Source organism: Triticum urartu, chromosome 4A, assembly GCF_056163025.1.
Source record: "Triticum urartu cultivar PI428250 chromosome 4A, HENAU_Tu73, whole genome shotgun sequence".
Lineage (NCBI taxonomy): Eukaryota > Viridiplantae > Streptophyta > Magnoliopsida > Poales > Poaceae > Triticum > Triticum urartu.
The window spans coordinates 342,160,015-342,304,193 of NC_141876.1; the positions used below are offsets into that span (position 1 = coordinate 342,160,015).

Genomic DNA, 144,179 nt, shown 5'->3' on the forward strand with positions numbered 1-144,179 from the left:
TGCTCTTGCAAGCTATCGCATAGCGATAAAGTAAAGCAATTATTTGGCGCTTGCAACTTATGCAATAGAGAGATAACCATAAGGCCTTTGCCAGTTGCCGATAACTTCAACAAAACATGATCATCTCATACAACAACTTATATCTCATCACGTCTTGACCATATCACATCACGACATGCCCTGCAAAAACAAGTTAGACGTCCTCTACTTTGTTGTTGCAAGTTTTACGTGGCTGCTACGGGCTGAGCAAGAACCGTTCTTACCTACGCATCAAAACCACAATGATAGTTTGTCAAGTTGGTGCTGTTTTAACCTTCGCAAGGACCGGGCGTAGCCACACTCGGTTCAACTAAAGTTGGAGAAACTGACACCCGCCAGCCACCTGTGTGCAAAGCACGTCGGTAGAACCAGTCTCGCGTAAGCGTACGTGTAATGTCGGTCCGGGCCGCTTCATCCAACAATATCGCCGAACCAAAGTGTGACATGCTGGTAAGCAGTATGACTTATATCGCCCACAATTCACTTGTGTTCTACTCATGCATATAACATCAACGCATAAAACCTAGGCTCGAATGCCACTGTTGGGGAACATAGTAATTTCAAAAAAATTCCTACGCACATGCAAGATCATGGTGATGTATAGCAACGAGAGGGGAGAGTGTGTCCATGTACCCTCGTAGACCGAAAGCAGAAGCATTAGCACAATGTGGTTGATGTAGTCGTACGTCTTCATGATCCGACTGATCAAGTACCGAACGCACGACACCTCCGAGTTCAGCACACGTTCCTCTCGATGACGTCCTCGAACTCCGATCCAGCCGAGTGTTGAGGGAGAGTTTCGTCAGCACGACGCCGTGGTGACAATGATGATGTCCTACCGACGCAGGGCTTCGCCTAAGCACCTCTATGATATGATCAAGGTGGATTATGGTGGAGGGGGGCACCGCACACGGCTAAGAGATCAAGAGATCAATTGTTGTGTCTATGGGGTGCCCCCTGGCCACGTATATAAAGGAGTGGAGGAGAGGAGGGGCCGGCCCTCTCTATGGCGCGCCCTAGGGGAGTCCTACTCCCACCGGGAGTAGGATTCCCCCTTTCCTAGTAGAACTAGGATCCCTTCCAAGTAGTAGGAGTAGGAGAGAAGCAAAGGGAAGGGAAAAGGAGAAGGAAGGAAGGGGGCGCCCCCCTCCCTAGTCCAATTCGGACCAGCCCATGGGGAGGGGTGCGGCCACCCTTTGAGGCCTTTCTCTCCTTTCCCGTATGGCCCATTAAGGCCCAATACGAATTCCCGTAACTCCCCGGTACTCCCAAAAATACCCGAATCACTCGGAACCTTTCCGATGTCCGAATATAGTCGTCCAATATATCGATATTTACGTCTCGGCCATTTCGAGACTCCTCGTCATGTCCCCGATCTCATTCGGGACTCTGAACTCCTTCGGTACATCAAAACAAATAAACTCATAATATAACTGTCATTGAACTTTAAGCGTGCGGACCCTACGGGTTCGAGAACTATGTAGACATGACCGAGACACGTCTCCGGTCAATAACCAATAGCGGAACCTGGATGCTCATATTGGTTCCCAAATATTCTACGAAGATCTTTATCGGTCAGACCGCATAACAACATACGCTGTTCCCTTTGTCATCGGTATGTTACTTGCCCGAGATTCGATCGTTGGTATCTCAATACCTAGTTCAATCTCGTTACCGGCAAGTCTCTTTACTCGTTCCGTAATACATCATCTCGCAACTAACTCATTAGTCACAATGCTTGCAAGGCTTATAGTGATGTGCATTACCGAGAGGGCCCAGAGATACCTCTCCGACAATCGGAGTGACAAATCCTAATCTCGAAATACGCCAACCCAACAAGCACCTTCGGAGACACCTGTAGAGCACCTTTATAATCACCCAATTACGTTGTGATGTTTGGTGGCACACAAAGTGTTCCTCCGGTAAACGGGAGTTGCATAATCTCATAGTCATAGGAACATGTATAAGTCATGAAGAAAGCAATAGCAACAAACTAAACGATCAAGTGCTATGCTAACGGAATGGGTCAAGTCAATCACATCATTCTCCTAATGATGTGATCCCGTTAATCAAATGACAACTCATGTCTATGGTTAGGAAACATAACCATCTTTGATCAACGAGCTAGTCAAGTAGAGGCATACTAGTGACACTCTGTTTGTCTATGTATTCACACATGTATTATGTTTCCGGTTAATACAATTCTAGCATGAATAATAAACATTTATCATGATATAAGGAAATAAATAATAACTTTATTATTGCCTCTAGGGCATATTTCCTTCAAAGCTTTCGTTCCCTCTAAGGAGAATTCAGGCAAGATGATCATTACCCCCGATAACACTTCTATCTTTGCTTGCTAGTTGTTCGTTCTATCGCTATGTCACGCTACCTACCACTTGTTCATTTAACCTCCGATGTTGCTATGAAAAACCTCTAACCCACCTTCCTAGCAAACTGTTGTTTGGCTATGTTACCGCTTTTGCTCAGCCCCTCTTATAGCATTGCTAGTTGCAGGTGTTGTGCAGGTTGTTCCATGTTGGAACATGCATATGTTGGGATATCACAATATCTCTTATTTAATTAATGCATCTATATACTTGGCAAAGGGTGGAAGGCTTGGCCTTTTGCTTGGTGTTTTCTTCCACTCTTGTCGCCTTAGTTTCTGTCATACTAGTGTTATGTTCCTTGAATTTGCGTTCCTTACACGGTCGGGGTTTATGGCCCCCCCTTGACAGTTCGCTTTGAATAAAACTCTTCCAGCAAGGCCCAACTTTGGTTTTACCATTTTCCTAATAACAACTAAAATTTGCATAGGTAGTAATTAACCCAAGGATTCTTAATCAACAACCCAAGCCAATGCTCCTCATGAGTGGTGGTCCAAACTATAGTTGTGTGCGGCTTCCCACGGGGCAACTCGGGTCTGAGTTGCTGTACGCTGCACTCATCCGATCGTGGCCTCAGACGAGATACGCGTAGCTACTATCAGTGTGTCGGCACATTGGGAGGTCTTGCTGGTTTTTTTACCATTGTTGAAATGTCTTGTGAACCGGGATTCCGAGCTTGATCGGGTTGTCCCGGAAGGAGGATTTTCCGCCGTTGATTGTGAGAGCTTGTCATGGGCTTAGTTGAGACACCCCTACAGGGTTTGAACTTTTGATAGTCGTGCTCGCGGTTATGTGGCAGATGGGAGTTTTTAATATCCGGTTGTAGTGAACTTGAAGCTAATCTCATTAAAACACACCAACCGCATGCATAACCATGATGGTCTCTTTTCGACGAGGTTCGAGAAGAGAACATGGTGGGGTTATGTTGAACGTAAGTGCTCAGGATCACTTCTTGATCATTACTAGATTGTGACCATTTGCGTAGGTTCTCACCTTGTTCTTGTATTCGTAAGTTAGCCACCATACAAATGCTTAGACCTTGCTGCAACTTCACCACTTAACCATGCCATACCTTTAAGCTCTGATAGTCTTGACACCGTGGGTGATATTATTGCTGAGTCCCCGTGACTCACAGTTTACTACAAACACAGTTGCAGGTACCGATGAGACTGACGCAGATGATACACTGAGCTCCTGTGGGAGTTTGATGTAGATCATGGTCATTACTATGTGACTTATCCGGCCGATCAGTAGAGGACCTCGTCGGGTATCCATGGGCCTAGTAGCAGGGTGGTTTTCCTCTTTCTACCTAGTCCGTAGTCGGACACTACTATATGTATGGATGATTGTATGATGATCCATATTTATGCTATTTGGGGCAAGTGATGCCTAGATTCTCTTACTCTGTCTTTCACCCAGGTTGTATGTATTTGTGTATCACCTTGCTACGCGTCCGAAATGCAATTGTGCCACAGTCATGAATTCGTCATGTGATTGGGATAGAACTGCATCTTGGGCGTTACATTAGCATAGTTTGAGGAGTTCATGTATTCCCTAAGTGCTAATGCTTTGTTCTGGTTCTCTATTAAAAGGTGGCCTTAATATCCCTTAGTTTCCATTAGGACCCGGCTGCCACAGGAGGGTAGGACAAAAGATGTCATGCAAGTTCTTTTTCGTAAGCATGTATGACTATATACAGAATACATGCCTACATTATATTGATGAATTGGAGCTAGTTCTGTGTCACCCTAGGTTATAACTGTTGCATGATGAATGCCATCCGACATAATTATCCATCACTGATCCATTGCCTACGAGCTTGATGTCTACTACGCAACTTTATTCTGGTAGACTCGTGTTGGGCCTCCAAGTGCAGAGTTTTGTAGGACAGTAGCAATTTTCCCTCAAGTGGATGACCTAAGGTTTATCAATCCGCAGGATTTGTAGGATGAAGATGGTCTCTCTCAAACAACCCTGTAAACAAATAATAAAAGTCTCTTGTGTGCCCAACACACCAAATACAATGGTAATTTGTACAGGTGCACTAGTTCGGCGAAGAGATGGTGATACAAGTGTAGTAATTATAGTTGATATTTATTCTTGTAATAGGAACAATAAAAAACAACAAGTTAGCAATTGATAAAACGGAGCACAAATGGTATTGCAGTGCTTGAAAATGAGGCCTAGGGTCCGTACTTTCACTAGTGCAATCTCTCAACAATGCTAATATATATATATATATATATAATTGGATCATATAACCATCCCTTAATGTGTGATGAAGAATCACTCCAAAGTTCCTATCTAGTGGAGAACATAAGAAGAAATGTTTTGTAACTATTCTTTGTGATCGATCTATCCAATAGTTCGTACAAAAATAACACCAAGTTATTCTTTCCGATCGATCTATCAAGAGTTCGTACTAAAATAACACGTAGCTATTCTTTTTGATCGATCTATCAAGAGTTCATACTAAAATATCACCAAAGCAAATTCAGATTCATAATACTCAAACCTCAAAGAGTGCCCCAAGATTTCTATCGGAGAAACAGAAGACGAGAACATGCATCAACCCCTATGCATAGATTACCCCAATGTCACCTTGGGAATCCGCGAATTGAGTGCCAAAACATATATTAAGTGAATCAAAATAATACCCCATTGTCACCACGAGTATTCATATGAAAGACATATATCAAGTGCTCTCAAATCCATAAAAGTATTCAATCCGATAAAACAAAATTTCAAATGGAAAACTCAATTCATCACAACAAGATAGAGAGGGGAAAACACCATATGATCCAACTATATTAACAAAGCCCCCGATACATCAAGATCGTGCCATCGAGAACACGAGAGTGATAGAGATTAAAGACATAGCTACTGGTACAAACCCTCAGCCCCGAGGGTGGACTACTCCCTCCTCATCATGGTGGCCACCAGGATGATGAAGATGGCCACCGATGATGATTTCCCCCTCCGGCAGGGTGCCGGAATGGGGTCTAGATTGGTTTTTCATGGCTACAGAGGCTTGCGGCGGCGAAACATCTGATCTCGGGTTATCCCGAGGGTTTTTGGAATATTTGACAATTTATAGGGTGAAGAGGCGGTACGGGAGGCTACCGAGTGGGCACAACCCACTAGGGCACGCCTGGCCCCCCAGGCGCGCCCAGGTGGGTGTGCCCCCTCAGGGCACCCCTCTGGTGCTTCTCCGACTCATCCTGAGTGTTTTGGTCCATAAAAATTCTCCAAAAATTTTCATGGTGTTTGGACTCTGTTTGATATTGATTTGCTGCCAAGTAAAAAACAAGCAAAACACAACAAGTGGCACTAGGCACTATGTCAATAGGTTAGTCCCAAAAATGATATAAAGTTGCTATAAAATGATTGTAAAACATCCAAGAATGATAATATAACAGCATGGAACAATAAAAAATTATAGATACGTTGGAGACGTATCAACATCCCCAAGCTTAATTCCTACTCGCCCTCGAGTAGGTAAATGATAAAAATAGAATTTTTGAAGTCCAATGCTGCCTAGCATGTTCATCACATATTCTTTTCTTTTGTAGCATGGAAATTTTGACTTTTATATGATTCAAAGCAATAGTCTAGTTTTGACATGAAGATTTCAATACTCAATCATATCAACAAGCAACCATGTCTTTCAAAATATCAACACTAAAGCAAGTTATCCCTAGCCCATCATGCTCAATCATTGATCCATTCATGAAATACACTCGCATATTAGCTACACCCAATGCAAGCTGAATCAATGGATCGATATTGCAACATATAGTCTCACAATAAACATTCAAACAAGGATGAATGAATGAATTCCAAAGTAAAACATCATACGTCCATTAAGTTGAGAAGCCACTTAAATAAAGGTAGATGAATAAAGCAACAAGGTACAGATATGAACAAATAAGAGGTAAGGATTACCCAATCACAAACCAAATATCTGCGGGAAGAATATACTAGAGCTACTTGAATTCCCACCTATGAAAACTCTCGAAACTTCCTGGTTATGCAATCAGGTGTTGGGGATACAGGGGAAGCATAATATCTCACCCAAACTAAACAATTCCTACATCCAGCTGTATCCATCCTTTAACACATAACCAAGAAACCTTCGGAAATCATGTACCTCGACCTTTGAAAAGCACCCATTATACGAGTTATGGCAATACTCCTGAACTCCCGCCCCAATACTGGGTGGCGTCGAGGTTATCTCGCCAACAACTGCATAAAAGAGATTTTCAATGTCGGCGAACTCAGCTATTCCAGAACTGCAACGATAAAATTGTGACGACAACACCTCAGAGCTCAACTCCCCGGGACACTGCCACAACCCCTAAATGTCAGGAGGCACCAAGAACAATGTTCTCGTCGCAAACTATCGGAACGATTCCAAGATACCCGCATGATCCTAAATTTTTTTCGTTAAATTTGAGGAGAGAAGAGTCAAAACTTCTACGTTAGGAGGCCTCACCAGAGCAACGAAGGGACTGAGGAGTAAAAAGAATCCTACTCTCCGATATATATAAACCTAAAACTCAAAACACTTTGTTCTAGACTCAATAACATCAGTGATTCGATCAAGCAGGGGGCTCTTAAGTCGGGGATGGCTTTGATTACCAACTTGTAACACCCACAATGCGGCTATATCTCCCACCTGTTGGGGCACGAGTTAGAGGCATAGCCGCATTGTGGGTGTTACATCGAGGGGTTGAGGATCCAGGGGAAAATGAGTAGAGGGTCTAGGGGTCGAGGATCGAGGTGTCAAGGGGTCGAGGGAAAAAGGGGTCAAGGGGTCGAGGGTCGCAAAGGGGTCGATGGGTCGAGGCACCTCTGACCCCGACACCCTGCCCCAACACGACACCCCGACCCCGCCTCGACACGCTGACACCGCGACCCCGACACGGCACCCCCGACCCAGACACAGGACCCCGACACGACACCATCGGCACCCCGACACGACACCCCAAGACCCCGACACAGAACCTCCGACCCGACGCAACACCCTGATGTCTACTACACAACTTTATTCTTGTAGACACGTGTTGGGCCTCCAAGCGTAGAGTTCTGTAGGACAGTAGCAATTTTCCCTCAAGTGGATGACCTAAGGTTTATCTAACCGTGGGAGGTGTAGGATGAAGATGGTCTCTCGCAACCAACCTTGCAACCAAATAATAAAAAGTCTCTTTGTCCCCAACACACCAAATACAATGGTAATTTGTATAGGTGCACAAGTTCGGCGATGAGATGGTCATAAAAGTGTAATATTGATGGTAGAAATATATATTTAAAATCTGAATAAATAAAAACAACAAGGTAGGAAATAGTAAACATGCACAAAAACGGTATTGCAATGCTTGAAAATGAGGCCTAGGGTCCGTACTTTCACCAGTGCATTCTCTCAAGAGTGCTAATATAATTGGATCATATAACCATCCCTCAATGTGGAACGAAGAATCACTCCAAAGTTCCTATCTAGCGGAGAACATACGAAGAAATTGTTTGTAGGGTACTAAACCACCTCAAAGCTATTCTTTCCGATCGATCTATCCTAGAGTTCGTACTAAAATAACAACAAGCTATTCTTTCCGATCAATCTACCAAGAGTTCATACTAGAATAACGCCAAAGCAAATTCATATTTGTAATACTCAATCCGACACAAAGAACTTCCAAGAGTGCCCCCAAGATTTCTACTGGAGAAACAAAGACAAGAACGTGCATCAACCCCTATGCATAGATTACCCCAATGTCACCTCGGGAATCCGCAAGTTGAGTGCCAAAACATATATCAAGTGAATCAATACGATACCCCATTGTCACCACGAGTATTCAATTGCAAGACATTTATCTAGTTTTCTCAAATCCATAAAAGTATTCAATCCGATAACAGCGAAATCTCAAAGGGAAAAACTCAATTCATCACAACAAGATAGAGAGAGGAAAACACCATATGATCCGACTATATTAACAAAGCCTGTGATACATCAAGATCGTGACATCTCAAGAACACGAGAGAGAGAGATTAAAAACATAGCTACTGGTACAAACCCTCAGCCCCGAGGGTGGACTATTCCCTCCTCATCATGGTAGCCACCGAGATGATGAAGATGGCCACCGGAGATGATTGCCCCATCCGGCAGGGTGCCTGAAAGGGTCTAGATTGGTTTTCGGTGGCTACAGAGCCTTGCGGCGGCAGAACTTCTGATCTAGGTTAACCCCCAGTTTTTTTTTGGATTTTTTTGGAATTTATAGGGTAAAGAGGGGGTGCGGGAGGCCACCGAGGTGGGCACAGCCCATCTGGGCGCGCCTGGCCCCCCAGGCATGCCCTGGTGGGTTGTGCCCCCTCGGGGCACCCCCAGGTGCTGCTCTGGCCCATCCTGGGTGTTTTGATCCATAAAAATTCTCCAAAAAGTTTCACGATGTTTGGACTCCGTTTGATATTGATTTTCTGTGATATAAAAAACAAGCAAAAAATAGCAACTCGCACTGGCACAGGGTCAATAGGTTAGTCCCAAAAAAATGATATGAAGTTGCTATAAAATGATTGTAAAACATCCAGGAATGATAATAAAACATCATGAATACTTCATAAATTATTGATACGTTGGAGACGTATCAGCATCACCAACCTTAATTCCTACTCGTCCTCAAGTAGGTAAATGATAAAAGAAATAATTTATGAAGTGTGAATGCTATCAAAGGGCATGAGTTTGATCAATGATAATTTCAATGACTTTTCCTAGCATCATAACAATAATTCCTTCTTATGAAACTTCTCATGTTAAAGTAGCAACCAATTCACATGTTAAGGTTCAAACAATGAACTCTCTTGAAACTCCACGACCTATGTGCTTGGTCAGCAAGCAATTGCAATTCAAATTATTCAACAGAGTTTAAGAAAGAGCTCCACATACTCAACCATCATATAGTCTTCTATGCTTGCTAACACTCACCTCATACACATGAGAAAAACATTTCAACCGGACACATAGAAAGATAGGGGCTTATAATTTCGCCTCCCAACGTATTCACCTCAAGGGCGATGTCTACAATAATAACTCATGCTACCCATATCCAACTGGATATATGTGCCTAGATCTTTCGTCACCACATGATGCTTGCCAAAAGAGAAAAATAAAAAGGAATAGAGAGAAGAACTTTGACTCTTTGCATAAAAGTAAATACATAAAAGTAAAAGATAGGCCCTTCATAGAGGGAAGCAGAGGTTTCCATGCGCTTATTTGTTTGTATGCTCAATGTGACGCCCCGATTTAATCGTACACTAATCATACACGCAAACGTGTACGATCAAAATCAGGGACTCACGGGAAGATATCACAACACAACTCTACAAATAAAATAAGTCATACAAGCATCATATTACAAGCCAGGGGCCTCGAGGGCTCGAATACAAGAGCTCGATCATAGACGAGTCAGCGGTAGCAACAATATCTGAGTACAGACATAAGTTAAGCAAGTTTGCCTTAAGAAGGCTAGCACAAACTGTGATACAGATCGAAAGAGGCGCAGGCCTCCTGCCTGGGATCCTCCTAGCTACTCCTGGTCGTCATCAGCGGGCATCACGTAGTAGTAGGCACCTCCGGTGTAGTAGGAGTCGTCGTCGACGGTGGCGTCTGGCTCCTGGGCTCCAACATCTGGTTGCGACAACCAGGTAAAAGGGATAGGGGAAAAGAGGGAGAAAGCAACCGTGAGTACTCATCCAAAGTACTCGCAAGCAAGGAGCTATACTACATATGTATGCAATGGTATCAAATGGAATAAGGGTATCATATGTGGACTGAACTGCAGAAAGCCGGAATAAGAGGGGGATAACTAATCCTTTCGAAGACTACGCTTCTGGCAGCCTCCGTCTTGCAACATGTAGAAGAGGGAAGACTGAAGTCCTCCAAATAGCATCGCATAACATAATTCCTAACCGATGATCCTCCCCTCGTCGCCCTGTGAGAGAGCGACCACCGGTTGTATCTGGCACTTGGAAGGGTGTGTTTTATTAAGTATCCAGTTCTAGTTGTCATAAGGTCTAAGTACAACTCCAAATCGTCCTGTTACCGAAGATCACGGCTATTCGAATAGATTAACTTCCCTGCAGGGGTGCACCACATACCCCAACACGCTCGATCCCATTTGGCCGGACACACTTTCCTGGGTCATGCCCGGCCTTGGAAGATCAACACGTCGCAGCCCCACCTAGGCACAACAGAGAGGTCAGCACGCCGGTCTAAACCTAAGCGCACAGGGGTCTGGGCCCATCGCCCATAGCACACCTGCACGTTGCGAACGCGGCCGAAAGCAGACCTAGCCTAGTGGCCTTCCAGTCCAATCCGGCGCGCGCCACTCAGTCGCTGACGTCACGAAGGCTTCGGCTGATACCACGACGCCGGGATACCCATAACTACTCCCGCGTAGATGGTTAGTGCGTATAGACCAAATGGCCAGACTCAGATCAAATACCCAGATCTCGTTAAGCGTGTTAAGTATCCGCGAACGCCGACCAGGGCCAGGCCCACCTCTCTCCTAGGTGGTCGGAACCTGCCCTGTCGCTCCGCCTCAAAGATCCACACAGAGGGCCGTTGGGACAAAGGTCCTTTCAGCCCCCAATCCGTGAATCACTCGCGGGTGCTCCACAAGCCGACCCGTCTGTAGTCACCACATGTATCATGTATAAAGCATATAGTATATTCCCGTGATCAACTCCCGAGTGATCACGGCCCGATAGTATAGCATGGCAGACGGACAAGGATGTAGGGCCACTGATGAAAATACTAGCATCCTATACTAAGCATTAGGATTGCAGGTAAAGGTAACAACAGTAGTAGCAAGGACAGGCTATGCATCAGTATAGGATTAACGGGAAGCAGTAACATGCTACACTACTCTAATGCAAGCAGTATAGAGAAGAGTAGGCGATATCTGGTGATCAAAGGGGGGGCTTGCCTGGTTGCTCTGGCAAGAGAGAGGGGTCGTCAACACCGTAGTCGTACGGGGTAGCAGCGACGTCGGTCTCGGTGTCTAGAGAGAGAAGAGGGGGAAGAAACAATAAATATAATGCAAGCATATGCATAGTGATGCATGACATGACAAGTTACGGCGTTAGAGGTGCCCTAACGCGGTAGTAGGTGATACCGGTGAAGGGGGATAACATCCGGGAAAGTATCCCCGGTGTTTCGCGTTTTCGGACCGGTGAACCGGAGGGGGAAAGTTGCGAGTTTGATAGGTTAGGGATGCGTGGCGGACGAACGGGCTGCGTATCCGAATTCGTCTCGTCGTTCTGAGCAACTTTCATGTACAAAGTTTTTCCATCCGAGCTACGGTTTATTTTATATTAATTTTAAAAGATTTAAATCATTTTTAGGATTTATTTATTTAATTTAATCAACATTATCCAGAATAGTGTCTGCTGACGTCATCATGACGTCAGCATGACGTCAGCAGTCAACAGGGAGTTGACTGGGTCAATCTGACGTGTGGGTCCCGCATGTCATACACTGTTTACTCTTAATTAGGATCTAACTAATCTAATCACAGTTTAATTAACTCACAATACTTAATTAGGTTAACTAAACAAGATTAATTAAGTTAATTAATTCACTAATTAATTAATTAATTATTAGTTAATTTTTTTTAATTCCTTTTTTTTTGCACTCTCTTTTTTTTAACGTTCTGGGGCTGGGGCCCCCCATGTCAGTGGCCCCAGGGGCCATAGCGGGTTTGGTTGCTAGCGGGCGTTGGGGACGGGCAAGCGAGCGTAGCCACAGCCCGCCCGTTAGCGATGCGAGGCCGGGGCCATCGACGGCGGGGGCAGGAGGGGGCTCGGCGAACGGCGGCGAGCAAGGAGAGGTCGGCGAGGCGCGTCGTGGCCAGTAGCCGCACGAGGCGTGGCGGGGCTACGGGAGCAGTGGGGCGCCGGGGCGGTGCGCGGATGGGCGCCGGCGCCGAAGGTGGCCGGAGAAGCACGGGGCCAGTGGGATGGATGGGAGGAGCGGGCTGGCGGCCTCCGACGAGCCGTGAGGCACGGCCAGGCGTCGGTGATGCGACGAGCGTGCGAGCGCGTCGTGCACACGGCGCGGCCACGAGGGGGAAGGTCAGCGGTGGAGCGGCTCGTGCTAGCGCGCGGGGACGAGCGGGAGGTGGCGCCGGTCGGAGAGGGAAGAGAAGGGGAGGCAGGCCTCACGTTCGAGTAGAGACCAGGGGGCGGCGAGGCTCGACGGAGCCGTTGTGGAGGAGGACGGGGACGACCACAGAGACGGGGAGGAGATCTGGCGAGGGAGCGTTCCGGCGAGGCGGCTCCAGTGAGGTTCAGGCGAGGCGACGGTGGTGGTGGCGACGGGGTCGAGCGGCGGCGGCGATGGCGGGGTGGCGCCGGCCGGTAACGGGGCGCAGGGATGAGGCGGCGGGGTCGGGCCTCTCCCCGATCCAGATCGGGGGAGGGAGTGAGGGGGGCGAGTGGGGGAGAGTGGGGATCGGGTGAGGGTTAGGGTTCGTGGGGGGGGGGGGGTGGACCGGGGTTAAGTGGTGGGGGGTGTGGGCTGGCCTGGTTGGCCCGATGGCTAGCTGGGCCAAGGCCCAGCGAGGGAGGGGCTTTCCCCTTTTTTTTGGTTTTGTTTCCTGTTTTCCTTTTTTTTATTTTCTCTTCTGTTTTAATTCATTTTAAGTATTTAGGTCTTTTATAAAGGCATGGATCCCACACCATAAATTCCTAGGCATTTATTTGCACACCCCGAACATTTTTGTTTTAAATTTTGAAAAGTTTTTATCCTTTGGTTGATTTTGAATTTGAATTTGAATCAGTTTCGAACTAGCACGAGATTAGGAATAGTAATCGAGGTGACGTGGCACTATTAGCAGAGGTTCACTGTAGCTTAATTACCCGGGCGTTACAAAACTCCTCCACTACAAGAAATCTCGTCCCGAGATTTAGGAGGTAGAAGGAAACAGTGCGGGGTATTCATCACGCAGGCGATCCTCGCGTTCCCAAGTGGCTTCGTCTTCAGAGTGATTCGACCACTGGACCTTGAGGAATTTGATCGCCTTCTGACGTGTGCGGCGTTCAGCTTGGTCAAGAATGCGGACCGGATGCTCTTTATAAGAGAGGTCCTGTTGCAATTCGAGCACTTCATGATCCACCGCTCGGATTGGATCCTTGAAGCAACGGCGGAGTTGTGACACATGGAACACATCGTGAACCTGAGAAAGGTTCGGCGGAAGCTCCAATTGATATGCTACCTTTCCATGCCTTTCGAGAATAGTGAAGGGACCAATATAGCGGGGAGCTAACTTTCCTTTGATCCCGAAGCGGTGTGCACCCTTCATTGGTGTAACTCGAAGATAAGCCTTTTCGCCAGGTTGATAGACCATGTCTTGGTGATGACGGTCATACTGACTTTTCTGACGTGACTGAGCAGTCTTGAGATTCTCGCGAATAATGTGGACTTGTTCTTCGGCCTGTTGGATAATATCCGGACCAAAGAGTGGACGCTCCCCAGTTTCTGACCAGTTCAGAGGGGTTCGACACTTTCGTCCATATAGCACTTCGAAGGGGGACATCTTCAGACTAGCTTGATAGCTATTATTATAAGAGAACTCGGCATATGGAAGAGATTCCTCCCATTTCTTGCTGAATGATATTACACAAGCTCGAAGCATGTCTTCGAGAACTTGGTTGACACGTTCAACCTGTCCTTGCGACTGAGGATGAAACGCAGTACTGAACGACAGATGAGTTCCCATAGCTTCTTGGAAACTCGCCCAAAACCTTGAAGTGAATAAGCTGCCACGGTCTGAACTGACAACCAGTGGGATACCGTGAAGTGAAACAATTCTGGCCATGTAGAGAGTAGCAAGCTGACTAGCCGTGATTGTCTCTTTGATCACCAGAAAATGGGCAACTTTGGAAAGCCGGTCAATGACGACAAGAATAGCATCATTACCTTTCTGCGATTTGGGAAAACCAGTGACGAAGTCCATTTCAACATGGTCCCATTTCCATTCAGGAATAGAGATAGGTTGCAGAGTTCCAGCAGGCCTTTGATGCTCTGCTTTGATTCGGCGACAAATGTCACACTCAGCAACATAACGAGCAATGTCCTGCTTCATATTAGACCACCAGAATCTTTGACGAATATCCTGGTACATCTTTGTACTACCAGGATGGATGGACAGAGGCGTATCATGGGCTTCTTGCATAACCCTTTTAGTCTTATCCAGGTTTTTCTTCGAACATGGTACCACTAGGCGGCCTTTGAAATACAAGGCGCCATCGTCGGCGATAGCGAAGAATGAGGGCTTTCCTCTTTTGAGGTCGCGCTTCATCTTGAGGACTTCATCGTCACACTTCTGTATCCATTTGATGGTGTCCACAAGATCTGATTTCGCAACTAGGGTATTGAGAGAACCCTTGGAAACAACATGGAGGTTCTGTTTGGGGAAACCTTCGGGAGGGGGAGTGAGTGATCCCGGGGGAACAATATGGAGGTTCAGCCTTCTAAATTCTTCGGTAAGCGAGGGCTGAATTTTATGAACCTGGAGGTGGTTGCAGTAAGACTTGCGGCTCAAGGCATCAGCCATCACATTAGCCTTGCCGGGGGTATATGATATATCCACGTCAAAGTCTGCAACAGTCTCCATCCATCTCTGCTGGCGTAGGTTCAAATCTGGCTAAGTAAACAGATACTTCAGACTTTGATGGTCGGTGAAGATCTCGCAACGATTACCGAGAAGGTAATGTCGCCACTGCTTCAGTGCATGAATGACAGCAGCAAGCTCGAGGTCATGAACTGGGTAGTTTTCTTCGTGAGGGCGCAATTGACGAGAGGCATAAGCAATCACTCTGCGCTCTTGCATTAGGACACAGCCTAATCCTTGACGGGAAGCGTCGCAGTAAATGACGAAGTCCTTCTTAGTATCAGGTGGAGCAAGTACGGGGGCAGAAGTCAACTTGTCTTTGAGCGCCTCGAAACTTTCCTGACACTTGTCTGTCCAGTCGAACTTGACACCCTTATGCAACAAATTAGTCAGAGGCCTGGCAATCTTGGAGAAGTTCTCGACGAATCGACGGCAATAGCTGGCGAGACCGAGAAAACTTCGGACTTGCTTGACGTTCTTCGGAGGAGTCCAATCAAGAATAGCCTGAACTCGTTCAGGGTTGACGGCAATACCATCCTTGGAGATGACATGCCCAAGATAGGTTACTTCGGGGAGCTAGAATTCACACTTGGAATACTTAGCATACAGTTGATGTTCTCGAAGCTTCTCTAGCACAAGACGCAGATGTCCAGCATGTTCTTCCTCGTTCTTGGAAAATACAAGGATATCGTCCAGATAAACCACGACGAACTTGTCGAGGTAATCCATGAATATATAATTCATCAGATGAGAGAAGGTGGCTGGAGCATTCGTTAAGACGAATGACATGACGGTGTACTCGTATGATCCATACCAAGTCAGGAAGGCGGTTTTTGGGATGTCCTCCTCACGAACACGGATCTGGTGGTAACCCAATCTCAAGTCAAGTTTGGAGAACACTGATGAGCCAGCCAGTTGATCATAAAGATCATTGATACGAGGAAGAAGATATTTATTCTGAATGGTAGCTTGGTTTATAGGACGGTAGTCTTGGACTAATCGGTTTGTCCCATCCTTCTTCTTAACAAAGAGAGAAGGTGCTCCCCAAGGAGAGCAACTTGGGCGAATGAAACCTTTGACAAGAGATTTGTCGATTTCCTCCTTAAGCTCAATGAGTTCATGCGGCGGCATCTTGTAGGGTCGTTTAGCTATAGGGGTAGTGCCGGGTTTCAAGTCGATGATGAATTCGACAGCTCTAGCAGGAGGAATCCCTGGAAGTTCTTCTGGGAAGACGTCTTGGAATTCACGAACGACGGGAATGTTTTCAATGCCCTCGAGTGGTGCAGCGTTCAACGCATTCAAGGCATAAAGTCGTGCCTCGGCGTTCTGAACTAGATGAGCTTGGTAAGCTATTATTTCGTCAGAAGGGTGTAGCAGATGGACGACCTTAGTGGCGCAAACTATAGAAGCAGTATGCGCTTTCAACCAATCCATTCCCAGAATGAGGTCGATGCTACAGGACTTTAGTACGATGGGGGAGGCAAGGAATTCCAGTCCTTCAATTTCAACGGGGACGTTGTGACTAACCATAGAGGTTTGACACTGGCCCGCAGGGGTGTGTACCACAATCGCAGTGTTCATCTCTTCGTATTTGATGCCATGCATGAATGCAAACTCAGCTGATATGAAAGAATGTGATGCTCCTGTATCAAATAAAACAGATGCTGGTACTGAATTTATGAGGAGTGTACCCATCACGGTAGCAGGCTGGTCTAGAACTTCATTGAGATCAACATGGTTGGCATGAACACGACCATAAGACTTGGCACTGTTGTTGCGAGGCTGGCTGCTTCCACGGCCAGTTGCTGGAAGGGCCAGTTGATTCTGTTTCTGGTTGCATTCCCTAGCATGGTGCCCTGGTTGTCCACACCTGAAGCACAAACCATTCTCGGGAGTAGGAACAGGAGCTTGGGGTGGTGGAGCTGGAAGCCTTGACTGCCTAGTTGGAGCCGTAGGCAGACGAGGTGCAGCATAGGACTGCCTTGGGGCAGGTGCACTTGGCTGGTACATGCTGCTGGGAATCCATATCTTGCGCTTCAGCGAGGACGGGCCCGAAGATGAGCCCGTGTCACGGCTGCGCTTGTGAGAGCTCTGGTATTCCTGCAGACCAGTTTCGACATTGATGGCTTTGTTCACCAGAGTGGCGAAATCAGCAAAATCATGCACTAAAAGTGCGAGTTTGATGTCAGCTTGAAGGCCATCCCGGAACTTCTCCTGTCTGCGTGCATCGGTTGCAATGTCCTCTTCAGCATAGCGGGACAAGTCCAGAAACTCCCGCTGATAAGCTTCCACAGTTTTGTTGCCTTGGGTGAGGTTGCGGAACTCACGCTTCTTCCGGTCCATAACTCCCTGAGGAATGAAGCGAGCACGGAAGGCAGCTTGGAAGTCTGGCCAGGTGATGATTGTTCCAGCTGGCAGAGTACGCCTGTGGCTGTCCCACCATTGAGCTGCGGGTCCCTTCAGGAAGAAGGAAGCAAAGGTGACATAGCTGGCAGGGGCTACATCAGCAGACTCCATCTCATAGGTGATGTCACGGAGCCAGTCATCAGCATCCAGAGGCTGAGTTGAGCTGCGGTACACTGTTGGGTTCAGGCGCATGAAATCCTGCAGAGTTACTGGGGTTGGCTGCTGGTTCATATTGGGGCGAGGAAACTGAGCCATCATATTCTCCATGAACTGGCGATTCATCTCAAGCTGTTGGATCATACCAGCCATGTACTCAGGCGGTGGTGGGGCATTGCCACCACGACCACGACCACCTGGTCTAACCATTCTGCTAATATTTAACAGGGGTAGTTCAGCATTGAGGAATTGTAAAAACAAGAATCATTCATGATGAAACATGCACAACGAAAGCAGCACGATAGATACCACATAGTAGTCGGCATATCTTACAAAAGAGATCATGCATAGAGTTCGTTACACAGTGTTCAGTACATAGACTAAGACATCATAGGCGGCACACAGGCTCGCGGCGAATGCAGCTAACACTAATAAGCAAGTCTACGTCAGTCCCATGCGGTACTGCGGAGGTAGGTGTAGCCCGACAGCTGGCAGTGACGCGAAGGGAAGACCTCCACGCGAGTAGCCTGGGGTCCGCGGATACTCTGGTGCGGAACCCGACGCGCAGGTGGCAGGAGAGGGCCCAATGCAGGAGAGTAGCCTCCCACATCTGGCCAGCCGACGCCCTGGGGCATCACGGTCCGGGCAGGGTAGATCGCAGAATGCGACAGATCACCAGAGCGGACAGAGGGGTGCAACAGTGTCAGAGCACGATAGAGGTGCTGACGAGTGGTGTACAACTCGTGGCGAAGATCTCGGTTAGCTCGATCCAGCCCATCAGCATGCAGAACCAGGTTCTGATGGTAGAAGGGCTCTCGGGTGATAGTGGAGTAGGCAGCAGTGTAGTGACCCTCCGCACCAACATCGGATGCGATAGCAATGTGCCTGAAGGGGGAGGTGTCCAACTCCTGATACTCTCCACGAAGACGTGTCAGAGCAGCATAAGCAGCATCGTGGACCGCCATATCGATAGTCACTCCAACACCATGAGCAGTGTGCAGCACGGTAGTGGAGTCATACTCCCGAGAGTAGAGGTGGACGATGGCACGGTACTGCTCCTGGTTGAAGTCCTGATACTCCTCATAGACGGTGTACTCAGGGTGCCAGCGATAACCCAGATAGGTCATCATCTCAACCAACACAGCAGGTGACCCTGAGGCACCAATGGCCGTCGTGTGGCGCACGACCTGCCTCGTGGGTTCCATCTGAAAACACAGATGTTTTCACAGGAGTCAAATGACAATGTGGATAATGTTCAAATACAATTCTAAAGAATATCTAGGGCTTATCCAACTTTGGGGTGAATGTCGTAACGGGATCCTAGTGTCAGAGTTAGTAAATTCGTTTAACCCGAGTAGAAGAGAGTTCAGAGTCCCAGAGTAAAGGTCGAGGAGTAAAAGATACTAGTACCACCCGATGGCGACGTGGGCCCGTAAGGCACACAGCCAAGTTAGTAAAAGTTTTTGCAATGTCTAGACTCGACTTCGGCCAAGGAGTGTGGAAGGGGGGTTCCTACAGGCAGTCGGCTCTGATACCAACTTGTGACGCCCCGATTTAATCGTACACTAATCATACACGCAAACGTGTACGATCAAAATCAGGGACTCACGGGAAGATATCACAACACAACTCTACAAATAAAATAAGTCATACAAGCATCATATTACAAGCCAGGGGCCTCGAGGGCTCAAATACAAGAGCTCGATCATAGACGAGTCAGCGGTAGCAACAATATCTGAGTACAGACATAAGTTAAGCAAGTTTGCCTTAAGAAGGCTAGCACAAACTGTGATACAGATCGAAAGAGGCGCAGGCCTCCTGCCTGGGATCCTCCTAGCTACTCCTGGTCGTCATCAGCGGGCATCACGTAGTAGTAGGCACCTCCGGTGTAGTAGGAGTCGTCGTCGACGGTGGCGTCTGGCTCCTGGGCTCCAACATCTGGTTGCGACAACCAGGTAAAAGGGATAGGGGAAAAGAGGGAGAAAGCAACCGTGAGTACTCATCCAAAGTACTCGCAAGCAAGGAGCTATACTACATATGTATGCAATGGTATCAAATGGAATAAGGGTATCATATGTGGACTGAACTGCAGAAAGCCGGAATAAGAGGGGGATAACTAATCCTTTCGAAGACTACGCTTCTGGCAGCCTCCGTCTTGCAACATGTAGAAGAGGGAAGACTGAAGTCCTCCAAATAGCATCGCATAGCATAATTCCTAACCGATGATCCTCCCCTCGTCGCCCTGTGAGAGAGCGACCACCGGTTGTATCTGGCACTTGGAAGGGTGTGTTTTATTAAGTATCCGGTTCTAGTTGTCATAAGGTCTAAGTACAACTCCAAATCGTCCTGTTACCGAAGATCACGGCTATTCGAATAGATTAACTTCCCTGCAGGGGTGCACCACATACCCCAACACGCTCGATCCCATTTGGCCGGACACACTTTCCTGGGTCATGCCCGGCCTTGGAAGATCAACACGTCGCAGCCCCACCTAGGCACAACAGAGAGGTCAGCACGCCGGTCTAAACCTAAGCGCACAGGGGTCTGGGCCCATCGCCCATAGCACACCTGCACGTTGCGAACGCGGCCGAAAGCAGACCTAGCCTAGTGGCCTTCCAGTCCAATCCGGCTTTAGTCACCACATGTATCATGTATAAAGCATATAGTATATTCCCGTGATCAACTCCCGAGTGATCACGGCCCGATAGTATAGCATGGCAGACGGACAAGGATGTAGGGCCACTGATGAAAATACTAGCATCCTATACTAAGCATTAGGATTGCAGGTAAAGGTAACAACAGTAGTAGCAAGGACAGGCTATGCATCAGTATAGGATTAACGGGAAGCAGTAACATGCTACACTACTCTAATGCAAGCAGTATAGAGAAGAGTAGGCGATATCTGGTGATCAAAGGGGGGGCTTGCCTGGTTGCTCTGGCAAGAGAGAGGGGTCGTCAACACCATAGTCGTACGGGGTAGCAGCGGCGTCGGTCTCGGTGTCTAGAGAGAGAAGAGGGGGAAGAAACAATAAATATAATGCAAGCATATGCATAGTGATGCATGACATGACAAGTTACGGCGTTAGAGGTGCCCTAACGCGGTAGTAGGTGATACCGGTGAAGGGGGATAACATCCGGGAAAGTATCCCCGGTGTTTCGCGTTTTCGGACCGGTGAACCGGAGGGGGAAAGTTGCGAGTTTGATAGGTTAGGGATGCGTGGCGGACGAACGGGCTGCGTATCCGAATTCGTCTCGTCGTTCTGAGCAACTTTCATGTACAAAGTTTTTCCATCCGAGCTACGGTTTATTTTATATTAATTTTAAAAGATTTAAATCATTTTTAGGATTTATTTATTTAATTTAATCAACATTATCCAGAATAGTGTCTGCTCACGTCATCATGACGTCAGCATGACGTCAGCAGTCAACAGGGAGTTGACTGGGTCAATCTGACGTGTGGGTCCCGCATGTCATACACTGTTTACTCTTAATTAGGATCTAACTAATCTAATCACAGTTTAATTAACTCACAATGCTTAATTAGGTTAACTAAACAAGATTAATTAAGTTAATTAATTCACTAATTAATTAATTAATTATTAATTATTTTTTTAATTCCTTTTTTTGCACTCTCTTTTTTTAACGTTCTGGGGCTGGGGCCCCCCATGTCAGTGGCCCCAGGGGCCATAGCGGGTTTGGTTGCTAGCGGGCATTGGGGACGGCCAAGCGAGCGTAGCCACAGCCCGCCCGTTAGCGATGCGAGGCCGGGGCCATCGACGGCGGGGGCAGGAGGGGGCTCGGCGAACGGCGGCGAGCAAGGAGAGGTCGGCGAGGCGCGTCGTGGCCAGTAGCCGCGCGAGGCGTGGCGGGGCTACGGGAGCAGTGGGGCGCCGGGGCGGTGCGCGGATGGGCGCCGGCGCCGAAGGTGGCCGGAGAAGCACGGGGCCAGTGGGATGGACGGGAGGAGCGGGCTGGCGGCCTCCGACGAGCCGTGAGGCACGGCCAGGCGTCGGTGATGCGACGAGCGTGCGGGCGCGTCGTGCACACGGCGCGGCCACGAGGGGGAAGGTCAGCGGTGGAGCGGCTCGTGCTAGCGCGCGGGGACGAGCGGGAGGTGGCGCCGGTCGGAGAGGGAAGAGAAGGGGAGGCAGGCCTCACGTTCGAGTAGAGACCAGGGGGCGGCGAGGCTCGACGGAGCCGTTGTGGAGGAGGACGGGGACGACCACGGAGACGGGGAGGAGATCTGGTGAGGGAGCGTTCCGGCGAGGCGGCTCCAGTGAGGTCCAGGCGAGGCGACGGTGGTGGTGGCGACGGGGTCGAGCGGCGGCGGCGATGGCGGGGCGGCGCCGGCCGGTAACGGGGCGCAGGGATGAGGCGGCGGGGTCGGGCCTCTCCCCGATCCAGATCGGGGGAGGGAGCGAGGGGGCGAGTGGGGGAGAGTGGGGATCGGGTGAGGGTTAGGGTTCGTGGGGGGGGGGGGGGGGGGTGGACCGGGGTTAAGTGGTGGGGGGTGTGGGCCGGCCTGGTTGGCCCGATGGCTAGCTGGGCCAAGGCCCAGCGAGGGAGGGGGTTTCCCCTTTTTTTTGGTTTTGTTTCCTGTTTTCCTTTTTTTTATTTTCTCTTCTGTTTTAATTCATTTTAAGTATTTAGGTCTTTTATAAAGGCATGGATCCCACACCATAAATTCCTAGGCATTTATTTGCACACCCCGAACATTTTTGTTTTAAATTTTGAAAAGTTTTTATCCTTTGGTTGATTTTGAATTTGAATTTGAATCAGTTTCGAACTAGCACGAGATTAGGAATAGTAATCGAGGTGACGTGGCACTATTAGCAGAGGTTCACTGTAGCTTAATTACCCGGGCGTTACACTCAACCCCTTAGTGCAAAAGAACGTCACGTTGTATTTCCCCTTATGATAGAAACCTTTATTATGCAGTCTGTCACTTTTATTCTTTGCCATCACAAGTTCGTAGAATGCTCAATTTTCTCTTACACTAAATGATCTAACACTTTTAGAAGCAATTTTTATTGCCTTATTGCACCGATGACAACTTGCTTGAAGGATCTTGCCCAATCCTTAGGTAGGTATGGTGGACTCTTGAAAATAATATTTGGGTTTAAGGGTTTTTTGGATGCACAAGTAGTATCTCTACTTGGTGCTGAATTTTTGGCTAGCAAAGATGGGGGGCACACATGTTGATGGATCTATGACAATATAACTCCTATGTGAATATGAACAAACATAAACCATTACATTGTCTTCCTTGTCCAACTTCAACAATTTTTGGCATATAATATTTTGATGGGGGCTCACAATCACAAAAGATTTCCAAGATAGTGTATTTGCATGTTAAAGTTCTCTTCCCTATACTAATTATTCGTGAATTGCTTGTATGACCAATATTGTGATTGTCGAGCCTCAAAAGATTTCAATTTCTAAACCCAATGTGAAGCTACCACTTGGCATGATATGATTTCAACTTCATGACATTCAATTTATTGAACAATTTACTCATAGGATATAAGTGAAGCACAAGAGTAAATGATAAGTTACTCCAAAAAGATATAAATGAAGATCATGAGCATAATTCTTCTTTCTCTCAAATTAAATTAAGTGAAGCAAGAGATAATTTATTAAAAAAAATACTAAAGCACACCATGCTAAAAAAGATATAAGTGAAGCACTAGAGCAATTCCATAGAAAAGAGCTTCGTTGACGGGATGTGAATGCCGCTTACTTAGCCTCCCTGGCTACTATTTGAGGACTCTATTTTATTTAAAAACTTTCAGATCTAAGTATTTTATTAAAACAGCAAGAAAAAAACAAAATAAATTGACATTCTAAGAATATCACACATCATCTGAAGAAGCAAAACTTAGGCTCAACCGATACTAACCGATAATTGTTGAAGAAGAAAGGTGGGATGCCTACCGGGGCATCCACAATCTTAGATGCTTGAGACATCTTAAAATATTATCTTGGGATGCCTTGGGAATCCCCAAGCTTGAGCTTTTGTGTCTCCTTAATTCTTCTCACACCACGGTTTTCCTAAATCTCAAAAGCTTCATCCACACAAAACTCAACAAGAACTCGTGAGATAAGTTAGTATAAACCAATGCAAAAACCGTATCATTCTCTACTGTAGCAAATCACTAAAATTATTATTCAACATTGCATACTAAATGCCTCTGCATATTTAATAACCCTACCGTCGTGGAATTGTCATGGAAGATGTCCTAGTGAAAGGACTTAGTCGTGGAGCCATCGCAACTAGGAAGCTTAAAGGGGTTAATCGGGACAAAGGACACGAGAGGTTTATACTGGTTCGGCCCCTTGCGGTGAAGGTAAAGCCTAGTCCGGTTGATGTGGTATTGCTAGGTTTCGATGACCAAGGAGAAAAATACGCTAGCTTGGCTCTCGATCTGTTGTTTCTTGCCCTAAGCCGCCGCCGGGTCATCCCCTTATATACACGGGTTGACGCCCTACGACCTATAGAGTCCCAGCCGGCTCATACAACGTGTCCGGCTTGGTGACAACTCTTACATGCCTTACTTTACAAGTCTTATTCATACATGGCGGTTTATACTTACGGGCCTTAAACCGCCTCTGGGCTTGGGCCTACTACATGCCTTATCATAAACCGTCACCTTGTATACTCTTCGGGCTTCCTTTTAAGTAACCCGCCATTGTGATTGACCCGGCCCCTCCTGGGCGGGTCATACATGGTAGTCATATCCCCAACATTAGGCCCCAGGTTGATTTGAACTTTGTTCATGTCAATCTTCAACACTTAGATGAAATCCATCTTCCACTGCTTGTAAAAGCTCTGGAACTCGCCATGACGTCACCTTCAGAAAATTTGGAAACCCACCACGATGTCATCTTTAACGGATCCTTATCTTAAATACCTTCCAAAAATAGAGGCGTCCATTTAGCTGGATACCCATTATTTTGGCCTTCCTTGTTTTTTCGTGCCTGCCTGTTCACCTACACTTATAAATAGGCACGACTGGTCTTCCTCATTCTTCTTCTTCCTTCTCTCGCAACCCCTCTGTCGCTCGAGCTCGGCCGCCGCCGCATCGATCATCATCGTCCTCAACCTTGGCCGCTGCATCAACCTGAGCTTGTCCCGAGAATGGTGGCGATCCTCCGTAACAGAACTGCATCCGTAAGTCTTTGCTTTTCCACACCGTAGATCCGCATTAGGGTTTGCAAGTTCTTCTGTGTTCTTTGTCGTTCATCACAGATCCTTCATAGTTTCTCCACCACATCCTCTTTGGATCTAAAATAAGTGTAGAACTCATGCGGTAGTTGTTTCGCATCCATTTTAAATGCTAGTAGATCCCCTTTTCTTGCACAAAGGCCTCCTTAGGACTGATGAACTCCTCTACACTGGTTTTTTAGGTCTACATTTATTTTTCTTTTTTAAACAGTCTTGATCCAAAATAATAGCAACATCCTGTGAAACTTGTTCATCTCAATACTTAGCCAATTTTTTGTCGCTGGCAACTTTTGAATACCTTTAGTCATGGCGGCTTATCATGCCGGCTCATTTTTCCTTCATATATCATTAGCCCTTATTTAAGCCGCCATTACGCATCTGTATTGTAAACATTAAACTGTGATTCCACCATTTAATTTAAGCTGGCAAATTACTTCCTTTTTAGCTCGTCTTCTAACCATGCTGCCAAAGACGATGACAGTTTGCAATTGGGTCCCTTCCACAGTCACTAACGCCACTCTGAAAGATTTCGTTACCATTGGATTTTTTACCGGAGAAGAACATTATGTCTTACCGCGCTCCTGACCCGGTCGAAGAAGGACCTCATCCCAAGGACTGTGAAGTCATCGTTTTTACTAATCATATGAATCGGGGTTTTTCACCACCCGGCTCAAAATTCTACAGAGATGTTCTGCATTTCTTCAAGCTTCATCCAAAAGACCTTGGACCCAATTCCATATCAAACATCTGCAATTTTCAAGTTCTTTGCGAGGTTTATCTTCAAGAAGAACCTACTGTTGAACTCTTCAGAGAGTATTTCTATTTGAACTGCCAGAATGAATACACCAACGGCCCCAGCCTGGAACTTGGTGGAATTTCGATTCAGCACCGACAGGGTGCTGTTGCTGTCTTTCCCTTAGTAGTCTTACCAAGCTATCCCAAGGATTGGAACCAAACTAGGTTTTATTGCAAAGACATGTCGCCAGCTGATGAAAAACTAATGCCGGGTTATCGCGCGGAGCGTCTTGACTCTATGTTTTTACTCCTTGACATGCTTACTGCCGCTGAACGTAAGAAGCTCATCCCAAGCATCAAAAGGATTCAAGCCTTGTTGGGAAACGTCTTAAATGGCGTTGACTTGATCCGTTGTTGGATCGCATGGCGGGTCATCCCTCTGAGCCGCCACTCTGACTTGATGTATAACTATGCTCGAGGACCAGATGACCCTCTACGTCATAGTTCTGTACAACTGACTGAAGAGGCCATTGTTGAAATGTCAACCACCCTCGTAAACAGTAAATACGAGGACTGCAGTAAAGTTGGATTGAATCCTTTCCGCAAACTTAATCTGGCACCAGAGGTAAATCCCCTTGACCCCCCTTTTCCTTCAGTAGTGAAGTACTTGCATGACTTTAAACCTGTTATTTGCCTACAGGCCAAATCTGACTTTTGGAAGGCCAAATATGATCATGAAGCTGCCAACAAGGCTAGAGCCACCGCCATAGTCACCAAGAAGACAACCCGAAAATCCAAGAAGAAAAGGACTGCTTCTGATATGTTAAAGCTGGATGATGTTTCTAAGTCGGAGGTAGCCCTTGGCTCTCTTGGCCTGATTTTTAACAACCTTATTGACACTGACTATTGCCAGGATGACACGGGGCCAGCCATGCAGTAGAAGAAGAGGTAACTATTTCCTCCAACTCAGAACCTTTGCCAAGATAGAAACCTCGACTGGTTACCCGGAAAGTAAGGTTTTCACACCCTTTGGCTTATTTGGATCCTCATTTTCTTTTGAAAAAACAACAGCAAGAGAGCCGCCGTCTGGCCCGGACTAGTGATGACAATGAACCGCCCTCCGACTTACCGAAAACTCCTCGGAAACGCCAGAACGAGGTTTCTTTCACCTTTGGCTTTTGCTTTTGCCAATGAATCTACTTCCTTGCTCTTTTAAATTGTGATTTCACTTTTGCAGGAGGTCTCTCGTTCTTCTGGTGATTCCTCACAAACTCAATTTCTGGCTTTCAAGACTACCCCCGGGTAAAGAAAATAAACTTTCTTCTGCATCTTTAAGTCTGTATCATTATACTGACTCATGAAATTCTTCTTAGCGGTCAAGCAAAGTCAAAGAAAGCTAGGGTGGCTAAGCCGGTGGAAGACCCGAAAGACCTTGCTCCTGAACCGACAATACCAACGCCTGCTCCTGAACAATCTAAAGCACCAGAAGACCCTGCTGTCAATGTTCGAATAGATCCTCCTGAACCGTCTGTTGATGAAACTATTCTCAACCCGTCTACTGTTGAACCATCAAGCTCAGCTAACCCGCCGGCGACTTACGAAAGTGACGTTTTAATCACCGGTAGTAGATTTGTTGAACCAGGCAATCCAACGGTATTAGCCAGACACTCCGCCAAGCAAGAGGCTTTGGAAAAGCAGAAAGTTCGCTTTGACATCTCTCACTATGCTCACCTGAGCATTAGTGGTGTGCTATCTGGCTATTTTAGTCACATGCATTCTAGCCGTGACTCTGAAATTGAGATGGTCAAACAACTGCAATTGAAATATGAGGTATGATCTCCAGCTTTCATTAACTTATATGCTCTGCCAGACCCCAAGTCTCCTAATTATGATAAACTTGAATGATCTGTAGACTTGTGATATATGTTGACATTCTAACCTAGATTTTTCCATGACCGGTTTAGAATGTTTAACTAGAGTTATCTGATTAACATAATTTCACCTGTAGTCCCCAAGGGCCGGCTTAATTCATCATGAATGAGCTGGTACTTAACTTTATAACTATCTTGAATCAGTCCAAACTAATATTGTTATCCGGTTCAAGATGAAAAACTTTCTACATATCCTGCATTAGCCCCCAAGTGCCAAGCGTTGTTACTTGTAAAACACTTGGTACTTAATCATAGAAGAGTCTTTTTTGCATTTAAAAATTGCTTTGGCAGACATTAGCCCCCAAGTGCCGAGTGGTGTTGCATTGCAAAGCACTTGGGACTTTAATCATTATGACCTTTATTGGAATAAATTTTTGACACACCTGTGCATGTCTGTAGACGGCCATAACTGAATTGGGTTCTCAACTGAGTGATGCAAAGACCCGGTTGGCAGCTCAAGAGACTGAGATAAAGAATGCTGACTCCAAACTCCAGTTGAGCCTATCTGAAGCAGAGAAACTGAAGACCAGTCTTGATGTGGAGAAAAAATCCTGGGCCGATGAAAAAACCTTGCTGATGCAGCATGCTGAGACAGCCAAGGCGGCTCTCCAGGAGGTTACCATGGAACTCGCCGGTTTAAAGAACCGTGTGTCTTAGATGGTCTCTACAATCTTTAGTGAGTCATCGCATTATTTACTTAAACTCTATTTTTACCAGAAATATAGGCCGCCTGCTTAATCTTTTAAAATACTCGTAGGTCCGCGGAGCAGCAATCTGAGCCAAAATAGCTTGATAAAACTCAAGGCAGTTTACACCCTGGTAGAGCAATTGTATACTGGAGCTCAACGGGCGCTTGCCATTATTTCCCCAGCCAACAAAAGACCAAACCTCTTGAGTGATGTCTTGATGAAATTATCTATCTTACCTGCCATATTCCAAGAAGTCATGCGGTCTTGTGCAAGAGCTGGATCCCTAACTGCTCTAAGCCGCTCCAAAGCCTGGGTGCCGGAGCTAGACCCGGTGGATGTAGCCAAGGGGTATCCCAGCCTTAAGGAAGACATGACTCCATTTGATCAAGATGATTTTGCTGCTTGTGTGAGGGGAGTTCGTCCTCATGCTACCATCCTTGGCGACGAGACCAATATTGATAAGTATCAGCCGGGTTTTGACATTGAGAATAAAAAGATGGCGACTCCTTCGTATAAAGTGACAGATTCATCCCGCCGGTTTGCCAACACACCTTTGCCCCATACATTGACCCGTCTGGTCTAATTGATGATGAAGCTGAGTTCATTGCTCTTCATGGCTTTGATTGGTCCAAGCCCAGTTTCCAACCAGTGGAGGAAGATGAACCGGTGAGGGAGGGGTCGTAACCATCCAAATAATCCGGCTAAGACTTAATGAACCAGCCTTAGCTTAACATCTGCTTAGGAGAAAAAACAGTTTCAACCTTTTGGGCTCCCAACACCTTGTAATAGGCTAGCTTGAAACTGCATGTTCTGCCTATGCCGTCATGCATATCATACTGCGTACGACTGTTTTTATCCATCATGTCAATATATGCTTTATATCCTTTATCATATCTATAGCATTTAAACCTGTTCCTGTATGTAAAAGATGAGAAAATGTCCTGGCGGTTTGTCGCTGGACGGGTCAAAACACCCAATACATAGCTATGAAATTACCATAGCGGAATAATCAGGCTAGATGTAAAGATAAATAAGGCTAGAAAGCCTTTGATTAAGAAAAATACATATAAGTCTATTTATGAATGACAATGTCATACCTGTGTTCTTTGATTCTGGACTGCCGGCTTATGTGACCCGGACATTAAGGGTAACAACACAATCTTTTTAGAAGTCAATACTTCCATATGCCTGATAACTGTTATACATTGGCAACTTATTGTCAAATAACCAAGCCGGTTTAAATTGAAACCATACTTACAGTTAGATTCTAGACAACAAAAACCAGTAAAACAAAAGAGTATCTTTCAAATCAAGCATCAAGAAAAATTTGGAGGCTTCTGATTCAAATACGATCAGTAAAGCGGACCAAAGGGGTTAAGCTAGGATTCAAATACGATCATGTAGCCTCCAGTGGCTGTGGCGTTGCGCCGATCAAGAGGGTACCGACAGCTATGTTCTCTTTGGTTCGAATACGACCTATGTTTGAACAGGAAGCCCCCAAATGACCTTGAGAGGTTTTTAACGACCTTATTCGAATACGACCCAAGTCAGACCCAAAAGGGGTTAAGCTATGATTCAGATACGATCAAGAAGCCCCCTAGTGAGTTTGGCTTTGAGCCGATCAAGAGGGTTACGACAACTATGTTCTCTTTGGTTCGAATACGACCTATGTTTGAATAGAAAGCCCCCTAGTGACCATGAGGTTTTAACGGCTGGATTCGAATACGATCATGAGCCGGACCAAGCGGGTTAAGCTAGATTCGAATACGATCAGCCTCCAATTGGTCGTCTTATACTTAAGATAACAAAGATATGTAACCATTAAGGAAAAAAGGACAGAGGTCCTGCTTTATTACTTATCATAATATATACAACGTCAAAGTATGTACATTATGAGAGCCGGTGGATCAAGTGTAGTAAGGCCAAAGATGAGCAATATTCCACGGCCGGCGGGTCTCCTCCTCCGACTTACGTGAGTCTTTGTGCTCTCGAACATCGATAAGGTAGTATGACCCGTTATTCAAGGTCTTGCTAACCACAAAGGGTCCTTCCCAAGGTGGGGATAGCTTGTGCGCATCAGACTGATCCTGAATGAGCCAGAGCACCAAGTCACCTTCTTGAAAGGTTCTGGACTTAACCCGGCGGCTGTGATAACGACGCAGGTCCTCTTGGTAAATTGCTGATCGGGCCGCTGCCAAGTCTCGCTCTTCATCTAATAAGTCAATCGCATCCTGACGGGCTTGTTCGTTATCAGCTTCAACATAAGCCGCCACGTGGGGGGAGTCATGACGGATGTCACTGGGCAGGACTGCTTCTGCTCCATAAACCATGAAGAAAGGCGTATAACCCGTAGACCTGTTAGGGGTGGTATTGATGCTCCATAGTACCGAGGGTAACTCTTCTACCCAACAACCCGGCGTCCGTTGTAAAGGAACCATAATCCTGGGCTTGAGACCTTTTAAGATTTACTGATTTGCTCTCTCAGCTTGACCATTGGATTGGGGGTGACCTACTGACGAAACATCAAGTCGGATATGCTCACATTGACAAAATTCCTCCATAGTACCTTTGGACAGATTAGTACCATTGTCAGTTATAATGCTGTGCAGAAAGCCAAAACGAAAGATCACCTTTTTCATGAACTGAACCGCTGTGGCTGCATCACACTTACTAACCGGCTCTGCCTCAACCCATTTTATGAATTTGTCAACAACCACCAAAAGATGTGTCTTTTTATCTTTGGATCTTTTGAACGGTCCAACCATATCGAGCCTCCAAACTGCAAACGGCCAAGTAATTGGAATCATCCGCAATTCTTGAGGCGACACATGCGCCCGTCATGCAAAGTTTTGACAACCGTCACACCTACTGACCAAATCCTCCGCATCAGCGTGAGTCGTCAGCCAGTAAAAACCATGACGAAAGGCCTTGGCTACAAGAGATTTTGACCCGGCATGATGGCCACAATCTCCTTCATGGATCTCATGAAGAATTTCTTAACCTTCTTCAGGAGAAACACAATGTTGAAATGCTCCGGTGACACTGCGATGATACAAATCACCATTGGAAATTGTCATTGACTTAGACCGCCGGGTTATCTGTCTAGCCAAGGACTCATCCTCTGGCAACTCACCCCGGTTCATATAAGCCAAATACGGCACTGTCCAATCTGGAATGACATGAAGAGCTGCCACCAATTGTGCTTTTGGGTCTGGAATGCCCAAGTCCTCCTCTGTAGGCAACTTGACAGAAGGGTTATGCAGAACATCTAAAAAAGTGTTAGGCGGCACCGGCTTACGCTGAGATCCCAACCGGCTTAAAGCATCGGCCGCTTCGTTCTTTCTGCGGTCAATGTGCTCCACTTGATAACCCTTGAAGTGTCTAGTAACAACATCAACCTCACGGCGATAAGCCGCCATGAGAGGGTCCTTGGAATCCCACTTTCCCAATACTTGCTGAGCCACCAAATCTGAGTCGCCAAGGCACCGTACCCGCCTTAAACTCATTTCTTTAGCCGTTCGAAGACCATGGAGTAAGGCCTCATACTCAGTTGCATTGTTAGTACAAGGAAACATCAACCGCAACACATAACAAAATTTATCACCTTGAGGAGAAGTTAAAACAACTCCAGCCCCCGAGACTTCCAATTGTCTAGACCCATCAAAATGAATCGTCCAATATGTGTTGTCTGGCTTCTTTTCAGGTATCTGCAACTCCGTCCAATCATTAATGAAGTCCACCAGTGCTTGAGAGTTGATGGCAGTACGTGGCACATACTTTAAACCATGAAACCCAAGTTCAATGGCCCACTTGGCGACTCGTCCCGTGGCTTCTCTATTTTGAATAATATCTCCTAAAGGAGCAGAGCTAACCATAGTGATAGGATGACCTTGAAAGTAATGCTTAAGCTCCCGGCTCGCCATGAACACCCCATAAACAAGTTTCTGCCAATGTGGATATCTCTGTTTGGACTCAATGAGCACCTCACTGACGTAGTAAACCAGTCGTTGAACCGGATATTCCTTGCCAGCCTCTTCGGGCTCTACAACAATGGCCACACTGACAACACATGTGTTAGCAGCCATGTATAACAACAATGGATCTTTATCAACGGGAGCAGCAAGAACCGGTGGCTCAGCGAGCTATCTTTTCAGATCTTCCAAGGCAGAGTTAGCAGCATCACAACAGACAAAATCATCCGTCTTCTTCATCATTTGATATAACGGCATAGCCTTCTCACCTAATCGGCTTATGAAATGGCTTAAAGCTGTAACATGACCCGCCAGCCGCTGAACGTCATTGATGCTTGCCGGCTTAGCCAAAGACGTAATCGCCTTTATTTTCTCCGGGTTAGCTTCAATGCCTCTGTTATACACCAAAAAACCCAAAAGCTTACCCACTGGTACTCCAAAAACACACTTGGACGGGTTAAGAATCATCTTGTAGACCCGGAGGTTATCAAAGGTTTCCTCCAGATCATCTACCAAGGTTTCCTTCTCTCTGGATTTCACCACTATATCATCCACATAAGCATGAACATTACGCCCAATCTGATTATGAAGAAAGTTCTGCACACACCGCTGATAAGTCGCCTAGGCACTCTTAAGCCCAAAGGGCATGGACACATAGCAAAAAGCTCCAAATGGAGTAGTGAAAGCTGTCTTCTCCTGGTCTTTATCCGCCATCTTGATTTGATGGTAACCAGAATAAGCATCCAAAAAGCTCAAATGGTCACAACCTGCCATAGCATCAATGATTTGATCAATACGAGGGAGAGCAAAAGGATTAGCCGGAAAGCTTTGTTTAAGTCCGTGTAATCCACACACATACGCCAGGTGTCATTCTTTTTAAGCACGAGCACCGGGTTAGCCAACCACTCTGGATGAAAGACTTCAATAATGAACCCGGCTGCCAAAAGCTAGGCCACCTCTTCTCCAATAGCCTTGCGCCTTTCCTCGTTGAACCGCCAAAGAAACTGCCTGACCGGCTTAAACTTTGGATCAATATTGAGAGTGTGCTCAGCGAGTTCTATCGGTACACCCGACATGTCAAAAGGCTTCCATGCAAATATGTCCCGGTTCTCATGGATGAACTCGATGAGCGCGCCTTCCTATTTGGGATCCAAATTAGCATTGATAATAAATTGTTTGGATGTGTCGCCAGGCACAAAATCAATCATCTTGGTATCGTCAGCTGACTTAAACTTCAGCGCCGACTCATGCTCCATAGTTGGCTTCTTCAAAGATGTCATGTGTGCCTGGTCAACGTTGTCTTTGTAGAATTTTAATTCCTCTGTTGCGCAAACAGATTCTGCGTAAGCATCATCGCCTTCCTCAGACTCTAAGGCGATCTTCCGACTTCCATGTACTGTGATAGTACCTTTATAACCCGGCATCTTGAGCTACAGATAAACATAACATGGACGCACCATGAATTTTGCATAAGCCGGTCGTCCAAACAGGGCGTGATACGGGCTCTTGATTTTGACCACCTCAAAGGTTAATTTCTCAGCCCTGGAATCATGCTCATCTCCAAAAGCTACCTCCAGCTCAATCTTACCCACTGGATATGCCGACTTACCAGGCACCTCTCCTTGAAAAACAGTGTTGGACGTCTTAAGACTTTTGTCAGTCAACCCCATGCAACGGAATGTCTCATAATAGAGGATGTTGATGCTACTGCCTCCGTCCATGAGTACTTCAGTGAATTTATATCCACCAACCTGAGGCGCCACCACCAAAGCCAAATAACCTGGATTATCAACCTGGGGAGGGTGATCCTCCCTACTCCACAGTATAGGCTTCTCAGACCATCTCAAATAACGAGGAACCGCCGGCTCAACAGCATTGACCGCTCTCTTATGAAGTTTCTGGTCCCTTTTGCATAAACTGGTGGTGAACACATGATACCGCCCACTACTTAGCTGGTTTGGGTTACTATGAAACCTGGATTGCTGCTGCTACTGACCTCCTTGGCCAGATTGCCGATTATAACCACTTTGATTACCCTGAGGGCCGTGGCCATGAAAACCGCCACCGCCTGGATTGGCGCCCGGGCCATGAAAGCCGCCACCGCCCGAGCCGCTGCCAGGTCCATGACTACCGTCGAACATGTTAGAATTCTTGAAAGCCTTCATGATCGTACATTGTTTCCATAGATGGTTGGCCGGCTTCTCCCGGGTGCCGTGTCTTGGACAGGGTTCATTTAGCAACTGCTCGAGGGTGGGACCTAACCCGCCTGACCGAGGAGGTGGCCTCCCCTTACGCCATTGATTGTTGCCTTGGGTATTCGCTACAAACTCCGAGCTGCTGTCAGCCTTACGTTTGTTATTACCTCCTTGATTCGCCGGGTTATGCTGAAGGCCCTTAGTGTTGCCGCTCTTCTTTCCCTTCCCTGTCTTCTCTTCATCAGACACAGGATCTTTGGTACTATCTAAATCGACATATTTGACTAGAGCCGCCATCAGCTGGCCCATGTCATTACAATCACGTTTGAGCCACCCTAGCTTCTGTTTCAGAGGTTCAAAACGGCAATTTTTCTCCAACATTAAGACCGCAGAGCCGGCATCCATCTTATCAGATGAATGTCTTATTTCCTTTACCCGGTGCACCCAATGGGTCGTGGACCCACCTTCCTCTTGCTTGCAATTAGTCAAGTCCACAATTGACATGGGCTGCTTGCATGTATCTTTAAAGTTTTGAATAAAATGGGCCTTTAACTCGGCCCAGGAACCAATGGAATTAGGTGGCAGTCCCTTTAACCAAGTGCGGTCCGTTCCATCCAACATCATAGTGAAGTATTTAGCCATGGCTGCGTCACTGACCTCCAGCAATTCCATGGCCATTACATAACTTTCAATCCATGCCCCGGGTTGTAAGTCAGCTGTGTAATTAGGCACCTTCCGAGGCCCCTTGAATCCTTTGGCAAATGCTCATTACATAGAGCCGGCACCAAGCAAGGGACACCTCCTGTCCTTGTGGCTATACCTACTTCAACAGAGGTCGTCGGATATACTGGAAAAGCTTGGTGAGCCGCCTGCTTAGCTGCATGTTGAAACGCCCACTCAGCCTCTTGGCAGATCCTATCTTGGTCAACCAAGTTAAGAGCTCCATCACGTGCCGGGTTATGCCTGCGCGGCTGGTTACGGCGCTGGGCGTTGCTTGACACGGCCGCAGAATCCATATGCCTGCTATAACTTGGGCTCCGGCTTGCGCGAGGGGTTGAATGAATCCTGTCTCGACTATAAGAGTATGACTCCTGCTGTGCCAGAGCCGTCTGAAGAAGTTCTCTGACCCTTCGCGTTTCGATCGCCGTCGAGGAGTCTCCTTCCATTGGGAGAGCTGCCAAACGTGCCGATGCAGCGATCAGATTCTCCAAAGGGCTAGAAAAATGACCCGGTGGTGTTGGTGTATAACGAGGCGGAGCAATATTCACACGAGGGGGTTCCGTAGCCCGCGGCTGAACCGGCGCCCTAGCCCCGGGTGTTGTAATATGGTTTGCCTCCGGCGGGTTACTGGGTCGGGCCCTGGGTGTGTGGAAGAGGTTCCTAGGATCGTAAGTCAGAGGCAGACGTGATTAAGTCTTCTAGTGCCTTCTCCTCATGACCTCGTTTGATGCGTTCAGATCCATCGTGAGCTGAAAAGCCTTTGATTAAAGCTGCTAAGCCCGAGCGCTCAAAGCCGCCCGCTCTGCAGCCATCCAGACGTCCTCCGCCGCCAGGTTTTCCTTGGCTTGTGCTACCTCCCCACGTAATCGTGCCACTTCCGCATCATGCTGAGCCTTATCCGCCGGTTCGACCACGGCAGTCAATAGGGCCATCATCATATCCATGAGATCCATCAGCAACTGAGCCGGTGGTTGCGCGGGGTCTCCTGACCCGGCCGCTGCCGACCCGGTGGTTATCGCTGCCGTAGCCGTAGAGTTTTGAGCGGGCTGCGTACCAGTCATGAAGATCCCTGCTCTATTCGGCAGCTCAAAGGGGTCCGGAATACTGCTGCCATCGGAACAGCCCCCCAAGCCCGCCATCTTATAGTTGATACAATGAATTCATCTCACCTGTGGATGACTCACCGTCAGAGTAGACGGTCGTCTCACCGCCATCCACAGATCCTTCAGAAAACTCCCCTCCATGGATGCAACCCACAAAGGCACGCCTCACTGCGGGCTGAGTCCGGGCGGGTCTCGCACGCTAAGCCGTCTCAATGAGGTCGGTGCAGATGTCCGGCTTAGGGCCCGACTCGCCGATCGGGCCGATGAAGATGCGAAATCCGCCGAAGGGGACCCGGTACCCGTACTCAATTGAGACGGCGTCGGGGTCCCAGCCTGCGTCGTCGATGTAGAGCTTGCCGCGACAACTCTTGGTCATCCCGCCCATAGTGTATCCCTTGAGCCCTTCGAAGCTGCCCTTCAAGAACTCAAATCCACCGTGCGTTGGCCCAACGGTGGTCACCAACTGTCGTGGAATTGTCACGGCAGATGTCCTAGTGAAAGGACTTAGTCGTGGAGCCATCACAACTAGGAAGCTTAAAGGGGTTAATCGGGACAAAGGACACGAGAGGTTTATACTGGTTCGGCCCCTTGCGGTGAAGGTAAAGCCTAGTCCAGTTGATGTGGTATTGCTAGGTTTCGATGACCAAGGAGCGAAATACGCTAGCTTGGATCTCGATCTGTTGTTTCTTGCCCTAAGCCGCCGCTGGGTCATCCCCTTGTATACACGGGTTGACGCCCTGCAGCCTATAGAGTCCCGGCCGGCTCGTACAACGTGTCTGGCTCGGTGAAAACTCTTACATGCCTTACTTTATAAGTCTTATTCATACATGGCGGTTTATACTTACGGGCGTGAAGCCGCCTCTAGGCTTGGGCCTACTACAAGCCTTATCATAAACCATCACCTTGTATACTCTTCGGGCCTCCTTTTAAGTAACCCGCCATTGTGATTGACCCAGCCCCTCCTGGGAGGGTCATACCTGGTAGTCATATCCCCAACACCTATCCTCAAATAGAATCATTAAACAAGCAAACATATGCAAACATAACATCAATCTGCCAAAACAGTACAGTCTGTAAAGAATGCAAGAGTATCAATACTTCTTAAACTCCAAAGATTATGAAAATTTACCACACTGTAGAAAATTTATCAGAGCTTATTTTGCAAACAGTTTCAACATTTCATCACATTCTGACTTTTCTAAGGAATTTTTGCAACATTGATAAACTTTATGTTTTCAAACAGCAACATGTAGACTTGCAAAATAAGCATAATAAAGGCTTCAATGCTACTTTTATTCAAATAAAATATGCCAAACATTATTATAATAACAGCATGCAAATCCTAGGAAAATAAAATGACGCTCCAAGCAAAACACATATCATGTGACGAATGAAAACATATAGCTCCAAGTGAGTGTAACATCCCAAATTTTCAATTTGGAATGTTATACATAGGTCATTCTTGCATATCATATTTTATTGCATTTTCGTTCCGCAATCCTCGAAATCCTAAAAAACTCAAGGACCCTCGAAGAGAGTTGGGGATTTTCCCGGTTTTCATATTTGATTTTTTTATCAAATAATGAAACGAGGATTTTTGATTTTAATTATTTTCTCTCTGAAAAGTATTTCATATTAAAATATATGAGAGGAGATAATATGACTTCTCCAAAATAATTGAAATCTTGGAGGAAAACTATTAAAATCATTTATTAGATTTTATTTGGAATTTATTTGCATTAGAAAAATTGCATGTTTTCAAAACTGCATTTTAGGGCCAAGAAAATGTTCATCTCGTCCTAAATATTTTATTTAGACGGTGATTTTTTTGGCATTTTTAGATTTTTATTTTATTTTCTAGGATTTATTTTCTGTTCGGAGGAATTATATATAAAAAGAACTTCCAGCACCCGACCGGGCCGAAGCCCAGCCGAGCCAGGCCAGCCCAACCCCACGCCGCCACCTCCCTAGCGCGCGCCGCTGTGCGCGGCACGGACGCCAAGGAGAGTCCGAGACGGACTCCTCCCCGGGCGCCCCCTCGCCCAAGCAAGCCGCCGCCCCGCCCCCTTTAGATAGCCTCCGCCCAGCCCCCTAGCCGCCACCACCGCAAGCCGCCAGCCCCGCCGCCGAGCCCGCCCCGAGCCGCGCCGCCGCCTCTCGCCGCCCGCGCCTCGCAGCCGCGCCGCCGCCACCGCCGCCCTGCCCCGCGCCGCCGAGCCACCCCGCCACTCCGCAAGCCCACCGCCCGAGCCCGCTTCGTCGGAGGTACCGCGCCAATTCGCCGCCGCCAAATTTTTTAGAAACCATTTCAGTTTTTTTAGAAAACCCAAGTTCGTTTTTAGATCGGTTCGCCAGTTTTTCCCGGTTTTTTAATTTAGCGGACGTTCGTCCGTACGTTCGTTTCCACGAATGGTTTTCGCTCGTTAGTTACAGATAACGAACGCTTGTTCGTTAGCCTGTTCGTCAGTTTTCTTTTATCGGATTTTACCGCGATTATTTTTGATCGTGATTTCTGATCCGATTTTCGTTTCGGTTTACCTTTTCGCTCGGTAGTCAGAATCAGGCGATTCAAGCGCCTAGATCTTCGTCTCGAGACCCTCTTTCCGCTTAACCAACTTGAACAAGATTTTGGTACTGTAAAATTTGACCTTAGTTCAGATTAGTAAACGGATCTTGTTTCCTTCGCCGTTTGAGTTTCGTTGCTCCGTTTGATTTGATTCTTTTTGCAAACCGGAGTTCTTAAGTTGAACTTTCCGGTTAGATCTTCTTATTTGAGTTTTACCGTGCTTCTTTGATTGTTGCTTATGTATGCTATTGTTTGTTTGAGATAGAATTCCCGGAGTGCGAAACATGTTATTTGGAGTCTCTAGGTTACGCGGATCGTCAGCAAGGCAATTAACACTTTGTTCATATCCCTTTATCACCCAGTTTTTATGCATTAGTTCCAATCCCCAAACATTGCATGATTAGGATGTCATTAACTTGTGGGTTGGGAAGTAGTTGATGAGGTAGAACCTATTGCCTTGTTACATTCAAACCCTTGGGAGTTACTTCTACGCGTTGTTTATATTGTTATGCTATGCTCGTAGACGTGGTTTGGGTGAGTGAAATCCATGACATATGTGAGATTGATAATTAATGGTTTAACTTAAGGTGGCAACTTGAATACACATCTGGGTGGATTGAGGCAACTGGAGTACACAATGTTGCCTGTACTTTTGGAAATCCTGGAGTACCCATGTGATCTTTCTATGGACCGCCACCCAGGCTCAAAGGGAACTGAGATTATTCATGCTAGAAACTTCCATGTGCAGCCACAATCTATCATGGGCTCTAGCATAGTTGAGTAAGTTACGTGAAGCTCTTGAAGAGGTAGATCAGCTGGTAGTGGGTTTGTAGGTTTGGTATGGTCTACCCAGAGTACAGAGTTAATGTTTCTGAAAGACTGTGTCTCGGTCATCCATTTCTCAAACACCATGTAGTGCGAGAAAATCCAACGGCGGCGATCGAGTCTTGTGGGGAAAAGTGCGCAAACCTCTGCAGAGTGTACAAACTAATCCTGGTTATCCGTGTCCCCGGTTATGGACAATCTTGAGTATTTAGTACTTGGAGTATCTTAAGTATCTCATCACTCTTAATTAATATTGTTGGGTTGCTAATCACTTTAATTGGGATTGAGTTGGAGGAACCTTCTCAATGATGTTTCAACTACCATGATAGTAAATTTAAAATCTATTCCTTTGTTGTAGGGAAAATTTTGCTTTTCGCAAAACTGTAACCATATAGCTTTCCACCAGCCAAATATGCATGTAGTGATAGCATTATTCTGTTCTTGCTCTACTGTGTTACTTTGCCAGCATATTCCATGTGCTGACCCGTTTTTGGGCTGCAATGTATTATGTTGCATACTTTTTAGACGAGGAGTAAGGTTCGTTAGGTCGTTGCCGTGCAGCTCAGCTATGCCATTGGAGTTGATGGACTCACTTTATCTTTCAAGCCTTCCGCTGTTATCTTATTAGATGGCCTTAAGCCATATTTATTGTAATAAGGTCTCTTTTGATACATTCGATGTAATAAGTGTGTGATTGCTACTCTGTTATAAATCCTTCGAGTACTGTGTGTGTCAGCATTACCGATCCAGGGATGACACTGAAGCATAGAGACTTGACCATTTGAGGTCGGGTCGCTACAAAGATGGTATCAGAGCACACGCTGAGTGTAGGACACGACCACTAAGATAAAACCATAGGTCACTCTTCTCTACTCATTTCTGACTCCACTCCATTTTCTACTCTTTAGGATGGCGGAGATGAAGAACAAGTTTGCACAACCGGAGGAATAATCACCTTTTGGACGACACTTGAAGGAAGTCACTAGGTACTTGAACATTGGAATACCAAGTTTCACCGGGACATACAATGCCACCTTACCAGAAGAGGAGTGATGGATGATTCAAGTTCAAGTTCCAGGAAGGACCTTCCCGCTAGTCACTAAACCTATAGAATTTTCCTTCGACGCACCAACCTGGAGTTTAGGAAAGAGTATGGCAGCTCACATCACCATGGGACGCATTGGAGAAGTATATCAAAAGGATCTTAAGGACACTATCTACCAGATATGTGGGCGCCGAGACGAACAATGGGAGATGATCAGCACCAGGAAGGATAGATCAATTGCAACTTTCATCTAGGAACTAAACCAACACATTCAATGCTAGAGGAATCAGATGTGCGCAGACATGATAGATTTGAAGAAGGCAAAGACAAGGATCATCGAGCTGGAAGAAGAACTTAAGTCTACACGCGATGGATATGAGGAGGAAATTGCGATACTACTGGAGAAGAATGACGAACTGATTAAGAAGATTGGAATATTCATGGGAGACCCCACTCCAGTAGAAGAAGATGAAGAACCCAAGGAGATTCGTCCGAAGGACTACATCATCATCGACGACACCGACTCTGACCCTAGTGATGATGACTTTGAAGACGAAGCTGGAGCAGATATCATGGAGTCTTCCACCGATCAAAATTTCTAGATGACCACCCAATGATTAGTAGTATTCCCCCATGTATTCAGTAGTAGTTGAGCACTTTTGCGATAGTTCTAGACCGCTTGTATGCCCTTGCTTGATTGATTGAGTGAAATGATTGTGTTTGTATCATGTGCATATGGGTAGTGCCTTCTCATTAGACCTCATTCTATTCTAATCTCTTCCATCTAAACCCATCAGATGCCTCCAAGACGTGACCCCGGATTTGCCTTCCCGCCGGAGCTCACTCAGTTGATCCAGCAGCAGAACACCTTGATGCAATTGCTAGTTCAGTACTAGGGTAACAACAACAACAACAACCCGCCGCCACTGGACAACCTAGCCCATTTTCTAAGGTTACAGCCGCCGGGGTTTTCCAGTAGCACCGAGCCTATAGTTGCTGATGATTGGCTATGCCGTATTGGAAGGGAGTTGACCACCGCAGGTTGCACAGATGCTGAGAAGGTGCGCTTTGCCACACATCAATTGGATGGACCAGCAGCCTCATGGTGGGAGAATTACACGACCACTTTCCCCATAGCCAACGTCACTTGGGACCAGTTTCAACAAGCTTTCCGCACAGCCCATGTCTCAACTAGAGCCATGAATATGAAGAAACGGGAGTTTCGCAACTTACGCCAAGGGAACCGTACTGTGGCTCAGTACGTGGATGAGTTTAGCAAGTTATCTCGCTATGCCCCTGATGATGTGGCCACAAATGCCGCGAAGCAGGAGAAGTTTATGGAAGGGCTGAATGATGAGATGAGTATGCAGTTGATGGTAGCAACCTTCAACAACTACCAGGAGTTGGTAGATAAGGCTCTTATGATTGAAGGGAAGCAACAGACGATTGGGAGCCGAAAGAGGAAGGATGGACAAGGGAGGTATAATTCAGGAGCTCAGCAGAAGCCTCGCCTAACCCCGAACTCGGGAGGACTTGTTCATAACCATGGAGGTCATAACCGCACCGGAGGAGGACCGCATAACCACAATAGTACTAAGAATGGGAATGGGAACGGAGCCAATAACAATCAAAACTGCCCCAATCCAGCCACGCCCGCCAAAAGAGATCTAAGTCACGTTACTTTCTTCAAGTGCGGGAAGACCGGACACTATGCCACGGAGTGCCCTGAAGGAAAGAATGGAAACAGAAATGGGAGCGCTGGGAATAAGCCCAATCCATTCAACAAAGGACAAGTGAACCACGTTAATGTGGAGGAGCTTGAAGAGCAGCCGGACACGGTAATAGGTAAGTTTTTGGTTAAGTCATTTACCGCTCTTGTCCTATTTGATACTGGTGCATCACATTCATACATATCAAGGGGATTCATGGATAAGTTTAAACTACCAACCCAAACCCTTGGGACCCCTCTCTTAGTGAGTTCACCTAGAGCAAAGTATATGGCTAGTCGATGGTGCGACCAGATACCCCTAACCATTGGCACCCATGTTTTTCCGTCTGACCTAATTATGTTGGAGTCACAAGGATTGGATGTGATATTAGGCATGGACTGGATGTCAAAGTATGGAGGAAGTATTGACTGTTCTAGTAAGTCGATTTATCTCACCACCCCGGAGGGAAAAAAGATTAAGTATGTATCTAGGCATGTGCCTAGGAGGAGCCAAGTGAATACCCTCACGGGAGTTGTTCAGGAGGAAGTGCCGGTAGTGAGGGATTACCCGGATGTTTTTCCAGAGGAGTTACCAGGCATGCCACCGGATCGAGACATCGAGTTTTTGATAGAGCTACTGCCGGGGACAGGGCCAATATCCAAGAGCCCTATCGGATGCTCGCAAATGATCTAGAGGAGATTAAGAAACAGATCAAGGAGTTATTGGAGAAAGGTTACATTCGAAGGAGTTCATCACCTTGGGGAGCCCCAGTGCTTTTGGTTGAGAAGAAGGATAAATCCCTAAGAATGGTTGTTGATTATCGGGCCTTGAATGAAGTGACGATCAAGAACAAGTACCCACTGCCAATGATCAATGATCTATTTGATCAGCTGCAAGGAGCTAAGGTGTTTTCGAAGATCGATTTGCGATCGGGATACCATCAGTTGAAGATTCGAGAGAAAGATATACCAAAGACAACATTCACCACACGTTACGGATTATATGAGTATACGGTCATGTCATTTGGACTGACTAATGCCCCTGCCTATTTCATGAGCATGATGAATAAGGTATTCATGGAATATTTGGACAAGTTTTTTGTGGTGTTTATTGATGATATTATGGTATATGTCGGATTTCGGGTTCCGACAGACCCTTGAGATTCGAACACTGGGGTGCGCGTGGAGATTTCGCCTCCTACCTACCTGCACCCCTCTGCCTTGCTAGGATCTGAACTAAGGAAAGGACAACGCAAGAGACACATGGTTTATACTGGTTCGGGCCACCGTTGTGGTGTAATACCCTACTCCAGTGTGTGGTGTGGTGGATTGCCCCTTGGGCTGATGATGATGAACAATACAAGGAAGAACAGCCTTGCGAGGGTCTGTTCTTGGCTGGGGTGATGAATTGCTAGGAGGAGCTCAGTCACCTCTCTCTCTCTCTCTCTCTCTCTCTCTCTCTCTTTCTGATCTCCGTCTCTCTGTCCCTCCGTGTCCCCCTTGCTCTGTGGGTGGCTGGTCCTATTTATAGAGGCCCTGGTCCTCTTTCCAAATATCGAGCGGGAAGGGAGCCAACAATGGCGGGCTAATTTGAAGGGGGACAGCTAGTATCAACTATCCTGACAAAAGTAGTCTTCGCCTGCGCAAAGCTCTGGTGATGACGCCGTCTTGGGCTCCACGATGACCTCCATCTCGTAGTCCTCCTGGTCTTGGTCTCGTTGCACCGAAATGGCAACGTTTGCCTGATGCCTCGGTACTCCGCGGCTGCGCTTGCCCCCTTTGCACCAAAGAGGAAGGGAGGACGCTGCGTGGGCTGGCACCCGTCTGGCGCCCCCGGTCGTCATGGCTTGCATCACGGGCACCTCGTGAGGTACCCCGCCTTGATCTCTCCGCCTCCTCGTGAGCCAGCCTGACGAGGCCGTGCCTGAGTAAGCTCCGCGTCGTCCGCCCCGTGAGGCTTGGCCCCTCGCGAGGGTCTTGGGTTTGTGTTGGTGAAGATGGGACGCGCTGGGCCCCCCTTTGAGCCACGCCGCAGGCCGCAGGCAGGCAAGTCTGGGGACCCCCGTTCCCAGAACGCCGACAGTAGCCCCCGGGCCCAAGGCGCGCCCGGACTTGGCCGTGCAGGGAGGCAGAAGGGCAAGAGCGAAGCGCCGCGGGCCCTAACAGCCCGCGGCCTTGGGCACCGCGTGGCGGTTGATTGGACATGGGCGTCTCCACTTCCCCATGGCGCCTTGGCAACTGCACGGATTGGACAAGTCCCTGCATGCAAAGCGGGTCATAATTACCTGCGATCATGGGGGCCGTTGGTTGGCCATCGCCAGTTATAAGTACGGACCGACGCGCGCCCTTCCAGTTCATCCCTCCTTGCTCCTCCCTTTCTTCATGGCCCCGTCAAGGAGGTTCTCGGCTGCAGAGAAGGGGAAGGCTCACCAGGTTGAGCCCGCCTCCACCCCACCCAAGCGCGGCCGAGGGCGCCCTCGTAAACATCCTGTGCCACCATGGTGGCTCCCCGCGGCCGTGGAGGCGATCTTCAGCACAGCGACGGGCGGATTGCTGTGGCCGGGGGGCGCGCTCCGGCTGCGCGTCCCCCTAGCCCGCGCTTTCGCGCTTTTGAAGTGCTGCCGGAGTTCGCCGTGTGGTCGGCGGGGCCGACCAGCACTCGGCTTCCGCTTCCTCGCTTCCTCCTTGGCGAGCTCCCGGCCGGCGCCCCGGGCGGCCTCTGGCTTCAGGCCGACGGCTGCTGCAGCCGGGCCTCATGGGTCTCACTGGAGGTCTCCGCGGCCGGGAGCCTGTTCCTGGCCCGCGGTTGGCAGACGTTTGCGCGCGCGCGTGGCCTGAGCCGTCGGTGCACCGTACACTTCAAGTTCGACGGCGATGCCACCCTCTATGTGAGGGTGTTTGGGGAAGATGGTCGCCGCGCAGGGTGTTGCCCCGAGGGTGACGACCGCGGCAGGGAACCCAGCTCGAGCGATGATGGAGAGGGCAGCGCTCGCGCGGCCGGCGGCACTCAGGGTTCCTCAAGCTTCTCCGGTTCTTCTTCAGGCGGCGACTCTTCTAGCGGTGGCCGTGGTCAGCCCCCGCGCCGCCGTATCTTCTTGGGAGGTGGCAACGTGTCCGCCCGCCGTCGCGCCCCAGTGAAGCGCGAGAGGGAGTCCACCTGAGCTCCGGAGGCAGCTCGGGCCTTCCCTGCGGGCCGGTGTGAGGCGAGCTGCACCAGATTTGTTCTTTCTTTTTCCTTTTCCCTGCGTAACAAAGACAATAGTGTGGAGCCCCGCGGGGGCGTGTTTGGGTTATTGCTGTTAATCATCGTTTTGCTTTCGTTACCGTACCTTCCGGCTACGCGCCCGAGCGTGGATAGTTTCCGGCCCCGGCCGTGGGGGGGCGGCCGACCCAGGCCCTTTGTTTGTGTCGCGGTGCCCGTGGGGCACGGACTGGAGGGGTGCTCCTGTAAGGGGCCCAGGTCGCGAACTCTTTGAATGACTAGGATAGGAACACTCACGAGGGCGCTCAGCTGCCCCCCTCGCGAGGCCTTGCACAAGAGAAATCGAGGCAGGAGAGTGAAAAGTCGAAGAACCACAAGCCAAAGACGGCAACAACTTCAATAAAACTTCGAATGAGAAGGAACAAGCCAACTGCGGAAAGCAAATGAAAAGCCACGTCCGGCACCTAATCTAGTCTTCGACGTCTTCTCACCAGCGCGGAGCTAAGTGCTGCCACTGGGCGTGGGAGGGAGACCCAGGGCCTGAGGCCGGCGCTCCTGAGACTCCGGGGCGTGTACAGCCCCAACTCATTATTACGTGAGAGTGTCACGGGCGGCGAGCTTCATAGGCGTTGGCCTTCTTCACAGGCTCCGGGCCTTCTCCCAAACGCGATGGCTTCACAGGCATTCGCCTTCTTCACAGGCTCCGGGCCTTTTCCCAAACGCGATAGCTTCACAGGCATTCGCCTTCTTCACAGGCTCTGGGCCTTTTCCAAAACGCGATAGCTTCACAGGCATTCGCCTTCTTTATAGGCTCTGGGCCTTTTCCAAAACGCGATAGCTTCACAGGCATTTGCCTTCTTCACAGGCTCTGTGCCTTTTCCAAAACGCGATAGCTTCACAGGCATTCGCCTTCTTCACATGCTCTGGGCCTTTTCCAAAACACGATAGCTTCACAGGCATTCGCCTTCTTCACAGGCTCCGGGCCTTTTTAGGGGTAGAACCTCCGGAGGTGCTGGATGTTCCACGCATTCTGGACTGGCACCCCCTCCTGAGTCTCCAAGCGCGTGGAGCCGGGCCTGGAAACATGAAAAACTTTGAACGGGCCCTCCCACATGGGAGAGAGCTTGTGCAGCCCCTCCCTGGAGAGGACCCGCCTGAGCACGAGGTCTCCTACCTTGAGAGTTCTGGGGCGGATGTTGCGGCAGTGATATCGCCGCAGTTCTTGTTGGTATCTCGCCGCTCGTAGCGCGGCTTCTCGGCGACGTTCCTCCCCCAGCACGAGGTCCATCCCCCGCATGACGTCCTGCTGCGCCTCGTCAAACGCCAGGACCCGCGCGGAGCGATGTCTGACCTCGTGAGGGAGGACCGCTTCGGCTCCGTAGACCAGGAAGAACGGGGTCTCTCCAGTCGGCTTGGTCGCGGTTGTGCGGATGGACCACAACACGGACTGAAGCTCGTCATACCAACCTTTGCCGCAGGCCTCCAGCTTCTTCTTGAACGTCCTGGTCTTGAGGCCCCTCAGGACCTCCGCGTTGGCCCGCTCGGCCTGGCCATTGCTTCGGGGGTGCGCCACCGAAGCGTAGCATATCTGCGTTCCAAGGTTAGCACATTATGTTTTGAAGAGGTTACTGGTGAACTGCGAACCGTTGTCCGTGATGATGCGATTCGGCACCCCGAACTGGCTCATGATGCCCTTGATGAACTTGACCGCGGAACCCGCGGGAATGGTGCGGACAACCTCTACTTCAGCCCACTTGGTGAACTTGTCCACGACGATGTAGAGGTAGCGGTATCCCCTAGGCGCCCGAGGAAACGGGCCCAAGATATCCAGCCCCTAGACTGCGAATGGCCACGAAAGGGGTATAGTCTGCAAGCCTCCTGCTGGCTGATGGATCTGGTTGGCGTGGAACTGGCAGGCCTCACAAGCTTTTACTAGTTCGACGGCATCATTGAGCGCGGTGGGCCAATAAAACCCACTGCGGAACGCCTTGCCGACAAGGGTCCGCGATGATGAGTGATGTCCACAATCTCCGCCGTGTATATCTTCCAGCAGTTCCTTCCCTTGCTCCCTGGAGATGCAGCGCAGGGATACATCGTTTGGCCACTTCCGGTAGAGCTCTCCATCCTTGATGCAGTATGCCGTGGCCTGGCGTGCCACTCGCTCCGCTTCCTCCTCCTTCTCCGGCAGGGTCCCTTGCGTTAGGTAACTCCGGAGCTCCGCGATCCAACATCCCTCCTGAGGTTCCATCGTCAGGAGCAGACGTGCTCCTGAGGCCGGACCACAGGCCAAAGCCCCTGAGGCAGGTAGCTGAGGGAGCTCCTCCCAGGGCTGAGCCGTGTTCGATAATGACGGCAGGGCTGATGGCTTGAAGAGCCGCTCCTTGAAAACACCAGGCTCCTGAGGTAACCGCCTGGATGCCCGTTTGGCGATGTCGTCAGCCTCCTGATTGGTGCCATGGGGCACATGTTGCAACTCCAACCCCCAGAACTGCTTCTCCATCTTGCGGACCTCCGCTAGGTAGGCTTCCATGTGCTCATCCTTCGGCTCGTATACTTTGTTGGAGAAATTGACAAGGAGCTGTGAATCGCCCTTGATGGTGAGGCGTTTCACCCCCAGGGCAGCCACGGTCTTCAAGCCCGCTATTAAACCTTCATACTCTGCTATGTTGTTGGAGACCTTTTCACCTTGCTGGAAACAGAGCTGCACGGCATAATAGAGCTAGTCCTGAGCGGGCGATATAAGCACCGCCCCAGCCCCAGCGCCATGCCTGGAGAACGCCCCATCGAAGTACATGACCCAGCCTTCTGGCGCCTCGCTTCCCGGGGACAGGGACCGATCCTCGCTGGCCTTGAGGCCTGGCGCCTCCGTCCATTCTGCCACAAAATCGGCCAACGCTGCTCCCTTGATGACTCTGGTCGTGCTGAATTCGAGCTGAAACGCTTGCAGTTCTATGTTCCACTCAGCGACCCTTCCAGCTGAATTAGGGCTCCTGAGTACTCTCTCCAGGGGGTACGACGAGACGACCTTGATGGGGTGACCCTGAAAATAGTGCCGCAGCTTGCGCGAGGCCATCAGTAGCGCGAGGAGGAGTTTCTGAGGCATGGGGTACCGTGCCCTGGCATCCCGCAGCACTGTGCTGACGAAGTACACTAGGTGCTCAACGAGGTGGAGTGCGTCAGTGCTGGTGGCTCCCTTCGGAGACCGTGGCGCCTCTTGAGGCAATGAGGCCTCCTGAGGCTGGCCATCTGGAAGAGGGGCCTCTTCCGCCTCCGGTGCGCCCCTCTGCGGCGGCTGATCCTCCTCAGCCGCGGTGGCGATTTTTGTACGCCTTCCTTGTCCCTGTTCTGCCTTGTCCCGGGCTGCTGCCACGGTTTTGATTCGGCGCTCCTCTCTGACTGCCACTAAGGCTGCGCTGGCAGAGTAAGGAGTGGCGGCGAGGTAAAGCACCAGGGGCTCTTGAGGGCGCGGAGCCACCATGACCGGTGGGCTCGTCAGGTATTTCTTGAGATCCTGGAACGCCTTGTCGGCCTCTTCAGTCCACTCGAAGGGCCCCTTTTTCTTCATTAGCTGGAAGAAGGGCAGTGCTCGTTCCCCCAACTTGGAGATGAAGCGCCCTAGTGCGGTCACGCGCCCCGTGAGCTTCTGCATTTCTCTGAGGGTCTTTGGCGGGCTCATGTCTTCCACCGCCTTGACCTTCTCCGGGTTAGCCTCGATGCCTCGGTGGGACATGAGGAAACCCAAGAGCTTGCCCGAGGGGACTCCGAACACACACTTCTCTGGGTTGAGCCGTAGGTTCACTGCGTTGAGGCTCACGAAGGTTTCCTCCAAGTCTTGTATCAAGGTCTTGGCCTCCCGAGACTTTACCACAATGTCATCGACGTAAGCTTCAACATTCTTCCTGAGCTGCGGGCCCAAGGTGATGTGCATCAGCCGCTGGAAGGTTGCCCCTGCGTTACGCAGCCCGAATGGCATGCATGTGTAGCAGTACACCCCACACGGGGTTAGGAAGGCTGTCTTCTCGATGTCTTCTACCACCATCTTGATCTGGTGATACCCAGAGAAGGCATCCAAGAAGCACAACAAGTTGCATTCCGAAGTGGAATCGACGATCTGGTCAATGCGGGGGAGCGGGAACGGATCTTGCAGGCATGCTTTGTTGAGGTTGGTGAAGTCGACACACATGCGCTCCTTCCCTCCCTTCTTTGGCACAACGACAGGGTTGGCCAACCAGTCCAGGTATCGGACCTCGCGAATGACCCCAGCGGCTTCTAATTTGCGGGTCTCTTGGATGATGAAGGCCTGCTTTTCTGTGGACTGCCGCCTGGCCTTCTGCTTCACAGGGCGCACGTTGGGGCACACGTTGAGGCGATGCTCGATTACACTCCTAGGGATCCCTGCCAACTGGTCAGGCTCCCAAGTGAATACCTTCTTGTTTGCATGCAGGAACCCGACCAGGGCCTTCTCCTGCTCGGGTTTGAGGTGGGCGCCTATGGTGAAAGAGCCGTTGGTGGATCCGTCCTCATCCACGGGTATCTGCTTGGTTTCTGCCTTGTCTTGGGTGAACAACTGTTTCTTCTTGGCGGGTGCAGCCCTCTTGGGCCCGGGGGTCTCCAAGTTGGCGGGCTATGCCGACGCCGCCGTCTTGAAGGCGAGCTTGAGCACCCGCAGTGCGTCCCCAGTGTCCCCGTGCACAGTGAGGACACCGCTACTCTCGGGCATCTTCATGAGGTTGTACGCCGGGTGCGTCGCGGCCATGAACTGGGCCAGCGCTGGGTAGCCGAGGATGGCGTTGTAGGGGAGGCCAATGGGGGCGATGTCGAAGTCGACCAGCTCCGTGCGGAAGTTGTCGTAGGTGTCGAAGGTTACTGGGAGCAGGATCTGTCCCAAGGAGCTGGACGACTTGCCCCATACGCCTGAGAAGGGCCGGCTGGGTTGCAGCCGTTCCAGGGGGATGCAGAGGAGGTTGAAGGCCTCGACCGAGAGCATGCTGAGGCCCGCGCCGCCATCAATGAGGGTTCTGGTGACGGCCACCTGGTAGATGGTGGGGGTGCACAGCATGGGGAGTGCACCCGAGCAGGCCGAGTTGGAGGGGTGGTCCTCCGAGCTGAAGGTCAGGCCGGTCCCGGGCGCCGCCCGGTCCAGGGGAGCCCCCTGCCGCATGGAAGCGGCGCTGACCCGGCGGATGAACGGCTTGACATGGTGACTTGTAGGCGGCGCCTGCGAGCCGCCCAAGAGGGCCACGACGACCGGGGGTGTTGGTGCAGCGCGATGGGCGGGGGAGAGGTTGCGGGGCTCCATGGGTGCGCGGAGCGCGCGGGACGAAGAACCAGCTGGGGTGAGCGAGGGAGTTGCGGTGCGGCCGTCTTGCCGCATGGACGGATGCTGGGAAGATGCTCGCTGCTCATCCGCCGCTAGGCCGGTGGCGGCATTGATGGCAGGCGACGGGGAACGACGAGGACGCCCGCCGACAGGGGCCGTCTGGGCGACGCGGGAAGCGAGCGCGGCCCGGCGCTCGGTGCGGGCCCGACGAGCGTCAGACATGGGCGTGATGGTCGGAGGAGAACGGGGTGGTGGAAGACGAATCCCGGCGCACCCCTACCTGGCGCGCCAAATGTCGGATTTCGGGTTCCGGCAGACCCTTGAGGTTCGAACACTGGGGTGCGCGTGGAGATTTCGCCTCCTACCTACCTGCACCCCTCCGTCTTGCTAGGATCTTAACTAAGGAAAGAACAACGCAAGAGACACAGGGTTTATACTGGTTCGGGCCACCGTTGTGGTGTAATACCCTACTCCAGTGTGTGGTGTGGTGGATTGCCTCTTGGGCTGATGATGATGAACAATACAAGGAAGAACAGCCTTGCGAGGGTCTGTTCTTGGCTGGGGTGATGAATTGCTAGGAGGAGCTCAGTCACCTCTCTCTCTCTCTCTCTCTCTCTCTCTCTCTCTCTCTCTTTCTGATCTCCGTCTCTCTGTCCCTCCGTGTCCCCCTTGCTCTGTGGGTGGCTGGTCCTATTTATAGAGGCCCTGGTCCTCTTTCCAAATATCGAGCGGGAAGGGAGCCAACAATGGCGGGCTAATTTGAAGGGGGACAGCTAGTATCAACTATCCTGACAAAAGTAGTCTTCGCCTGCGCAAAGCTCTGGTGATGACGCCGTCTTGGGCTCCACGATGACCTCCATCTCGTAGTCCTCCTGGTCTTGGTCTCGTTGCACCGAAATGGCAACGTTTGCCTGATGCCTCGGTACTCCGCGGCTGCGCTTGCCCCCTTTGCACCAAAGAGGAAGGGAGGACGCTGCGCGGGCTGCCACCCGCCTGGCGCCCCCGGTCATCATGGCTTGCGTCACGGGCACCTCGTGAGGTACCCCGCCTTGATCTCTCCGCCTCCTCGTGAGCCAGCCTGGTGAGGCCGCGCCCGAGTAAGCTCTGCGTGGTCCACCCCGCGAGGCTTGGCCCCTCGCGAGGGTCTTGGGTTTGTGTTGGTGAAGATGGGCCGCACTGGGCCCCCCTTTGAGCCACGCCGCAGGCCGCAGGCAGGCAAGTCTGGGGACCCCCGTTCCCAGAACACCGACAGTATACTCGAAGAATGAAGAGGAGCACAAGGAGCATTTGCGTTTAGTTCTCAAGAAACTCAGGGAACACCAGTTGTATGCCAAGTTCAGCATATGCGAGTTTTGGTTGAAGGAAGTCGGATTCCTTGGACATGTTATATCAGGAGAAGGTATAGCAGTAGACCCCAGCAAGGTTCAGTCAGTCACTGAATGGTTAGCACCCACTTCAGTTAGCGAGATCCATAGTTTTCTTGGACTCGCAGGATACTATCGGAGATCCATTCAGAATTTTTCCAAGATTGCGAAACCAATGACAGAGTTATTGAAGAAGGATACTAAGTATAAATGGACGGAAGATTGCGAGGCAAGTTTCCAGGAGTTGAAGAAACGTTTGACTACAGCCCCAGTGCTGACACTGCCAGATATACATAAGGATTTCCAAGTGTATTGTGATGCCTCTCGCTTGGGACTTGGATGTGTGCTTATGCAGGACAAAAGAGTTGTTTCGTATGCCTCGCGACAACAAAAACCTCACGAGTTGAATTATGCCACGCATGACTTGGAGATTTGGAGACTTGGAGACTGTAGTGCATGCATTGAAGACTTGGAGACATTACCTTATTGGAAACCTTTGTGATGTGTACACGGATCATAAGAGTTTGAAGTACATCTTCACACAGAAGGAGCTGAACCTTAGGCAGAGGAGATGGTTGGAGCTTATAAAGGATTATGACATGAAGCTGCACTATCATCCAGGAAAGGCCAATGTCGTAGCAGACGCTTTGAGCCAGAAGAGTTATGCTAATATCCTTGCGAGTAAGGGAGTGCCAAAGGAGTTAGAAGAGGATATTATGGAACTGCGATTAGAGATTGTTCCTAGAGGTTTTGTTGCAACAGTGGAAGTTCAGTCGACATTATTGGGTAAGATTCGGAAAGCTCAGAAGGATGACAAAGAGATTGCCGAGATAAAGGAGAAGATGAGCAAAGGAAAGGCCAAAGGTTTTCATGAAGATGAGCATGATACCTTATGGTTTGAGAACCGCATATACGTGCCCAATAACACAGAGATCAGGAAGTTAATACTACAGGAGGCCCATGACTCACCATACTCGGTACACCCCAGAAACACCAAGATGTATTTGGATTTGAAGGAATGTTTCTGGTGGACGGGTATGAAGAAGGATATTGCCGAGTATGTAGCCGTATGTGATGTATGTCAGAGAGTGAAGGCATAGCATCAAAAGCCAGCATGATTGTTACAGCCTATGCCGATACCCGAATGGAAGTGGGATGAACTTGGCATGGACTTTATCACCGGATTGCCCAGGACCAAATCAGGATATGATTCCATATGGGTAGTAGTTGATCGCTTGACCAAAGTGGCTCACTTTATCCAAGTGAAAACCACTTATACAAGTGCGAAGTTGGCCAAGATATATGTCCAGGATCGTATGTCTGCATGGAGTTCCGAGGACCATCATATCAGATAGAGGAACACCATTTACCTCAAAGTTTTGGCATCAGTTACACCAGACCTTGGGAAAAAGACTGGAGTTCAGTACAACGTTTCACCCGTAGACGGATGGACAGACAGAGAGAGTGAATCAGATTCTGGAGGACATGTTGAGAGCCTGTGCGCTAGATTATGGATCTAGTTGGGATGACAATTTGCCTTACGCAGAGTTCTCATACAACAATAGCTACCAAGCCAGTTTGAAGATGGCACCGTTCGAAGCCCTGTATGGACGAAGGTGCAGAACACTGTTAATGTGGGATGAAGTAGGAGACCGACAGTTGTTTGGACCAGACTTGATCAAGGAGTCTGAAGAGAAGGTTAAGCTGATTCGTGATAGACTAAAGATTGCTCAGTCCAGGCAGAAGAGTTATGCAGACTCGAAACGCAAGGAGGTAACCTATGAAATTGGAGATAGAGCATATCTGCGAGTATCCCTCTTGCGAGGAGTGAAACGTTTTTGAGTTAAAGGAAAGTTGGCCCCGAGATTTGTAGGACCGTATCGTGTTTTGGAACGGATGGGAGTTGCCTACAAGTTGGAGTTACCTGAAGGACTATCAGGAGTTCATGACGTGTTCCACGTTTCACAGTTGAAGAAGTGTCATGCTGAGATGGCCGATATACCGTTGAGAGATACAGTACCCTTGGAGGCGATTCAGTTGGACAGTGATTTGACTTATGAGGAAAAGCCAGTTAAGATTCTTGAGTTTGCCAGCCGAGTCACCCGCAGCAAGGTTATCAAGTTTTGTAAAGTTTAGTGGAGCCACCACACCGAGGATGAAGCCACCTGGGAATGAGAGGATGATCTACTCAAAGACCACCCACACCTATTTCCTAGCCAACCCGAATCTCGAGGGCGAGATTCATCTTAAGGGGGGTAGGTTTGTAACATCCCAAATTTTCAGTTTGGAATGTTATACATAGGTCATTCTTGCATATCATATTTTATTGCATTTTTGTTCCGCAATCGTCGAAATCCTAAGCAACTCAAGGACCCTCGGAGAGATTTGGGGATTTTCCCGGTTTTCATATTTGATTTTTTATCAAATAATGAAGCGAGGATTTTTGATTTTAATTATTTTCTCTCCGAAAAGTATTTCATATTAAAATATATGAGAGGAGATAATATGACTTCTCCAAAATAATTGAAATCTTGGAGGAAAATATTAAAATCATTTATTAGATTTTATTTGGACTTTATTTGCATTAGAAAAATTGCACGTTTTCAAAATTGCATTTTAGGGCCAAGAAAATGTTCATCTCGTCCTAAATATTTTATTTAGACAGTGAAAATTTGTTTTGGCATTTTTAGATTTTTATTTTATTTTCCAGAATTTATTTTCTGTTCGGCGGAATTATATAAAAAAAAACTTCCAATGCCTGACCGGGCCGAAGCCCAGCCGAGCCAGGCCGGCCCAACCCCGCGCCGCCGCCTCCCTCGCGCGCGCCGCCGTGTGCAGCACGGACGCCGAGGAGTCTGAGCCGGACTCCTCCCCGGGCGCCCCCTCGCCCAAGCAAGCCGCCGCCCGCCCCCTTTATATAGCCGCCGCCGCACCCCCTAGCCGCCACCACCACAAACTGCTAGCCCCGCCGCCGAGCCCGTCCCGAACCGTGCCGCCGCTTCTCACCGCCCGCGCCTCGCTGCCGCGCTGCTGCCGCCGGTTCGCGCCCCGCGCCGCGGAGCCACCCCGCCGCTCCGCAAGCCCGCCGCCTGAGCCCGCCTCGCCGGAGGTACCGCGTCGGTCCGCCGCCACCCGTTTTTTTAGAAACCGTTTCGTTTTTTAGAAAACCCTAGTTCATTTTTTAGATCGGTTCGCCGGTTTTTCCCGGTTTTTAAATTTAGCAGACGTTCGTCCGTATGTTCGTTTCAACGAACGGTTTTTGCTCGTTAGTTACAGATAACGAACGCTCGTTCGTTAGCATGTTCGTCAGTTTTCTTTTATCGGATTTTCCGCGATTATTTTCGATCGCGATTTCTGATCCGGTTTTCATTTCGGTTTACCTTTTCGCTCGTTAGCCGGAATCAGGCGATTCAAGCGCCTAGATCTTCGTCTCGAGACCCTCTTTCCGCTTATCCAACTTGAACAAGATTTTGGTACTGTAAAATTTGACCTTAGTTCAGATTAGTAAACGGATCTTGTTTCCTTCGCCGTTTGAGTTTTGTTGCTCCGTTTGATTTGATTCTTTTTGCAAACCGGAGTTCTTAAGTTGAACTTCCAGTTAGATCTTATTATTTGAGTTTTACCGTGCTTCTTTGATTGTTGCTTATGTATGCTATTGTTCATTTGCGATAGAATTCCCGGAGTGCGAAGCGTGTTATTTGGAGTCTCTAGGTTACGCAGATCGTCAGCAAGGCAAGTAACACTTTGATCATATCCCTTTATCACCCAGTTTTTATGCATTAGTTCCAATCCTCAAACATTGCATGATTAAGATGTCATTAACTTGTGGGTTGGGAAGTAGTTGATGAGGTTGAACCTATTGCCATGTTACATTCAAACCCTTGGGAGTTACTTCTACGCGTTGTTTATATTGTTATGCCATGCTCGTAGACGTGGTTTGGGTGAGTGAAATCCATGACAGATGTGAGATTGATAATTAATGGTTTAACTTAAGGTGGCAACTTAAATACACATCTGGGTGGATTGAGGCACCTGGAGTACCTAGTGTTGCCTGTATTTCTGGAAATCCCGGAGTACCGGTGTGATCTTCCTATGGACCGCCACCCAGGCTCAAAGGGAACCGAGATTATTCATGCTAGAAACTTCCGTGTGCAGCCACAAGCTATTATGGGCTCTAGCATAGTTGAGTAAGTTACGTGAAGCTCTTGAAGAGGTAGATCAGTAGGTAGTGGGTTTGTAGGTTTGGTATGGTCTACCCGGAGTAGAGAGTTAATGTTTCTGAAAGACTGTGTCTCGGTCATCCGTTTCTCAAACACCATGTAGTGCGAGAAAATCCAATGGCGGCGATCGAGTCTTGTGGGGAAAAGTGCGCAAACCTCTGCAGAGTATACAAACTAATCATGGTTAGCCGTGTCCCCGGTTATGGAAAATCTTGAGTATCTAGTACTTGGAGTATCTTAAGTATCTCATTACTCTTAATTAATATTGTTGGGTTGTTAATCACTTTAATTGGGATTGAGTTGGAGGAACCTTCTCAATGATGTTTCAACTACCATGATAGTAAATTTAAAATCTATTCCTTTGTTGTAGGGAAAAATTTGCTTTTTGCAAAACTGCAACCATAGAGCTTTCCACCAGCCAAATATGCATGTAGTGATAGCATTATTTTGTTCTTGCTCTACTGTGTTACTTTGCCAGCATATTCCATGTGCTGACCCGATTTCGGGCTGCAACATATTATGTTGCAGACTTTTCAGACGAGGATTAAGGTTCGTTAGGTCGTTGCCATGCAGCTGAGCTATGCCGTTGGAGTTGATGGACTCACTTTATCTTCCAAGCCTTCCGCTGTTATCTTATTAGATGGCCTTAAGCCATATTTATTGTAATAAGATCTCTTTTGAGACATTCGATGTAATAAGTGTGTGATTGCTACTCTGTTATAAATCCTTCGAGTACTGTGTGTGTCAGCATTACCGATCTAGGGATGACACTGAAGCACAGAGACTTGACCATTTGAGGTCGGGTCGCTACAGTGAGGTTACCGATAATGTTGGAGAAGAAAGAGGGGATGCCTCCTGGGGCATCCCCAAGCTTAGTTGCTTGGATCTTCCTTGAATATTACCTTGGAGTGCCATGGGCATCCCGAAGCTTAGCGTCTTGTCACTCCTTATTCTCCTCATATCAACATCTCACACAAAACTTAACAAAACTTTGTGAGATAGGTTAGAATGATAAAAGAGCAAACCATTTCACATTGATACTGTCAAATACAAGATTCATAATTGTTTCCACACAATTCCTACTGTAGCATATAATTTCCAAAGTTTATATCGAGCAATATAAGCCATAGAAACTAGAAAACAAGCAAATTATGCATTGAAAACAGAATCTGTCAAAAACAAAACAGTCTGTAGTAATTTGTACTACAACCATATTTCTGCTACTCCAAAAATTCTGAAAAATTATTAAAAACTGTGTAATTTGTCTACTAATCTTCTGAAAAAGAATTAGAATTTTATCATGCTTCCATTAAAAATGAGAATTGTTGTCCTGAGCACAAGAGTTTCTGTTTTTCAGCAAGATCAAATCAACTATCACCGTAAGCCTTCCCAAAGGTCTTACTTGGCACTTTATTGAAACAAAAGCAATAAAACATGATTACGACAGTAGCCTAATCATGTGAAGACACAAAAACAGTAGGTAAAAGTGTTGGTTTCTCTCCGAACAAGCGCTTTTCTTTAATGCCTGTTAGCTAGGCATGATGATTTCAATGATGCTCACATAAAAGATAAGAATTGAAACATAAAGAGAGCATCATGAATCACATGGCAAACACATTTAAGTCTAACCCACTTCCTATGCATAGGTATTTTGTGAGCAAACAATTTATGGGAGCAAGAATCAACTAGCATAGGAAGGAAAAACAAGTGCAACCTCAAAACTTTCAACATAAAGAGAGGAAACTTGATATTATTGAGATGTGTAGAAGCATAAGTTCCTCCCTCATAGTAATTTTCTGTAGCATCATGAATGAATTTAAGAATATAACTATCACATAAAGCATTCTTTTCATGATCTACAATCATATAAAATTTATTACTGTCCATATAAGCAAAATTATTCTCATGAATAGTAGTGGGAGCAAACTCAACAAAATAACTATGATGGGATTGAAAATAAGAATCATGATGACAAGCTTCATGCTTATAATTATTCTCTATAACATATATGTCATCACCATAATCATCATAGATAGCAACTTTGTTGTCACATTCAATTGAAACCTCTTCTAAAATAATGGATTTATCACTAAATAAAGTCATGACCTCTCCAAATCCACTTTCATCAATATAATCATCATAAATAGGAGGCATGCTATCATTATAACAAATTTGCACATCAAATCTTGGGGGACTAAAAATATCATCTTCATCAAACATAGCATCCCCAAGATTATGGTTTTGCATATCATTAGCATCATGGATATTCAAAGAATTCATACTAACAACATTGCAATCATGATCATCATTTATACCAAACATTCTATTGAATTCTTATTCTATCAATTGAGCACAATTTTCCTCTCCATCATTTTCACGAAAGATATTATAGAGATGAATAATATGAGACAACCTTACTTCCATTTTTTTGTAGTTTTGTTTTTATAAACCAAACTAATAATAAAACAAGAAACTAAAAGATTCAATTGCAAGATCTAAAGATATACCTTTAAGCACTAACCTCCCCGGCAACAGCGCCAAAAAAGAGCTTGATGTCTACTACGCAACTTTATTCTTGTAGACACGTGTTGGGCCTCCAAGCATAGGGTTTTGTAGGACATTAGCAATTTTCCCTCAAGTGGATGACCTAAGGTTTATCAATCTATGGGAGGTGTAGGATGAATATGGTCTCTCTCAAACAACCCTACAACCAAATAACAAAAAGTCTCTTGTGTCCCGAACACACCAAATACAATGGTAATTTGTATAGGTGCACTAGTTCGACGAAGAGATGGTGATAAAAGTGTAATATTGATTGTAGATATATATATATATATATATATATTTAAAATCTGAATAAATAAAAACAACAAGGTAGCAAATAGTAAACGGGCACAAAAACGGTATTGCAATGCTTGAAAATGAGGCCTAGGGTCCGTACTTTCACCAGTGCAATCTCTCAACAATGCTAATATAATTGGATAATATAACCATCCCTCAACGTGCAACAAAGAATCACTCCAAAGTTCCTATCTAGAGGAGAACATACGAAGAAATTGTTTGAAGGGTACGAAACCACCACAAAGCTATTCTTTTCAATCGATCTATCCTAGAGTTCGTACTAAAATAACAACAAGCTATTCTTTCTGATCAATCTACCAAGAGTCGTACTAAAATAACACCAAAGCAAATTCAGATTCGTAATACTCAATCTGACACAAAGAACTTCAAAAGTGCCCCCAAGATTTCTACCGGAGAAACAAAGACAAGAACGTGCATCAACTCCTATGCATAGATTACCCCAATGTCACCTCGGGAATCCGCGAGTTGAGTGCCAAAACATATATCAAGTGAATCAATACGATACCCCATTGTCACCACGAGTATTCAATTGCAAGAAATAGATCAAGTGGTCTCAAATCCATAAAAGTATTCAATCCGATAACAACGAAATCTCGAAGGGAAAAGCTCAATTCATCACAACAAGATAGAGAGGGGAAAACACCATATGATCCGACTATATTAACAAAGCCTGTGATACATCAAGATCATGACATCTCAAGAACACGAGAGAGAGAGAGATAGATTAAACACATAGCTATTGGTACAAACCCTCAGCCCCGAGGGTGGAATACACCCTCCTCATCGTGGTGGCCGCCGGGATGATGAATATGGCCACCAGAGGTGATTCCCCCCTCGGGCAGGGTGCCAGAAAGGGTCCAGATTGGTTTTCGGTGGCTACAGAGCCTTGCGGCGGCGGAACTTCTGATCTTGGTTAACCCCCAGGGTTTTTGGAATTTTTGGGAATTTATAGGGTAAAGAGGGGGTGCGGGAGGCCACCGAGGTGGGCACAACCCACCAGGGCGCGCCCAGGTGGGTTGTGCCCACCTCGGGGCACCCCCAGGTGCTGCTCTGGCCCATCCTGGGTGTTTTGGTCCATAAAAATTCTCCAAAAAGTTTCGCGGTGTTTGGACTCCGTTTGATATTGATTTTCTGCGATGTAAAAAACAAGCAAAAAACAGCAACTGGCACTTGGCACCGGGTCAATAGGTTAGTCCCAAAAAAATGATATAAAGTTGATATAAAATGATTGTAAAACATCCAAGAATGATAATAGAACGACATGAATACTTCATACATTATAGATACATTGGAGACGTATCACACCCCGACACCCCGACATGGCACCACCGCCCCAACACAACACCCCGACCCCGACACGACACCCCCTACACCCCAACCCTCGACACCTCCTGAAAAAGGTGCTCTTCATCCTTGTAGAGGCCGACGGGGTCATATATTTGTGAATTATGAGTTAGGTCAGGTATTCAATTATTATTATGTACATATATATATATTATTAATTAGTTCATGTTATTAGGTATTCAATTTTTTATTATGTTCATGATGATGATACACACTTAAATATTTTATTATGTTTATGTTGTACTAATTTCATTTACTCTTTGTCATTGCAGGTGTTGACAAATGGTGGGCGCGGGTCGAGAGCGCTCCAGCCTCCTTCCTTGACGCGTGTTGGGAGGGGTGCTATTATTCCACCCCAGCACCTTCGGAGAGCGCTGGTAGATAGTATGACGACACCGGCGGGCGCTTCTTCTTCGGCCGAGAGAGGTCGGAGGAAGACGAAGAGGGCTGCTAGAGGTGGACGTGGCGGCGGGAGAAGTAGGAAGGCTGCTGCGCCTTCCTCACCGCCACCCCCAGCTGATTCTCCCGACCACCGGAGTGCTCCGTCTCAGGTGGACCCGTCTGCTTTGGACCTGTCTCAGACTCTGATCCACGATCCTCGGGTCGCCGAGCCTTCGTCCGACGAGCCTCGGGTCCCAGAGTCTTCATCCCAGGAGACTCGAGTTCCAGAGTCTTCATCCCACGTGACTCCGGAGGCTAGTGGCCATGCTGATGGTGGCAAGGACACCTTTTCTGACAATAGCTATAGCGAGGGCGAGCTGGTTGAGGGGGGCAAGAAGGACTACCAGCGTGGTGGTACAAAGCTCCCGCCCGTGCCGCCGACCCACGATCAAAGGTGGTTGATTGAGCCTAACAGGGAGAAGTAAGTGCATTTACTCTTTTTTAACCTTTTGCCTTCATGTTTCTTCAAATTAATATCTAATGTGTTGGCCTTGTCATACTGAAGGGGTTGGAAATATGCCCCTGGTGTCCGCAGGCCCAACTAGGTCCTTGGTGTGCTTTGCCGGCGCCACTTCCCGGGGTGGGTCACGTTGCCCGGTGAGGGTCAGGTTCCAGAGCTAGCACTGAGCTGGGAGCTGTACGTGGCTTTCCCGCCCCACCGGAGGAGAGGGTCGACGGTGTCTTGTGCGAGACGGTCGCCGACATTGTGAGGTGGCGGTTTTGGGTAATTTCTCCTTTATAGAATTAATATCAATAGTACCTAGTGATTGTACTAATCAGTGTTGTCTTTGTTTGGTCGCAGACCTTCTACAATTGTCTTGAGGAACACGAGGCGGACACGGCTATGGTTCTCGAAGCCGAGTGCAAGCGCCTACTACAGAACTTATGGCACGAGGCTAGGGTGTAGGCTGTTCGAGACTACTATGGCTCGACTAACATTAAGAGGGCTAAGAATAAGTGCTGCGGCAAGTATCTGAGTAAGGAGAAGTACATGGAGGTAATTACCTATTCTTAAGGCCTTGTACTTAGTTTCCTTGTTTAGATTCGTAGGCATAGTGCTGAAATTTCTCTTTGTCTAACTTAGGTGCCCCCGAGATGGTTTGCGGATAGGATGGACTGTTGGGAGGCGTTGGTGGATGAGTGGTGCTCTCCCCAATGGCTAGCCGTCCACAACAAGGCCAGGGATAAGCGTGCCCAAATGCAAGGTGTGCCACACCATCAAGGGAGCTCCAACTTGTTTGAGTATGGAGATCACTGGGTATGTGGTTTGCTTCATGATTCATGCAATTTCATTCTTCATGCTAGCTTGAGCCCTTAACTAATATTTTGTTCCTCTCTTTTGGGCGAAACACAACAAGAAGGACGTGCCACCGCTGTACGACCTCTATGCCATGGCCCATACTTCCCCGTACAAGAAGGCCAAGGCATTCTCTAAGGATGACCTCGATCATCCAGAGAGCTTCACCAACATCTCCTCCCACAACAAGCTCGTGAGGTACAGAGACATTGGGAAGACGAGGAAAGGGGAGGACTTCAACCCGAGCCAGAGTCCTTTTGATCCAGAGATCATGATGCTATCTGGTGACGGGTGGTACCATGGCTCGATTGCCATTGGGGATTTACTCATACATTGTCCTCGAACTCTCCGGGAGATCAAGAAGCGCCAGACGAGCTCTGATCCTGAGATACCGCCTCGTCCACGACCAATGGAGCTCGGCACCGAGGCTCGGGCCCAGGAGATTCTGGCGGAGGCAAACAGGTAGGCTAAGCAGAGGGAGAGGGAGTTGGAGGAGAGGACGGCTAATCTGTTGGAGGCAGAGAGGAACTGGAACGATGCGTCTCACCGTGCCCTATACGAGCTCCTCGTGGTAAGTTTCTCCTACATATTAGCCAAATCATGCACGTAATGTTCGTTTCATTACTAACTAATATGACTGATTCATGAAAACAAAATGTGCAGTCTGTGTGCGAGACAAACGGTCAGACCCCTCCGTCGATGCCCCATATTGGTATAGCGGACACGGTGAGTTTCATTTTCATGGTCATTAGTTACTAGTATTCATATTTCAGTTGCATCATGCTAACGAGACATTGCAAATGATCTTTGGTGCAACATGCCTCCTGACAAGCATCGACCGATCCTTCTTCATCTCGCACTGGCACAACCCCGACTGGTCCTTCTCCGTCTGGACTGGCGCAAACCCGACCAGTCTTTCACCTCCATGATGATGGTATGTTTTCCCAAGTGTTTTCTTAAAAAATGCATACTTAGCTTAAGAAATGTCCTACTTAGCTCCAAAATGACCTATACTATGCTTATTTTCCTCAAAAATGACATAATAACCTTACTTAGCTCCAAAATGACATATTTTACCTAGGATAGCTATAAAATGACCTATACTTAGCATTTTTTCCTCCAAAATGACTTGATATGCTTAGTTAGATAAAAATGGCATAACTACCTAGGATAGCTCAATAATGATCTATACTTAGCTTAGCTAGTTCATTTATGACATAATTAGCTCAGTTGGGTAAAAAATGGCATAATAACCTAGGTTTAGCTCCAAAATGACCTATACTTAGCTTATTTTCCTCGAAAATGACATAATAATCTTACTTAGCTCCAAAATGACATATTTTACATAGGATAGCTATAAAATGACCTATATATACAGCAATTTTTCCTCCAAAATGACTTCACATGCTTAGTTAGCTAAAAAATCGGATAACTACCTAGGATAGCTCAATAATGATCTATACTTAGCTTAGCTAGTTCATTTATGACATAATTAGCTCACTTGGGTAAAAATGGCATAATAACCTAGGTTTAGCTCCATAATGACCTATACTTAGCTTATTTTCCTCGAAAAATGACATAATAACCTTACTTAGCTCCAAACTGTCATACTTTACCTAGGATAGCTATAAAATGACCAATACTTAGCATTTTCCTCCAAATTTACAAAATATGCTTAGTTAGCTCAAAAATGGCATAACTACCTAGGTTAGCTCAAAAATGACCTATACACAGCTTCTTCAGTTCATTTATGACATACTTAGCATACTCAGGTAAAAAATGGCATGATAACCTTGGTTTAGCTCCAAAATGACATAGACTTACCTTATTTTCCTCCAAAATGACAAAATAACCTTACTAAGCTGCAAAATGACCTATTTACCCAGCTTAGCTCTAAAATGACCTACACTTAGCATTTTTACCTAGCTTAGCCAAAAAATGGCATTTTTACCTACCTTAGTTAGAGGAAGAAGAAGATAAAGAAGAGGAGAGGAGAAAAAGAAAGAGAAGAAAAATTCTTCTTCTTCTTCTTCTTTTTTTCCTCTTCTTCTAGCTAGTCTTCTTCTTCTTCTTCTAACTTTCTTCTTTCCCAATTTGCAGATTTTCTTTAGATGAGGAGCTTGCATTCATGGAGTCTACTCTTCTCCTTGTGCTTCTTTTTGTTTTGATTTTGTAAGATGAACTTTGTTGGAGGAAAAGTGTTGTTGGATATGTGTTGGAAACTTGTTGTTTGATATGTGTTGTTGCAAACTTGTTGTTGGATATGTGTTGGACATGTTGTTGGATATGTGTTGGTATGATTGTGTATATATATCTTCAAATGTGTCTATATATATATCTATGAAATTCTGTGAAATTGAATGAATTTAAGAAAAAACAGGGGCTATACAGGCTCTTTGCCGTCAGCCAGCAGACGGCAAAGCTGCCACGTGGCAGCTACCTGTGCAACCTGGGGGCAATGGGCTGGCCTATATGGTTGCTTTGCCGTCTGCCAGCAGACGGCATAGCAGGACATGTGTCAGCTACCTGGGGCTGGCCTATTTGGGCACTTTGTCGTCTTCTGGTAGACTACAAAGATGCAAAGGTCTTTGCCATCTGCCAGCAGACGGCAAAGCACGCTGTTAACCCCTTAACGGACCTAAGCTGGCACGTGTGCCGTCCAGGCCCTTTGCCGTCCGCTGGCAAACGACAAAGGCCTTTGCATCTTTGCCATCCGCCAGCAGAGAACAAAGAGCCCTTTGCCGTAGTCTTTTTAGCTGGATATGTTGCCATCTGCTAGCTGACGGCAAAGGCTTTGCCGTCCGCCAGGCATGCCTTTGCCGTCAACCATGGCAGACGGCAAAGTTCCTGATTCCTGTAGTGAAAAAGATATAAGTGAAGATCATGTGAGTAGTTAAGTAAATAGGTAGCTAATTGAGGACACTCTCTTATTTAAAAGTTTTAGATATAAGTATTTCATTAAAATAGCAAGCAAAATAAAATAAAATGAAATTCTAAGAATGGCACACATCATGTGAAGAAGCAAAAACTTAGGCTCAACCGAGGCTAACCAATAATTGTTGATGAAGAAAAGTGGGATGCCTACCGGGGCATCCCCAAGCTTATATGTTTGATACTTCTTGCAATATTAACTTGGGATGCCTTGGGCATCCCCAAGCTTGAGCTCTTGTGTCTTCTTCATTCTTCTAATAACATGGTTTCCCTAATTCTTAAAAACTTCATCCACAAAAAACTCAACAAGAACTCGTAAGATACGTTAGTATAAATCAATGCAACATCTTATCAATCTCTATTGTAGAAAATCACTAATATTATAATTTAAAATTTCATACTAAATGCCTCTGCATATTTAATAGTACTATCCTCAAATAGAATCATTAAACAAGCAAACATATGCAAACAATGCAACCATAACAACAATCTGCCAAAACAGTATAGTTTGTAAAGAATGCAAGAACATTCATACTTCTGTAATTCCAAAAATTCTAAAAATTTACCACACTGTAGAAAATTTATCATAGCTTATTGTGCAAAAAGTTTAAACATTTTTTCACATTCTGACTTTTCTAGAGAATTTTCGCAACAACGATAAACTTTCTGTTTTCAAACAGCAACATGTAGACTTGCAAAGTAAGCATAGTAAAGGCTATCATTGCCACTTTTATTGAAATAAAAGATGAAAAAACATTATTATAAATAGTAGCAATAAAATCCTAGTAAAATAAAATGATGCACCAAGCAGAACTTATAGCATGTGACGAATGAAAATATAGCTCCGAGTGAGGTTACCGATAATGTTGGAGACGAAAGAGGGGATGCCTTCCGGGGCATCCCCAAGCTTAGTTGCTTGGATATTCCTTGCATATTACCTTGGGGGTGCCTTGGGCATCGCCAAGCTTAGGGTCTTGTCACTCCTTATTCACCTCATATCAATGTCTCACGCAAAACTTCAAAACTTCAATCACACAAAACTTAACGGAACTTCGTGAGATAAGTTAGTATGATAAAGAGCAAACCATTCACTTTGGTACTATCAAAGACAATATTCATAATTGTTCTCACACAATACCTATTGTACCTTATCATTTCCAGAATGTATATTGAGAGGAAACAAGCAAACTATGCATTGAAAACAGAATCGGTCAAAAACAGAACAGTATGTAATGATCTAGACAACAACCATACTTCTGCTACTCCAAAAATTCTGAAAAAAATAGGACAACATGGGAAATTTTTGTGTCAATATTATGCAAAAGTAATCAGGATTTTATCATGCTTCTGTAAAAAATTAAAATTATTTTACTGGGTGCAAAAGTTTCTGTTTTTCAGCAAGATCAAATCAACTATCACCATAGACCATCCCAAAGGTCTTATTTGGCAGTTTATTGAAACGAAAGCTATAAAACATGATTACTACAGTAGCTTAATCATGTGACCACACAAAAAAGTAGGGGTAAATGTTGGTTGTCTCCCAACAAGCACTTTTCTTTAATGCCTTTTAGATAGGCATGATGATTTCAATGATGCTCGCATAAAAGATAAGAATTGAAACACAAAGAGAGCATCATGAAGCATATGAATAGCACATTTAAGCCTAACCCACTTCCTATGATAGGGATTTTGTGAGCAAAAAATTTATGGGAGCAAGAATCAACTAGCATAGGAAGGCCAAACAAGCATAACTTCAAAACTTTCAACACATAGAGAGGGAACTTGGTATTATTGCAATACCTACAAGCATATGTTCCTCCCTTATAATAATTTTCAATAGCATCATGAATAAACTAAACAATATAGCTATCACATAGAGCATTCTTTTCATGATCCACAATCATAGAAAATTTATTACTCTCCACACAAGCAAATTTCTTCTCATCCATAATAGTGGTGGGAGCAAACTCAACAAAATAACTATAATGAGATTGAAAATTAAAATCATGATGACAAGTTTCATGGTTATCATTATTCAATATAGCATAAATTTCATCACCATAATCATCACATATAGGAGGCATGCTTTCATCACAATAAATTTTCTCATCAAAACTTGGGGGACTAAAAATATCATCTTCATCAAACATAGCATCCCCAAGCTTATGGCTTTGCATATCATTAGCATCATGGATATTCAAAGGATTCATACTAACAACATTGCAATCATGCTCATAATTTATACCAAACATTCTATTGAATTCTTCTTCTATCAATTGAGCACAATTTCCTCTCCATCATTTTCACGAAAGATATTATAGAGATGAATAATATGAGACAACCCCAATTCCATTTTTTGTAGTTTTGTTTTTATAGACCAAACTAGTGATAAAACAATACATTGAAAGATTCAATTGCAATATCTAAAGATATACCTTCAAGCACTCACCTCCCCGGCAACGGCGCCAGAAAAGATCTTGATGTCTACTACGCAACTTTATTCTTGTAGACACGTGTTGGGCCTCCAAGCGCAGAGTTTTGTAGGACAATATCAATTTTCCCACAAGTGGATGATCTAAGGTTTATAAATCCGTGGGAGGTGTAGGATGAAGATGGTCTCTCTCAAACAACCCTGCAACCAAATAATAAAAAGTCTCTTGTGTCCCCAACACACCAAATACAATGGTAATTTGTATGGGTGCACTAGTTCGGCAAAGAGATGGTGATACAATTGTAGTAATGATAGTAGATATTGATTTTTGTAATAGGAACAATAACAAATAGCAAGGTAGAAATTGATAATATAGAGCACGAACGGTATTGCAATGCTTGAAAATGAGCCCCAGGGTCCGTACTTTCGCTAGTGCAATCTCTCAACAATGCTAATATAATTGGATCATATAACCATCCCTCAACGTGCGATGAAGAATCACTCCAAAGTTCCTATCTAGTGGAGAACATAAGAAGAAATTGTTTGTAGCTATTCTTTCTGATCGATCTATCCAAGAGTTCGTACTAAAATAACACCAAGTTATTCGCTCCGGTCGATCTTTCAAGAGTTCATACTAAAATAACACGTAACTATTCTTTCCGATCGATCTATCAAGAGTTCGTACTAAAATAACACCAAAGCAAATTCAGATTCATAATATTCAATCCAACAAAAAGAACCTCAAAGAGTGCCCCAATATTTCTAACGGAGAAACAAAAGACGAGAACGTGCATCAACCCCTATGCATAGATTACCCCAATGTCACGTCGAGAATCCGCAAGTTGAATGCAAAAACATATATCAAGTGAATCAAAATAATACCCCATTGTCACCATGGGTATTCATATGCAAGACATATATCAAGTGCTCTCAAATCCATAAAAGTATTCAATCCGATAAAACGAAATCTCAAAGGGAAGACTCAATTCATCACAATAAGATAAAGAGGGGAAAACACCATATGATCCAACTATATTAACAAAGCCCCCGATACATCAAGATCGTGCCATCAAGAACATGAGAGAGAGATTAAACACATAGCTACTGGTACAAACCCTCAGTCCCGAGGGTGGACTACTCCCTCCTCATCATGGTGGTTGCCGGGATGATGAAGATGGCCACCGATGATGATTTTCCCCTCCGGCAGGGTGCAGAAATAGGATCTAGATTGGTTTTTCATGGCTACAAAGGCTTGCGGCAGCGGAACTTCTGATCTCGGGTTATCCCAAGGGTTTTTGGAATATTTGACAATTTATAGGGTGAAGAGGTCGTGCGGGAGGCCACCAAGGTGGGCACAACCCACCAGGGCGCGCCTGGGCCCCTAGGCGCGCCCAGGTGGGTTGTACCCCCCTCGGGGCACCCCTCTGGTACTTCTCTGGCTCATCCTAGGTGTTCTCATCCGTAAAAATTCTCCAAAAAGTTTCGTGGTGTTTGGACTCTGTTTGATATTGATTTCCTGCCAAGTAAAAACAAGCAAAAACGACAAATGGCACTGGGCACTATGTCAATAGGTTAGTCCCAAAAAATGATATAAAGTTGCTATAAAATGATTGTAAAACATCCAAGAATGATAATATAATAGCATGGAACGATAAAAAATTGTAGCTACGTTGGAGATGTATCAGAGCTCTTCACATATTGATCTTTGCTAAGTTATTTTGCTGTTGCTACTGTTACATTGTTACAAAACTGCTAGTGTTACTTTTGCCACCGTTACCGTTACTTCCATACTACTTTGCTACTAAATACTTTGCTGCAGATATTATTTCTTTCAGGTGTGGTTGAATTGACAACTCAAGTGCTAATACTCAAAAACTATTGCGATCCCCTATACTTGTGGGTTATCAGCCCCGGGCCTGGGCCACACGTGCATGCTAGGCGTCATTGGACTAGGCCCAAGAACATGCATGGGGACACATGGCAGAGAACTACTGCCGTTTCTGCTTTCGCCCGAGGCATGCCCACTCCACATATTAACTATTGGTCATGAGAACATGGGCTGGCCGCGGTGGTACGCCTGTGAAAAGGCGCCTCTAGGGTAAACATCGAAGAGCCAACTCCCCCGTGCCTTCCCCATAAAAAGGCAATCGTGAGGAGGCGCTGCTCATTCGCTCCTACTCTCCCTTGCTTCATCTTCTTCTTCTTGCCAAAACTGCTCTCGCCACCGCCGGTCATCACATCAACCCAATCCCCTTCTTCCTTGTTGAGCCTCAATCGCACCCAAGAAGGCTGACACAAAGGGGAATAAGGAGGCCAAACCGCTCGACCCCAAGGCGGAAAAGAAGAGGAAAGAGCTGGAGGAAATGGATTGGCAGCGGAGAGAGAACATAGTCCTCTCGCCGTCGGCCTTGTCGGGCAATGATCTGATTGAGAGATACACATACATGTGGGGTAAGAAGACAGATGATCACGGGTCCCTAGTAGTCCACCCCAAGGTCACAAGGTTCCTGCAAATTAATATCCGTTCTTCTGCGCATATTTTTAATGTGGACTGTCTCCCCCATATTCGGATTTTCCTGTGCGGTGATGTCCACCTTCGGGTTCAGACTGGTGGATTTCGCTCCCAACGTGATAACATGTATGGCAGTTTTCGCGCATTTGTGCGAAAACTTTATCGGAGTTGCTCCCAATGTGGATCAGTTTCGCCACTTCACTACAAAAGAATGACACATCCTTGACATTTTGGGCTGAATGATTTTTTTTCCTGTCATGCTTATGACACTTCTATTATGATAATTGTGACAAAAGCACATATCATCATAGATGTGGTGGGCTCCTACTTCTATGACAAAAAATCATGACAAAACGGGCTTTTCATCCTAGGCGGGTCGGGGAGTTGCACAACATTCTTTGGGATGTCCATCATGGAAAAAATTGTGGTAGAAGCGAGGGTGAGGAAAATATCGGGGAATTCCCAGTGGCCGGGGCCGAGCGATGCATGGAGGTTTGCGTGTTTCTATCGTGTACGTGCGTGTGTGCGAGGCGTTGGCTAACTGAACCCGAGCAATCGCACGTTACTGAACACGAGCGATTTTTTTTGAATATTTACTGTGAGGCAAAGCCCACAACCCTTTATTAAAGATCAACAACTGTACAAACAGGAGTAATAAAACTATGTACATGAGCTAAGGTAAGGAAACGCTACATCTACCTACCTGGATTTAAACTAGGGAGTTAATCCAAGGAATCAACCTGAGCCTAGAGTCTTCTTTAAGCCTATGAGCTAAAAGGGAAAGATCATGTACAAATTTACATTTTCGAGCAATTCATTCACGGCTGACTGAACTCGAGCGATTCCTTCGCTGCTGCTACTAACTAAACTCGAGCGATTGATCACTGCTACTGCTTACTAAAGCCGATCGAGCCCCCGTGCGAGATGTTGCTAGCCGGTGTTGGGTTGCCTCTTGATGAACAGTGACCGTTGCTACTGTGGGCGCGGTACGTAGAACGAGTCAAGACATGGTGAGTCGAGTCGGTTGGTTGGCTGTGGACGGTCAGTTCTTGGTGGGGGTTGGATGAATTGGACCTGTGGTAGTAGGCCGTTGCCGCTGGATGAACAAGACCCCGAGGAGGCCGCCGCACCCCAGCCGGTTGGGATGGATGAATAGGACCCCGTGGAGGCTCTATGAATAGCAGCAAGTGGAGGCTGGATGAACAGAAGCCGTGCATGAACAGTAGCCCGTGGAGGCTGGAGGAGGTCGATGGTGGCTGAACAGTAGCCCATGGAAGCTAGAGGAGGTCGACGGTGGATGAACAGTAGCCCATGGAGACTGGAGCAAGGCAGTAGATGGTGGATGAACAGGACCTCGTTTCGACCGTAGGCGCTCCAACGCAAGTCTGATTCCTCTGTTTTGCGGTACGCCACACCCCTCCCGATGAACATGACCCTGTTTCGACCATAGGCACTCCAACACAAGTCTGTTTCCTCCATTTTGCGGTACGCTAGACCCTTCCCGATGAACATGACCTTGTTTCGACCGTATGCGGTCGAACAGAAGGCCTGTTTCCTCCGTTCCGCGTTACGCCATACCTCATTTCGGCTGTTCCGTCCAAGCCAGTTGGATCCCGATGAACACGATGCCGTTGCTGCCGTCTGCTACCTCTCCATGTACACGAGCCCTATTTGTACGTATGCATGAGTAGGTGTTTGAGACCCCGTCCGTATGTACATATGTGGCCGTATTTTTTGGCATCTAGTTGTACGTACGTGTACACAGTTTAGAAGGGACTGCTTGAACTGCTACGCCGGGGGCATGCCGAGTCTTCCCCTGCCGCCAACTGGATGTTGTCTACTACTACACGTGCCACTGCTTGCTCGGCCATGGTTCATCGTTGCAGAGAGACCGATCGACTAGTATGTACGTACACGTTCGCGACAACGCTACGTAGGCTTCTACCGGGTGGGTCCCAGCTGTCAGGGAGGATAAGGATGCACTTCCTTGCTTGTGAAGATATAGCTGGTGGGTATCAGCTGTCAGGGGGGAATCATTTTTATTTTGTGAATAATAAGGAGGAACTTCCTTGGTTTCAAAGATGTAGCTGGTGGGTCCAGCTGTCGGCCTCATAGCCTAAAGTCCACTTCCCATGGCCGTCTTTCGTTGACCTCGTTGACCACGAGGCACCGAGAGCATCAAGGTGGTGGACGATGGTGAGGCCTAGAAAGGGAATGACGAGGAGCCAGAGAAGACGAGGCGGGTGGATGCTGTCGTGGTTCTAAGACTGACAGTAGAATAGGGGGTAGGAATGTAGAGGCAAGATCCTAGCTATGGAGGAGTCATACACACGAGTTTACGAGTTCAGGCCCTTCTTGGAGGAAGTAACAGCCCTATGTCTCGGAGCCCAGAGGCGGTCGACTGAATATATGTGTGTGAATTACAGAAAGTGTGAACCCCTGTCCCAGAGGAGGGAGTGGCTTATATAGAGTATGCCAGGACCCCAGCTCCCCTCTGTTACACAAGGTTCAATGCTCATAAAGGAGGGGCGTTACTAGTAACGTTTGCAGTAAAGTGTTATAAATGCCCATAAAGCTATGGTTTAAGTCCTGACCGTTGCAGAGTGGAGAGTTTCTCATCTTCTGGTGGTCGAGTGTCTTCAAGGTGGTCGAGTGAGCACGTCTTCATGGTCGAGTGGATGATGATTTCTCTTCGACTGCTTCTGATTCTTTGTAGAGATGTCCTTGGGGAGGGTATGTTGGACAGATCCATGACCCTACCCTAAGTACATAGCTTCATCATTAGCCCCCGAATGGATCAGGGTTTGAGTGAGGAAGGAGCTGGGAACAGTTCCGACCCATTCTTTGTCCTATGAGTATATCTTTTTCTGGAACAATGAGTTGAGGTGACGACGTCGACTCCTTTCTCAGTCGCCTTGGTCCATTCTTGGTTTTTGTCGAGTGAATTTTCACGGTAGAATTCCGAATGATGACATAGAGGATGTTTGTCTTCAGTCTGATAGGTTGCTCTGCTCTCCACGGATCTCGCGGGATTCGAATTTTGGGATGTGCGCCAGACGGGCGGAACCGAGGTTATCGGGACGGATTAGGCAAGTCTCATCGATCCCCGCGCCACCTTTTTCGCCACGTACTGCGCGTGTGACTGTTGCGGGATTTGTTTAGATCGTCTGGGTCCACCAGTCAGTCACTCGGTGAACGACCTTATAAAAGGCCCCGGACCAGGCCTCTGCCCCGCGCGCTCCTATTCTCTCTTCTTCTTCTCACGATCTCTCCATCGCGCTCGCTTCCGCCCTCGTCGCCGGACCTTTGCTCGAGCTCGACCCATCGCCATGGGGAAGGAGAGGACGGTGGCGCTAGAATGCGCGAATAAGGCGACCGCGAAGGCGAAGGGCAAGCGGACCAGCCGGGGCGGATCCTTGTCGAGATCTGGCCTGCCGGCGGGCTGGATCCAGGGTGACTGGATCCGCTCAACAATCACCTAGGATGACCCCGACGACCTGGTGGAGGGGGGACTGATCCCCCACAAGTCAGCACGGCTCCCGGGGAACGAAACCGAGCCGCAGCCAAGGGAGGGTGAGTGTGTTCTCCTCGCCATCCATGTGGATCGCGGATTCTCACTGCCTCCCCATCCTTTCTTTCGGGTTTTTTGAACTTCTTTGGGGCCCAACTTCACCATTTCACTCCAAACACCATAGTCTATCTGGCTGCTTTCATGTCGATGTGTAAAAATTTCTTGGGCTGTCGACCGCACTGGGGTCTTTTCAAACACATCTTCACCTGCTGCTCCCAGTCGGTCAAAAAGGCAAAATCGAGTGATTAGAAGACCCAAGTGATCCAGATGTGCGGGGGTCATGGGATCCAGATGAGGAGCAAGAGTACCTTCCCAGCCATGATCCTCCCCGACTTGGTCCGGGGCTGGCAGTCGACTTGGTTCTACTGCAAGGATCAGCCGACCCCGGGTCAGTCGACTGGACTTCCCCCCTTTTCCTTGGCCCGAGTGGAGAAGCCCGCCCCCTGAAGGTAGTTCCAGAAGAGAAGGTGCGGGTCAAGGTGCTGGTCGAGCGGGGCGTCCAACTTGTCTGCGACGGGGTGACCGGGATGGACCTGCTAGAGGTCTTTCTCAGTCGACGCATCCAACCGCTTCAGGCGTGTGATCATCCGATGTGGATGTACTCTGGGCTCGAGGATTCCACTCGGATCCACCCGGAGGATGTCAGTGAGGATACCTTGGAGAAGTGGTTGATGGGGATCACCAGCAACAAAGAAAACCCTCGGGGGTCTAGGAGGGTGATTCCATTCGACAACTCGCACCAGCCGGAGCAGGTATAATTCTGTTTTATCAAGTATCTTTCCGATTCACCGTGTGATATCTTGTTTATGGTCGACTGAATTTCCTTTGATCGTTGTCCTTTCAGGCCCTCATCGACATGTACTCAATGCCCAACGGGGTGCAGGACCAAGATGCCGAGGAAGAAGCGAGCGGGGGCGAGAGCGGCGAGGAGCATTTGGATGCCGAGGAGGACGAGGAGAGCGATGAATCGACTAATGACGAAGAAGTCAACTCACCTCCTCGCAGGGAGAGGAGATCCAAACACGCTCACGACCCGGTGAGTGCTCCGGACTTGGTGGCCGCGCCGATTGGTCAGTCTTCGAAGTGTCCCATGACGTCTTCCCCAACGCCGACTGAGAAGGCTTCAAAGCAGTCCAAAGTTGCACCGCCTCCAGCGCAGAAAGCACCGAAAGCCACCTCCTCCAAACTGCCAAAAGCTTTGCCCAGGATCAAAGTGACCGTTCCTACTATCTCCGGGTAACCATATGACTTGTCCTTTTCGTCAATTCGATTAACCGGACATAACCGATTGGATGCGTGTCTTTGCAGTGCTGCTACGTCAGGAACCTCTTCTCTCCAGTACCGGGACGAGGAGATGGAAGATGCAGTTACCTCCAACCCAGGTATAAACTCTTGTGGTTTTGTTCTTGATTCCTTGGTCGATTGCGTTCTAGTGGTTCACTTGGGGTCGAATGATCTGCCTTGCAGCTCCACCCAACATCATTGATCTTCCAGATGACGATGAAGATGTGGCTCTTAAGCCCAGGAAGAGCAAGAAGGTAGCAGCTGGCAGGATGGCTCAGCAAGAACCAACTACAACACCTCCCGTCCGTCAACCTAAAGACGCAGGCAGGGCCTCTATGACCTTCGCTGCACCCTTGTCGAGTGGGCACCCCGCACCGTCGACTGCACCTGTTATTCCTTCAACTGTCCAACTCCATGCCACGGAGCTCCAAGCCGCGGCACCTGGGTTGTCTGCTCACTTCTTCACCAGCTACCCCGTCCCGGACAACCAGTCGGAAGCGGCTGCGGAATCCATCCGACAAGCTGACATGATGATGGAGCGGGTGAAGACAGTGCATGAGAACAGCCAGGCTGCCTACGATGCCAGCGCTGCTCTTTGGGCCAATGTCCAGGTGAGTAGACTTTCTGACTGTTTTTGCTCTATGAGGAAATGTTACTCGAAAAATCTTCTTCTACACAATCTCCTGTTGTTTGTGTCGAATTAGAGCACCCACTGGGTGTTTTGTTGATTTTGGTAGTTTCTCTCTTCCACTCGGTCTGGGCGAGTGGGATCAGAACCGGTGGGGCACACTAACTGCACCCACTTGGTGTAGTCCCTGAGACCACGGTCGACTGCTGGCAGTCGACGGTGGTTTGAGTTCTACTTTTTTTTACTCCTTACGCTCGACTCAGGCGGATCGGTCGAGTAGGATCCGAACCGGTGGGGGCACGCCAAGTGCACCCACTGGGTGTAGTCCCCGAGACTGCAGTCGACTGCTGGCAGTCGGCTGTGATCTGAACATCTTTTTTTTGACTTGGTCCGGGCGGACCGTACGAGTTGAGTCTTATTCAGCGGGGGCACGCCAAGTGCACCCGCTGGGTGTAGCCCCTGAGACCGCAGTCGACTGTGTGCAGTCAGCTGGGGTCTAAGTGAATTTCTTTAGGTTTTATTCACTTGGAAGTAAACAACCTTTGATCTTATCAATCGATCCGTCTTTTGCCTTCTGCAGAAGTCTTGTACTCTTATTTCCAAGTTTGCTGAACTTGAGGAGAAGCAGAGGCAACTCAACCTAGACTTGTAATTGGCCCAGCAAAATCTGAAAAAAGCTCAAGACGAGGCCGCTGGTATGGAAGGTAACTGACTGTCGACTGACTTTCAATATATTTCTTTGATCTCTTCTTTGATTCGATTGCTTCTTTTGCAGAGAAAATGAAGTTGGCTCTGGAGAAGGACTCGGACCTCGCCACCGCGCAAAAAGCAGCTCAAGATAAAACTGCTCTCACAGACCAGAAGCTTGCTTCAATCGGAACACTGGAAGGAGAGGTGAACAAACTGAAACCTTGTCTTAATGAAGCTAACCGCGAAGTGACCAGTCTGAAGAAGGACAAGGTTGTCCTGAATGAAAAGTTGGAGTCTGCAATCCGCAAGAGGAATGACACGGAAGCTTATTTGAGGACTCTTGCCAAGAAGCTCTATCTCATGCTAGAAGGTATTTCTTTTAACCGACTGTGTTGATGCTTGCGATCATATTTTGCTCGGTCGATTCACTAATTTTAGCTGTAGAATTCTGCCAAGACTTCAATGAGGAAACTGGAAAAGTTAAGACGGGTCTGGACCCTATCGCTTCCCCAGTCTGCGACGAGACTGCAATGCATGTGCTCCGACTGGAGTCTCGCATCGCCAGCGCCACAAGCTACCTCGTGCGCCTGAAGGAGGTAGTCTCCCGAATCGACTCATCGCTTTGGCTGAGGGCGACACTCCAAAATGACTTGGAATATCTGATGACTCAACAGAACGAGATCCCTGACCGAGTGCAAGAATGGAAAAAAATCCTCCGCCCGGTGTGGTGCTGACGTGGTGCTGTCCTTGGTGCGAGTCCATTGCAAGGAAGCTCGTGAAGACAAGCTGGCTGTGATCAAAGTTGCCAACACCAAAAAGCATGACTTCCAGTCCTTCATGGAGACTTTCATTGCTGCCGCTACTCGGATTGTTGATGGAATCGACCTGGACTCATTCGTGGAGCCTGCCAGCCCTCCTCCAGCCGAGTGAACAAACTTATGAAACTTGAATCTGCTTTAAATTTGCCTCAGAATGCCGAGTGATTGTTGTAACCGTTGAACTCCTTCGGGCTCGGTGCCCGAGTACTTTTGATTTGCTGCTTGGAACTTTTAGGATTTATCTGAATTTGGTTTATCTCCGAATGTGCTTGCGTTTGCCTTCAAATGGACTTTGCTCACTGCTCGGAACGCTTCGTCGTCCTTGCATATAGGGATGGAGCGGATGTTGTACTTGTGTCGTGGCTCCGAAGGAGAAGGTTGCAGTCGACCTACACCTCATTGTCCTTGCGGATAGTGATGGAGCGGACGTTGTATTTGTGCCGTAGCTCCGAAGGAGAAGGTTGCAGTCGACCTGCACCTCGTCATCCTTGCGGATAGGGATGGAGTGGACGTTGTACTTGTGCCATAGCTCCAAAGGAGAAGGTTGCAGTCGACCTGCACCTCGTCGTCCTTGCGGATAGGGATGGAGTGGACGTTGTACTTGTGTCGTAGCTCTGAAGGAGAAGGTTGCAGTCGACCTGCACCTCGTCATCCTTGCGGATAGGGGGATGTTTCAGACTTAGGAGAGCACTGGACTGCAGCTAAGACTCCCGAGTGGGAGGACTGCTCTCCACTCGGTAGGGTTTTTTCAAACTTAGGCGAGTACTGGACTGCAGCTAAGTCTCCTAGTGAGAGAACTTAGGCGAGTACTGGACTGCAGCTAAGCCCCCGAGTGGGAGGATTGCTCTCCACTCGGTAGGATTTTTTTCAAACTTAGGCGAGTACTGGAATGCAGCTAAGTCTCCTAATGAGAGAACTTAGGCGAGTACTGGACTGCAGCTAAGCCCCCGAGTGGGAGGATTGCTCTCCACTCGGTAGGATTTTTTCAAACTTAGGCGAGTATTGGACTGCAGCTAAGTCTTCTAGTGAGAGAACTTAGGCGAGTACTGGACTGCAGCTAAGACTCCCGAGTGGGAGGACTGCTCTCCACTCGGTAGGGTTTTTTCAAACTTAGGCGAGTACTGGACTGCAGCTAAGTCTCCTAGTGAGAGAACTTAGGCGAGTACTGGACTGCAGCTAAGCCCCCGAGTGGGAGGATTGCTCTCCACTCGGTAGGATTTTTTCAAACTTAGACGAGTACTAGACTGCAGCTAAATCTTCTAGTGAGAGAACTTAGGCGAGTACTGGACTGCAGCTAAGCCCCTGAGTGGGAGTATTGCTCTCCACTCGGTAGGATGTTTTCAAACTTAGGCGAGTACTGGACTGCAGCTAAGTCTCCTAATGAGAGAACTTAGGCAGTCACTGGACTGCAGCTAAGCCCCCGAGTGGGAGGATTGCTCTCCACTCGGTAGGATTTTTTCAAACTTAGGCGAGTACTGGACTACAGCTAAGTCTCCTAATGAGAGAACTTAGGCGAGTATTGGACTGTAGCTAAGCCCCCGAGTGGGAGGATTGCTCTCCACTCGGTAGGATTTTCTTTCGAACTTAGGCGAAACGGATTCGCAACTAAGCCCACCCACTGGGGGATTTCAGAAGTAAATAAGAACACAACAATGGAATGATAGGACTATAAGCTCTTGTCTTTGATAAAAAAATTACAAAGGTGTTTCTTATTACATTTTATTCGAATGAGTGCTTAAGTATAAAAGGGGCGGAGCAGCTCCATGTTCCAAGCCCGTGGCTCGTCTGTCCGATGCTCAATACTGTAAAGATTGTATGCTCCATTGTGGAGAACTTTGGTGATGATGAAGGGGCCCTCCCAAGTCGGGGCAAGCTTGTGTGGTTTCTGCTGATCCACTCGAAGAACCAGGTCTCCTTCTTGAAAGGCACGACCCTCACATTTCTGGCGTGGAATCGACGCAAGTCTTGCTGATAAATGGTCAATCGGATTATAAGGCCATCTCTCTTTCCTCCTCCAAGAGATCGACTGAATCTTTCCGGTCCTGCTCTACTTCCTCTTCGGAGAAGAGCTCGACTCGGGGTGCGTTGTGGAGCAGGTCACTTGGTAGAACAGCTTCGGCTCCGTAAACCAAGAAGAAAGGAGTTCGTCCGGTCGACCGATTAGGAGTTGTCCTCAAGCCCCACAGAACTGACGGAAGTTCATCAACCCAAGCGCCTGCTGCGTGTTTGAGATTGCGCATCAGTCGGGGTTTCATCCCTTTGAGAATTAGGCCATTGGCTCTTTCTGCTTGTCCGTTCGACTGCGGGTGAGCGACCGAAGCATAGTCGACTCGAGTGCCCTGAGAGGCGCAGAAAGCTCTGAACTCATCGGAATCGAAGTTCGACCCGTTGTCCATGATGATGTTGTGTGGGACTCCATATCTGAATGTCAATTCTCTGACAAAACTGACAGCGGTGCTTGCATCAAGGTTCTTGATAGGTTTAGCTTTGATCCATTTGGTAAACTTGTCGACTGCAATGAGCACATGAGTGAAGCCGCTCCTGCCAGTTCTCAGCGGTCTAACCATATCTAGTCCCCAAACAGCAAAGGGCCAGATGAGGGGGATGGTCTTCAGGGCTGACGCTGGCTTGTGAGACATGTCTGAGTAAAACTGGCAGCCTTCACATCTGTCGACTATATTTTTCGCCATTTCGTTTGCTCGTGGCCAATAGAATCCAGCTCGGTATGCTTTAGCCATGATGGACCGAGAGGATGCATGATGACCACAGGTCCACGAGTGGATGTCATTGAGGATCATTCGACCTTCTTCTGGTGTTATGCATTTCTGACCGACTCCAGTAATGCTTTCCCTGAACAGTTGTCCTCTTATCTCAATAAAGGCCTTGGATTGATGGACGATCTGTCGAGCCTCTTCTTCATCCTTTGGGAGTTCTTTCTTGAGGATATACGCAATGTAGGGCACTGTCCAGTCGGGAGTAATGGCCAGAACCTCCATGACCAGGTCGACCACGGCTGGGACCTCGACTTCAGTCGGATCTGTGGCGCTCTTAGGTTGCGGGGGCTCTTCAGTAAAAGGATCTTCCTGAACTGTTGGCGTGTGAATATGATCCAAAAACACATTGCTGGGAATGGCTTCTCTCTTGGAACCTATCTTTGCCAAGTCATCGGCTGCTTGATTTTTCAATCGGGGTATGTGATGGAGCTCTAACCCCTCAAACTTCTTCTCGAGCTTCCTCACCGCGTTGCAGTAACCAGTCATGGCCGGGCTTCTGACGTCCCACTCTTTCTTCACTTGATTAACTACCAAATCTGAGTCGCCATAGACCATGAGGCGACGGACGCTGAGTGAGATGTCCATGCGCAACCCATACATGAGTGCTTCATATTCTGCTTCATTGTTGGAGGAATCAAAGTGAATCTGGAGGACATATCTGAGCCTGTCTCCTTGGGGGGATACCAGAACTACTCCAGCACCAGAACCGTTCAGCATCTTGGATCCGTCAAAGAACATGGTCCAGTGCTCAGAGTGAACTTGAGTCGGCAGTTGCTGTTCGATCCACTCGGCGAGGAAATCTGCTATTGCTTGGGACTTGATAGCTTTCTTTCCATCAAACATGATATCCAAGGGAGGGAGTTCAATCGCCCATTTGGCCACTTGACCAGTTGCATCTCTGTTGTGCAGAATCTCTAACAACGGAGCATCACTAACGACTGTAACAGAGTGATCCGAGAAATAGTGTGCAACCTTCTTCGTGGTCATGTAAATCCCGTAGACAAGCTTCTGATAATGAGGATATCTCTGCTTTGACGGGGTCAGGACTTCAGAAATATAATAAACTGGCATTGAACCTTATAAGATTTTCCTTCTTCTTCCCGCCTGACCGTAAGTACTGTACTGACGACTTGTCCAGTGGCTGCTATATAAAGCTGTAGAGGCTCTTTGTTGATTAGAGCAGCAAGCACCGGCTGGTTGGAAAGCAGGGCTTTTAGCTCTGCAAACGCTACATCAGCTTTTGGGGTCCACTCAAACTTGTCTGATTTCTTCATCAGTCGGTAAAGAGGCAGCGCCTTTTCACCGAGGCGAGAAATGAATCGACTTAGGGCGGCCAAGAAACCAGTAAGCTTCTGGACATCATGCACACGCACAGGGCATTTCATTCGGAGTATAGCGCCTACTTTCTCTGGGTTAGCATCGATTCCTCGTTCGAAAACAAGAAAACCGAGTAACTTTCCTACTGGAACTCCAAACGTGCACTTTGATGGATTGAGCTTGATATCGTACCTTGTGAGGTTGGCAAAGGTTTCAGCAAGGTCAGTCAGTGGGTCGGAACCTTTACTTGACTTGACCACAATGTCATCCATGTATGCTTCCACATTCCGACTGATCTGAGTGAGCATGCACTTCTGAATCATCCGCATGAATGTGGCTCCGGCATTCTTCAAACCGAATGGTATTGTGACATAACAGAAGCACCCAAACGGGGTGATAAAAGCTGTCTTTATTTCGTTGGGTCCGTACAGACGGATCTGGTGGTACCCGGAGTAGGCATCCAAAAAGGCCAAATGCTCACACCCTACAGTCGAGTCGACTATCTGATCGATGCGAGGGAGAGGGAAGTGATCTTTCGGGCAGGCCTGATTGATATGCTTGAAATCAATGCACATGCGAAGTGAGTCGTCTTTCTTTGGGACCATGACAACATTGGCTAACCACTCGGAGTGATAAATCTCTCGGATAAACTCAGCTGCCAAAAGCTGAGCCACCTCTTCACCGATTGCCTTTCTTTTCTGGACGGCGGATCGTCGAAGATGCTCTTTGACTGGTTTCACCTTTGGGTCGACTCGCAAACGATGCTCAGCCAGTCCCCTGGGAACACCCGGCATGTCAGAAGGCTTCCATGAGAAGATGTCCCAGTTCTCACGGAGGAACTGGATGAGCGCTTCTTCCTATTTGGAGTCGAGTGTGGTTGAAATGTGAGTCGGATCTGCATTGGGATCCATCGGGTGAATGTGAATCGACTTCGTTTCACCAGACGACTGGAATGCTGAATCTGTGCTGGCTTCTTGGCTCGCGGCAAGTCACTCGGATCTGCATTTTTCTGGTATTCTTGCAATTCTACCACGGCCATCTGGGCATCGGCGATCTTTGAGCCCTTCTGGAAGCATTCTTCTGCCTTCTTCCGGTTACCAGAGATAGTGATCACTCCTCTAGGACCAGGCATCTTTAGTTTGAGGTACACGTAACATGGTCGGGCCATAAATCATGCATAAGCTGGCCTGCCTAGAATTGCATGATAAGCACTCTGGAAATCCACAACTTCAAATGTCAACTTTTCTTTGCGATAATTTTTGGAATCACCGAAAACCACGTCGAGTGCAATCTGACCGAGGGATGCGGCCTTCTTGCCTGGAATGACCCCATGGAAACTCATATGGCTTTCGCTGAGTCTAGACATCGGAATGCCCATTCCTTTCAACGTTTCTGCATACAGTATGTTCAGGCCACTGCCACCGTCCATCAGGACCTTTGTCAGTCGAGTGCCTTCAACCACTGGGTCGACCACCAGTGCTTGTCTCCCAGGGGTGGCGATGTGCGCTGGATGATCAGACTGGTCGAATGTAATGGCAGTCTGCGACCACTTCAAGTAACTGGGTGTCGCCGGAGCGACCATGTTCACTTCCTTGTTGATGACTTTCAATCGACTTTTGCTCTCAATGTCAGCAAAAATCATTAGAGTGGAATTCACGTGGGGATAACCATCATCATCCTCTTCCTCATCCTCCGCCTTATCTGCCTCCTTCTCCTTTTCCTTGGGCTATTTCTCTCAGAACTGCTGGATTAGGAGCCGACACTGCCGAGGTGTTCTTCGGGTAAATGAAATTACCTTCTTCATCTTTTTTGGTGTGGATATGGCACGGCAGATCCAACACGTCATTTCCATCTTGATCTTTTACTTTCTTGGGGTTCCACGACCCTTTGGGCTTCCCCTTGAACTTTCCTTGAACCACAGCCAAGGCTTCACCCGGAGCACCTGGCTCAGCCTTGCGCTTCTGTTTCCGACCGGAGTTTCCTCCTCCGGCTTCGTGGGCGACTGCTTTGTGCTTGCCACTCCGGAGTCGCTCTTCTTCTTCACCATTGGCATACTTGGTGGCAATTTCCATCATCCGAGCCAAAGTCATATTTCCTATCCGGCCGAATTTCATATTCAACTCCCGATACCTGACGCCTTCCTTAAAGGCACAAATTGCCTGATGATCTGACACATCTTCTACCATGTGGTGCAGGGTGATCCATCTCTGGATATAATCCCTCAAAGTTTCATTCGGTTTCTGAACACAACACTGTAATTCTATCAAACCCGCCGGCCGTTAGCAAGTTCCCTCGAATGTTCTGAAAAACACTCGGGAGAGATCTTCCCAAGTATAGATGCTGCCAGGAGCTAACTGATTCAGCCATGCTCTAGCCGAGCCCTTTAACATCAGAGGAAGGTGTTTCATGGCCACTTCATCATTGCCGCCACCAATCTGGACAGCCACTCGGTAGTCTTCAAGCCAAGTGTCAGGCTTGGACTCTCCGGTGAACTTACTAACTCCAGACGCCAACCTGAAGTTGGGGGGAATCACCGCAGCTCTGATAGCTCTGCTGAAGCACTCTGGACCAGAGACATGCACCCTGTTGTTGGTTTGCAGATCTCTGTCATGGCCCTCTCAGTGAGCTCTCTTTCTGTCGACCAAGCCCTGCACGAGAATAGATCTCGCATCAAAGCCTGGCTCCATGGGGTCGACTGGAATACCTCTTCCGACACTGTGAGGGCATCTGTCTTCATGTGGCCGAGGCACGTATGACCCACTCCTTGGAGGAGGCGTGGGCACTCGACGGCGATCATCGCGATCGGCTCGGCGATCATACTGCTCTCGGTTTCTGTACTGATCACGCCAATCTCCACGTCCCTCATGCCTCGGGGGCGATCTCGGGCTATGGGCCGACTGAACTGTGTCTGCGACCATGAATGTGCTATGGATCCTATTCCACGACTGAGACACGACCGTATTCTGCTCTCCCGCTGCCCGGAGCAAGGCTCTGATCTGCACCAGACCTCGGCCAGCTTCTGATTGGGAAGGTTGGATCGACTCTGCTACCCGGACAGCAGCTGCTAGATTCTGGATCAGAGTTCAGTATACCTGAGTCGGAGGTGGAAAAAGCTGGTGTCGACTGGACTCAGCAGCACGTTGTCGAGCGCGATCGTCGAGTGCGCGCTGGAGGTTCTCCAGTCGAGTGCGCTCAGCCAGATTGGCCAAGCGCGCCTGCCCCAAGGCCTGGGCCTCAGGGGTTTCTCCAACTATAGGAGTATGCATGGCATCCATGTTCCGGTGACAAAGTTCTTCCCTCTGCTGCGAGGAGAGGGGTTCGGGGCGGTACTCCTCGTGAACGCGCGATGGATCGCCGTTCCCGTCGCCTCCGTCTTCACGATTGAAGCCAGGAGGACTGCGTGGTCCATTGACCATCAGGACTTCTGCCGCTGGGTCGCTGCTGTCGCACTCGGATGCGGTCTCTACGGAGCCAGTCGACAGATCAAACAGGCCGTAGAGAGATTCGTCGGGCTCGATCGCCGCGACTTGAGGGGTGGCCGATTGGCGGGCCACCGCATGCTTTACCCACCGCTGAATCCTCGACCGACCGGAGCGTTTGCTACGACGGGCCGCAGAGAGGGGGAAAGCTGCTGGAGTCGACTGATACTAGGTCGACGGCTACCGCAGGAGGATGCCGCGGACGCACGCGTGAAAGTGTGTCGCCCCGCGGGCGGGGAGCGCGTCAGTGTCGAGTGGTGCCTCCTGAAGCCAAGCGGAGTCGTCGGCGACAAACACGAGCGCGCCCCGACGGATCTCGCGGCCCTCAGCCAAACCTCCGCCTGGAACCATGATGAAGGGGATCGGAAAAATTGCAACTTCTCCAGCAAGTCGCTAAGACACCTGCCCCACGGTGGGCGCCAACTGTCGTGGTTCTAAGACTGACAGTAGAATAGGGGGTAGGAATGTAGAGGCAAGATCCTAGCTATGGAGGAGTCATACACACGAGTTTACGAGTTCAGGTCCTTCTTGGAGGAAGTAACAGCCCTACGTAACGTTTGCAGTAAAGTGTTATAAATGCCCATAAAGCTATGGTTTAAGTCCTGACCGTTGCAGAGTGGAGAGTTTCTCATCTTCTGGTGGTCGAGTGTCTTCAAGGTGGTCGAGTGAGCACGTCTTCATGGTCGAGTGGATGATGATTTCTCTTCGACTGCTTCTGATTCTTTGTAGAGATGTCCTTGGGGAGGGTCTGTTGGACAGATCCATGACCCTACCCTAAGTACATAGCTTCATCAGATGCCCACTCGGAGGGGAGTACAAGGTGATACATCTCCAACGTATCTACTTTTCCAAACAATTTGCCCTTGTTTTGGACTCTAACTTGCATGATTTGAATGGAACTAACCCGGAGTGACGCTGTTTTCAGCAGAATTGCCATGGTGTTATTTTTGTGCAGAAATAAAAGTTCTTGGAATGACCCAAAAATCAATGGAGATTATTTTTGGAATATATAGAAAATACTGGCGAAAGAATCAAGGCCAGGGGCCCACACCCTGTCCACGAGGGTGGGGGCGCGCCTACCCCCGGGCGTGCCCCTACCTCGTGGGCCTCCTGGTGCTCCTCCGACCTCAACTCCAACTCTATATATTCGTGTTCGGGGAGAAAAAAAATCAGAGAGAAGGATTCATCGCGTTTTATGATACGGAGCCGCCGCCAAGCCCTATTCTCTCTCGGGAGGGCTGGTCTGGAGTCCGTTCGGGGCTCCTGAGAGGGGAATCCGTCACCATCATCATCATCAACCTTCCTCCATAACCAATTTCATGATGCTCACCGTCATGCATGAGTAATTCCATCGTAGGCTTGCTGGACGGTGATGGGTTGGATGAGATTTATCATGTAATCGAGTTAGTTTTGTTAGGGTTTGATCCCTAGTACCCACTATGTTCTAAGATTGATGTTGCTATGACTTTGCTATGCTTAATGCTTGTCACTAGGGCCCAAGTGCCTTGATTTCAGATCTAAACCTATTATGTTTTCATGAATATATGTGAGTTCTTGATCCTATCTTGCAAGTCTATAGTCACCTATTATGTGTTATGATCCGTTAACCCCGAAGTGACAATAATCGGGATACTTACTGGTGATAACCGTAGTTTGAGGAGTTCATGTATTCACTATGTGTTAATGCTTTGGTCCGGTACTCTATTGAAAGGAGGCCTTAATATCCCTTAGTTTCCAATAGGACCCCCCTGCCACAGGAGGGTAGGAGAAAAGATGTCATGCAAGTTCTTTTCCATAAGTACGTATGACCATATTCAGAATACATGCCTACATTACATTGGTGAAATGGAGCTAGTTCTGTGCCACCCTAGGTTATAACTATTGCATGAGGAATCGCATCCAACATAATTATCCATCACTGATCCATTGCCTACGAGCTTTTCATATTGTTCTTCGCTCATTTACTTTTCTGTTGCTACTGTTACAATCACTATAAAACCAAAACTATTACTTTTGCTACCGTGACCACTACTATCATATTACTTTGCTACTAAATACTTACCTATAGATATTAAGTTTCCAGGTGTGGTTGAATTGACAACTCAGCTGCTAATACTTGAGAATATTCTTTGGCTCCCCTTGTGTCGAATCAATAAATTGGGGTTGAATACTCTATACCCTCGAAAACTGTTGCGATCCCCTATACTTGTGTGTAATCAAGACTATTTTCTGGCACTGTTGCCAGGGAGCATAGCTCTATTCTTTGAGTCACTTGGGATTTATATCTATTGGTCACCATGAAGAACTTGAAAGATGAAAGAACCAAGATTTTTCCCTCAACTACGAGGGGAGGTAAGGAACTGCCATCTAGCTCTGCACTTGATTCACCTTATGTTTTGAGTAAACTTGTGACACCTACACCTGCTATTCAGTCTGATATGTCGCATGTTATTGATGATGCCACTTCTGCTTTGCATGATACTTATGATGAAACTACTTCTATGCCTGATAATACCGTGCCACTAGGTGAATTTCTTAATGAACAACTGGCTAGGGTTAGAGAGAATGAAATTATTGAAACTGATAATATTAATGGAAGTGATGATGAAGATTCTCCCCCTAGATATGAATTTCCTGTTGTGCCTGAGGGTTATGTTATGGATGAAGAAACTGCTAGAGACTTTCTTCCTTGCAATGATAGATCTGATCTTAAGAAATTATTAGCTAAGCTTAAAGAAAAGTCTTTGAATGCTAGAATGAAATATGATCCTGCTTTTGCTACTTCACCTATCTTTATTACTGATAAGGATTATGATTTCTCTGACGATCCTGAGTTGATTACTTTGGTTGAATCTGATCCTTTTTATGGCTATGAATCTGAAACTGTCGTGGCACATCTTACTAAATTAAATGATATAGTCACCCTGTTTACTCATGATGAGAAAACTCGCTATTACTTTATCCTTAAGTTGTTTCCGTTCTCATTAAAGGGTGATGCTAAAACATGGTTTATTACTCTTGATCCTGGTTGTGTCGTAGTCCCCAGGATATGATTTATTACTTCTCTGCTAAATATTTCCCCGCTCATAAGAAACAAGCTGCGTTAAGGGAATATATAATTTTATGCAAATTGAAGAAGAGAGCCTCCCACAAGCTTGGGGAGGCTTCTCCAATTACTTAATGCTTTGCCTGATCATCCTGTCAATAAAAATGAAATACTTGATATCTTTTATAATGGACTAACCGGTGCTTCGAGAGACTACCTGGATAGTTGTGCTGGTTGTTGTCGGTAGGAACGACACCTATGGGATCACAAGAATCCCTACTATGGTTAGCGGGGTGCGGGGTCGTGAGAAGAGCAGATCTAACAGGTAGCACACGGTTCGTTTATCCAGGTTCGGGCCGCGAGGATGCGTAAAACCCTACTCCTGCTTTGGTGGATTGTATATCTGTGTTCTTGAGCTAGCTATGGGGCGTGAGGAGCTCCAAAAAGCCGAATCCTTCTCCTGGTCGCCTCGGGCCTCCTTTTATAGAAAAAGGGGTTGCCACAGTGGCACACAGGAGGTGGAAAGGGTACAGTGATGCGAGGTTATCCCTCACATTACATGACAAGGTGCATTTAATGCATCTTGCTTAGGTGTCCTTGCTTTATCGGGGACGGGGGAGAGATCTGTCTCGTCCGTCGCCGCTCCTTCTTGTGTCGACACGTGCCCTGGCCAGCGATGCCTGAGATGCCACGTAGGTAGGCAGGCAGCTGAGGTGGCGCAGTGGTGGGTCTTCACGAAGATCTGCATGCCGCCACGCAGGTGCCTACCCAGCTGGTTGGGTCGGTAGCTGCATGCATGCGGTGGTGGAGGTTTAGTCAGCGTGGGCCTGATGGTGGCCCCGCGGGTGTCCTCAGGAAGGGCCTTGCCGGGGTCCCGGCAAGGATCTTGCCGAGGTGCCTGCTGTCATCCCCGGCAAGGCGCTTGCCGGGGGCCTTGTGGTCTTCCTCGGCTGGGATCCCGCCAAGGCTTGTCATCTCCTTAGTGCGTATCTGATCTTGAATGTCTTTACAAAGATCCGCATGCCGCCACGGGGATGTCTCCTGAATCCTTGCCCTTTGGGCGCAGTGGACTCAAGGGTGATTTGCTCCGTAGGCGCGGGACGAGTCGCCGCGGCAAGGGTCTTGCCGGGGCTGCTAGAACTGTCTCCCGGCAAGGATCTTGCCGGGGGAGTCCGCTTCGTCCCCTTTGCTCTTCGTGGTCTTGGCCTTGGCGTCGTAGTTCTCTTGAGCTTCGGTCTTACCCTGGCTCACCTCCCTCGCCTTGCTTGGTGTGGTGGTGCCCGTGGCTCAGACTGCCCGTGCACAGTTATAGGGGTACAAAAAGTGTACCCCTCTTTTTGTACACCGACAGGAGCCCCGGGCCTGGGCCACACATAAGCGCAACGCGTTGTTGGGCTAGGCCCAAAAACGGTGCGCGGGCAGGTGGGGCGGTTTTTACCGCGGTAAGATTCTTCGCGCACTGCGCTTCCCACGACTCCCGTGCGTGGCGCGATGTGGGGAGGTGCGTGTGACGTGGGCAGCATGCGTGGGGTTGGTTCCCGCAGGCATGCGTCACATCGTAGTAAAGGGGCGGTTCGCGCCTTCCCCATAAATGGAGGGAGGCGTGGAGGCGCGGCCCATTTACTAAATGGGGCTGAGGCGCGGTCTTCAAGGCGTCCACTCCCCACGATCACGGGGTGGGGAGTGGTCGTCTCACCCGTCCCCTTGGTTCTGCATGTCCGCCACGTGTCTCCCATGCGCCTGGGGTGGCAAACGGTGGAGGCGGGAAACCGGGCCGTCGCTGGTTGGGGCGGCGGGTCGGCCCTGGCTCCCTGCACCTTCCGTATCTTGATTGGCCGAGCGGGGCGGCCAAGCCCCAACCCCGATCCTTTATAAAGAGCGGGAGGGGGGGATGGAGTCCCGCGTTCTTTCATATTATTCTTCCTTCAGCTTCTGCTCCTCCCTTCCATCCGTCATGGAGAGAGGGAATCCCGGTCCTTCAACAGTGGCGGCGAGGGTCGCCGCTCGACAACGCGTCCCTCCTTCCCCTGCGCCTGCAGTGGCAGAGCCAGCCGCGAGGGGAAGGGGGAGGGGGAGAGGCCGTGGGCGAGGCCGGGGCGCTCGGGGAAGAGGAGGACGGGGCGGCGCGCCGGCCTCGCCTCCGCCAACAGCTCCTCCTCCAATGGAGGGCCATGTGAGTTCTTCGTCAGGCTGCGCCGGCCACCGCGCCGTTGCCTTCGTCTCCCGACTCCATCTGTGCGGGAGATGGAGCTGGATCTGCCAGAATCGTTGCGGCTGCACATGAGGGGCTGCGGGATCAGCGGCACGTGGGTCCGCGTCGACTTCCCCGCCCCTCACGTGATGTATCTTCGTCGGGGATGGAAGAAGTTTGCTCATATCCACCGCTTGACGGAGGGGCTCACTCTCCATTTTAAGATGATGGAGGGTGGCCTTCTCTCCGTCAAGGTCTTTGGGTGCTTTGGGACCCATGCAAGGTGCTGCGTGGAGAGCTCTTCTGATAGTGAAGACTCCTCCTCGGGCGGGAGTGACGAGGAGGACAGCGGCAGCGACGACGAGGGTAGTAGGCGGCAGGATGACGGGTCCGATTAGGTGTCGGGTGCCGCTCCGTGCGGCACCGGCGACCCCATCATCCGCGTCGCCGGCTCCCTGAACTTCCTGGGGTCGTCTCCTTGGGCGGCTGGCGTTGGGAGGCTGCGGAAGAGGAAGAGGGCGGGCGGCAAGGCCGTCAAGTCAGAGTACGCGGGCACCGACACCTTTGACGCGTGCTGACGTCCTGCCGCCTCGTCTTCGAGCTCTGCTTGGATGGCCACCAAGATGTTCTCTTGGTGTCTTCTGCCACCTGTAGCTCGCCTAGGCGCTCCTTTTGTCCCTTTCGCCTCCTTGACCTGCCTCCTGAGGAGAGGGACAAGAAAGGGATTACGGGCACCTTATCTCTTTTTAGTTTGTAAGCTTTCGGGCCTTTGTTGAATTTAAAACTTGTAATCCCATCATTCATGTTTTTCATTCCCTATGGACTGTACCTGAGTGGAATGTTTTTTTAATGAAAAAGGGATGCTTGCCGGGTCATTTGTTTGCGGGTGGAACCCACGACAAGGAGTGAATCCTTTATATCTTCAAGATAAACATTTCCTTGCCCGGCAACAGGCCTTGCCGCCTCCCCACTTCGCTCGACCTTCCTCACGCCTTCGGCGGAGGCAGGGATGAGGCGGGTTCAGGCTCCTTGTTTCATCCTTTCGCTGCCGCGACTACGACCAAACTTGGCCCCAGGAACGAGCCCTAGGGCCTAGAGTTATGGGAGCACGGTAGCTTAGGGGAAAATGAGGTTTCACATACCTAGTCCATAATGGAATGCATGATAAGGGATGAAGAACTTATCTAAAGCTGCAGTCCCCGGCAACCCTGGTTCGCCGTGGGTGAATCTTTGCTCTTGCAGCCCCCGGCAATACTGGCTTGCCGGGGGCTAGATGCTGGTTTGTTCCTCTCTTTTTTTCTCCAAGTGGTTCGGCACGGATATCTGTGTGTCCTGTGAACCAAAGAAGACAAAAGAAAGACAAAGAGACGCACACTCGACCTCTAAGCTAGGGGTTAGTCGCCGCTAAGCACTATTAACCCTAACCAAGGACGAGACTTGACCTAGCATGCATGCTATAACTTAGGGCGCCGACGCTTCTTTTACTTATGCTCAGGGTCTGCGCCTGGCTTTGTACAAAGGGTTACATGCGTCATCGGCAAGGCTCGTACAAAAGGTGGCTTGCCGGGGGGCCCGGCAAGCCGCGCCTCACAGGTAAAACTTGCGAAGATGCTCAATGTTCCAGGAGTTACTCACTGGAACGGCATCTTCGGTCTCCAGGCAGACTGCGTCGGGCCTGGTGACTCGTATTACCCGATAAGGGCCTTCCCACTTTGGTGTCAACTTGTTGGAATTCTTGGCCGATTGAACGTGCCGAAGAACAAGGTCGCCTTCCTCAAAGCTTCGGGCATGAACCTTGCGGCTATGGTAGCGGCGCAAGGCTTGCTGGTAGCGCGCTGCTCTCACAGCCGCCTGAAGACGATCTTCCTTAAGGAGCATTGCGTCATCTTGCCGCAATTGCTCTTGCTCAAGCTCGTCATAAGCGAGTACTCGAGGTGACCCATATATGAGTTCCGTGGGGAGAACTGCTTCTGCCCCGTATACCAGGGCAAAGGGTGTCTGGCCGGTGGCTCGATTTGGTGTCGTTCTGATTGACCAAAGAACCGCCGGCAATTCATCAATCTAGCACCTTCCACTCTTGCGCAGTCTGTCAAAGGTCTTTGTCCTCAGGCCTCGCAGTACTTCAGCATTTGCCCTCTCAGCTTGACCATTGCTTCGTGGGTGAGCAACGGAAGCGAAACAGACCTTGCTGCCGAGGTCTTGAATATATTGCATGAAGGTGTGGCTTGTGAACTGCGTGCCATTGTCGGTGATAACCCTATTGGGTACACCAAAACGGCACACCAGTCCTTTGAAGAACTTGACGGCTGACTGTGCTGTGACCTTCCTCACTGCTTCCACTTCTGGCCACTTTGTGAACTTGTCGATTGCAACGTACAAGTACTCAAAGCCCCCGACAGCGCGGGGGAAAGGGCCCAGTATGTCGATCCCCCAGACCGAGAAAGGCCAGGAGAGAGGAATGGTTTGAAGGGCTTGAGATGGCTGATGAAGCTTCTTTGAATGGAACTGACACGCTTCACACCTGGTGACTAGTGTCGTCGCATCCTGGAGGGCGGTGGGCCAGAAGAAACCTTGCCGAAACGCTTTGCCGGCAAGGGCCCTTGACCCGATGTGGGATCCACATATGCCTCCATGTATCTCCGCTAACAGCCCCAGTCCTTCCTCTCGAGGGATACACTTCAATTTCACATCGTTCGGCCTCTTTCTGTACAGGACGTCATCGACGAACCGGTACATAGTAGAGCGACGGGCTACTTTTTCCGCTTCTTCCTGCTCCTCAGGAAGTTCCCCTGTTTGGAGGAATCGGACGGTATGCTGTGCCCACGCTGGAGCCTGGGGCTCGACGGCGAGGACTAGAGGCATTTCCTCCACTACAGGAGCGGCTGTCTCGACGGCAATAGCTTGATGCTCTGTCGGAGCTAGCCGTCCTGTGGCGGGCTCAGTGTCTCCGGAAACATCCTTGCCGGCGGCTTAGGGGAGCTCGGTGGGAAAGTACTTGTCGGGCCCTGATTTTCTCCTCTTGTTCTGCTCTGTTGATGGATCAACGGATGGCTGAGTTAGCCGAAGCACAAAGGTACCTGGTTCCACAGGTAGCTTGAGGGCAGCGCATTTTGACAGGTAATCGGCGATATCATTCTCCACTCGGGGAACGTATTCCGCCTGTATACCATCAAAACGCTCTTCCAGCTTTCTCACTTCATCAACGTAGGCCTTCATCAACGGGCTCTGGTAATCCTTGTTGACTTGCTTGACGACAAGTTGCGAGTCACCTCTGATGACGAGTTTCTTGATCCCGAGGTCCGCCGCGATCCTAAGACCGGCAAGCAGCCCTTCGTACTCAGCCGTATTGTTTGTTGACACCTCCCTGGGGAAGTGCATCTGGATCACGTACTTGAGGTGCTCTCCGGTGGGCGCAACAAGCAGTACGCCAGCCCCGGTGCCCTGTAAGGAGAAAGCTCCATCAAATTACATGATCCAGTCGCAACTTGCCTCCTTGCCGGGGAGAGCAGTCTCTTGGGTTTCTTCGTTAGGCGTCGCGGTCCATTCTGCAACGAACTCCGCCAGGACTCGGCTTTGAATCGTCGAGGTACTCTCAAACTTGAGGCCAAAGCTGGACAGTTCCAGTGCCCACTCTACGATCCTTCCCGTTGCGTCTGGATTGTGCAATATCCGTTGCAGAGGGAGGCGAGTGACGATAGTGATTTCGTGCGCGTGGATGTAGTGACGCAGCTTCCTCGAGGCCATAAGAAGGCCGAAGAGCAGTTTCTGCACACCGGAGTACCTCGATCTAGCCCCCTGCAGGAGGGAACTAACAAAGTAGACCGGGTGCTGCATCATTTTCTTCTTCGGGAGCACTTCAATTGGTTGCGTCGTCTCGGCATCGATGGCATCAGGATCCATCGCTGCTATTACCTCATCATCAATTTCTCTCTGCGCCACTAGTGCAGCGCTGACCACCTGGTTCGTTGCCGCCAGGTACAGCAGCAACGGTTCCTGTGGCCTAGCGCAACTAGTATTGGCGCGGAGGAGAGGTACCTCTTCAAATCTTGCAATGCTGCTTCGGCTTCTAGCGTCCACTCCATCGGGCCCGCCTTTTTCAAAATCTTGAAAAAGGGAAGGACGTGCTCGGCGGACTTGGAAATGAACCTGCTCATGGCGGCAACGCAACTAGCAAGCCGACGCACATCCTTGACTCGCTTGGGCGCTTCAATCTGCTCTATAGCTTTGATCTTGTCCGGATTGGCCTCTATCCCACGCTGTGACACAAAGAACCCGAGAAGCATGCCAGACGGGACGCCGAAGACGCACTTCTTAGGGTTCAGCTTGAGATTGATCTTGCGTAGGTTTGGAAATGTTTCTTGTAAATCTTATATGAGGGTTGCCCTGTTCTTGGTTTTGACCACTATATCATCCATATAAGCTTCCATATTTCTATGGAGCTGGGGTTCAAAACCAATCTGGACCGCCCTTGCAAACGTTGAACCAACACTCTTCAACCCGAAAGACATCCGTATAAAGCAATACGTACCACATGGGGTGATGAATGCCGTTTTCTCTTCATCTTCCCTTGTCATGAAGATCTGGTGGTAGCCGGAGTAGGCATCAAGGAATGACAACAGATCACACCTAGCTGTGGAGTCAACAATCTGATCGATGCGCGGCAACGGGAAGGGGTCTTTGGGACAAGCCTTATTAATATCTGTGTAATCAATACACAACCTCTACTTCCCATTTGCCTTGCGCACTACCACCGGATTGGCCAACCACGTTGGATGGAGCACTCCTCTTACCAAACCCGCTGCTTCCAGTTTCCGGATCTCCTCTGTGATGAACTCTTGTCGTTCCAAAGCTTGCTTTCTGACCTTCTCCGTGACAGGCCGCGCATGAGGACAGACAGCAAGGTGGTGCTCAATCACCTCCCTGGGAACGTCGGGGATGTCGGATGCTTGCCATGCAAACACATCGACATTTGCCCACAGGAAGGTGACGAGCGCGTCTTCCTATTTGTCGTCAAGGGCGGAGCTTATGGTAAAAGCTCCTCCCGTGCCGTCCTCCTTGACAGAAACCTTCTTGGTTCCCGGTGGTGTGGCCCTGGACTTCTTGTTTCTGTCGGCGGAGCTCTCTGGCATGTCCTCGACGGGAGCTCTACACTCCGAAGAGGTGCGCTTGCCGGAGTGGGTGCCTGAGGTCTCACCGGTCTTCTTCTTTTGCCTTTCCGGGGCTCCAGCGGTAGGAGCAAGCGCCTTAGCAGCGGCGACAGCTGCAACTGCTCTTTGGTAGAGTTGGTCAGCGCAAATTAGTGCATCCTTCTTGTCTGATGGGACGGTGATGATCGTCACAGGCACCGGCATCTTCAGGGTGTTGTAGGCGTAATGTGACGCCGCCATGAACTTGGCCAGCGCTGGGCGGCCAAGGATCCCGTTGTAAGGCGAGGGGATCTTGGCAATGTCGAACACAATCCTTTCGGTCCTGTAGTTCAGATCAGTCCCAAAAGTCACGGGCAACGTGACCTTTCCCTTTGGTTGACTTCTTCCCGGTTTGACCCCCTGAAACGTGCCCGTCTCTTCGAAGTCTTCATCAGGAATCTGCAATTTCTCGATCACGGCAGGCGAGATTAAGTTCAGACCGGCCCCGCCATCAACTAGCATCTTTGTCACCTTGAGGTTGCGTATTGTTGGTGAAACCAACAATGCCAAGCACCTGACTGCAGTAGTGCGATCAGGGTGATCCTCAGTGTCAAAAATGATAGGTGTGCTGGACCACTTCAGCGGCCTTTGGGCATCAAACGACAGTTCCGCCGCTGTAATCTCACGCGCCCACTGTTTAAGCTGGCGGTGAGAGGTATGCAGCGAGGAGCCGCCATCGACGCACATGGCCTCTGTAGCTTTCTGAAATTCTTGGTCACCAGACTCATCGTCCTCTTCGTGATCATTGTCTTTTGGCTTTTTGTCATGGCCCCGGGCGGGCCTCTCCTGCTGTTTATCTTTGCCGCGACAGCCCGCCTGGCCGCCACGCTTCTTGTCGCACCCCTCAGCACCGTCCTGGCCTTTCTCCTTGTCCCACCTCTCATATTCATCCCTCTGCTTCTCAGCAAGGAGCTCAACCTGTCGGCAGCTCTGGCGATCATGGCCTTTGGTGCGATGGATCTTGCAGTATTGCTTGTCGGAGTTTCCTTGCTTCTCGGCAGCCGCCAAGGCCCGGCAGGCGACACATCCGGCAATTTCCTTGCCGGGGTCATCTGCCTTGGTTTTCTTGGCGGAGCCGGCGTCGTCAGATCCCTCGACGGCAAGCACAGCTTTACCTTTGCGCTTCCTGTTGCGGCGCCGACCTTTCTTCGCCGGGGCAGCAGTATCCTCATCTAAGGAGTCGGTTTCCACGCCGGCATCTTCGCCGGGGTACTTCCTTCCCTCTTCAGCTCGGGCACATCTGTCAGCAAGAACATAGAGTTCTGCCACATCTTTCACCTTGTTCATTGCCAGTTCTTCGCGCATCTTGCGGTTACGCACGTTCTGATGGAATGCGCTGATGATGGCGGCAGGGTGAACATCAGGGATATTGTACCGTACCCGGCTGAACCTCTATATATACTTGCGCAGACTCTCGCCTCCCTTCTGGGGAATGACATGCAGGTCGCTTGCTTGGCCATGGGCTTGGTGACCTCCAGTAAAGGCGCCTACAAACTCATGGCACAAATCTGACCAGGAGGAAATAGAGTCTACCGGCAAGTGCATCAACCACGACATGGCGTTGGGTTTAAGAGCCAATGGAAAGTAATTCGCAAGCACCTTATCGTCGCGGGCTCCGGCAGCTTACATCGCGATGGTGTATATGCTGAGGAACTCAGACGGGTGAGTCTTGCCATTGTACTTTTCGCCAACGTCAGGTTTGTAGGTGCGGTGAGTGGGCCACTGGAACTGCCGTAGCTCATGGGTAAAAGCCGGACAGCCTACCTCGTAAGGTAGGCCTCCAGGGCTCTCCGGGGCCAGGTGGTTCACAGCAGGCCCTGCTCGCCTGTCTGACTGGTGGTGCGCTCTGCGCTGGCGCTCAATAGTGGTTCGAGCGTCTTCATGGGCTCATTCTCGAAGAACTTGGCGCTCGTCACAGTGGATCCGCGGGTCATACGATGCTATGGAGATGGCGTCGCCCGTGACATCGCGACGAGCCGGCGTCCGCGGTACCTGATGGGGGAGAGGTGAATGCACCATGGTTGCGGCGCCGCCGGCTTTTCCGCCACTGGTCCGCAGGACTCCATCGGAGCGTCGACTAGGGGCCCCCACCGGACTTGGTTCGTCTTTGTTGGCCACCGCAACAAGGCTTCGGATAGTGGCTCTCCATTCGTCGAGTTTCCCCGTAGTGGGAGGAAAGTCGAGGAGCAACTGCGTGCGCCAGGGCCTCTGCTAGCGTCGGTGGCGGCGAAACCTACACGGATCGCGACGCGCTTCGACTTCTGACCATGTCAGAAGGAGCTCTATCACGACCCCACGGTCGCATGCCGTTTTCACCAGCGCCTCGGCGAGTGGGCAGGTCTTCTACATCCCGGGAGTGGCACTCGGGGCTCTTCCCGCGGCGATGCCCGGGATCTTCGGCGTGATTACGCCGTTCGTCACGCGCTGCCTGGGAGGAGCGCGCTGTTGGCGCCGGCGTGGGAGTCTTGGAGGTCCTTGCATCGCCTTCGGGCGGGGCGGCGATGACCTTGGAAGGCCCCGCTCCACCTGCGAAGGGCCTGGCTCCGCCTTTGGATTTGGCGACGTGTGGCCCGTTACCAGGCGCTCAAACATCGCCGCCTCCCAAACTCCGGCTGCTGGGATGGTGTTGGTGTTCGCGAGCAGCGCCCCGGGTCCTTTCTGCGACCGGTCCGCTGCTCGCCCGCGTCGGGACGGGCTGTCCGGCTTCCGACTGGCCAACCGCCATCGTCGTCTTCTTCTTGGGCGCCATGATTATGAAAAAGCGCCGAACTAACTGCTAAAGCCGATTCTCACAACTGCGCCCCCCTACCTGGCGCGCGAAAGATGTCGGTGGGAACGACACCTATGGGATCACAAGAATCCCTACTGTGGTTAGAGGGGCGCGGGGTCGTGAGAAGAGCGGATCTAATAGGTAGCACACGGTTCGTTTATCCAGGTTCGGGCCGCAAGGATGCGTAAAACCCTACTCCTGCTTTGGTGGATTGTATATCTGTGTTCTTGAGCTAGCTATGGGGCGTGAGGAGCTCCAAAAAGCTGAATCCTTTTCCTGGTCGCCTCGGGCCTCCTTTTATAGAAAAAAGGGGTTGCCACAGTGGCACACAGGAGGTGGAAAGGGTACAGTGATGCGAGGTTATCCCTCGCATTACATGACAAGGCGCATTTAATGCGTCTTGCTTAGGTGTCCTTGTTTTATCGGGGATGGGGGAGAGATCTGTCTTGTCCATCGCGCTCCTTCTTGTGTCGACACGTGCCCTGGCCAGCGATGCCTGAGATGCCACGTAGGTAGGCAGGCAGCTGAGGTGGCGCAGTGGTGGGTCTTCACGAAGATCTGCATGCCGCCATGCAGGTGCCTGCCCAGCTGGTTGGGTCAGCAGCTGCATGCATGCGGTGGTGGAGGTTTAGTCGGCGTGCGCCTGATGGTGGCCCCGCGGGTGTCCTCGGGAAGGGCCTTGCCGGGGCCCTGGCAAGGGTCTTGCCGAGGCGCCTGCTGTCATCCCCGGAAAGGTGCTTGCCGGGGGCCTTGTGGTCTTCCTCGGCTGGGATCCCGCCAAGGGTTGTCGTCTCCTTAGTGCGTATCTGATCTTGAATGTCTTTACAATGATCTGCATGCCGCCACGGGGATGTCTCCCGAATCCTTTCCCTTTGGGGGCAGTGGACTCAAGGGTGATTTTCTCTATAGGCGCGGGACGAGTCGCCGCGGCAAGGGTCTTGCCGGGGCTGCTAGAACTGTCTCCCGGCAAGGATCTTGCCGGGGGAGTCCGCTTCGTCCCCTTTGCTCTTCGTGGTCTTTGCCTTGGCGTCGTAGTTCTCTTGAGCTTCGGTCTTACCCTGGCTCACCTCCCTTGCCTTGCTTGGTGTGGTGGTGCCCATGGCTCAGACTGCCCGTGCACAGTTATAGGGGTACAAAAAGTGTACCCCCCTCTTTTTGTGCACCGACAGTTGTGTTTTCAGGGAAATAACTGTTGATCAAGCTGAATTGCTATTGAATAATATGTTGAGTAATGAAAATGATTGGACACTTCCTGAACCAACTCCTAAGCCAACTCCGAAGAAAAGAGGTATTCTATTTCTCAGTCCTGAAGATATGCAAGAGGCAACGAAATCTATGAAAGAAAAAGGTATTAAAGCTATAGATGTTAAGAATTTACCACCTATTGAAGAAATACATGGTCTTGATAACCTGACACATGTAGTAAAGGTAAATTCTCTCTATAGATTTGATAAATGTGAAATCCAATCTACTAAATTTGCTAGCCAATGTTTAGATGAGTTTGATTACTTTATGGTTAGGAAAGAAGACTTCAATGCTTATGTTGGTAGACAATTGAAACGCAATGCTTATATGATTGAACACTTGAGTGATTATATGTATAGAGTTAAAGGTGAACTTAAACTCACTAGTAAACATGCTTCTATGGTTACCACTCAAGTAGAACAAGTACTTAAGGCTCAAAATGATTTGCCCAATGAATTAAATAATAAGAAAAATGATAATGCTGTTAGAGTTATGACTAGAGGGGGTAAAATGACTTAGGAACCTTTGTATCCTGAGGGCCACCCTAAGGGAATTGAGCAAGATTCTCAAAGAACTAATGTTGATGTACCCAGTTCTTCTAAGAAGAAGAAGAAGAAAAATGATAGGACTTTGCATGCTTCTAGTGGACCTGTTGATGACACACCTGAAAATCCCAATGATATTTCTATTTCTGATGCTGAAACACAATCTGGTAATGAACATGAACCTAGTGATAATGTTAATTATGATGTTCATGTTGATGCTTAACCTAGCAATGACAATGATGTAGATATTGAACCTGCTATTGATCTTGATAACCCACAATCAAAGAATCAACTTTATGATAAGAGAGACTTTGTTGCTAGGAAGCATGGTAAAGAAAGAGAACCATGGGTTTAGAAACCCATGCCTTTTCCTCCTAAACCATCCAAGAACAAGGATGATGAGGATTTTGAGTGCTTTGCTGAAATGATTAGACCTATCTTTTTGCGCATGCATTTGACTGATATGCTTAAAATGAACCCTTATGCTAAATACATGAAAGATATTGTTACTAATAAAAGAAGCATACCGGAAGCTGAAATTCCCACCATGCTAGCTAATTACACTTTTAAGGGTGGAATACCAAAGAAACTTGGAGATCCAGGAGTACCAACTATACCATGCTCCATTAAAAGAAACTACGTTAAAACTGCTTTATGTGATCTCGGAGCCGGTGTTAGTGTTATGTCTCTCTCTTTATATCGTAGACTTGATTTGAGTAAGTTGACACCTACTGAAATATCTTTGCAAATGGATGATAAATCAACTGCTATAGCTGTTGGTATTTGCGAGGATGTGCCTGTTGTGGTTGCAAATGTTACTATTTTAACGGACTTTGTTCTTGATATTCCCGAGGACGATAGTATGTCGATTATCCTTGGTAGACCCTTTTTGAATACTGCAGGGGCTGTTATTGATTGCAACAAAGGCAATGTCACTTTTCATGTTAATGGTAATGAGCATACGGTACACTTTCTGAGGAAACAACCTCAAGTCCACAGTATCAATTCTATTGGAAAATTTTCAACAATCACTATTGGAGGTTTTGAATCTCCTCTTCCTACTGTCAAGAAGAAATATGATATTCTTATTGTTCGGGATGTGCATATCCCCGTTGAGGTAACCTAGTGTTATTGGAAATTTCTCTAGTTTCATGCGATTCGGAATGAGTTTGTTAATAAGACTTGATCAACCTTGTTAGTGGATTCCTTTTGATGAGCATGAGATGGATGAAGTTAGAAAGCACAACTTTCTGTACCGTCTTTTTACTTTCGGTTATTTATATTAAATAAAGTAAAAATAGTATTTTCTATCTATTTTATGAATTATCCTTGCAATAAAAAATACCCCGAAAATAAAAGTTCTCCAAATGTCCTGAAAATGAAATATGATTTTTTCCAGAATATTTAAGAATTATTGGCACTAAGAACACACCAGGGGCCCACCATGTGCCCACGAGGGTGGAGGGCGCGCCCACCCTCCCTGGGCGCGCCCCCTGCCTCGTGGACCCCACGTGGGTCCCCTCCACTTATCCTTGCACCCACACACTTCGTCTTGCTCCAGAAAAAAGTCACCCACCAGCTCAAACTCGAGTTCTAGCTCATCTTGCTGCCATTTTCAATCTCCCTGCTCAAAGCTCCATTCGCAAAACTGCTTTGGGGGATTGTTCTTTGGTATGTGACTCCTCCAATGGTCCAATTAGTTTTTGTTCTAGTGCTTTATTTATTGCAAATTTTTGCTGCTTAGGTGACCATGTTCTTGAGCTTGCTTGTCAGATTTATGTGGTCAGGAGTAGTTTTAATTCATGATATAGCCTCTAGACACTTGTAGGAGTAGTTTCTATCAATTTTGTTGAGTTTGGCTCACTTTTATTTTGAGTCACTAAAAATTTCAGAAATTTTTGAGAGGAAGAAATATGTTTAGGAAAATGTACCAAGGTGGTTCCTCAAGGAAGCAATGCCCAAGGCCCGCAATACGCGAGCCAGACAATGAACTACCAAGGGAGGCTCAAGTGCGGCCGTCTGAATGGCCTTGTGATGAGTTCTTAAGAGAAGCCGGGATTCATGAACATTTTTATTATTTGGCTGAGAATGCAGGCCTCACCGACTTCCTCCACGACCTGAGCGAATAGTATCTCTTACTCACCAATATTTTTGTGCAAAGTTTTAATTTCCATGCTAGGAGATCACCACCTTCCGTGGAATTTTATTTATATGATGAGCATAAGGAGATGTCACTTTATGATTTTTGCCGGGTTTGTAGGATACCCTTTGAGGGCAGCATAGAGGAACCACATCATAATGATGTGGAGGGATTTATTGATACAATTGCTGTAGGGGAAACGAGGAAAGTTTCCGATGCAAGAATCACTAGCATACATTTTCCTGTTCTACGTTACTTTGCAATATTTGCTAGTAGATGCTTAATTGGCCGTGGGAACTACGGAAATCTTAGTGCCCTTGATATTGTTATTTTGCGCCATGCTTTGTTTCGTGATACCAGTTTCAGTTTAGGCACTATTGTTGCTAAACAGTTAAATCTGAACCATACAAAGGGTCCCGTCTTGGGAGGCATCTTTGCCTCGCGTCTTGCTACACACTTTAACATACCTATTAGGCACTATGAGAAAGAGGAAAAGCTGCTGCCTCATATTTCGCTAGATTATAAGAGCATGGTAGCACATGATTTTGTTGTTAAGAATAAGAAGAAGATGCTTACCTATAGACTGATGTTTGATAAGAAACACGTTGAGACTATTACCTTGCCTGCTCCCTCTTTGTTTGACATATTTTCAAGCACGTACCTTATTCTACCGGAGGCCGTTCAGGCATACCAGAGCCTGACATCAGCTCCAGATCCGGAGCCACTATCTGATCCTCACCGTCAGTCTGTTTATCAGTGGGATCCAGAGGAGATCGCCAATCAGTGGCACCCCGAAGACCCTCCTTAGTGTGACCCCAGCTACAACTTTGATCCATGGGCATAGACCAACTTAGGCCAAAAACCTAATCCTGGGGGAGTACATATTTCTCACCGACATTACATTCATGTTCACACACTCATGCCAGTTGTCGGTGCTCATACTTTTTCATTGTACCATCCATGCTAGTTTATTTTCTTTTTAAGCTTTCTTCTTGTGTGTTTGAAAAACCTTAATAAAAAACCAAAAAAATTAGTTGTAGCTTTTAGCTAGTTTACTTTCCATGCCTGTAGTAGTAGTAATTAAAAAGAAAACCCAAAAAGATTTCTCGTTCTTCTTTTGCTTGTTGGGAGCTTTCCCGTGTAAATAGTTTTGTTTTTTTCTTTTTCTTTGGCGGTCGAGAGGAGAAGACCTTAATGAAAATATTGAGTGGCTCTCATATGCATTATTGTTGATCTAACAAAGAGCCTATATTACCTTGTCTTCTCTCTTGAGTTGAATGCTTGCAGATTCTAGCTTAGTCCAATGCACGTGCACTATTATTATTATCCACACTATTCGATCGTGCAAGTGAAAGGCAATAATGATGATATATGATGAACTGATTGAGATGAGGAAAGCTGGTATGAACTCGACCTCTCTTGTTTTTCTAAATATGATTAGTTCATTGTTCCTGATTCAGCCTATTATGAATGAAACATGTTTGCAATGACAATTAGAGATTATAGTTGCCCAAGCCATGCTTAATTTGCTAGGAGTTTATAATGGTTTACCTTGCGTGCCAACATGCTATTAAAATGGTTGTGATGTGGTATGATAGGGTGGTATCCTCCTTTGAATGGTTCGAGTGGCTTGACTTGGCACATGTTCACACATGTAGTTGAAACAAAATCAACATAGCCTCCACGATATTTATGTTCATGGTGAATTATTTCCTACTCATGCTTGCATTCAGTGTTGATTAATTTTAATGCATGTTCATGACTGTTGTCATTCTCTAGTTGGTCGCTTCCCAGTCTCTTTCTAGCATTCACTTGTACTAAGCGGGAATACTGCTTGTGCATCCAACTCCATAAACCCCAAAGTTATTCCATATGAGTCCACCATACCTTCCTATATACGGTATCTACCTGCCGTTCCAAGTAAATTTGTATGTGCCAAACTCCAAACCTTCAAATAAACATTCTGTTTTATATGCTCTAATAGCTCATGTATCAACTAGGTCTGTCTGTATCTTCCATGCTAGGTGGGTTATTTTCAAGAGGAGTGGACTCCACTCCTCACTCATGAGAAAATGGCTGGTCACTGGGATGCCCAGTCCCACGCTAAAATCAAATCAAAATAATTGCAAACAAAACTCCCCCGGGATTGTTTTTAGTTGGAGGCACCCGTTGTTTCGAGCAAGCCTTGGATGGATGCTTGTTGGTGGTGGGGGAGTATAAACTTTACCATTCTGCTTGGAAACCGCCTATAATGTGTGTAGCATGGAAGATATCGAGATCTCTCGGTTTTTATGTTGACAATGAAAGTATACCGCTCAAAATATTATTCATCTCTATTTCAAAATCGAGCTATGGCACCTCTACAAATCCTTGCTTCCCTCTGCGAAGGGCCTATCTATTTACTTTTATGTTGAGTCATCATCCTCTTATTAAAAAACACCAGTTGGAGAGCACCACTGTCATTTGCATGTATTATTATTAGTTTACATTGAGTATGACTTGACTGGATCTCTTTTACCATGAATTACAATTTCCAATCAGTCCTTGATCTTCAGGGGTGCTCTGCATTTATGTTTTGCAGTCTCAGGAAGGGCTAGCGAGATACCATCTTGTTATATCATATTATGATTGTTTTGAGAAAGTGTTGTCATCCGAGATTTATAATTATTGATCGCTAGTTGATTATGCCATTGATATGAGTAAACATGCGACCTAAATGTTATTGTGAATATGGTTAGTTCATAATCTTTGCTGAAAAATTGAATGCTGGCTTTACATATTTACAACAACAAGAGCAAACAGAGTTTGTAAAAGTTTTTCTTTATCACTTTCAGTTTGTCAACTGAATTGCTTGAGGACAAGCAAAGGTTTAAGCTTGGGGGAGTTGATACGTCTCCAACGTATCTACTTTTCCAAACACTTTGGCCCTTGTTTTGGACTCTAACTTGCATGATTTGAATGGAACTAACCCGGACTGACGCTGTTTTCAGCAGAATTGCCATGGTGTTATTTTTGTGCAGAAATAAAAGTTCTTGGAATGACCTGAAAATCAACGGAGATTGTTTTTGGAATATATAAAAAATACTGGCGAAAGAATCAAGGCCAGAGGGTCCACACCCTGTCCACGAGGGTGGGGGCGCACCTACCCCCCTGGGCGCGCCCCTGCCTCGTTGGCCCCCTGGTGCTCCTCCGACCTCAACTCCAACTCTAGATATTCGTGTCCGGGGAGAAAAAAAATCAGAGAGAAGGATTCATCACGTTTTACGATATGGAGCCACCGCCAAGCCCTAATCTCTCTCGGGAGGGCTGATCCGGAGTCCGTTCGGGGCTCCGGAGAGGGGAATCCATCGCCATCATCATCATCAACCTTCCTCCATCACCAATTTCATGATGCTCACCGCCGTGCGTGAGTAATTCCATCATAGGCTCACTGGACGGTGATGGGTTGGATGAGATTTATCATGTAATCGAGTTAGTTTTGTTAGGGTTTGATCCCTAGTATCCACTATGTTCTGGGATTCTTGTTGCTATGACTTTGCTATGCTTAATGCTTTCCACTAGGGCCCGAGTGCCATGATTTCAGATCTGAACCTATTATGTTTTCATGAATATATGTGAGTTCTTGATCCTATCTTGCAAGTCTATAGTCACATATTATGTGTTATGATCCGTTAACCCCAAAGTGACAATAATCGGGATACTTGTCGATGATGACCGTAGTTTGAGGAGTTCATGTATTCACTATGTGTTAATGCTTTGGTCCGGTACTCTATTAAAAGGAGGCCTTAATATCCCTTAGTTTCCGATAGGACCCCGCTGCCACGGGAGGGTAGGACAAAAGATGTCATGCAAGTTCTTTTCCATTAGCACGTATGACTATATTCGGAATACATGCCCACATTACATTGATGAACTGGAGCTAGTTTTGTGTCACCCTAGCTTATAACTATTGCATGAGGAATCACGTCCGACATAATTATCCATCACTGATCCATTGCCTACGAGCTTTTCATATATTGTTCTTCGCTTATTTACTTTTCCATTGCTACTGTTACAATCACTATAAAACCAAAACTATTACTTTTGCTACCATTACCACTACTATCATATTACTTTGCTACTAAATACTTTGCTGCAGATATTAAGTTTTAAGGTGTGGTTTAATTGACAACTCAGCTGCTAATACTTGAGAATATTCTTTGGCTCCCCTTGTGTCGAATCAATAAATTTGGGTTGAATACTCTGCCCTCAAAAACTGTTGCGATCCCCTGTACTTGTGGGTTATCACAAGGGTTCATTGGCTCGACCGTGGCGTAAGGCTGCCATCGCGGGAGAATAACAGGGGGTGTGCGTGAGTAGAGGGAAGGTCTGGCCAGTTGTAGTATGGTTGGTCCATGAGGCCTGCGCGGCAGCACAACCGACCACGAGAGGCTGGAGCAGGCGGTACAACAGACCAGGTTTGGGCGGCTGGAGCAAGAAGACCAAAGGTTGAAGACGCAGCACAGTCGTTGATCTAACATCCAACGGTCGATGCACCTAGGATCATTTTGACTAAGTTGACAAAGCCCATACGCATCAACTTAGTTGGCCCACAAGTCAGCCTCCAAATCTGGTGGGTCCCAGCTAGCAGGGGGAATCAGTTTTTTGCTCGTAATAAGGTGACACTTCCTTGCGTGTGAAGATGTTTTCTGGGATTTTTATTTTCTTCTTTTTCGTGTTATAATAAAAAGAAAACATTTTAGCAACTTTGGTACAATCTATATTTTCACGAAATGGATCATAATAATGCTGTCGGGTCCCAGATGTCAGGGAGAGGTAACTTTTTTCCACTTAATAAAGGAAACACTTCCATGTGTGCGAAGATGTAGTTGGTGGCTCAAACCCGTTAGGGGGAGAAATCGTTTGTTTTCGCATAATAAGGAGGGACTTGCTCGCATGCGGCCATGGGCCATGCGGGTCCCTACTGTCAGCCACTCCATGTTCATGCCTCTTCTTATGGCTGTCGTTTGTTGACAAAGTTGACCACGCCGCACCGAGAGAACCGACGCGGTGGACAATGGTGAGGCCTAGAATGGGAATGACCCGGAGCCGCCGAAGACGCAGCAGTGGATGCCCACGCGGAGGGGAGTATGAGGGTTCACTAGTTCGGCTGTGGTGTGAGGCTGTCGCCGCTGGAGAATAACAGGAGGTGTTGGTGAGTAGAGGAATGGCCTGGACGGCGATGTGAGTAGGGTGGGCCGGTGAGGCCTGCACGGCAGCACAGCCGGCCACAAGAAGCAGTAGCAGGCGATACTATCAGCAGTGGTTTGGGCGGCTGAAGCATGAATATCCGTGGTTGAATAAGCACCACAACCATTAGATGGACACCCAATGGCCACTGCTAATAGAATCGTGTGTTGACTATAAGTTGACAAAGCCTTGCGTACGCGTCCACTTAGTAGGCTCACAAGTGACCATCACATCTGTGGCAGAGAACATATAGCCCATTTGTGATTTGTTATAATGTACAACCCATTTTTTTAATTCTAATGAATTTACTCAGTCCATTTACCGTTTGTCAGCCCATTTTCTAGCCAGGACAACTGTTAATAATTTCAACCAACCGCTAAAAAATTCAACAAAATTTCCAACATTTTGATAGGATTCGAGATATTTTTTAACTCGAAATTTGGAGTCAAATTAAATATAATTTAAAAAAATTTACATTACATAAAAATCCAACAAAATTTTGTGCGCGCAACAATTAATGAAACTAAAAAATGTACGTGCTCGGTGCATTTTTTATATTTACAGCCAATTTTTTAATTACAACCCACTTATTATTTCTTAAAGCCCATTTTCTTGGCAAGTCTAGTGCGGCTCGGAGAATAACAAGTTGACCTAGGTTGGGTATTCCGCAAAAATAGAATAGCTGGGCTAGCCATTTTCACATTGAAAAATTAATATCTGGCTGGATATTTGGTTGACATAAAATAATAGCCTGGGCCAGACGGGCCACAACCCACCCAGTTGATACCCTGCTCCTCTGAATAAGAACAAAAACATCGCTCAAGAAAAACTATGCTCAGACCTCAAAAACACATATACCGCTCGAGCTGCGGGGTCTCAGCTGTCAGCCGCTCCTTGTGCAATTCTCTCGTTGACCATGTTGACAACGCGAGACGGCGGCGCTATGGCAAGCGCAGCAACTCGAAGGAAGACGGAGAGGGCCTCGCGGGCCCTACAGATGGTCTGATACAGCACTCGCTGCTCATTCAGGAAGCCAGCATCATAGGGCCACATGTTCGCGATGACATTGGCGTTAGCTTGTTCGCCGGCGATTCGTCCTTCCGCGAGCCGGTGCTCGTTGAGGAGACGAAGATTGCAGCACAGGTCCTCCTGCGCTGGTAGCTCTTCCGCAATTAGGGCATCGAAGTGCAGCCGCACCTGCTCTATGATGAACATGGAATGAACTGCCTTGGGCTGTGGCGCCGACTCCTGGTCGGAAGCCACGTCCATCGTCTCATTGTCGTCGCTGAGCTCTGCAAGCTCGCTGGTGAGCCAGCATGTCCAGTTGCTGGACCGGACTGCTGCCAAGCATGAGTCTGACTGCCCTGGCCCTCTCAGACCTCCTCCCTCACCCGCACACACTTTCCGCCCGAAACAGTCAGCGCTGCCCATGCCGCTTCCTGGTGCAGGTGATTGCTCCACGTTCAAACGTCACAAGTGTCGTCCATCTGTCTGTCTTCCGCCCACATTAATGATACATGGTTGCCGAGGCAACTACTCCGGCGCCACCCATCCGTCCCTCTACCGTGCACCATTGCTATATAAACTGCTGCGTCGGCCATAGCCGCAGTCATCCTCCTATGCTCCCTTTCTCCTGTCCAGACCACTCCCACCATGGCTTCCTCGCGCTCCAGCACTCTTCGGGACAGGCATATGACGGACCAGAAGGAGATGTCAGCCATTGCTACCTGCTGGCTAGCTGGCAGCCAGCCAGAGGATGACGACGTCCCAATGGAGAACATGGTAGTCGATGATCCCGCGCCAACCCCCTCCTCCGTGCCATCCTCGCTGGTGCATTGCACCATGACCATTGGCAAGGCCCATGCCTAATACATGGACATGGTGAGGCAGAAGCGTGAGGAGAAGTTCCGGGAGGCGTAGGCCGACGCTACCTACAACCACCATGTCCTCCAGCAGCACCTGCAGGCGGAGGAGCAGATCTCCACGGAGCGGGCGGAGCAGGAGGCACTGCTCGAGTCGTACCACTCCGCCCACGAGAGCCGCCTCGCGTGCTGGCAATACCGCATGCGGGTGGCAGAGGTTGTTGCCGCGTACAAAGAGGGAGATGGAGCGGGCGAGGCGTTGTTTGGCGAGACCGACGATGACGCAGAGGACAATGCCGGCTCCGTCGAGGCCCCGCCCCACCGGCTTTGGCGAGGCCCTGCTCCACCGAGGCCCCTCTCCGCCAACATCAAGGCAGAGGACATTGCCGGTGTCACAGCCCTAGAAATCTTCTTGTAATTAGTGGCATTGCATCCATGCATCATTTTCAACTTATATTAGTTTTGAAATGGGGATGCTTAAACCCTAGCACCAAATGAATTCAACTATGGTCAAAATAAAATCTTTTTCATTAAACTCAAAATGCCCTTTGAAAATGTTCAACATTTCTGGTTTGAGGTGGAAGCATCTACCAAAAATGGTTTACATTTTTGCAGGACATATTTGGGCTCTGATTTAAATCATATAGTATTTGCATTTGGGCATATAAATGCTATTAAATATTTTAAATGCCCAAATAATTCTGGATTTAAGTGAGGGCTGTTAGGAATAATCCCAACAGAGCCCACAATTATTTTCAGGATTTCTGGAAACGTTTTAGTATTTTTAATAAAGCCCAACAGTTGCAGAAAATTAGAAAACAGAAAACAATTTAGAAAGAGAGAGAGAGAGAGAGAGAGAGAGAGAGAAAGGCCAGAGGCCACTTACCTGGCCGGCCCAGCCCACCTGGCACTGCCAGTCATCTCCCTCCTCACGCCAGGAGGACAGGAGCGTGTGGCCGCGGCGCGCTGGCACGCGCGTCACCAGCTACTGCTTGTCGCCGAGGGCCTGGACGCCTCCACGAGTGCCACGCCACCTCCCCGACCCCCTATAACTTCTCCCTCGCTCTGGACCTCCCTCCCCCTCGCTCATCTGCTTTCCCCCCATGGCCGAGCATGCCCGTCGCAGCCGCTCGCTGTTGCCACGGCCACTGGCCCTCCCTAGTCCACCCAGCGTGTCCAAGAGAACTGCCTCGGCTCTGTCTTCCTCCTCGACGCCCCATGCAACCGGGGATGCACCACAGCGCCTGCATCGCCTTCGTCTTCTTCCTTCAGCCGCCGAGATCGCCGACGACCTTGCACCCTCTCCGACACCTCCCCGAGCCCACTGAGCCTCTCCTCGCATCCGCTGTGAGCTCCTCCCCCTAACCCCCCCTCCTTTGCTTTGTTTGCATGCCGTAGCTGCCATCTCGCATGTGACCGAACACGCCGCCGCCTACGCTCGTCGCCGATGACGCTCCGGTGACCATTTGGTGCCGGGCGTGCGTCCAACATGCTCACCGCCGCGCGTAGAGACCCCCTAGCGCCTTGCTGCGTTCGTTTGCGCACCGCAACACCAATACCGCACTCACCCGAACGCCGGCGCCGGCCCGAGCTCGTTTCCGGCGAGCTCCGGCCGTCCCCGCTGCACCACATGCCGCGCGGGATGCGGGTGAGCTCCAGCTCCCCGTAGATGGCCTCGGCCGCCCGTTTGGTCGCCGGAGATGCAAATCCGAGGCTCGTCGCCGCGATTGGCCTCGCCGGCGTCAAGTCACCGGCGGGTTTGACCCCGCTGACCAAGTTGACCCCGGGTGGGCCCAGTTTGACCCCTCTAGGTCAATGACAAATGGGGCCGGCCTGTTAATTAGGTTAGGATTGGTGTTAACTAATTATTAGTTAGAATAATGACCTGACACGCGGGACCCACTGGTCAGGTTTGACCTGGACGTCCCCTTTGACCGCTGACGTCACCCTGACGCACTGCTGACGCAATAACTAATTTCTGGATTTATTGCTATAAAGAAAATTCTAGAAATTGTTGCAAACTTCAAAAAATCATAGAAATTCAACCATAGCTCGGAATGAAATATGTTATATATGAAAAATGATCAGAAAAATCCAATCTATCCATCTGTACCATTTTCATGCATGTTAAAGCAACTTAACCCTGCTGTTTAAATAAAACATGATAATGCACTCTTTTGAATTCATAACTTGAGTTAGTATTTGAATCTTTGATTTAAATAAGCTCAAACCACCCTGGTTGTAGTTGCATTAGCCCAACACACTCATATTACCATGCCACATTCATGCATCATATTGTTGCATTGCATTGATTGTGTTTTCCTTCTCTATTGCCGATATTTGTCCCCTCTCGGTAGACGTTCTTCCGACGATGAGTTCGATGACACCGATGAAGAGATATAATATCTTCAGGAGTGCCAGGCAAGCAAAAACCCCTTGTTCATTCCGATACAATCCCACTCTCTCGCTCCTGCTCTCTTTTACTGCATTAGGACAACACCGATTCAACTGTTACATGCTACGGTAGTTGAACCCTTTCCTCTGCATGACATGTCATTGCCACAGTAAATAGATGAAACCCACTAGCATGAGTAGGAGTTGTTTGAGCCCTGATGTGCCTACTCATTCCTGCCTGTTTGTCATGCCTGCTATTGCTTAGAGTTGAGTCAGGTTTGATTCATCGGGAATGAATTGGAATGGTGATGAACATGTCCTACTGTGTGTGAGCTAAGTGTGTGAACACGATTTGGTAAAGGTAGCGGTGAGAGGCCATGTAGGAGTACATGGTGGGTTGTCTCATTGCAGCCGTCCTCAGGAACTGAGTTATGTGTTTGTGATCCATGAACAGTTACTACCACACATTGGGTTCCGGTAACTCGACCCCTCTCGACTTATTAATCAACTCAATCTCTGTCCAGGAGTTGCAACTAGTTTCTGGTGTTTGTAGATAGTGTTAGTAGTCTACCAAGTGGCACCCGGTACAGGTGGGCTTGGGACAGACTAGACACAGTGGCACGGTGTACCAAGTGGCACCCGGATGGTGGGCTTGGGAACCCTGCACACATCGTTTGGGGCCGTGAGCGACACCCCGGCCGGATCTCCTTGCGGATGGAACCCGAATAGGCGATAAACCTGGACTAGAGACTTGTTGGTTAGTCAGGTCGTGGCCGACTCCCTCGCCCGGCTTCCCCTTGAAGGTTGCCGAGGTACATGACGTGTACAGGGCGATAAGTGGCGAGAGCGTGTGTGAAGAAGTACACCCCTGCAGGGTTATCATTATCTATTCGAATAGCCGGATTCCTCGGATATGTAAACTTGGACCCCTTGCATAGTTCATAGACAAGTGAAAGTGGATAATCTAAAATGCGCAAGATAAGCGTGAGTGCTATGGATGGCGTTCTCGTAGGGGAACGGGAGCGGATCCATAGTGGTGTATTGGTATGGTGAATCTGTGGACTCGTGTACTCCACCTCAAAAGAGTTACTAGCAGTCATAGTTCAGGATAGCCACCGAGTCAAAGCTGGCTTGCTGCAGTTAAACTCCACCACCCCCTTAGTTGATACCGGTGCATATGTTGTTAGTTCTAATGTAAGTATTGCTGAGTACATTTGTACTCATGTTTGCTTAGTTTATGTTTTTGAAGAGAGACTTCAGTCTTGCTAGTAGTTCCATGTGGACTTCGACGTTTAGCTTGTTACCTCAGCTACGATCTTGTACCCTTGGGAAGGTCTGGTAGATAGTCAGGCTCCTCAGACTTCTTCATTTTTTAGTTGTCTGTACTCAGGCAAGTTAAGCTTCCGCATGTGCTTTGACTTGTATGCTCTGAATGTTGGGTCATGAGACCCATGTTTGAAATATCTCGCTCCTTGGAGCTTAATGAATAAATACTTGAGTCGTAGAGTTATGTTGTGATGCCATGTTGTATTTACACATAGCGAGCATATTGTGTGTATGATTGAAATGCTTGGCATGTGTGGGATTCGAAAACCTAGTTGTTTATCCTTGGTAGCCTCTCTTGTGGGGAAATGTAGTCTTGTGCTTCCATGAGCCATAGTAGTCCACTACAGCCCGGTTCACCGGAGTCCTGCTAGCCCAGAACTACTGCTCCAGAGCACTTGACTGGCCGGCGTGTGATTCACTTCGTTCCTGTGTCTGTCCCTTCGGGGAAATGTCACACGGTGACATCCGGAGTCCTGCCTAGCCTGCTACAGCCCGGGTTCCCGGAGTCCTGTTAGCCCAGTGCTACAACCCGGATTCACACGCTGCTGACCGACATGCTCGATGTTGATTGTCCCCATAAGTTAGTGCCACTTTGTGTTAACGACTAGTCATGTCGGCCCGGGTTCTCTATCATATGGATGCTAGCGACACTATCATATACGTGAGCCAAAAGGCACAAACGGTCCCGGGCCATGGTAAGGCGACACCCGTGGGAATACCGTGCGTGAGGCCGCAAAGTGATATGAGGTGTTACAGGCTAGATCGGTGAGACTTAGAATCGGGGTCCTGACAGCCGGCTCTGCGGAGGCCCCATCCCGCTGGCATCGAGGCAGAGGACTTTGCCGGCTTCGGCGAGGCCCTGCTCCACCGAGGCCTCGCCCCTCCAACAACGAGGCAGAGGACATCGCCGGATCCACTAAGGCCCCGTCCTACCGGCAACGGGGCGGGGGGGGGGGATTTCCCCTGCTCCACCCAGGCGCCGCCATGCCGGCAACGAGATAGAGGACATCACCAGCTCTATCGAGGCCCCTCCCCGCTGCCAACGAGGCCGCGCCACCCGGAGAATGAGGAAGAGAAAAACAGGGTAGGTGTAACACCCACGATGCGGCTATATCTCCCATGTGTCGAGGCACGACTTAGAGGCATAACCGCATGGTTGTTTTGTCGCAAGAGGGGTAACCTTCACACAATCCCATGTACTGAATAAGAAAGGGATAAAGAGTTGGCTTACAATCGCCACTTCACACAATTAACAAGTTAAACATATATCATCCCGAGTACAATCAAGGTCCGACTACGGAACCAAAATAAAAGAAGTCAACCCCAAATGCTAGATCCCCGATCGTCCCAACCGGGCTCCACTATTGATCATCCGGAAAAGACACAAAACAACGATCAAGATCTTCATCGAGCTCCCACTTGAGCTCGGTTGCGTCACATGCACCGGTATCATCGGCACCTACAACTATTTGGAAGTATCTGTGAGTCATGAGGACTCAGCAATCTCACACCCGCGAGATCAAGTCTATTTAAGCTTATGAGTAGGATAGGGTAATGAGGTGGAGCTGCAGCAAGCGATAAGCTAGTATGGTGGCTAACATACGCAAATAAGAGCGAGAAGAGAATCAACGCAACGGTTGATAAGCTAGAAGTGATCAAGAAGTGATCCTGAAACTACTTAAGCACAACCATAACACAAGATCCATGTTCAGTTCCCGAACTCAGCCAAAAAGAGACAATCACGGCTACACACGCGGTTGATTCATTTTAATTAAGTTAAGTGTCAAGTTCTCTACAACCGGACATTAACAAATTCCCATCTACCACATAACCGCGGGCACGGCTCTCGAAAGTTTAAACCCTGCAGGGGTGTCCCAACTTAGCCCATTACAATCTCTCACGGTCAACGAAGGATATTCCTTCTCCCAGAAAGACTCGATCAGTCTCGGAATCCCGGTTATAGGACATTTCGACAATGGTAAAACAAGACCAGCAAAGCCACCCGAATGTGCTGAAAAATCCCGATCGGAGCTGCACATATCTCGTTCTCAGGGCACACCGGATGAGACATCCTACAAGTAAAACCAGCCCTCAAGTTTCCCCGAGGTGGCCCCCGCAGTCTACTCAGTTCGGATCAACACTTAGAGAAGCACTGGCCCGGGGGGGGGGGGGGTAAAATAAAGATGACCCTCGGGCTCCGGAAACCCAAGGGAAAAAGGCTTAGGTTGTTAGGCAAATGTAAAACCAAGGTTGGGCCTTGCTGGAGGAGTTTTATTCAAAGCGAACTGTCAAGGGGTCCCATAAATCCCCAACAGCGTAAGGAACACAAAATCAAGGAACATAACACTGATATGACGGAAACTAGGGCGGCAAGAGTGGAACAAAACACCAGGCATAAGGCCAAGCCTTCCACCCTTTACCAAGTATATAGATGCATTAATTAAATAAGAGATATTATGATATCCCAACATAAACATGTTCCAACATGGAACAAATCTTCAACTTCACCTGCAACTAATAACGCTATAAGAGGGGCTGAGCAAAAGTGGTAACTTAGCCAAACAACGGTTTGCTAGGAAGGTGGGTTAGAGTCTATCATGGCAATTTGGGAGGCTTGATAAACAAGTGGTAGGTATCGCGACATAGCGATAGAGCGAACAACTAGCAAGCAAATATAGAAGTGATATCGAGGGTATGGTCATCTTGCCTGAGATCCCGCAAGGAAGAAGAACAAGTCCATGAAGAAGACTAACAGACGTAGTCGAACGAATCCTTACAACTTCGGAACGAAACCGAAGCTAACGAGAGAAGCAAACCGGAAAGAAGCAAGCAACATGGTAAACCAACAAGCATAGACATGGCATGATGCAAAATCAAGTATGATGCATGTCCGGTTTAATGAGGCATGGCATGGCAAAGTGCACAAACATTACTACAAATTAAGTGCAGCTCAATATGCAGAGAGTTGCACATTGACGGAACACCACATTCAATTATTTAGTTCACTCCCGGTTAGGTACTCAATAAAATTAAATGTTATTAAACATGGCAAGGGGTAAAGCATATGGAAACTACCTATCTAGGCAAGTTTAAATGAGGCCGGAACAACAAACAACAAATCCGGAAAACCTCATATGCATTTAGAAATTTAATGCAAGCAACAATTTTAACCATTTTAAATGTTGTTATCATGATGCGAATGGCATATGCAAGTTTATGCATTTTTTGTTAAAAGTTGACATGAACATGATATGAAGCATTTGGTCGCCATGGTGGCGAATCTGAAAATCATGCCATGATAACATATCGGTTCCGATAGCTCATGGAGATATCGGTCCAAAAGACGCAAGTGTGCGGGTGTGTGGAACACGCAAGAGATGGTGGGGTGCTCCCGGTTACCGGGTTCCCACGGGTCGACAGCGCTGTCAAACGAGGGAACAACAAACGTTCACGGGCTGATACAACAACCAAACATGCATCTCATACAACACATGCATTCGTCCACGGGTCAAAGTCTCAGTGGTTATACCTTCTAAGCGTGTCTCTTTGGGGTGGATCGAGTTCAAAGCGGTGTAGATAGAAGTAGACGTTCTCGCGACGGTAGTGGAAGTAGTGGTTCTCGGGACGGTGGTCGAACTTGCTGCTTGCGGTTCACGGGTTTTCGGCAACGGTAGTGGTACATGTTGTAGTCATTGTAGTCGAACTAGACGGGACATGGGTGTCGTGGTACTCGTCGCGTTCCGGAACCGAAGTGGTACTTGGCAATATCCGAAATGGTCTTTGCGTTTCGTGCGGTGTAGTGGTACACATTTTCGTAGATGTTCGAGCCATCGGTAGCGGTACTTGGTGAATCCCGAAATGGTCTAAGCGTCTTCGCGCGTAGGGGTACTTGGCATTTCTGTGTGGTACTTGTCGAGCAAGAGGCGAAGTCGTGGTACTTGGGTCATCGTTGAACTTGCGTTCATGTCGTATAGTCGTATCAGGCATCCATGGCTTTCGAGGGACTTGGCGAAAACCCCGGAGGTGCTGCTCATTGGACTTCTGATAGGGGAAAAGCGAGAGGAAACCGATAGCAGCAGCTTGGCGAGGACGCAGACACCTAACACGGGTCAGGACTCCGTTGAAGGGAAGGGAAGGTGGCGACCTGTTGCTGGCGGCGCTCCGGCAAGCCCGGGGCTCCGGCGAGGCCAGGTCGCGGCGCGGCCAAGGCGGGGATGAACTCACAGTGCCCATGGCAGGGGTAGAGGCGCGACGCTCCGGGTCGCCGATGTCCGGCAGGACCGCGGCGGCAGCCTCCAACGAGGGAGCCGAATGGCAGCACTGGAGGGACGGGGATGGGACGAGGCGCAGGTGAGGGAGGAAAAGGGAGGCGGGCCCTCAGTGGCCCGATGGTGAAGGGCGGAGCACCGGGACGACGACGACGCCATGGGGATGAAGCAGGAGGGAAGAAGAGGGGCGCGTCGGGGTGGCCAAGGAGCAGGGGAAGGAGAGGGAGGTGCGGCGCTGCTCTCTCTCCTTCTCTCTAGGGGCGCATCGAGAGAGGAGAGGATCGAGCACGGGGCGCGGGTGAGAAGCGGCGGGCAACAGGGGAGAGATGGGATCGAGCAGGAGGCTCTCCCCTGGCGCTAGGGTTAGGTGTAGGTGGGGGCGGCTGGGCCTAAAGGGCCGACCTAGTAGGTCAGGCCTAAGAGGCCGGTTGGGCTGGATCCTCTCTCCTCTCTTCTCTTATTTTTCATAGCAGAAAAATAAATGCAAAGAAAGAAAAAAAGGAGTGAACAAAAGGTTAAAGAGTTTGGGCATGGGATTATTTTCCCGGACTCAAAAAAATATGCTTGTTCCGAGAAAATAGAAAAGGTCATGATTGAAAGATGTAATTCAACTCATTTGAATTTAATTCAAATGGGGTTGAACTAGGACTTGGTAAAAGGAAGGTCCAAAAATGTTCAGATTTTTGGTGCAGCTCCGGAATATGATGAAAGAATATATGGCAAGGTTGGAGACCAATAATTAAGATAACAAAGGCATTGGGATATTTTGCAAGTGTGTTATGGTGAATTCCAAATTAATGAAATATTTAATATAGCTCCCTAATATTGGGAGGATATGTTATAAAGACCAATCACCATGTGAGTCCCCTCGGTTTAAATAGATCAAAAGATCTATGCAATTTATTTAGTGGAGATTTTTAAAAATTAAAAGACATGATGGGATGATGACATGATGCGATGCAAAATAAATAAATAGAGCAAGCACCAAAGAAACACACGGTGATCACGAAATCTAAGGAAGTCTTCTGGACCATCGGTATCGGGGCGTCACAACACTCCTCCACTTACAAGAGATCTCGTCCTGAGATCTAAGGATGGCACCGGAGAGAATCAGAAGAGGAAGAGGTAAAACAAAGTTGCTTCTTTTACAAACAAGTGAAACCAAAGAACCTTGAGGGGTTGAAAAAATCGAAAGAAAGAATATAATAGAGATGAACGAATTCGAAAACACTTCGTTAGAAAAGAGTAACAAGGAGAATTGCGAAACAAGAGCTTAACGAACCAAAAGAATATGAAAGCACACTGGCATAACGAAATAGCCAAGGAACAAGAATGTCAGAATTTAGACAGCACTTGGGTATAAAAGAGAGGGAAGACTTGATAAGATGAAAGAACTAGAATGAGAACACAACAATCCGGTTAAATGGATAAGCATGAAAAGAACATGATCTCCAAAATGATATGATGGGTCAAAGAAAACATCACAATGCCTTCGGAGCGGATGAATAGAAGCTAGATCATCGGAACAAGAGAACGTAGAAGGAAACGATAACTTCTACCATAATTGAATTTGGAAAGCATCCTTACGAAGAAGGGTTGAACGGAGTTGTTGGAAAATCAACAACAAAATAATAAGCTTGTAGTGGGCTTATGGAAAACGTCTCAAAATTATGAGGTCAAATTCTGCCACTAACGGAAACAATATATTGGATTGATATTGATAAGGAGATGAGAAACTTATTTCATCGGGAGGATAAATGAAGAACTTGGGTCATTTATAAGCACCATAAATAGCAACAATCCTTAGGGAAAGCTTTAGGTGAAATATAACCCAAGATAACTCCAATGAAGAGATTGATGGGTTGCAAAGGATCTCATGAACAAATTGAAAATAATGGGTTTAAAATATGTCATTCTGGACATCTTGTGTATCATGAAACACGAAGGGAAATTTTCAAGAATGACATAAAACCACCTCAAAATATGAGATAGGAAGAAGTGCACTTTGAATGCAAGATGAAGAATGCTTGAACTCCTCAAAATAAGACATGTGTTGAACACCATGTTTATTTTTAGAGTAAAGCTTGGTGGATCTTAACTTTGAGAGAAATCTTGGGGAACAATTGAAGAATGAAAGGAATCCTTGACGAACCACCATGTTGAGCCTTCATGAGAACTCCAATAATGAAAGAATGATAAAACGAAAGGGAAAATTGAAAAGAACTCCGGGAGAAGCCTTGCAATGATTATATGAAGCTTTGAAATGATATAATTGAAATAACTTGAAGCTCCATAAAAGAAAGATGAACAACTCTGGAAGAAGAAATTAGATCCCTTGGATGAAACGATAATAAGAATTACGTTATGCATATCCTTCACCAATTTAGATTGATGATGAGCAACGGATTTGGCATACCACTTATTCCTGTAGAAAGGGTTAAGATAGATACAACGCAAACTTGAGGAAGGTTTTCAACGATCCAATAGTAGGCTTGGAAAGAACGAATGAATTGATATGATAACGAAGGAAGAGAACTCTTGAACAAACCACCGTAAGAATTGAAAATGAACATGCAAAGGCACAATTCACTGAGAAGAATTGGAAAATGAACGAAGATACTTGAGAGAATTTAGATACATGAGAATGAATAGATCACGAGCTGATTAGAGAATACTTGAATGATGCACCGGTAAGATTTGGAGAACGGGAGCTGAAAGCTGGAATGAATAATTCTGAGATGATGGGATTCAGAGAACCAAAACGAAAAGACTCATGAAATGCTGCAGATGGGTGAAAAGAATTCTCACATTGAAAACAATTATGATAGGATGGCATGAAGCTAGAACCATAATCTTCAAGAGAACGGACCAAGATTTAAGAGAAACTCTTCTTCGGTCTTCAAAATTTGTGAATGACGACGAGAAACACCGCCATGAATTGTTGAGGCACTCCGGAATGACAAATAGAAAGGTTGAACCAACGATGAAAAGAATTTGAAATATCTTGGTGAAACACATTTGACTGATGATAACTCATTCTTACGTCAAACTTTGAAATGAATTTGAGAATAACTCTAGAAAAAGAAGAGTCAGGTAAGATCGTGGAAAAAGACCTGTGGGTTAGGGGCCACTCAAAGATACACCGTTGAAATGGTTGCTTGGAAGAGAGATTGCACCGGTTGAATAAAATGGCTTCAAAGAGATAACGACCTCGAGATAGCTTCAACAGATCTAGAATAGAAGCACGAATCTTCCGAGATTACTTCAGCACACCGGAACAAATGGAAAGCGAGAGGTGAATGATTAGGAGATACACCGGCATACGGACGCACTTGAAACGAGGAAGGGGATAAGATCAATACCTATGACTTTAATTAAATCCCCCGGAGAAAAAAAAGAACAAAGAATGATGAACTTGAAGCTTCCTTAGTGTCTTCCTGAGAATCACCGGATAAGAACATTGATTGAGAAGAATGAAGAGACTTCACATGAATAAAATGGATACTTGATTAAGACATATGATTCCTTGAAGAAAAAGGGTGGGAGGGCGGGCAAACAAAGGCAGCTTGGGACTGATGAAACGAACACCGTTTAGAAAAGGTATGGAATCCACATTTGACATAGAAGCAACTCGAATACCACAAGACAAAACAAAACAAAGGATTGGCTTGCAGAATAAGACGAAACAAACATATGATAGACCCCATATCGTATCATGTGTCTATTGGAAAGATATCCTACGAGATACTTGAATTCCCACCTATAAACTCCCAAAACTTTTTGGTTATGCAATCTGGTGTTGGGGATAAAGGGGAAGCATAATATCTCACCCAAACCAACAATCCCTACATCCAGCTGTATCCATCCGTCAACACATAACCAAGAAACCTTCGGAAATCATGTACCTCAACCTTCGAAAAGCATCCGTTATACGAGTTATGGCAATACTCCCGAACTCCCGCCCCAGTACTGGGTGGCGTCAAGATTATCTCACCAAAAACTGCATAAAAGAGATTTTCGATGTCGGCGAACTCAGGTATTCCAGAACTGCAAAGATGAAATTGTGATGACAACACCTCGGAGCTCAACTCCCCGGGACACTGCCACATCCCCTAAATGTTAGGAGGCACCAAGAACAATGTTCTCGTCATAAAACTATCGAAACGATTCCAAGATACCCGCGTGATCCTAAATAAAATCATGAAATTTGAGGAGAGGAGAGTCAAAACTTCTACGTCAGGAGGCCTTACCAGAGCGACGAAGGGACCGAGGAGTAAAAAGAATCCTACTGTCCGGTATATATAATCCTAAGACTCAAAACATTTTGTTCTAGACTCAACAACGCCAACGATTCGATCAAGTAGGGGGCTCCTAAGTCGGGGATGGCTCTGATACCAACTTGTAACGCCCACAATGCGGCTATATCTCCCATGTGTCGAGGCATGACTTAGAGGCATAACCGCATTGTGGTTTTGTCGCAAGAGCGGTAATCTTCACACAATCCCATGTACTGAATAAGAAAGGCATAAAGAGTTGGCTTACAATCGCCACTTCACACAATACAAGTTAAACATGCATCATCCATAATACAATCAAGGTTCGACTATGGAAACAAAATAAAAGAAGACAACCCCAAAGGCAAGATTCTCGATCGTCCCAACTAGGCACCACTACTGATCAACAGGGAACGAAACAAAACAACGATTCAAGATCTTCATCGAGCTCCCACTTGAGCTGGGTTGTGTCATCTACACTTGTATCATCGGCACATGCAACTATTTGGAAGTATCTGTGAGTCACGAGGATTCAGCAATCTCACACCTACGACATCAAGCCTATTTAAGCTTATGGGTAGGAAAGGGGTAGTAAGGTGGAGCTGCAGCAAGCACTAGCATATATGGTGGCTAACATGCACAAATAAGAGCGAGAAGAGAAGCAATGCAAATGGTCGTGAACTAGAAGTGATCAAAAAGTGATCCTGAAACTACTTACATTCAAGCATAACCCAAGACCTGTGTTCACTTCCCGGACCCCGCCGAGAAGAGACCATCACGGCTACACACGTGGTTGATGCATTTTAATTAAGTTAAGTATCAAATTCTCTACAACCGGATATTAACAAATTCCCATCTGCCACATAACCATGGGCACGACTTTTGAAAGTTCAAACCCTGCAGGGTTGTCCCAACTTAGCCCATCACAAGCTCTCATGGTCAATGAAGGATATTCCTTCTCCTAGGAAGACCCGATCAGACTCGGAATCTCGGTTACAAGACATTTCGACAATGGTAAAACAAGACCAGCAAAGCCGCCCGAATGTGCCAACAAATCCCGATAGGAGCTGCACATATCTTGTCCTCAGGGCACACCGGATTGTCCAAACTTATGGTAGGCCAGCCCAGAGTTGCCCCTGGTGTCCACCGGCGGCTGACAGGTTGTACCAACACTCAGATGAGCACTGGCCGGTGGGGTTAAAATAAAGATGACCATCGGGAGCACGACTCCCAAGGGAAAAAGGCTTAGGTGGCAAATGTTAAAACCAAGGTTGGGCCTTGCTGGAGGAGTTTTATTCAAAGCGATCTGTCAAGGGGTTCCCATAACACCCAACCGCGTAAGGAACGTAAAATCAAGGAACATAACACCAGTATGACGGAAACTAGGGCGGCAAGAGTGGAACAAAACATTAGTCATAAGGTCGAGCCTTCCACCCTTTACCAAGTATATAGATGGGTTAAAGTAAATAAGATATAATAATGATATCCCAACAATATCCATGTTCCAACATGGAACAATCTTCATCTTCACCTGCAACTAACAACGCTATAAGAGAGGATGAGCAAAAGCGGTAACGTAGCCAAACAACGGTTTGCTAGGAAGGAGGGTTAGAGGCTTGACATGGAAAAATGGGAAGCATGATAATCAAGTGGTAGGTAGCGCGACATAGTGATAGAGCGAACAACTAGCAAGCAAAGATAGAAGTGATTTCGAGGGTATGGTCATCTTGCCTGAGATCCCGCAAGGAAGAAGAACGAGTCCATGAAGAAGACAAACGGACGAAGTCGAACGAACTCACAACTCCGGAACAGAACCGAAGCTAACAAGAGAAGCAACCCGAAAAGGAGCAAACAACATAGTAAACAACCATCACATAAGCATGGCATGATGCGCAAACAAGTATGATGCATGTCCGGTTTAATGAAACATGGCATGGAAAAGGGCAACAAACAAAACTATAAATTAAGTGGAGCTCAATATGCAACGAGTTGCATATTGACGAAACACCACATCAATTATTTAGTTCGGTCTCGTTTATGTACCCAACAATATTAAATGTTGTTAAACATGGCAAGAGGTGAAGCATATGAAAACTACCTATCTAGACAAGTTTAAATGAGGCCGGAACAACAAACAACAATTCTGGTAAATCCTCATGTGCAAATTATGGATTTGGTACTGTTCTGCCCCATACACAATTTTAGAGTTGTTAAACATGCAAAGTATTGCCACCATGTTAAACTAGGCATTATTATACCCCATTTACATATAAAGTTTATTTAAAATGGAGCTATGGTTATTAAGTTATGAAATAAAGCATTTTAACATGGCAATATGGCAAATTATATCAAACATCATTTTAAACATTTTAAACATGCATGGAAGTTGTATATTGTGAAACTAGACAAAATTCTAAGCAAGTTACATATATAAATTATTTACATAAGATGCACGGTTAATGAGTTGTTAGAGGCATGGAGTTTAGGGGCTAATCTGCAAAACTGTTGTCTCAGGATTAATAGAAAAAATCATCCAGACCAGAAAAAAAACTATTGGGCCGAATCTGGAGTGTATTGGGCTGGCGTGCTGCTAACCATTAGCCAAAAGCCAGATCAGTGAGGAAGCGGCTAGGCCGGCAGGGAAGGCAGCTCGGCTGGCCCATGCACGCAGGCAATCCAGCCCTCTCGCACGACTTATTCAACGAGAGGGGCGCTCGTGGGGACGAGCCCACGTCTTGTTCGTCTGCTCAAACCAGAGGAAGCAGGGCACAATGGTGGGGCTGGGCGAAGTGGCGCAGGTGGTCTCCTATGGGGCCGCGCGGTGCCCTGGAGGCGAGGACGAGGACAAGGACACGAGGCCATGTTGGATCTGTCGGAGACGGCCACGAACAGATCAACACGGTGGTGGGTGCGGCGGCAGCTTGGGTGGCTGGTGGCCATCAGCGCGAGGACGACGAGGAACGCCGGCGAGCTTGCTCCCAGACGAGGCAGATCGGCGAGAGGAGACGGGCGCGCGAGGGAGGGGGCTCAGCTGTAGGAGAAGTCCCGCGGGGCTGCTCGTGGAAGAGGGCACAAGCACGGCTGAAGCCCCGGTGGACTTGGGCGGTGACGGAGCCGGTCTCCGGTGAAGCAGAGGTGCAGCAGAGGGGATCCATAGCGTGTGGGGCTTGAGGCCGCGGGGCCCTAGTGGCGTGGTCGCCGGTGACGTTCGGGGCGCTGGCTTGCTGGTCTTGGTCGTCGGCGGGGATGGCGGGGTGTCGTGGTGCGGGTGGAGAAGCTCGGAATCCATGGCAGGGCGGCAGCACGAAGCAGGCTCGGCGGTGGCATGAACGGGAAGGGAGGAGGTTAGGCGAGGTCGCGGACTTGACGGATCCGGCCGCGGGACACCGGTTCCCGACGGCGGCGAGTTTTACTGGATCTTGGGGAGGCATCCATAGCGTGCTTCTGCTCCTGTGTAGCCGAGTGGGAGAAGGAGGCGAGCAGGGACAGGCCTGGGGAATTCGGACCAGAGAGGTGGCTGGGGATCGAGGGGGGCTGGTGATTGGTGGGTTTGGATCGGGAGGGATCCCGAGGAGAGAGTGGCGGCGGCGAGGAGGATCCCTAGAAATTAGGGATTTGGTCTTCGGTTAGACTAAAATATAAAGCGATTGGATTAGGTTAGGGGCTACCTGGACCCTCCTATTTTAATCGGACGGTCCCGGATAAATATGCTAGGGCATCCAAACAAAGAACCGAAGATATTTTAAGGATGTTTGGGGATGATCCGGACCCAACGGTGACGACTGCCCGGGTTAGGTTCGGGACAACTTTCGGACGCATGCGAGGGGTTCGATGCACTGATGCAAGGAGGGGCAGGTGGTTAGGAGGGGTTTCGGGGCCCTCCGATAACAATCAGACGACTTCGGATGTGAGGAGGGTTAGGTTGAGCCTGGCGGTGAGTGGTAGTGGGCTGTGCAGAAAGCCTTGGGCTGACAGAAGAGAAGAGAAGAGATAGAGGCCCGACGACTGTTTCCGGAGGCCGAAAACGTCCGACGTATGACCAGCTATATTGCCGCTATAGTTTAAAGGTTGGGCTATCAAACGGACTCGGAATGCGATGAAACATGGCAGGCGACCTACTAACAACATAACAACACCGCACGCAAACTTCCAAACCATTCGAAGAACATTTTCCGGCCACTTACAAAATAATATTTCGCACATGTCGCGGGCGCGTGCAAGTGTGTCTTGGCTCAGGCCGGACAACGGAGAGAACTGGGGGAAACCGCACGGATGCAAGTTTTGAAAACATGATGATGCAATGCACATGATGACATGTCAAGATGCAACACGCAAGCGATTGACATGGAAACAACAGCGAATAACTGGAAGACACCTTGCACATTGGTCTTGGGGCGTTACAGGTAATGAGCATACGGTGCACTTTTCGAAGGAACAATTCCAAGTGAATGGTATTAATGTTATTGAAAAATCACCTACAATCACTATTGGAAGTTTTCAACTACCCCTACCTACTGTTAAAAAGAAATATGAAATGCTTATTGTTGGGGACATTCATATCCCTGTTGAGGTACCTTAGTAATTTACGGAAGTTCTTCCGTTTCATGCTAATCGAAAGTGGTTGTTAATAAGACTTGATCAACCTTATTAGTGGATCATTTTTGAGATGTATGAAGTTGATGAATTTAGTAAGCACTACTCTCTATCCCTAACTTTTGTTTTCTATTTTTATTAGTTAAATAAAATAAAATGCCATGTTTTGTTTGTTTTCTGAATTTCCCGTGCAATAAAAAAATGACACAAAAATAAAAGTTCTCAGATTGCTCTGAAATTTTAATACAATGTTTCTGAATATTTAAGAATTTTTGGTGCAAATAACATCAGAGGGAGGTGGACAGGTGGGCACAACCCACCTGGGCGCGCGAGGACCCCCAGGCGCGCCCTGGTGGGTTGTGGTCCCCACGTGATCCCCCTCACTTATCTCTTCATCCCACATCACCACCTACCTCCAGAAAAAAATCACCATTGCTCTCTCTCTCTCTCTCTCGTGTTCTTGCTCTCAAACCCGCAGATTTCGATCTCTTTGCTCGAAGCTCCATTTTCGAAACGGTTTCGGGGAATTGTTGCTTGGTATGTGACTCCTCCATTTGTCCAATTAGTTTTTGCTTTAGTGGTTTATATTTTGAATAATTAGCTACCCTTGGTGCTGCTGTAGATGAGCTTGCATGTTGAATTCTTAGAGTTCTAAGTAGTTTGAATGCTTGCTATGGCCTCTATGCATCCCTATGAGTAGTTGCTTTCAATCTTGTAAAGTTTTGTTAACAAATTTATGTGTCTAGAAAATGTTAGAAAATTGTACGTGAATATGATGAACCTCTTTGGAAGGAGTTCTCCGAGGAGGAGATCCTCGGAGGCATCCACTAGTAGCAGCTCCGCTCGTCGGTCTTATGTTGAATCAAGTGAAAGTTTCATACGAGATGCCACCACCAAAACATGGTTATGGCCATGGGACGATTATATGGTGAGTGTGGGCATTAAGGAAGAATTTGAGCAATATGTTCACAATGTCGAGCTCGGTCCCTACATTCCATATAAGTGCAACCGACACCTCACTCTCACTGAATCATTTGTCAAAGGATTTAAATTGCATCCCCATGAGTCTAGGGTGTCATTTAAATTGTATGAGAACCCATTTAGCATATCCTTAGAGAGATTTGCTCACCACTGCAAAATTCCATTCTGGGGTTCGCTTGATGAACCACCAAGATCTAAGTTTGAAACATTCTTGACTAGTCTTTGCTATGGTGAAACTAGGGGAGTGACACAAGGTAGAATAAAGAGCATTCATTTTCCCGCAATCCGGTACTTTGCATCACTTAATGGAAAATGTATTGTAGGCAAACAAGATTGTAGTACACTTTGTGCTCCATACTTGAGCCTCATACACACCACTCTTACCGGTGACAAAAGTTATAATCTTGGAGCGATTGTTGCATGCAGGTTGCAACACAACGCTAGTAGTGGTTATTTTTATGGTGGAATTTATGCCACACGCTTAACAAGAGAGCTAGGTGTTTCACCTTTGCCATATGACCCTATTTTACCCACGTAGTACTTAGATTTTGATGCTATGAAATGTCATAAGATCCTTAGAGGTGAACCCCATAATTTCACTTATAAATTGTTGTTTAATCAAAGTTCCGTTGTGCACACATATTTTCCTACGCCTGCTCTCTTTGATGTTCATAGTAGGGGACGATATTTTGTTCTTGAGAGCGAGGCCCGAGCCCATAACGTGGTGGTTGTGGTCACAAAGTAGGCTGAGGCATCTGCACCGAGAGCCTCCGTGAGCTACCACTCCGACCATTATGCAGGCTACTGACGGATTGCCAAGTCAGGCCAAAAGCCTAAGCTTGGGGGAGTACGTATTTCCACCGATATTACATTCGTGTTCACACATTTCATTTCAGTTGTTGGTGTCCACACTCTTTCATTGTATTATCCATGCTAAATTTATTTACTCGCTTTCTTCTTGTGTTGTTGAAAAACCTTGAGAAAATCCAAAAATATTTCCCGCTTCCTTTTGATTTTTATTTCTTGTTTAAATTTCTATAGTAGTAAAAACAAAACCCAAAAATATTTCCTTGTTCTTCTTTTACTTGGTGGGAGCTTTCCCGTGTAAATAGTTTTTCTCATTTTTGCTTTTCCCTTTTAATTTCTTGTTCAAGAAAAAACAAAAACTCCAAAAATATTTCAGTGTGTTTCTCTGAATTTTCTTTTCTTTCTTTTGAGTCATACTAAGGAGAACACCATGATGAAAATGTTGAGTGGCTCTCATATGCATTATTGTTGATCTAATAGAGAGCCCATATTACCTTGTTTTCTCCTTTTGAATAAAATGTTTGCAGATTCCAGCTTAGTCCACGACACTGTTGCACTATTATTATTTTCACATCGTTCGACTGTGCAAGTGAAAGGCAATAATGACGATATTTGATGAACTGGCCGTGGCGGAGATAAACGGGTATGAACTCGACTTGTTCTGTTTTTGTAAATATGTTCAACCTAGTATCCATGATTCAGCCTATTATGATTAAACATGTTTGCCCTGACAATTAGAGATTATAGTTTCTCATGCCATGCATAAGTAGCTAGGAGTGGATAATGATTTATCTTGGATGTCAATATGGATGGCAATGGGTCGGGTTTGGATCGGGTTGAACAATATTAAATCCATATCCATATCCATGAAGACAGTCTTTGTCCATCCCTGAAAAAATCCATGGGTGATAAATTGTGTCCATGTCCAAACCCGATGGATATCCATACCCACTGGATATCCATTGGGTCCTCTCAAGAAATATAAATTAGACATAACATAGCGTTAACATAAGCTCCTCCATTCTTCACCTTGTGGCAGGCTAGGCCTCACTTATGCTAAGCATCAACTTATGGTAAATCAACATCCACTAACATGCTAAGATCATTTAGTATTTTTCTAATAGTTGTGAATGATGAGTCATTTAACAAGGAGATAAAAATAAGGGAAGGGGCATTGGAGTATGTTATAGAGGGAATTGAATGTCAACTAATAAAAGTTACGATGGAGATTGTGCAATTTCTTTTACATGTTTTAGATAAAAAAGTGTAAAATTGCAGTGGGACATGTGACTGTGGGGTAGGGATAGCAGATTTTGGCCCATTTAGTCACACTATCAGGTCGGATTTGGATATATCCACGGGTACAATATTATATCCATGACCTAGCCACGAGCAATCGGGTCGGGTTTGGGCGGCGTCCATGGACACAAAAGCATATCCAGACCCTGTCTATTTGGGTAGGATATCCATGGATATCCATGTCCATGGGTAAAATTGCCATCCTTAGATGTCAACATTGCGTTAAAATGATTGTGATGTAGTATGATGGTATGGTATCCTCCTCTGAATATTCGAGTGGCTTGACTTGGCACATGTTCATGCATGTAGTTGAATCAAAACCAACATAGCCTCTATGATATTTATGTTCATGGTGTTCATATCCAACTCATGCTAGTATCCAATGTTACTTATGCATAATGCATGTTCATGATCGTTGTTGCTCTCTAGCTGGCCGCTTCTCAACATATTTTCTAGCCTTTGCATGTACTAAGCGAGAATTTTGCTTGTGCATCAAAAACCTTGAACCCAAGATATTCTAGATGAGTCCACCATACCTACCGATATGCGGTATTACCCTACCATCCTAAGTAAATTTGCATGTTCCACCTCTAAAAACTTAAAATAAATATCCTTTTTGTGTGTCTGTATCGTTCATAGAGCAACAGAGGTAGTCTGTATCTTCCATGCTAAGCGGGTTAAACTCATGATGAGTGTTTATTCACTCGTCATTGCACGAGAAGGGGAGGTAATAGGGGCTCCCAGTCCCGAATTGCAAAAAGAAAAGAGCCTACAAATAATCAAACAAAAACTCCTACGGAGTCATAACCTTTACTTTATCGCTTGGGAACCGCCACTAATGTGTTTAGCATGGAAGATATTGATAACTGATGGTCGCGAAGTAAACAAGAAGGGTGCACCTCTCAAAATTTCATTTACCTGTGTTTTAAAAACTTGAGCTCTGGCACCTCTGCAAATCACTGCTTCCCTGTACGAAGGGATCATCTATTTACTTTGATGTTGTGTCATCACCTTCTCAAATAAGCGCCAGAACCTGAGAGTACTACTGTCATGCTCATGCATTGTGTGTAGATAATGTTGGGTGCATCATGACTGGATCTTTTCTACCATGAATTACAATGTTTAGTCGCTGCTCGAACTTTGGAGGTGCTCTGCATTTATGTTTCGTGGTCTCAGAAAGGGCTAGCCATATACCACTATTGCCATATTATATCATGGTTGTATTGACAACGTGTTGTTGTTTGAGATATCTTATTATTGCTTGCTAGATGATTATGTCATTGATATGAGTTAATATAATTTTTAACAGTTATTGTTGACATGGTTAGTAATAATCTTGGCTGAAAACCTGGGTTCTGTTTAAGTTTATTTATGCAAACAAGAGCAAAAGAGTTCATAAAAGTTTTTCTTTTTCACTTTCAGTTTATCAACTGAATTGCTTGTGGACAAGCAAAGGTTTAAGCTTGGGGGAGTTGATACGTCTCCATCGCATCTACTTTTCCTAATGCTTTTCCTCTTGTTTTGGACTCTAATTTGCATGATTTGAATGAAACTAACCCTGACTAACGCTGTTTTCAGCAGAACTACCATGGTGTTGTTTTTGTGCAGAAATAAAAGTTCTCTGATTGGAATGAAACTTTGCGAGGATTTTTTATACAATAAAAGAGGATTTCTGGAGCCAAGAACCACCAGAGGGGGGCACCTGGGTGGGCACAAGCCACCAGGACGCACCATCCCCTCCAGGGGCGCCCAGGTGGGTTGTCCCCACCTGGTGGCCCCGCAAACCCTGAAACCGACGCTATAAAATCCTATTTTTCCAGAAAAATAAGGGAGGAAGAATAATCTCGTTTCGCGATATTGAGCCACCATCACCGCCTGTTCTTCATCAGGAGGCTAGATCTGGAGTCTGTTTGGGGCTTCGGAGAGGGGGATCTTCCATCTTCGTCATCACCAACCCTCCTCCATCGCCAATTTCATGATGCTCACCACTGGGAGTTAGTAATTCCTTCATAGGCTCGCTGGTCGGTGAGGAATTGGATGAGATTCATCATGTAATCGAGTTAGTTTTGTTAGGGCTTGATCCCTAGTATCCACTATGCTCTGAGATTGATGTTGCTATGACTTTGCTATGCTTAATGCTTGTCCCTTTGGGCCTGGGTGCCATGATTTCAGATCTGAACCATTTATGTTATCACCATTATATCCATGTTCTAGATCCGATCTTGCAAGTTATAGTCACCTACTATGTGTTATGATCTGGCAACCCCGGGGTGACAATAGTCGGGACACTTCCCGGTGATGACCGTAGTTTGAGGAGTTCATGTATTCAGCGTGTGTTAATGCTTTGTTCCGGTTCTCTATTAAAAGTAGGCCTTAATATCCCTTAGTTTCCAATAGGACCCCGCTGCCACGGGAGGGTAGGACAAAAGATGTCATGCAAGTTCTTTCCATAAGCACACATGACTATTTCCGGAATACATGCCTACATTATATTTATGAACAGGAGCTAGTGTCGTATCTCCCTAGGTTATGACTATTATATGATGAATATCAGCCAACAAATCGTCGATCCAATGCCTACGATTTTCCTACATATTGATCGTACTAAGTTACTACTGTTGCTGTTACTATTGTCACTGCTACAAAACTAGTGCTATCACTGTTACTGTTATTATTGCTGCTACCACTACTATCAAATCTATCATATTACTGTGCTACTGATCACTTTGCTACAGATAATTAATCTCCAAGTGTGACTGAATTGACAACTCAGTTGCTAATACTTGCAAATATTCTTTGGCTCGCCTTGTGTCGAATATGTAAAATTGGTTTGAATACTGTACCCTCAAAAACTGTTGCGATCCCCTATACTTGTGGGTTATCAGGCACAAATTGTGACAAGGGACCAGTCCCCTGCCAATCTTTTTTCATCAAAGGCCACTGCGACCACCCTGATCGAAGCATCGTTCGAGTCAAGGGATGGGAGCACCTAAGTTTCAAAAAAGCGGCGAGGCTTTCTTATGCACAAGTCTTTGCTTACAGAACACGTATGGATAAGAGAAAGAACTTATCTGTTTGGCTTGGCAGGGATCATAGTGTATGCTTCATACTTCCATCTCCTTTAGGAGTCCAAGTCTTCGGCAGGGGCCTACAGTTTATGCAGATGGAAATGATGCCAAATGCAATCTTATCTACATGAACATGCGATTCTCATGAAATGCTTATGCATGCATGCAACTTGTCGGGGCCCCAGCGCTTCATTTATTTCTCTGTTGCTCAGGTCTGCGCCTAGCCTTGTACAAGGGGTTACGTGCAACTAAGGCAAGGCCTGTACAAAAGGGTGGCTGCCGGGTAGGGACCGATAGCCGCACCTTACGTGTATAACTTATAGAGATGCTCAATATTCCATGAGTTTTGCAATTGAATGCCATCTTCGGTCTCCAAACAGACTGCGCCAGGTCTGGTGGCTCCTACTACCCAGTAAGGGCCTTCCCACTTTGGTGTCAACTTGTTTGCACCCTTGGTGGACTGAACGCGCCTAAGGACAAGGTCGCCTTCCTCAAAACACTGGCACGAACCCTACGTCTTTGATAGCGACGCAAGGCTTGTTGGTAGCGTGCAACACGCGTAGCAGCCCAGAGACGGTTCTCCTCGAGAAGCACAACCTCGTCATGCCGGTGCTGATCCTGTGCTACTTCATCGTAGGAAAGCACTCGAGACGACCCGTAAATGAGTTCCATTGGGATAACTACTTCTGCCCCATAAACTAGGTAGAAGGGAGTCTGCCCGGTAGCTCGATTTGGTGTCATTCTGAGGGACCAGAGAACTACCGGCAGCTCATTGATCCATCGCCTGCCGTACTTCTGCGGCGTATCAAATGTTCTTGTCTTGAGTCCTCACAACACTTCAGCGCTCTCCCTCTCAGATTGTCCATTGCTTCTGGGATATGGAACAGAGGCAAATGAGAACTTGCTTCCGAGGGCATGAACGTATTGCATGAAGGCGCAGCTCATGAACTGGGTGCTGTTGTCGGTGATGATCCGGGCAGGGACCCCGAAGCGGCACACCAATCCTTTCAAGAACTTGATAGCTGACTGAGCAGTCACCTTTCTCATAGCATCTACTTCCGGCCACTTTGTAAACTTGTCGATGGAAACAAACAAGAATTCAAAGTCCCCGGAAGCTGGGGGAAAGGGCCGAGGATATCGAGCCCCCAGACCAAAAACGGCCATGACAAAGGGATTGTGTGAAGAGCTTGTGCAGGCAGGTGGATGTTCTTGGAATGGAACTGGCAAGCTTCACACTTGGTGACTAGCTCGACCGCATCTTGGAGGGTTGTGGGCCAATAGAATCCTTGCCGGAATGCTTTCCCAACTAATGCCCTTGATCCAATGTTGGAGCCGCACATGCCTTTGTGTATTTCTGCCTGCAGTTCCTTTCCTTCATCCCGACAAATGCACTTCAATTTCACACCACTAGGACTTCTTCTATATAGAGTATCAACGACAAACTGATACATACTGGCCCCCTGGCTACCCTTTCAGCTTCCTCTTGCTCATCGGGAAGTTCCCAGTTTGGAGAAAATGGACTATGTGACTTGCCCAAGTTGGAGCCTGGGTGTCGGTGTCAAAACCGGTGGATCTCGGGTAGGGGGTCCCGAACTGTGCGTCTAAGGCGGATGGTAACAGGAGGCAAGGGGCACGATGTTTTACCCAGGTTCCGGTCCTCTTGATGGAGGTAAAACCCTACGTCCTGCTTGATTTATTCTTGATAATATGAGTAGTACAAGAGTTGATCTACCGTGAGATCGGTGAGGCTAAACCCTATAAGCTAGCCTATGGTATGATTGTATGTTGTCCTACGGACTAAAACCCTTCGGTTTATATAGACACCGGAGGGGGCTAGGGTTACACAAGGTCGGTTACAAAGGAGGAGATATACATATCCGTATTGCCTAGCTTGCCTTCCACGCCAAGTAGAGTCCCATCCGGATACGGGATGAAGTCTTCAATCTTGTGTCTTCATAGTCCAACAGTCCGGCCAAAGGATATAGTCCGGCTGTCCGAAGACCCCCTAATCCAGGCCTCCCTTATTAGCCCCTGAACCAGGCTTCAATGACGATGAGTCTGGCGCGCAGTGTTGTCTTCGGCATTGCAAGGCGGGTTCCTCCTCTGAATACATTACGGAAGAATTTGAATACAAGGATAGTGTTCGACCTTGCAAAATAAGTTCCACATACGACCATAGAGAGAATAATATTACCACAAATCTAATCTGCTGACACATTTTGGCAGCATGACATCACGCCACGGCCCGGTAATTATTTGAACCGTTTTTCTTTAACCTGCCCCGCACATAACGCGAGGCGGTTTCTTGACACGTCTTGTCAAAGCAGAGATCGTGTTCCCCTCATTACGGGATTCTCATCAATACGGACATGGGTAACCTAACCGCGCCATCAATTATGGTGCTTGGGGGATAAGCAAGTTTTACCAGGCTAGTGGGGGTGCATAGTTTAATCCACCCTTATAAAGGGATAAGATCTCACCTTTTTCTACCCACGCCTTCTCCCTCCTTGCTCATCCATTCTCGCGCACTCGAGCTCCAGCGCCCAAGTCCGCATCCTCCTCCTCAACTCTCTTCAAAACATGTCTGGAGCTGGAGGCAAGTGGATGGCCTCCTCCGTCACGGAGGGGCACATCAAAAAGTTACGTGGAGCCGGATACTTAGCCGCGGACATCGCGCACCGGCTGCTAGCCGCGGGGCATGTCGTCCCTACCCCGGAACCTCACGAAAGAGTGGTTTCCTCCCCCCACTTCATCCACGGACTGGGGTTTCCCCTCCATCCATTTGTCCGCGGCCTCATGTTCTATTATGGGTTGGACTTTCATGATCTGGCCCCAAATTTCATCCTCAACATCTCGGCGTTCATCGTCGTGTGCGAGGCTTTCCTCCGCATCTAGCCCCACTTCGGCCTGTGGCTAAAGACCTTCAATATCAAGCCGAAGGTGGTGGGCAGCCAACAAGCGGAATGCGGCGGAGCCATGGTGGGCAAGATGCCCAACGTTATATGGCTCGAGGGCTCCTTCGTGGAGACCTTAAAGGGGTGGCAATCGGGGTGGCTCTACATCATCGAGCCGCGCGACACCAACTGGGTGGCGGCCCCCGAGTTTCGATCCAGAATCCCCACGTGGATCATTTCCTAGAAGGAGAAGGGCCTGTCCTGGGGTTCATCGGTGGAGCTGGACGGACTCCAAAAGTGTATCCGGAACATGATAAGAAAGAAACTTAAGCTTGTCAACATAGTCCAGGTCATGCTCTTCCGCCGGGTCCTCCCGTGTCAACAGTGAGATTTCAAATTATGGGAGTTTGACCCGGCCCGGCACCAGACTCTAAGTGAGGTCTTCGACACGACGCATAAAGACATCTGGAGGGTGCTGTTCAAGGGCGCCGAGGTCCCTCCTTCTCTTACCGAGGACCGCGGGCTAAGCGCGAAGCGTTCTGCGAATTCGGTAAGTTCTGTACATCTGATAGGGTATTTATTTCCCATAGCTTAATCATGTGCAGGGTCTGAGCTCCCATGCCTTTGATAGGACTGGGTGGAGACATCGGAGCAGATCAACTGTCCGGCCCCTCTACCCGAAGACCCTGCGGACGCTCTCCTGACGGAGATGCGGACTCCGGCTCCTTATGAGGTGCCGGATAAGACCAAGAAGAAGGCCAAGGGAACCCGAAAGAGTTCCCGGCGCCAGGTGGTATCGGAATCATCGTCCGATAACTCCGAGACGCACTCCTCCCATGAAAACGAGGAGAAGGAAGACGAAGACTCTCCCCCTCCAGCTGGGGGAGACAAGAAAAGGAAGGCCGCCCCAACCGGGGAGGCCGAAGGGTCGAAGAAGGGAAGGACTCTCCTTCCGGACTGTTCCACCACCACCGCCGACGGCGAAGATGAGTGGCTGCTCAGGGCTAAGCCCCTCGCGAAGTCGTAAGTATTCGGATACCAGAGTAACTCATAGCATACCTTTGCCGCACTGCTTGTCCTAACGTCGAATATGATTATGCAGTCCGCCCCAAGCCTGTATCGATGTATCATCGTCAGGCGGTTCCTTGGACTCGTCGGACATGAATAGTGATACACTTCCAACCGCCACCTCTCCTTGCCCTACGGACAATGCTGAGGTACTGTCTCACGGGGCACCGAGCCGGGGGGAGACAGTCCCGGAGGCACCTCAAGGCGACCTTCCGGACTCCAGGAGCAAAGGGAGCAAGGCTCCCGGGGGATCCAAGTTCGGCTCTCAGTCGAACACCGCGCCGGAACTTCCAGTGGTTCCGGACTCGGGCAGGCGGCCCCCTTCCAAAAGGGGCAAGACGCCCGTGCCGGTGACCTCTGTCCATCCAGAGGCACTGGACAGCCTGCTGGGAGTGCTTCACGGCGCTTCCATCGACGAAGAGCACCGCACTATTATGAGTGCGGTGATCAAGAAGGTTCAGTTCGCCAAGAGCGGACTGACTGAAGCCTGTGCCAACCTTCTAACAGACTTTGAGGTAAGTATTTAAAACATAGGAAAAATATAACCGCATAGACAGTAGCCCCTGACGCTCTGTTTGGTGTTCACAAAGAAAATTCGAATACAGGATCAAATAATATATGCAGGAGTCTAATATAAGTATGTCTATATGCGTATGCAGGCTTCGCTACTGACCTCTGCCGCACTGACTGCGGAGGTTGCCGCACTGAAGCAGGACCTCGAGGGGTCCGAGAAAGAGCTCGGCCTTGCCAAGAGGCAGCTCGAGGAGAACAAAGGTAAGTAATACCTTGTCTATATATATAAAAGAAAATGTGGTTGCGAAATGACAGGATCATCATGAATGTGCCAAGGGCCATGACCGAAGTGGCGACCCTAAAGCAAGCGCTGTCCGAGGCCGAAGACAAAGCGGCCAAGGAGCGCACCGAGTGGGAAAAGCAAGAGGCATGGGTGGGCGAGGTGCAGCAAGAGCTCCAGGCTCTCGTGACGAAGCACGAGGCTTTGGAGCTTGACTCAAAGATGCGAGAGTCTGAGCTTGCCGCGGCCCTCGAGAGTGCAAAGAACGCCAAGGCTGAAGCCCAAAAGGCCCTCCAGGAGATTGAGGCGATGAGGAAGATAGCGGCGGGTAAGGCATTCAATATGCAAAGCAAGCATGTGAAAGTAAAGAACTTGTTACTTACCCGAGTCCGGAGCTCTCTAGGAGCATTCGCAGATTTTCCCCGCAGCGTGTCGGATGCCGCGAAGTTTTACCAGGCCGAGGAAGGATGCTCGGCGGAGAAGTTGTTCTGGTCTCAGTATACTGGGACCGAACACCCGATGCCTATGAGCGACCAGCTGAAGCAACTGGTCGAGCTGCAATAGGCGGCCGAACAGGCCATGAGGGGCCTTATAGTCCGGATATGGCCTGGCGACTCCCTTCCCAACAGCTACTTTGGCCTGGTGAGGCGGCTTATGGATGCCTGCCCACGGCTGGAGGCCATAAAGCAGTCCGTCTGCATCGAGGGTGCACGTCGGGCCTTTGCCCGTGCGAAGGTGCACTGGGCCAAGATGGACACTGAGAAGCTGGTGAAGGAGGGGCCGCTGCAGGGCAAGGAGCATCGCCACCCCGAAATGTATTATGAGGGTGCCCTGAAGGGTGCTCGTCTTGTGGCGGAGGAGTGTGCAAAAGATGTAATTTTTGAATGAACTTGCTCGTGTGATCCTGTATTATGAAAACTTCTTCATATGCGCTATGCAACGCTTGTTTGAATTTAAAATATTATCTTCTGTTCGGTTGTTTATCAAATCTAAGAGATGGCTAGTCGTCGGCTTCTGCCGCCATGCCACGAGTGCTGGGGTGTTCGGGATAAACCTGAGCACTCTTTTTCCCATTTTTGGGTCCTTCGAGGGAGGTGCTCAGCACAACGAACAAGGCAATCGGACTATAATGCTTTATCACTCTCACTTAGCCATAGAATTCTATAATTTTAAATTTTGGCGAAGCCCCTAGTATTCGGAAGGCCGAATTCGGGGCGCTATACATGCCTTTAAGCCGGACAAAGCCGACTCCTCGCTCTAAGCGGCATAAGTCTTTAGGGACTCGAAACCTCGCGAACAGCGACCAGCTCTCGCCTTATTATGATAGTCAGTTTTAGCTTTCTCTACTGAGGTGCTTAGCCCAGCTGAACCGGGGCACAATCGCAGTAGTTCTCCCAGTGCTACCTTCGCCGATATAGCGGAACGTAAGGTACCAAAACATGGGAGCCGGGCAAACCCAACTATTGACCCAAGACATGATTTGGAGCTGATGCATATAATGCTATAAGTTCATGGTGCCGCACCATCGAAAGTGTTCAGACTTCTCACGCCGTATTATGGGGTATGCTTAAGCCCCTAGCGTATTGGTCGTACCAGAGTGTACGGGTGCTGGATGTCATGAATGAACATATATATAAAAAAGAAGGATAAATAATGCGATAATAGTCTAGTGCTATGCATTGTTTATTCAAAAAGGTGCATTAAAGAAGGATGATACAAGTAGTGCGATAAGCAAAAAGTAGGACTGTTTGACATGTCCCCTCCAAGGGCAAGCTGAGGAATGGTATTTAGAGCAAGTATTTCACTCGTTATCAGAATCCACCTGGGAGTTCAGTGGTGCGACATAGCTTTCTGCCTCCTTGGTTGCTGCATCATGTGTCTGGCAATCATACTGCCAGACAGGGTTTCCAGAGATTAAAGTCCTGAAAGAGAGAAAAATAACAAACGGGAAGCCCCTAGTGCGGTTGAGCCGCGTCTTGGGGTGTGCTGTAGTCGTGCCCCCCTCCCCACCTGTGCCCATGGTATTTTCAATGCGTAGTTGTGTACGCGTGGCACGGATTTTGCCGTTTGGCTGGGGCTGGGGTGGGGGCCGCATTGTTATGCGAGCTCGGAACGTGCCAGGCGGTCTTGTTGCCGATTACTCCTGGCGCGCTTGAAGGTGTCCGGGTCTTTAAGCGCCGAACTAGTGGATTGCCTTAAGAGGCTGCTTTTCGCTTCTGCTGCGAGGGCCGCGGTGTGCTCCTCCGTACGGAGAGAGCGCTCTGTGTTTCCATTAACTGTGATGACCCCCGAGGTCCTGGCATCTTGAGCTTGAGATATGCATAATGTGGTACCGCATTGAATCTTGCAAATGCGGTTCGCCCGAGCAGTGCATGATAGCCACTGCGGAACGGGACTATATCGAAGATTAACTCCTCCCTTCGGAAGTTATCCGGGGATCCGAAGACCACTTCCAGTGTGACTGAGCCTGTGCAATGGGCCTCTACACCTGGTATGACGCCTTTGAAGGTCGTTTTTGTGGGTTTGATCCTTGAGGGGTCTATACCCATTTTGCACATTTTGTCCTGATAAAGCAGGTTCAGGCTGCTGCTGCCATCCATAAGGACTCGAGTGAGGTGAAATCTGTCAATGATTGGGTCTAGGACCAGTGCGGCGAATCCGCCATGACGGATACTAGTGGGGTGGTCCCTACGATCGAAGGTGATCGGACAAGAGGACCATGGGTTGAACTTTGGGGCGGCTGGCTCCAACGCATATACGTCCCTTGGTGCACGCTTCCGCTCTCTCTTGGGGATGTGGGTTGCGTATATCTTGTTCACCGTCCACACTTGTGGGGGAACCTCTTCTGTCCTCCGGTGTTCGGCTGCTGGGGCTCCTCCTCGTCATCGCTATGTGACCCCTTATCGTTGTTTTTGGCATTTAACTTCCCGGCCTGCTTGAACACCCAACAATCCCTGTTGGTGTGGTTGGCTGGCTTGTCGGGGGTGCCGTGTATTTGACACGAGCGGTCAAGTATACGGTCCAAACTAGACGGGCCCGGAGTCCTTCTTTTGAATGGCTTTTTCTGCTGACCGGGTTTAGAGCCTCTGAATCCAGCATTGACTGCCGTATCCTCGGTATTGTCGCTGTTAATGCGGCGCTTGTGTTTGTTGTGCCGTGACCTGCCATTACCATCCTTGGTATCCGAAGTATCATGGTTCTTTGATATATTATTGCTGCGAGCCAGCCAGCTGTCTTCTCCCGCGCAAAAGCGGGTCATAAGTGTCGTGAGGGCTGCCATAGATTTCGGCTTTTCCTGGCCAAGGTGCCGAGCAAGCCACTCGTCGCGATTGTTGTGCTTAAAAGCTGCTAGGGCCTCTACATCTGGACAATCGACGATTTGATTTTTCTTTGTTAGGAACCGTGTCCAGAATTGCCTGGCCGATTCCTCTGGCTGCTGAATTATGTGGCTCAAGTCATCGGCATCTGGTGGTCGCACATAAGTGCCTTGGAAGTTGTCAAGGAATGCGGCTTCCAGATCTTCCCAACAGCCAATGGATTCTGCTGGCAGGCTGTTGAGCCAATGCCGAGCTGGTCCTTTGAGTTTAAGTGGGAGGTATTTGATGGCGTGTAGATCGTCACCGCGGGCCATGTGGATGTGCAGGAGGAAGTCCTCGATCCATACCGCAGGATCTGTTGTGCCGTCGTATTATTCTGTATTTACGTGTTTGAAACCCTCTGGGATTTGAAGATCCATTACTTCATCTGTGAAGCATAGGGGGTGTGCGGCGCCTCTGTACTGGGCTATATCGCGACGCGGCTCAAATGAGTATTGTCCGCTGTGTTCGGCCCGGCCGGACTTACTTTTACTGTATCCGATGTGATGGTTATCGTCTCGCATAGTGGCGCGCCCTCGTGATTCGTAGATCGATCTTGCATGTTTTTCTTTGTGCTCCAATACGTCTCATAGGTCTAGTGTTTTTCCCTGTGCCTTGTCATTTTTATTTGAGTGGCGTCGGGGTGTGGGCTGAGTTTTTGGCTAAAATGCCTCTTTGTCGCGGCCACAAGGTGGCCGGTCAGCCGCACCATATGCTGGAGATGTAGGTTTGAATGCTTCCTCCTCAAGTCGGGGTAGCAACCTACGCTTTGGGTAACTCTTGGAGGGGCGTTCGAGTTTATATTCCTCGGCCGCAAGGACTTTGGTCCATCTGTCGGCTAGCAAATCTTGATCAGCTTGAAGCCGTTGTTGCTTTTTCTTAAGGCTATTTGCCGTGGGTATAAGCCAGTGCTTGAAGCGTTCTTGTTCGACGGGATCCTCAGGCACGACGAATTCGTCATCATCGAGGCTTGCCTCATCTTTAGAGGGAGGCATGTAATTATCATCCTCCGCCTCTCCATCTACCGCTCTCTCGGGAGGGCTGGCTTCTCCATCCTCCTGCCCTAAATCTTGCTGGAGGGGATTGTTGTCGTCTTCGGCACTGTCCGGAGTGCTATTATCTCCTGTGTCGGTGTCACCACTTTTGCTTTGGTGAGACTTAGAGCGGCGCCGCTGACGTCGGCGCTTGGGTTGCTTCTTGGAGGGGTCATCCTCCGTTGTCCCATCGCCATTTCCTTCTTTGGGTGTGTCCACCATATATATGTCATATGACGAGGTGGCTGTCCAGTGCCCTATTGGCAGTGGTTCCTCTTCGTCTCCCGCATCGTCGTCCATACCGTCGATGTCTTCGGAGTCAAAGTCGAGCATGTCGGTTAAGTCGTCGACAGTGGCTACTAAGTGGGTGGTGGGTGGGCGGTGAATTTCTTTGTCATCCACATCCCAATCCTGCCAGACATAGTTCGGCCAGGACTTTCCTGACAAGGAGAGAGACCTTAACGAGTTCAGTATATCGCTGAAGGGGAGTGCTGAAAAATATCCGCGGAGGTAAACTCCATGATCGGCGCCCAATCGGATTCGATAGGCACGGGTGCAGGCGGTTCGGAGTCCGTGGCCGGGGAAGAATCCGGTAGTTCGGCGTCATGGCTACCGTGAAGGGTAAGGTCGATACTCGGCTCGATCACCAATGAGAGTGTGGCCTCCGTGGCGGGGTCTATCCACCCGTCCATGGATGGCGCAACTGGCTCCGAATTGAGGGTTGGAGCGGTTGCCGGCGCGATCTCCTGAACACTGTCCGATGGCAGAGCTAAATCATGCTCATCGTGAACGTGTGGCGCACTAGGCAGGGGCTCGAATCCGTCGAAGATCAAGTCTCCGCGGATATCGGCAGTGTAGTTTAGGCTTCCAAACCTGACCTGGTGGCCAGGGGCGTAACTCTCGATCCGCTCCAGATGGCCAAGCAAGTTGGCCCGCTGTGCGAAGCCGCCGAATACAAAGATCTGTCCAGGCAGAAAAGTCTCACCCTGGACTGCATCGCTATCGATGATCGAAGGAGCCATCAAGCCTAACAGCGACGACACAGAGGAACTCTCAATGAAAGCACCAATGTCGGTGTCAAAACCGGCGGATCTCGGGTAGGGGGTCCCGAACTATGCGTTTAAGGCGGATGGTAACAGGAGGCAAGGGACACGATGTTTTACCCAGGTTCGGGCCCTCTTGATGGAGGTAAAACCCTACGTCCTGCTTGATTTATTCTTGATAATATGAGTAGTACAAGAGTTGATCTACCGCGAGATCAGAGAGGCTAAACCCTAGAAGCTAGCCTATGGTATGATTGTATGTTGTCCTAGGGACTAAAACCCTCCGGTTTATATAGACACCGGAGGGGGCTAGGGTTACACAAGGTCGGTTACAAAGGAGGAGATATACATATCCGTATTGCCTAGCTTGCCTTCCACGCCAAGTAGAGTCCCATCCGGACACGGGACAAAGTCTTCAATCTTGTGTCTTCATAGTCCAACAGTCCGGCTGTCCGAAGACCCCCTAATCCAGGACTCCCTCATTGGGGCTCGGCAACAAGGAATAGCGGCACCTCCTCATCTGCGGGAGCACATTCCTCGACCATGGGGACCAGTGGCTCGGCGGGAGGGCGCAACTCGGCAACCGATGAGGAGTTGTTTCCGGCAAGGTCCCTGCCAGGAGCTCCGGGAGGCTCTACCAGGAGAGGTTTTCCGGAGTCCAATATCCTTCTCTTTCGGGCCATTGTTTTTGGGGATATGGAGGGATGAGTAAGATGGAGAACAAAAGTTCCTGGTTCCACAAGAAGTTTTTGCGCAACACACTTTGACAGATGATCAGCTATGCTGTTTTCCACACGGGGTACGTGCTCTGTTTGCAATCTGTCAAAGCACTCCTCCAATCTTCTCACTTCCTCAACGTATGCCTCCATTAATGGACTTTGATAATCCTTGTTGACTTGTCTCACCACAAGTTGTGAATCTCCTTGAACGATCAGTTTCTTAGTTCCCAATTCTGTGGCAATCTTGAGCCCGGCAAGGAGCCCTTCATACTCTATTGTATTGTTGGTTGCCTCCTCCCGGGGAAAATGCATCTGGATGACGTACTTCAGGTGCTCTCTCGTGGGAGCAACAAGAAGCATGCCAGCCCTGCACCTTGAAGGGAGAATGCACCATCGAAATACATAATCCATTCTTGGGGCGCTTCCTTGCCAAGAATAACCGTTTCCAGCACTTCTTTATTAGGGGTTGGCGTCCATTCTGCAATAAACTATGCCAATGCCCTACTCTGAATTGTTGATGTGCTCTCAAATTTCAGGCCAAAGCTGGATAACTGCAAAGCTCACTCCACTATCCTGCCGGTAACCTCATGGTTTAGGAGTATCCTTTGCAACGGAAAGCGAATGACAACCGTGATCTCATGGGCTTGGAAGTAGTGGTGCATTTTCCTTGACGCCATGATGAGACCAAAAATCAACTTTTGCACACCAGAGTACCTCGATCTAGCCCCCTGTAATAGGGAGCTGACGAAGTACACCGGGCGCTGCACCACTTTCTTCCTTGTCGTGTCGTTGGGGTTGTCCCTGCTGCCGTGCTCCTCTTTGTCCTGATCCTCATCTAGTACTGCCTGGTTTTGCTCACTCTCTGATCCCTCTACTTCCCGCTGTGCCACTAGGGCTGCACTGACCACTTGATTAGTTGTCGCTAAATATAATAGCACAGAGGATAAGTAGGCCTTCAAATCCTGCAATGTCGTGTCTGCTTCTGGGGCCCATTCTGCCTTCTTCAAAATTTTGAAGAACGACAAGGCGCGCTCGGCAGACTTGGAGATGAATCTGCTAAGTGCGGCAACGCACCGTGTCAGACGCCTCACATCTTTAACTGTCCTGGGTGCCTTGATCTGCTCGATAGCTTTGATCTTATCGGGGTTGCCCTTGATCCCGTGATGGGACACGAAGAACCCAAGTAGATTGCCAGAG

At 48.1% G+C, this 144,179-nt stretch overlaps 1 pseudogene; it reads left to right on the plus strand.

Annotated features, from left to right (window-relative positions):
- Positions 1 to 62,071: 62,071 nt before the first annotated feature.
- LOC147975790 (uncharacterized) lies at positions 62,072 to 63,345 on the plus strand (annotated as a pseudogene).
- The last annotated feature ends 80,834 nt before the right edge of the window (positions 63,346 to 144,179 follow it).